At 45.8% G+C, this 144,179-nt stretch overlaps 1 protein-coding gene across 1 annotated transcript; it reads left to right on the top strand.

The window, feature by feature from the left end:
* The first annotated feature begins 46,234 nt into the window (after positions 1-46,234).
* On the top strand, positions 46,235-109,685 carry POLE4 (DNA polymerase epsilon 4, accessory subunit). The gene is made up of 4 exons (XM_077271911.1): positions 46,235-46,673; positions 94,549-94,633; positions 109,044-109,085; positions 109,424-109,685. The coding sequence occupies exons 1-4, from the start codon at positions 46,458-46,460 to the stop codon at positions 109,435-109,437; spliced, it is 357 nt and encodes a 118-aa protein (XP_077128026.1). The 5' UTR covers positions 46,235-46,457; the 3' UTR covers positions 109,438-109,685.
* The last annotated feature ends 34,494 nt before the right edge of the window (positions 109,686-144,179 follow it).

The raw sequence follows: 144,179 nt of genomic DNA, 5'->3' as shown, positions 1-144,179 counted from the left end.
GTCCCCCACACAGGAGCCACCCCGTCCTAGGCCCTCTTCAATGGGGTCCCAACTTTGGGTGACTCGCTGATGTTCCTTTGGGGCTCTTATTTTCCTCCTGCTGTGAGGAGCTCTCCACCATGTGTCCTTCTCCTTCGGTAGATGGACACCCCCCCCCAGTAATTTTATATTTTATTTAACCAAATGTTTATATGCTCCTTTTATTTTTATCTTATTATTTCTTTTATACTATAAATATATCATACTGGGAACTATAAGGCTATGTGCACACATAGCGGTTTTTTCCGCGGAACCGCAGCGTTTCTGCAGCTGCGGGTCCGCAGCAGTTTCCATTGCATTTACAGTTACATGTAAACCCTATGGAAACCGCAATCCGCTGTGCACATGCTGCGGGAAAAACCGCGCAGAAACGCAGCGGTTTACATTCCGCAGCATGTCACTTCTTTTGTGCAGAATCGCTGCGATTCTGCACACATAGGAATGCATTGATCCGCTTACTTCCCGCATGGGGCTATGCCCACGATGCGGGAAGTAAGCGGATAATGTGCAGATGGTACCCGGGGTGGAGGAGAGGAGACTCTCCTCCAGGCCCTGGGAACCATATTTGTGTAAAAAAAAAAGAATTAAAATAAAAAATAATGATATACTCACCTCTCAGCACTGCACGCGGCCGACCGGTCTCAGGGTTGCTGTGCGAGCAGGACCTGCGGTGACATCGCGGTCACATGACCGTGATGTCACGAAGGTCCTTCTCGCACAGCATCTTTGGAACCGGACCGCCGCGTGCAGCGCCGAGGAGATCGGGACGTCAGAGGGTGAGTATATAACCATTTTTTATTATTTTTAACATTACTATTGATGCTGCATATTGCTGCATATGCAGCATCAATAGTATAGGAGTAAACCCGCAGCGGAAACCGCAAAACAAACCGCGATAAATCTGCAGGGATAACCGCAGCGGCTTTGCCCTGCAGATTTATCAAATCCGCTGCGGGAGAACCCGCAGAGGACCCCGCAAAGTGTGCACATAGCCTAAAGACTTTAAACAAATTTTATTTATCAATATTTAAAAATAACACCACCCCAGTGATCTCCCGGCAGAAAAAAGATCTGCCAAAAATAGCTAAAATGACCAAGGTCTAGCGCATACCCTGCAATATCCTTCTCTGTCACCTGCCTTGCTGGGGAGGTTGGCACCCTTAATAACGATTTTTTGGCGCCCCCACTCAACGTGGACTAACCCTCACTGCCCTCTCTCACCCTATTATAAAGGTGGGAAAACAATAATATAAGAACAGAGATGAAAGGAGGAGGAGGACAAATAATGCAGTTGGAGCGCCCCCACACCGCCGCAGGGCCGAGGGGTACCCGGAGCCGGGCCTCTAGGTCTCAGTCCTGGGGTTGTCACGGTGGCTAGACCCGGTCCGTGGCCCTGTCCGTCAGTGGGGGACGTCCGGTGCAATAAGTGGTGTAGTAACGGTGTAGCGGTGCAGTTGTGGGGTGCAGGTCGCGGTAAATAACGAGGACACCAGGTTGCAGTCTCTTTACCTCTTTACTGAAGCTCTCTGGGTCCTCAGTCCAGAATACGGCTCACCAGGCTGCGCAAGTCCGGCCGGTCCAATGGCACTTCCAGAGCTCTCCTTGCAGGTGGAAATCGGTGCCTTCCTTCTAGCGCTATGTGTTGCAGTCCTTCCCTGCTGTGCTTACGGAAAGTACCCCACAACTGTTGTGTCTGTTTCTCGTGTTCCCTCACAACAACTTAATTCGCAATGATCTTCCTCGTCCCTCCAGATACTATGGTAGGAACGCACCCGTATGACGGGGAGGCTCGGAGATCTTCCGGGACTCTTTCTGCGCCCCTCTCCTGTTGGTACCCCCCTTTGCCTTCCTGGGTGATGCGTGAGACAGTCCGCCTCAAGCTAACTGCCCTGCCGTAGGTCTGAGGTATGGCTTGAAACTCTTTACCTCCTCGGCGTTCCGGCCACCGGTAGTGCGCCTCAGTAAGGTGCTGCCTCTTTCAGCACAACCCTCACTGGTATCTCCTTTCGCTTGATTTCGTTTCTCACTCAGCACAATCTATCTTGCTTCTAGTCCTTTCTTGAGTCCCGCCGCTTCCAGGAGCCTGCGCGGACCCGTTACGTTCTTTCAATGCCAAGCCTCTGCCAGGATCCCACCCCTGGCAGAGACCCTACAGTCTCTCCCTTCACAACACCCCCTGCCACAGGGTGTTGCTCCGTTCAATCCCGTCAGCGTTCTCTCTCTAACTTCCTGCCTGACCCCCAGTTTACCCACTATGGTGGGGAGTGGCCTAATGAATAGCACCCTTAGCTCCCCCCGGAGGCCCAGCTGTGAAATGTATTGGTGACTGTGATACCTGCTCAGAGAACTCCTTCAGTGCCATCGAACGCACCATGGCCCCCCTTAGTGGCTGAGCCATGATACTGCAACGACCAGGACTCTGGGGCGCTGCACTCCCCCCTGGTTAAACACAGTACTCCGGGACTGGGAAGAAAAACAACAATACAGGTTAGCAAAAAGACATACAATTTTGTTGAGTGCAAATAACAGTAAGTATACTTAAGTAGGCTTCCCTTTATGGGAGGTGAGGACACTTTTAACGTTACAAACATAATCAACATTATAAATTACAGAGCATAAATAACTTCTGTTACCCAACCGGGTATTCTACTTAGTGCAATTTTTGGAACAATAACTTAACATTGCCTTTAAGAAACTCACACTCTTAGTCTATCAAAGGCCTTCCTATAATCACATTATAAGGCATTTCAACTTTACATTCTCCTTCTTGTGAACCTGCAGGACCGCCTGTCCCTACGGCACCAGGCCTACTGCCTCTCCTTTCTTCTACAGGACCGCCCTGTTCAGCCAGGGCCTACTGCCTTTCGCTACTATACACAGTATAGACATAACATTCCTTTCATTTAAAGAACTCTGAGCCAGCTCTACTCGGCCCCTTTAAGGACTCACTCTCTAACCCCTACGGGTTCACTCTCTGTCCTTAGTAACAAAGTAACTTTTCAATGGGGACGCAGGGTTTACCTTCTGTCCTCACCCTCATTATTACTTCTCTTACTTTCAACTGTGCAGACCTCTACTTCTACCCCTACGGGCTCTCTGCATCTTTCCTGTCTTCAAAACATTATTCAGATTTCACATTTTAACAAATTCAACACATATAACTCGGCATGTAAAACAGTTACATTTCTTTTCAAGGCATCATTATGGCATTACTGTTCTGCAACAGTATCTCTCTCAAGTTCAGTTTCTCACATCCCCTTTAAGAGGAGACCAAGTCTTTCTAAGGTAGCTCGTCTCCTCAGCCTACCGGCCCATGCAAAGGTTCCGGCATGGTATCTTCGCAAAGTGTCTTTAACTAGAACCGGTAGGAAAGGTATCTTCGCAAAGTGTCCTTGGCTCAAACAAATAGGGCAAATATCTTCGCAAAGTGTCTTTGGCTAAAACCAGTAGGGAGCACCTTTAAGAAGGTGCAAACTATTTACAAGGGAAGTTCGAATCATGCACAGTCCATGATTTCTGCAGTTCTTTAAAACTTGTGCAAAACTTTGAGAACAACAATAGTGGCCCCGGGTCAACAAGGGGTCACCTTTAACCCTAGACGGGTTTAGTAGCAAACAGGAACAGTTAAAGGAATGAACAGTTAATTATTTACATTTTCCATGGTATCGAGGTTTATTCTTCTTCTGGTGGCTTGGGCTCCTGCCCCCCAGCCACCGGGGTGCCAGCGTCCGCGGTTCGAACGTGAAGATGAACTCGACTGGCCAACTCGGTGGCCGCAACCAGGCGCACCGTTGCGATGGTGACAAGATCGGGTGCTCCGGGGACCAGGTCCGAGGCGGTAAGGGTCGCGGCTCCAGACATACACCGCCGAACATTCCGTGCATACCACCCGAGCGGGTTCTGGTGGCGGCTGTAGGTCACCGAATCCCCCTTTTTCAATGGTTCTCCACTTCGGCCACAGCAGGGAGCCCTCACGTTACAATGCGCAACAAAAACGTCAGTATCCAATCCTGGCTCGTGTATGAGGCCCCACCCTCTTCTTGCATGGTAGGCCAACACAGTGCCCCGCCTTGTCACATCTCTGTCATCCCATGCCAGAGGGGGTTGTTGTACTTTCGATGGGCCCATCGACTCGGCCTCTTTCCGGCCTTTCCACTGTAGAATCAAGCACTGTCTATATTGTTCCCATGTAAGCACCGCAAGAGTGGACCCGTTCTCCCGGGATCCATCTGCTCTAAACCAGGGGGTGTCCCACCGAAGAACTACTCCATCTAAGCTCACATCCACAGGCTCCCCCACTCCAGTCGACAGCGGTGGCACCATCCTTCCCAGGTCATCGGGGGATAGCACCATTAGCCCTGCCGAGATAAGTCGCTCCCTACTGCGATGGAGGTGGGCCATGGAAGCGGGCTCGTGAAGGGGAGCAGGGGCGTCGGCCATACCTGCGTCTAATGTTGTTCCATCGGTGTCGCTCCGGTCCGTTAACGAGGACGCTAGAGTCTGCTGCAGCCCGGACCGGGGCTCCTCCAATGGGATGCTCGGATTCGGCTCCGCTGGCTGTGGTTCCTCCTCCTCTAACTCCGAGGTCGGGATTGGTGGACGTAACTCCGCTGTCGGCTCCGCATGCTTCCGGTCCATCTCCGGTGAAGAAAGGCAGGCCTGAACTGCTTCTTCCTCGCTCAGGCACTCGCCGTTCATCATTGCCGCCTGATAGTCGCTGGCAGTGCATGCACCTAACTCCGCCATTTCTCTGAGGTCGGGCTTCTCCATCACCCGCTTCCCGCCGTTGCATCTCAGGGGGTTGTCTTCTGTTTTGGGGCAGGTCATCTCTTTGCAGCCAGAAGTGCAGGGGGCGGTAGCCATTTCTCGCGCCACACTGGGAGTCTCCGCCCATAACACACCCTCCTTCTCCTGGGGTGTAGCAATGGCGGCGCCTTTTGGCGGGAACTTCTGGCGGCCAATGGCGCAGCACAATCTTGCAATAAAGTACAGTCCAAGCACAGTAAATCACAGTCTCTAGGCACACATGACCTGATTCTTCAGGCTTAAGTAGATCCTGTTCGTGACGCCAAGTTGGAGCGCCCCCACACCGCCGCAGGGCCGAGGGGTACCCGGAGCCGGGCCTCTAGGTCTCAGTCCTGGGGTTGTCACGGTGGCTAGACCCGGTCCGTGGCCCTGTCCGTCAGTGGGGGACGTCCGGTGCAATAAGTGGTGTAGTAACGGTGTAGCGGTGCAGTTGTGGGGTGCAGGTCGCGGAAAATAACGAGGACACCAGGTTGCAGTCTCTTTACCTCTTTACTGAAGCTCTCTGGGTCCTCAGTCCAGAATACGGCTCACCAGGCTGCGCAAGTCCGGCCGGTCCAATGGCACTTCCAGAGCTCTCCTTGCAGGTGGAAATCGGTGCCTTCCTTCTAGCGCTATGTGTTGCAGTCCTTCCCTGCTGTGCTTACGGAAAGTACCCCACAACTGTTGTGTCTGTTTCTCGTGTTCCCTCACAACAACTTAATTCGCAATGATCTTCCTCGTCCCTCCAGATACTATGGTAGGAACGCACCCGTATGACGGGGAGGCTCGGAGATCTTCCGGGACTCTTTCTGCGCCCCTCTCCTGTTGGTACCCCCCTTTGCCTTCCTGGGTGATGCGTGAGACAGTCCGCCTCAAGCTAACTGCCCTGCCGTAGGTCTGAGGTATGGCTTGAAACTCTTTACCTCCTCGGCGTTCCGGCCACCGGTAGTGCGCCTCAGTAAGGTGCTGCCTCTTTCAGCACAACCCTCACTGGTATCTCCTTTCGCTTGATTTCGTTTCTCACTCAGCACAATCTATCTCGCTTCTAGTCCTTTCTTGAGTCCCGCCGCTTCCAGGAGCCTGCGCGGACCCGTTACGTTCTTTCAATGCCAAGCCTCTGCCAGGATCCCACCCCTGGCAGAGACCCTACAGTTTCTCCCTTCACAACACCCCCTGCCACAGGGTGTTGCTCCGTTCAATCCCGTCAGCGTTCTCTCTCTAACTTCCTGCCTGACCCCCAGTTTACCCACTATGGTGGGGAGTGGCCTAATGAATAGCACCCTTAGCTCCCCCCGGAGGCCCAGCTGTGAAATGTATTGGTGACTGTGATACCTGCTCAGAGAACTCCTTCAGTGCCATCGAACGCACCATGGCCCCCCTTAGTGGCTGAGCCATGATACTGCAACGACCAGGACTCTGGGGCGCTGCACAGTTATCTCAGGGTTCCAGCCCTTGCACTACGATGGTTGCTAATCACTGCTAAATTGCAGTGGATATGCTACCAGATTTGCCACATATATATGCCCATTCGGCATCAAACAATATCAGAAGAAACAAGTGTCCACATCACACATCATAACATCCTATGTAACATCTAGCTGACTTAAATATATGTCATCTGTCAGTCTAGACTATGCCCTTAGATGGGGCCCACAACGTCAGTCATCAATATAGGATGTGTCCTTAACAGAAATAATGATGGATGGCACTTATCAAGATATGCTGCGCCTCCCCGTGGTGCGGTTCATCAGGAGGCCCGTCATATACACCAGATACCAGATGCCATGGATGAATAGCATAGCCTCCAGCAAGGCAGGTGACAGAGAAGGATATTGCAGGGTATGCACTAGACCTTGGTCATTTTAGCTATTTTTGGCAGATCTTTTTTCTGCCGGGAGATCACTGGGGTGGGGTTATTTTTAAATATTGATAAATAAAATTTGTTTTAAGGGAATCTATCTGATTATTTCTAGATTATTTTCTTCTATTCTTTATATTCTTTTTTTTCCCTTCTTCTATTCTAAATGTAATAAATTAATAAGAAAAGTTTACACCAAACACACACCTAAATAAAATGTGGTAATCCAACGTACACACATATGAAAAACACAACAGACATACACATCATCCTCGTGAAAAATAAAATGTCTCACTCTTACCAAAGATAGTATTCAGCCAAAGAGACATACGCCTTCTTTCCCTCTGACACTGAGGCCGGCCTCACACTTGGCGTAAGACAATACGCCACGTATTATACGTCCGTACTACGGCCGTAATACGGAGAAATGTTCCCAAAATAGTGATCCGTAGTCAGGGTGTGTCAGCGTATTTTGCGCATGGCATCCTCCGTATGTAATCCGTATGGCATCCGTACTGCGAGATTTTCGCGCAGGCTTGCAAAACCGACATCTAATGGATTTATGTGCTCAAATGTTCGGGAAAACATATATACAGTATATATATATATATATATATATATATATATATATATATATATATATATATATATATATATATATATATATATATATATATATGTCATTGAGACACATATATACACTCACTGGCCACTTTATTAGGTACACCTGTCCAACTTCTTGTTAACACTTAATTTCTAATCAGCCAATCACATGGCGGCAACTCAGTGCATTTAGGCATGTAGACATGGTCAAGACAATCTCCTGCAGTTCAAACCGAGCATCAGTATGGGGAAGAAAGGTGATTTGAGTGCCTTTGAATGTGGCATGGTTGTTGGTGCCAGAAGGGCTGGTCTGAGTATTTCAGAAACTGCTGATCTACTGGGATTTTCACGCACAACCATCTCTAGGGTTTACAGAGAATGGTCCGAAAAAGAAAAAAAATCCAGTGAGCGGCAGTTCTGTGGGCGGAAATGCCTTGTTGATGCCAGAGGTCAGAGGAGAATGGGCAGACTGGTTCGAGCTGATAGAAAGGCAACAGTGACTCAAATCGCCACCCGTTACAACCAAGGTAGGCCTAAGAGCATCTCTGAACGCACAGTGCGTCGAACTTTGAGGCAGATGGGCTACAGCAGCAGAAGACCACACCGGGTACCACTCCTTTCAGCTAAGAACAGGAAACTGAGGCTACAATTTGTACAAGCTCATCGAAATTGGACAGTAGAAGATTGGAAAAACGTTGCTTGGTCTGATGAGTCTCGATTTCTGCTGCGACATTCGGATGGTAGGGTCAGAATTTGGCGTAAACAACATGAAAGCATGGATCCATCCTGCCTTGTATGGAGCATCTTTGGGATGTGCAGCCGACAAATCTGCGGCAACTGTGTGATGCCATCATGTCAATATGGACCAAAATCTCTGAGGAATGCTTCCAGCACCTTGTTGAATCTATGCCACGAAGAATTGAGGCAGTTCTGAAGGCAAAAGGGGGTCCAACCCGTTACTAGCATGGTGTACCTAATAAAGTGGCCGGTGAGTGTATATATTCTGTATTTAGATTTCATTCAGCGCGATATCTGTGAACAGCCGGTAATTCAATTGCCGGCTTTTCATTTCTCCTGCACAAACCCGACAGGATATGAGGCATGGTTTACATACAGTAAACCATCTCATATCCCCTTTTTTTTTGCATATTCCACACTACTAATGTTAGTAGTGTGTATGTGCAAAATTTCAGCGCTGTAGCTGCTGAAATAAAGGGTTAAATGGCTGAAAAAATTGGCGTGGGCTCCCGCGCAATTTTCTCCGCCAGAATGGTAAAGCCAGTGACTGAGGGCAGATATTAATAGCCAGGAGAGGGTCCATGGTTATTGGCCCCCCCGTGGCTACAAACATCTGCCCCCAGCCACCCCAGAAAAGGCACATCTGGAAGATGCGCCTATTCTGGCACTTGGCCACTCTCTTCCCACTCCCTGTAGCGGTGGGATATGGGGTAATGAAGGGTTAATGCCACCTTGCTATTGGAAGGTGACATTAAGCCAGATTAATAATGGAGAGGCGTCAATTATGACACCTATCCATTATTAATCCAATTGTTGGAAAGGGTTAAAAAACACACACACTCATGATTTAAAAGTAGTTTAATGAAATAAACACAGCGGTTGTTGTAATAATTTATTGTTCTCTCAATCCATCAGGAACACCCTCGCTTGGAAAAATAATAAACGCACAAGATACATACCTTCTGGTGAACCGTCTCGTCCCACGAAGTAATCCATCTGAAGGGGTTAACTAATATTACAGGCAGGAGCCCTGCTAAATGCAGCTGTGCTCCGTGCTTGTAATTCCCCGGCGAATGAATGAAATGTAGGTCATTGACCTACATTTCCTTCAGTCGCGGTGATGCGCCCCCTGGTGGATGTCCTCATATGACCTGGAGCGTGGGAAAAAGTTCCCAGGCTGCAGTTCATGAGAACATCCACCAGAGGGCGCCTCACCGCGACTCAATGTAAGTACAGATCCTGCTTTCCTTTCAGCACCCGGGGATTACAGGTACGAGCGAGTGGTTTATCGCAGCTCGTGCCTGTAATATTAGTTAACCCCTTCAGATGGATTACTTCGTGGGACGAGACGGTTCACCAGAAGGTATGTATCTTGTGCGTTTATTATTTTTCCAAGCGAGGGTGTTCCTGATGGATTGAGAGAACAATAAATTATTACAACAACCGCTGTGTTTATTTCATTAAACTACTTTTAAATCATGTGTGTGTGTGTTTTTTAACCCTTTCCAACAATTGGATTAATAATGGATAGGTGTCATAATTGACGCCTCTCCATTATTAATCTGGCTTAATGTCACCTTACAATAGCAAGGTGGCATTAACCCTTCATTACCCCATATCCCACCGCTACAGGGAGTGGGAAGAGAGTGGCCAAGTGCAAGAATAGGCGCATCTTCCAGATGTGCCTTTTCTGGGGTGGCTGGGGGCAGATGTTTTTAGCCACGGGGGGGCCAATAACCATGGACCCTCTCCTGGCTATTAATATCTGCCGTCAGTCACTGGCTTTACCATTCTGGCGGAGAAAATTGCGCGGGAGCCCACGCCAATTTTTTCAGCCATTTAACCCTTTATTTCAGCAGCTACAGCGCTGAAATTTTGCACATACACACTACTAACATTAGTAGTGTGGAATATGCAAAAAAAAAAGGGGATATGAGATGGTTTACTGTATGTAAACCATGTCTCATATCATGTCGGGTTTGTGCAGGAGAAATGAAAAGCCGGCAATTGAATTACCGACTTTTCACTAACACCGCTGCGTATTTCTCGCAAGTCACACTGCAGGTCCGTGTGGAATCCGTATTTTTCTCGCCCCCATAGACTTTCATTAGCGATTTTTTTGCGCAATACGCTGACAAACGCAGCATGCTGCGATTTTGTACGGCCGTAGAAAGCCGTATAATACTGAACCGTAATATACGGCTAATAGGAGCTGGGCCATAGAGAATAATTGTGCCGTTTATTTTGCGAGTTTTACGGACGTAATTTCTGCGCTCTTACGTCCGTAAAACTCGCTAGTGTGAGGCCGGCCTAAGGCTGCCGTCACACTAGCAGGATTTGGTCAGTATTTTCCATCAGTATTTGTAGCCAAAACCAGGAGTGGGTGATAAATGCAGAAGTGGAGCATATGTTTCTATTATACTTTTCCTCTAATTGTTCCACTCCTGGTTTTGGCTTACAAATACTGATGTAAAATACTGACCAAATACTGCTAGTGTGACGGCAGCCTAATAGTGAGCGAGAGATGCCACCTTCCTCCAATATACCTTCTTTTTTTCTTCCTCTAGTGATAATGAACCCCCTCGCAGACACCCCAGAAGAGCAAATGAGCCAGCGCCCACCATTAGTAACCTCCTATGGACCTCACACTTTGGAAATTATGAACCACACATTACTGATTTTGTGCTGCAATCAGAAATCCAATTTGACACTGCTGGCCTCACAGAGATCGACTTTTTCAAAGTCTTTTTCTCTGAGAATTTTATAAATCTCATGGTGGCCCAGACAATTGTATATGCCCAACAATTTCTATGCCAAAATCCCACTTCATTACTTTCTAACTGTATCCCCATAGACACAGTAAAAATGATGAAGTTTTCAGGACTTGTCCTTCAAATGGGGTAAGTGAAGAAGAAAGAAGTTTGGCAATATTGGAGTGTTGATGTTTTATATAACACTCCAATGCCCCCTGGAAGTGAGCAGGAAAATTGTGTAGGAATTGGTGCACCCACTGCTGGGAACCTGTCACCCCCAAATTCGATGATGAGGTAAGCCCACCGTCATCAGGGGCTTATCTACAGCATTCTGTAATGCTGTAGATAAGCCCCTGATGTTACCTGAAAGAGGAGAAAAAGAGGTTAGATTATACTCACCCAGGGGCGGTCCTGCTGCGGTCCGGCTCCGATGGGTGTCTCAGGTCCGCTCTGGCGCCTCCTATCTTCATTCCATGATGTCCTCTTCTGGTCTTCACGCCGCAGCTCCGGCGCAGGTGTACTTTGTCTGACCTGTTGAGGGCAGAGCAAAGTACTGCAGTGCGCAGGCGCCGGGCCTCTCTGACCTTTCCGGCGCCTGCGCACTGCAGTACTTTGCTCTGCCCTCAACAGGGCAGACAAAGTACACCTGCGCCGGAGCCGCGGTGTGAAGACCAGAAGAGGACGTCATGGAATGAAGATGGGAGGCGCCGGAGCGGACCTGAGACGCCCATCGGAGCGGGACCGCCCCTGGGTGAGTATAATCCAATGTCTTTTTTTCCTCTTTCAGGTAACATCGGCGGCTTATCGACAGCATTACAGAATGCTGTAGATAAGCCCCTGATGACGGTGAGCTTACCTCACCATCGATTTTGGGGGTGACAGGTTCCCTTTAAATAGGTAGCTAATTGGGCAGCTGTTAAGAAAGGGTGAGAGCAGGGCTCAATGGAGCGACAATATGTTGGTGGTCAAGTATAAGGACAAGAGAGATTTCCTTTTCTTGACCTAAATACACAGTAATGGCAGCACCCCCATCCTTGCACAAGGTCCATCTACACATGTCCCCAATCCAAACTGTCCTGTGGTATAATAAGAACATGGGTGAAATTGACATCTCTAATCATGTCCTCTAGCCCTACAGTGCCATCCGGAAAGCTAAGGTGTGGTACGAAAAGCTGGATGTGCACATTGTACAGATAGCAATGTATAACGCTTACATGCTATCAAGATGTGCAGGCAATCCTTCAGTTTTAGGAGGTAGTGATCAAGGCCCAATATTTGGAAATCAGAAAAGGCCCTAGTACTTCTAAAACGGAAGGTGTCTGTATAGTACTAGGTCCCTCAAACTGCAAAGAAACATTTTTAAAAAAAGAGCATTGCAGAAGGGAGATAAGAATGATGCCACTTCCCCGACAATCCTGACCGGTGCATAAAAGACTGTTTCAAACTGTACCACTCATGCATGGATTATTAAATGTATTTGTTATTTACGCTAATTTATTACACGACTTGATGTACTCTACATAACTTACGTATGCCATCCTGATGCACTCTACACAACTCACATATGCCAACCTGATGTACTAAACACAACTCAGTTATGCCAACCTGATGTACGCTATAAAATTCACATATGCCAACCTGATGTACTGTAGACAACTCACATATGCTGTCACGCTGGTGGATCACGGACCTAATGCGCCACAGGCTGGGCTTACCCTGGAGGGGTGTGGCTAAGTGGCTACCTGGTTTTAACTAGAGCCCCTGATGGTGGAAGGTGACCCCAAGAGTCAGGATCACAGACACGGACTCAAAGTCCTAGACAGAAGGGACACTGGTGCGGGTTCAGACAGTGTGGATTCTGGATAAACAGACTGGATGGAGACTGGTGCTGGTTCTGACAGTGCTGACAGATATATTGATAGGATGAGAGCAGGTGCAGGTACTAGTTCAGACTAGGCAGGTTCACGAAGGCAGAACTGGTTCAGGTTCTGAAATCAGGACAAGTACAAGAACGGGACCTGACAACGGACTTAGCAGCTTGCAGACTAGCTCAACTTTAATGTTGCTCAGGCATCACCCTAAAGGGAAAGGTTCCTTAAGTACTTTAAGAGGCGAGGAGTGCATGCGCATCCTAACTATGCTGCCGGGAGACCTGCGCGACGTGCACAGGTCCTGAGAGCAGGAAGAAGGGGAAAGAGACCTTGCCAAGCGGCCGTGAGTATGTTGGCATCCCTGCTGGGAAGAGGGAGTTGGATCATGCAAAGATGCTGGTGCTGGCATTATAGTACCCTCCCTTTTGTCCCCTCTTCTTCAAGCCCGCAGATCTCTGCAGAAAAAGTCAGGCAAGAATATTCACCTTGGGCTCCCACGATCTCTCTTCTGGACCAAATCCCTTCCAATCCACTAGGAAAAAAGTTTTACCTCTCACTTTCGTCAAAGATATCCTCGAAGCAGACTGGAACAGGCAAGGTACCAGGATCCTTGAAGAAGAGTCTCAAGAGAGAGATATGTGGAATGAATGAGGTACGTGTAATGAGTAGGGTTGAGCTAAACGGATTGGACAAATTCAAAAATCGCAGACTTTCGGCAAAGTCGGGTTTCATGAAACCCGACCCGATCCTAGTGTGGGATCGGCCACGCGGTCGGCAATCTTCGCGCCAAAGTCGTGTCTCATATGACGCGTTCAGCGCCATTTTTCAGCCAATGAAGGAGGATGCAGAGTGTGGGCAGCGTGATGACATAGGTCTCGGTCCCCACCATCTTAGAGAAGGGCATGACAGTGATTGGCTTGCTTTCTGCGGTGTCACAGGGGATATAAAGGGGCGTGCACGTCGACCGCCATCTTACTTCTGGCGATCTTAGCATAGGGAAAGGTTGCTGCAGCTTCATCAGAAGAAGGGATATAGTTAGGGAGGGAAGATTGACCCCCAAACCGCTTGTGCTGTAGCGATTTCCACTGTCCAACACCACCTTTTTTTAGCAGGGACAGTGGAGGCTATATTTTTGTGCATCAGCTCTGTAGCTTATTAGGCTGCCTTATAAGACTCCCTGATAGCTGCATTGCCCATACTTGTCCTGAGATCATTGTAGGGAGATTGAAATTGTTACATATATACATAGTTACATAGTTATTAAGGTTGAAGGAAGACTGTAAGTCCATCTAGTTCAACCCATAGCCTAACCTAACATGCCCTAACATGTTGATCCAGGGGAAGGCAAAAAAACCCCATGTGGCAAAGAGTAACTCCACCATGGGGAAAAAAATTCCTTCCCGACTCCACATACGGCAATCAGACTAGTTCCCTGGATCAACGCCTTATTAAGGAATCTAGTGTATATACCCTGTAACATTATACTTTTCCAGAAAGGTATCCAGTCCCCTCTTAAATTTAATTAATGAATCACTCATTACAACATCATACGGCAGAGAGTTCCATAGTCTCACTGCTCTTACAGTAAAGAATCCGCGTCTGTTATTATGCTTAAACCTTCTTTCCTCCAGACGTAGAGGATGCCCCCTTGTCCCTGTCTCAGGTCTATGATTAAAAAGATCATCAGAAAGGTCTTTGTACTGTCCCCTCATATATTTATACATTAACATAAGATCACCCCTTAGTCTTCGTTTTTCCAAACTAAATAGCCCCAAGTGTAATAACCTATCTTGGTATTGCAGACCCCTCAGTCCTCTAATAACCTTGGTCGCTCTTCTCTGCACCCGCTCCAGTTCAGCTATGTCTTTCTTATACACCGGAGACCAGAACTGTGCACAGTATTCTAAGTGTGGTCGAACTAGTGACTTGTATAGAGGTAAAATTATGTTCTCCTCATGAGCATCTATGCCTCTTTTAATACATCCCATTATTTTATTTGCCTTTGTAGCAGCTGCCTGACACTGGCCACTGAATATGAGTTTGTCATCCACCCATACACCCAGGTCTTTTTCATTGACGGTTTTGCCCAGAGTTTTAGAATTAAGCACATAGTTATACATCTTATTACTTCTACCCAAGTGCATGACCTTACATTTATCCCCATTAAAGCTCATTTGCCATTTATCAGCCCAAGCTTCTAGTTTACATAAATCATCCTGTAATATAAAATTGTCCTCCCCTGTATTGATTACCCTGCAGAGTTTAGTGTCATCTGCAAATATTGAAATTCTACTCTGAATGCCCCCTACAAGGTCATTAATAAATATGTTAAAAAGAAGAGGGCCCAATACTGACCCCTGTGGTACCCCACTGCTAACCGTGACCCAGTCCGAGTGTGCTCCATTAATAACCACCCTTTGTTTCCTATCCCTGAGCCAGCTCTCAACCCACTTACACATATTTTCCCCTATCCCCATTACTCTCATTTTATGTAACAACCTTTTGTGTGGCACCGTATCAAAAGCTTTGGAAAAGTCCATATATACTACGTCCACTGGGTTCCCTTGGTCCAGTCCTGAACTTACCTCTTCATAGAAGCTGATCAAATTAGTCTGACATGAACGGTCCCTAGTAAACCCGTGATGATACTGGGTCATGAGGTTATTCCTCTTCAGATACTCCAGCATAGCATCCCTTAGAATGCCCTCCAGGATTTTACCCACAGTAGAGGTTAAACTTACTGGCCTATAATTACCGAGTTCAGTTTTTGCCCCTTTTTTGAATATTGGCACCACATTTGCTATACGCCAGTCCTGTGGTACAGACCCTGTTATTATTGAGTCTTTAAAGATTATAAATAATGGTCTATCAATGACTGTACTTAGTTCCTGCAGTACTCGGGGGTGTATCCCATCCGGGCCCGGAGATTTGTCAATTTTAGTTATTTTTAGACGCCGCTGTACTTCCTGCTGGGTTAAGCAGGTGACATTTAATGGGGAATTTTTATCACTAGTCATTTTGTCTGCCATGGGATTTTCTTTTGTAAATACTGATGAAAAAAAGTCATTTAGCATATTGGCTTTTTCCTCATCCTCATCCACCATTTCACCCAGACTATTTTTAAGGGGGCCAACACTGTCATTTTTTAGTTTCTTACTATTTATATAGTTAAAGAATATTTTGGGATTATTTTTACTCTCTCTGGCAATGAGTCTCTCTGTCTCAATCTTTGCTGCCTTGATTTGCTTTTTACAGAATGTATTTAATTTTCTGTATTTATTTAATGCCTCCTCACTACCTACTTCCTTTAATTCTCTAAATGCTTTCTTTTTGTCCCTTATTGCGCCCCTTACAGCTCTATTTAGCCATATTGGTTTCCTCCTATTTCTAGTATGTTTATTCCCATACGGTATATACTGTGCACAGGTCCTATCCAGGATGCTAATAAATGTCTCCCATTTTCTTTGTGTATTTTTGTGTCTCAGGATATCGTCCCAGTTAATTGCACCAAGATCCTCTCTCATCCGTTGGAAATTTGCCCTCCTGAAGTTTAGTGTCCTTGTAAACCCTCTATTACACATCTTATTAAAGGATACATGAAAACTTATTATTTTGTGATCACTATTCCCCAAGTGACCCCCAACCCTTATATTTGATATGCGGTCTGGCCTGTTGGTTAATATTAGGTCTAGCAGTGCCCCCCTCCTTGTTGGGTCCTGAACCAGTTGTGAAAGGTAATTGTCTCTCATAGTTGTCAAAAACCGATTACCTTTGCTGGAACTGCAGGTTTCTGTTCCCCAATCTATTTCAGGGTAGTTGAAGTCCCCCATAATAATGACTTCTCCTTGAGTCGCAGCTTCATCTATTTGCTTTACGAGGATATTCTCCATTGCTTCCATTAGTTTTGGAGATTTATAACAAACCCCTATCAGTAATTTATTATTTTTTCCCCCTCCCCTTATCTCCACCCACAGAGACTCTACATTTTCATTAGATTCACCTATATTATCACGCAGGATGGGTTTTAAGGTCGATTTTACATACAGACACACCCCACCCCCTCGCTTATCTGTACGGTCATTTCTGAAAAGGCTATAGCCCTGCAAGTTAACAGCCCAGTCATGGCTCTCATCCAGCCACGTCTCAGATATCCCCACCATGTCATAATTATGCTCCTACAACATTAGTTCTAATTCATCCATTTTGTTGGCGAGGCTTCTGGCATTAGTATACATGCACTTGATGTTACTCTCTGTACCTCTATTCTTTCTTAAATTACTAACTATTCTAACCCCACCCCCCATGCCACCGCCACCCCCAACTTCCTTATTTGTGCCCAGGTCTCTATCTGCACTATCTTCCCCTCCTATAAAATGAATACCCTCCCCCCCAATCCCTAGTTTAAACACTCCTCCAACCTTCTAACCATTTTCTCCCCCAGCACAGCTGCACCTTCCCCATTGAGGTGCAGCCCGTCCCTAGCGTAGAGCCTGTAGCCAACTGAGAAGTCGGCCCAGTTCTGCAGGAACCCAAACCCCTCCTTCCTACACCAATTCTTGAGCCACTTATTAACCTCCCTAATCTCCCGTTGCCTCTCTGGCGTGGCACGTGGTACAGGCAGTATTTCGGAAAATACCACGTTGGAGGTCCTTGCTTTCAGCTTGCAGCCTAATTCCCTGAAATCATCTTTAAGGACCTTCCACCTACCTCTAACTTTGTCATTTGTGCCAATGTGCACCATGACCGCTGGGTCCTCACCAGCCCCTCCCAGTAATCTGTCCACCCGATCAGTGATGTGTCGGACTCGAGCGCCAGGTAGGCAGCACACCGTCCGACGATCCCTGTCTTTGTGACAGATTGCCCTATCTGTTCCCCTAATAATTGAGTCCCCCACTACCAGCACCTGTCTGGCCTGCCCTGCTCTCCTTTTTCCCTCCTTACTGGAGCAGTCACTCCTCCGGCTTTCAGAGGACATGCCTGGCTGCAGCAGTGCTACCCCTGTACTGGCACCCCCCTCATCTGCCAACTTAGCAAACTTATTGGGGTGTGCCAGATCAGGACTAGCCTCCCTGGCACTCTTCCCTCTACCCCGCCTTCTATCTGTCACCCAGCTAACTGCCACACTGTCCTGCAGCTCCATCCTACCATCCCCCTCCTCATCTATCCCATTGAGCGTCTGCTCTGTGAGCAGAAGACTCCTCTCCATATTGTCTATGGATCTCAGTGTTGCCAGCTGCACATTTAGATCCAGTATCTGGGTTTCCAGATGCACAACGTGCTCACATCTCGCACAGCAGTATGCACCCTCGATCGGCTGGTCAAGGACTGCATACATGTGGCAAGATGTACACTGGATGGCATTAACAATTGTGGAGCACATTTCCTAATGGGGATTGCACCACACAGAAACGTTAATTAAAAATAAATACAAAGTATTAATTAAACCAAAAAAAAAAACAGAAGCAATTCCTCCCTTGGAAACTCCCTGATTCCAAAGTCACTGAATCACAAGTCACACACTTACCGCCGTTCACACTTACGCTCAGGTCACACTCAGCTCGCTCACACTCGCTGTGCTGAAGATTTATAGATTTTTTTTTTCTCTCTATCTCCCCTCTACAGCAATCCACCTTGCTGTTCAGATGCACTTCCAAAAAAAAAAGGGATGTAGTACAAATGATTGTACTACAGTCCTTGTATTTTTTCATATATCTTCCAGCCACGTTCTGCCACTTACATTGTGTTGTTATACACTGGGCTGCCTGAGTTTTGGTGCAGTCTCCCCCCCCAAAAAAAGGAGATTCAAATTGTCACAAAGTGGATATACGTCAGTTCTGTTAGTTTGTCGTATATCAGCCAGCCACATTCTGCCACTTACATTGTGTTGTGTTATACACTGGGCTGCCTGAGTTTTGGTGCAGTCTCCCCCCCAAAAAAAGGGAGATTCAAATTGTCACAAAGTGGATATACGTCAGTTCTGTTAGTTTGTCGTATATCAGCCAGCCACGTTCTGCCACTTACATTGTGTTGTGTTATACACTGGGCCTGAGTTTTGGTACAGTCTCCCCCCCAAAAAAAAGGGAGATTTAAATTCTCAACAAGTTTATATACACCTTCTACCTTGTTTTACAGTACCATATAACGGTTGTTATTTTGGTTAGATTTTCCCAAAAATGAGGAAGTCTGGTGGAAGAGGCCGTGGGCGGTCGTTGCCAGCTGGTACTGATGGTGGTGGTGGAGCATCTGGTGGTAGTGGGAAAAGCAAAATAGCACCTAAGGCTGGAGGTGTTGAGCCAGCGTCATCGTCTGGCTACACAAGACCTCGAAGGCTCCCATATCTTGGAGTAGGAAAACCGCTTTTAAAGCCGGAGCAGCAGGAAAAAGTTTTGGCTTTCCTTGCTGACTCAGCCTCTAGCTCTTTCGCCTCCTCTTCAGAAAGTTCAAAATATAAAAGCAGCGAGTCGTCAGTGGATGCTCCCAGTCAGAAACAAGACGTTTCCTTGTGTCCTTCATCCAAACCAAAAGTGAAGGATGCGTCAGGCGTCACTACAGGTTACTCCATGGAGCTCTTTACACATACCGTGCCAGGGTTAGAAAGGGAAATTGTTAACTGCCCATTACAAGATGAATCGGACATGGAGTGCACTGATGCACAGCCACAGCTAGATTATTATGCTGTTCCATTGACTCAGATCACTACATTGCCCTCGCAGTGTACTCAGCCAGAATCTGACCCTGATGAGACTATGGTGCTCTGTCCCAAACACTATAGCACCTTACACGGTGACACAGAGGAAGGTGCACATGACATTGAAGAGGAGGTGATAGATGACCCAGTTGTTGACCCAGATTGGCAGCCATTGGGGGAAGAAGGTGCCGCTGCCAGTAGCTCAAAAGCGGAGGTGGATGATCCGCAGCAGCCATCTACATCGCAACAGCTGTCATCTGGCAGGCCCGTATCAAGCCAAAAACGTGTGTCAAAAACAAAACAGTTTTAGGACAGCGTGGCCATCCGGTGAAAGTAGCACAGCGTGCAATGCCTGAAAAGTTATTCGATAGTAGGAAGAGTGCAGTGTGGCAATTTTTTAACTAAGATCCGAATGATCAGTCAAAAGTTATCTGTAAGAAATACTCAAAGACCTTTAGCAGAGGGAAGAATCTTCAAAATTTAAATACAACGTGCATGCGTAGACATTTAACCAGCATGCACTTGCAAGCCTGGACTAACTACCAAACGTCACGTACCGTTGGTGCACCTGCTCAGAATGAAGGTAGTCAGCAACGCTACATTGCTTCCCTCACTGTAAGCCCTCCGGTTAGGACACCACCAGCAGCAAATGTGGAGGTATCGTCGCAAGGCCAAAGCAGTCAGGGAATCACAAGGTTATTGGTAGGAAACACTGTATGTAGGCCAACATCAAGAATACCATCACCAACCCTCTCTCAATCTGCCATGTCCACCACCACCACCACCGCTAGTTCCACCATATGCAGCTCTCCAGTCCAGCTCTGTTGTGAATTCTGCTCTTGGGCTCCCTCCGGTGGTTGTAAGTGGTAGCACTGCTGTCTCTGAGTCGCAGCATTTGTCAGGTGTGTTTGTAGCGCCCCCACCACCGCAGGGCCGAGGGGTACCCGGTACCGGGCCTCTGAGTCTCTGCTCTGGGGTTGTCACGATGGCTAGGCCCCGGTCCGTGACCCTGCCGAGGGGCGCACAGTGAATAATGTGACGGATGTTGGTAGTGACGCTGTAGTGGTGCAGTGCAGTAAATAACGAAGACACCAGGTTGCAGTCTCTTTACCTCTTTACTGAAGATCTCTGAGTCCCCAGTCCGGAATACGGTTCACCAGGCTGCGCAAGTCTGGCCGGTCCAATGGCACCTCCAGAGTTCTCTTCACAGGTGGAAATCGGTGCCTTCCTTCTAGCGCTATGTGTTGTGGTCCTTCCCTGCTGTGCTTACGGAAAGTCCCCCACAACTGTTGTGTCTGTTTCTTAAGTTCCCTCACAACTCGATTAGATGATGTTCTGCTAATCCTCCGTCCCTCCCTGATGTTCTGGTTGGGACGGCACCCGTTTGACGGGTAGGCTCGGAGCTCTTCTGGGACCCTAGAGTCGCCCCTCTCCACAAGTTGCCCCCCAAGACTGCATAGGTGATATATGTTAGACAGCCCGCCTTAGACTGACTGTCCTGCCGCTGTTTGGAGTATTGCTTGAAGCTGAATGTTATGATACTCCCTCGGCGTTCCGGCCACCGGTCGTGCGCCTCAGTAGGATGTTGCTTCGGTCTTACAGCACGACTCCTACTGGTATTTCTCCTTTGCGTGATCTCGTTTCTCACTCAACACAATCTATCTCGCTTCTAATCCTTCCTTGGGTACCGCCGCTACCCGGAGCAGGCACGGTCCCGTTACGTTCTTTCTTGTTGCCAAGCCTCTGTCAGGATCCCACCCCTGACAGAGACCCTACTGTATCTTCCCCTACAACACCCTCTGCCACAAGGTGTTGCTTGGTTCCAACCCAGTCAGCTTTCTGTCTAACTTCCTGCCTGACCCCCAGTTTTCCCACAGTGGTGAGGAGTGGCCTAATAAATAGCACCCTTAGCTCCCCCTGGAGGCCCGACTGTGAAAAGTATTGGTGTATGTGATACCTGGTCAGATGAACTCCTTCAGTGCCATCAGACGTACCATAGCCCCCCTTAGCGGCGGAGCCACAGTACTGCAACAACCAGGACTCTGGGGCGCTGCATGTTCACTTTTTGCAAATCTGACTGGGCTATTTAGTCTTGCTTCACCCTTTAGTCAGTGCCAGTTGTCCATTGTTCCTGGAGGATTCACATCTCTGCCTGGTCTCTCCTGCTTTGCAGTTCTTTTCAACAAAGATAAGTTCTGGCCTTGATTTTTTGCTGTCCACATGCTGTGGCCTTATTGTTCAGTTCTTTTCCATGATTTTTGTCTTGTCCAGCTTGGTCTGTATAAGGATTTCTTTAGCCAAGCTGGTATCTCTGGAGATGCAGATATACCCTCCATATCTTTAGTTAGCTGTGGAGTTTTTGTATTTTCTGTGGTGGATATTTTCTAGTGTTTTAATACTGACCGCATAGTACTCTGTCCTATCCTTTCTATTTAGCTAGAAGTGGCCTCCTTTGCTAAATTCTGATTTCAGTCTGTGTATGTTTTTTCCCTCTCCTCTCACAGTCAATATTTGTGGGGGGCTGCCTATCCTTGGGAATTTTCTCTGAGGCAAGATAGTTTTCCCTTTTCTATCTTTAGGGGTAATTAGTCCTCCGGCTGTGTCGAGATGTCCAGGGAGCGCTAGGTACATTCCACGGTTACTTCTAGTTGCGGTGTTAGGTTCAGGGTCTGCGGTCAGTACAGGTACCACCTTCTCCAGAGTACGTCTCATGCTGCTCTTAGGCCACCAGATCATAACACAGCTTACCCTACAAGAGACTCTCGTTAGGAAAAGAAAGTACTCATCCTCTCATCTGCGTACACAGGGTTTGAACGCCCACATTGCTAGACTAATCTCGTTAGAGATGATGCCCTACCGGTTGGTTGAAAGCGAAGCTTTCAAAGACCTGATAGCCTACTCAGTACCACGCTATGACCTACCCAGTCGGCACTTCTTTGCGAGAAAAGCCATCCCAGCCCTACACCAGCATGTCAAAGACCGCATTGTCCATGCACTGAGGCAATCAGTCAGTGGAAAGGTGCACCTCACAACAAATGCATGGGCCAGTAGGCATGGCCAGGGACATTACGTGTCCATCACGGCGCACTGGGTTAATGTGGTGGATGCAGGGTCCACAGGGGACAGCCATAGTGGGACAGTTCTGCCTAGCCCACGGTCTAGGAAACAGTTGGCTGTAGGCGTTCGCCACCCCTCCTCCTCCTCCTACAGAAGCAAAAGCTCGTCCGCAGAGCGAAGTAGCACGACCACTCCATCCGCAGCTGCCAGTGTTGCACACAAGGTGTCCCATTATCGAACAGCTAGTGGTAAGCGTCAGCAGGCTGTGTTACAAATGAAGTGTTTGGGCAACAACAGACACACTGCGGAAGTACTGGCCGAGTACTTGCAGCAACAAACGCAGTCATGGCTGGGCAGTGTACATCTTGAGGCAAGCGAGGTAGTCAGTAATAACGGAAGGAATTTTATGGCCGCCATAGCCCTTTCAGAACTGAAACACATACCTTGCCTGGCTCACACCTTGAACCTGGTGATGCAGTGCTTCCTCAAAAATTATCCGGAGTTACCAGCCCTGCTCCTGAAGGTGCGAAGACTTTGCTCGCACATCCGCCGGTCGCCCGTACACTCCAGCCGTATGCAGAACCATCAGCGATCGCTGAATCTTCCCCTGCACCGCCTAATAATCGACGTTGCAACAAGGTGGAACTCCACACTGCACATGGTTCAGAGGTTGTGCGAACAGAGGCGTGCTGTAATTAATTTGTGGGAGGATACACATACACGGGCAGGCACTTGGATGGCAGACATGGAGTTGTCTGGTGTGCAGTGGTCGAAGCTACAAGACCTCTGTCAAGTCCTTCAGTGTTTTGAGGAATGCACATAGCTGGTAAGTGCAGACGACGCCATCATAAGCATGAGCATCCCACTAATGCGTCTGCTGATGCAAAGTTTGATGCACATTAAGGAGCAGGCGTCTGCAGCCGAGGAGGAGGGAAGCCTTGATGACAGTCAGCCATTGTCTGCTCAGGGAACTCTCCTGGACGAGGTGGCGGACGTAGAGGAGGAGGATGATGGGGATGAATATTTATGGGAGGAGGATGCTTCTCAGGGGGCAATAGAAACTGGTGGCGTTGCAAGATCAGGTACAGGGTTTTTGCGGGACACAAGTAAGGTTGATTTGCAAGAAAGTGCTCCTCAACCCAGCACAAGCAGTGAATTGACACCTGGAACATTGGCCCACATGGCTGAGTATGCCTTGCGTATCCTAAAAAGGGACCCCTGCATTATCAAAATGATGACCGATTACTGGTTGGCCTGCCTGCTGGATCCACGATATAAAGGAAAATGACAAAATATCATGCCACATGAGAACCTTGAGCAAATATTGGCTACCAAACAAGCAACTCTTGTAGACCGTTTGGTTCAGGCATTTCCAGAACACAGCCGCGGTGATGGTTCTCACACGAGCCGTAGGGGGCCACATGGCAGAGGTGTTAGAGGTGCACAAATCCGAAGTGGCGTTGGACAGAGGGGTTTTATGACCAGATTGTGGAGTGATTTCGCAATGACCGCTGACACGACAGGTACTGCTGCATCGATTCAAAGTGACAGGAGACAGCATTTCTCCAGTATGGTTACGAACTACTTTTCCTCCCTTATCGATGTTCTCCCTCACAGGTCATTCCCCTTTGATTACTGGGCATCTAAAATAGACACCTGGCCTGAATTGGCAGAATATGCATTACAGGAGCTCGCTTGCCCAGGTCCTAGTGTGCTATCAGAAAGAGTCTTCAGTGCTGCTGGTTCAATACTGACCGAAAAAAGGACACGTCTGGCTACCCGAAATGTTGATGATCTAACCTTTATTAAAATGAACCAATCATGGATTTCAAATTATTTGGCCCCACCTTCCCCTGCTGACACGTAGCATGCCTGAAAAATGTCTTGCTTTTGGCCTCCTCTTACAGACTGCTCCAATTCCTCCATTTGCAGCTGCTGAATGTCCACCATAGGCCATTTTTATAGCTCCCTAAATGGGCTGACTCCCCCCACAGGGCCGTGGTCACCACCTAGCGCAAGCACCCTTGCGAGTGCCATTTGCCTGGACAGGTGGGTGTGCCCACTCTTGGGCGACGGCACTGGCACAGGGTCCCTCATAGTACAATGAAGTGTCTCTGACGGTGGTGGTGCACAACCAACGTCAGACACACCGTCGTAATAGGAGGGGCCCTGTGCCAGTACCGCCGCCCATGAGAGAGTGTTCTCCCCCCAGCTCGAACAATGCTCTACCACTTGCAATACTTACCTCTCCCTGCTCCACCACTGTGCAGTCTGGGCTGTTAAATCCTTCAATGGCACTGTCAATACAAATTTGTTGAAATGATAGATGATAGTTAAAATATACAGGGGCCCTGGCCTCCATTTAGACCAGTTAATACTTTGCACCTACTACCACTGTCTGCTACTCAGCAGAGGAGCCCACCCCTGTACCTAGCTATGCCACCTGTTTATTTATGAACAATTTTTTGGCAGACATTTAGCCCACTTTATTATTTGGGCCTACTAACTGTGTCTGCCCCTCATTACAGTTGTCCTCCACAGAACAAAGCAGCGCCGCCAGTTTAGTCCTGTAACCAATTTTGAACTGCATTTAGACCACTTTATTATTTAGGCCTATATCTGTGTTTCCTCCTCATCCTGCCCATTGCCCAGCCACTGCTATTTGAGTCTGCTGGTACATTGACCCAGACCACTACATTCCCCTTGCACTCTACACAGCCAGAATCTGACCCTGCTGCAAGTCAGGTTCCCCTTCCCGCATATTATACCACCTTACACGGGGACAAAGAGGAAGGTGCAGATGAAAGTGCAGGTTTCTTCATCAGGTGGGGGGGCATACTCGTTGGCGACGTCACTGGCACAGGGCCCCTCATAGTACGCAAAAGTGTCTCTGCCGGTGGGAGGCGCCACCCGCCGTCAAACACACCGCCGTACTATGAGGGGCCCTGTGCCAGTGCCAATACCAACGAGTGGGCCCCCCTGCTTGCTCAGGATCACAGCACTTGCAAAGTTGAAATACTTACCTCTCCCTGCTACACCGCCGTGACGTATTCCGCTTTTCCTGGGCCCACGAAAATCCTGAGCCAGCCCTACCCCCCCTCAACTTTAGCCAAATGACCCCCAGTTTTCAATGCCTAACTATTATTATAAAGTAAATTAAGATTGACAAGCTTCAGTAATAAGAATTGATGTTTTTGTCATTAAAATGGGCACTGTAGGTGTTTTCCTGTCCTCCACTCACTGCCGACTTTGATTCCCCATTGACTTGCATTGGGTTTTGTGTTTCAGTCGGCTCCCGACTTTACGCAATAATCGACCAATTTCACCCGACCCGACTTTTGACAAAGTTGGGTTTCGCGAAACCCGACTCGATCCGAAAAAAGTAAAAGTCGCTCATGCAGCGCCCCAGAGTCCTGGTCGTTGCAGTACTGTGGCTCCGCCACTATGGGGAGCTATGGTGCGTCTGATGGCACTGAAGGAGTTCATCTGATCAGGTATCACAGACACCAATACATTTCACAGCTGGGCCTCCGGGGGGAGCTAAGGGTGCTATTCATTAGGCCACTCCCCACCATAGTGGGTAAACTGGGGGTCAGGCAGGAAGTTAGATCAGAAAGCTGACTGGGTTGGAACCAGGCAACACCTTGTGGCAGAGGGTGTTGCAGGGGAAGATACAGTAGGGTCTCTGTCAGGGGTGGGATCCTGACAGAGGCTTGGCAACAAGAACGAACGTAACGGGACCGTGCCTGCTCCGGGTAGTGGCGGTACCCAAGAAAGGATTAGAAGCGAGATAGATTGTGCTGAGTGAGAAACGAGATCACGCAAAGGAGAAATACCAGTAGGAGTCGTGCTGTAAGACCGAAGCAACATCCTACTGAGGCGCACTACCGGTGGCCGGAACGCCGAGGGAGTAGAATAATATTCAGCTTCAAGCAATACTCCAAACCGCGGCAGGACAGTCAGTCTAAGGCGGGCTGTCTAACACACATCACCTATGCAGTCTTGGGGGGCAACTTGTGGAGAGGGGCGACTCTAGGGTCCCGGAAGAGCTCCGAGCCTACCCGTCAAACGGGTGCCGTCCCAACCAGAACATCAGGGAGGGACGGAGGATTAGCAGAACATCATCTAATTGAGTTGTGAGGGAACTTAAGAAACAGACACAACAGTTGTGGGGGACTTTCCGTAAGCACAGCAGGGAAGGACCACAACACATAGCGTAGTAGGAAGGCACCGATTTCCACCTGTGAGGAGAACTCTGGAGGTGCCATTGGACCGGCCGGACTTGCGCAGCCTGGTGAACCGTGTTCCGGACTGAGGACTCAGAGATCTTCAGTAAAGAGGTAAAGAGACTGCAACCTGGTGTCCTCGTTATTTACTGCACTGCACCACCACCATCATTCATATCCACATCCGTCTATTATTCACTGTGCGCCCCACGGCAGGGTCACGGACCGGGGCCTAGCCGCCGTGACAACCCCCAGAGCAGAGACTCAGAGGCCCGGTACCGGGTACCCCTCGGCCCTGCGGCGGTGGGGGCGCCACACTCAACTCTAGTAATGACGCGGGGAATCCAGATTACACAGGGAAGTCTGTAATAAAGTCCATGGCTATGTGAGGCCAAAGAGCTAAAGGCACAGGAAGAGGTAGAAGTCACCCAAATAAGAGTTGTATGGGAGTCTTGTTACATGAACAGGAAGGACAGACTGAAACAAATTCCATTATATCCTTTCGCATGATAAGCTACCAAAAATGACGTGAGATGAGTTGCAAATAGTGTTGAGCGATACCGTCCGATACTTGAAAGTATCGGTATCGGAAAGTATCGGCCGATACCGGCAAAGTATCGGATCCAATCCGATACCGATACCCGATACCAATACAAGTCAATGGGACTCAAGTATCGGACGGTATTCCTGATGGTTCCCAGGGTCTGAAGGAGAGGAAACTCTCCTTCAGGCCCTGGGAACCATATTAATGTGTAAAATAAAGAATTAAAATAAAAAATATCGCTATACTCACCTGTCCGACGCAGCCGGGACCTCAGCGAGGGAACCGGCAGCGTTGTTTGTTTAAAATTCGCGCTTTTACTTGGTTACGTGAAGTCCCGGCTTGTGATTGGTCAGGGCGGCCATGTTGCCGGGACGCGGACCAATCACAGCAAGCCGTGACGAAATTACGTCACGGCTTGCTGTGATTGGTCCGCGTCCCGGCAACATGGCCGCCATTAACCAATCACAAGCCGTGACGTCACGGGAGGCTGGACATGCGCGTATTTTGAAAAGCGCGCGTGTCCAGCCTCCAGTGACGTCCCGGCTTGTGATTGGTTAATGGCGGCCATGTTGCCGGGACGTCACTGGAGGCTGGACACGCGCGCTTTTCAAAATACGCGCATGTCCAGCCTCCCGTGACGTCCCGGCTTGTGATTGGTTAATGGCGGCCATGTTGCCGGGACGTCACTGGAGGCTGGACACGCGCGCTTTTCAAAATACGCGCATGTCCAGCCTCCCGTGACGTCCCGGCTTGTGATTGGTTAATGGCGGCCATGTTGCCGGGACGTCACTGGAGGCTGGACACGCGCGCTTTTCAAAATACGCGCATGTCCAGCCTCCCGTGACGTCACGGCTTGTGATTGGTTAATGGCGGCCATGTTGCCGGGACGTCACTGGAGGCTGGACACGCGCGCTTTTCAAAATACGCGCATGTCCAGCCTCCCGTGACGTCACGGCTTGTGATTGGTTAATGGCGGCCATGTTGCCGGGACGTCACTGGAGGCTGGACACGCGCGCTTTTCAAAATACGCGCATGTCCAGCCTCCCGTGACGTCACGGCTTGTGATTGGTTAATGGCGGCCATGTTGCCGGGACGCGGACCAATCACAGCAAGCCGTGACGTAATTTCGTCACGGCTTGCTGTGATTGGTCCGCGTCCCGGCAACATGGCCGCCCTGACCAATCACAAGCCGGGACTTCACGTAACCAAGTAAAAGCGCGAAATTTAAACAAACAACGCTGCCGGTTCCCTCGCTGAGGTCCCGGCTGCGTCGGACAGGTGAGTATAGCGATATTTTTTATTTTAATTCTCTTTTTTACACATTATTACATTAATGTTGTTGCGATACCCGATACCCGATACCACAAAAGTATCGGATCTCGGTATCGGAAATTCCGATACAGCAAGTATCGGCCGATACCCGATACTTGCAGTGTCGGAATGCTCAACACTAGTTGCAAAGTCTTTCTCTGCCCAACATGACCTGCCGCTTTTGAAGAGTGTCCCTACAGCAGAACTTGCCCCCTGTATGATTCCGGAATTAAAGTCTTGCTATACGGAAACTCAGACAAGTTTACCAGAGCCACAGTAACCGTTTTGGAAGGTTCGATGATAAGTTGGGGTTCTTCTTCTTGGTAGGTGAGTAGGAAAGAACTAGAAAGCTCATCTGCCTTGACGTTTTAGTCAGCCAGCTGAAAATGCAAAACAAAGTCAAAGGCAAACAGGCAAAGAACAGTGACCACCTAGCCTGGCGCGGATTCAGCGTTTGTGAAGACCGCAGGTAAGCCAGGTTCTTATTGTTGGTGTACAGTATATGATGATCGGATGGACTGCCCCTTCAAAAAGGTAACTCCACTCTTCTAGAGCCATTTTAATCACTAATAACTCCCAGTCACAAATTGAGTATTTGCGTTCGGGAGCAGAGAAGGCCTTGGAGAAGAAACCACAGGTGACCATTCGGCCAGAGGAAGAATTCTGCATGAGAACTTCTCCTGCTTCAGAGGATGAAGCACCTACTTCCAGGAAGAATATTTTACTGACTTTTGGCCTATGTAGTGCAGGAGCAGAGGAGAAGGCTTGTTTCAGGGAAAGAAAAGCGTTCTCAGCCTCCAGAATCCAAATCTTTGGATTGGCGCCCTTGTGGATCATTGCTGACATGTGGGCAGTCCAAGACAAGAAATGAGGAATTAACTGGTGGCATTAGTTAGAAAATCCTAGGAAATGCCTTGATGCCAGAAGCACTCAACCATCTCTTTTTTCTTTACCCGGCACACAGAATTCCACTGTGCACACGCCGTTCACGTCCTTCTCTTTGAGTTTCTCCGTGAGAGAGCACTTTGGGCACGATGTAACCGGAAGTGACGTGGCACAGGAAGCTGTACTTAATCACAGCAGCCCGGCACTGTCTTGACTATCACACACTGAAGCACACCGACAGATTCTTCTTACAGATAGCTATGAACTTAAGCCTGTTCTTTCTTGGCTTGGATATCTCTATGGGTTTACCTTATTCTTTATTTACCTTGTTCAGTTCCATATTAGGGTTACTTTTGTTTCTCTTTGGTTGACTTTGTCTTACCTTACTTTGCGAACTGGGATCACTTTGGTATAAAAATGAAGATAAATATCCCCACTTTATTATCAGTCGTCTTGAGTTTAACCTATTAATCTCCACCTCACCTGGTATTGAGTCTCCACTCTGTGGTGGTTGCTGGTACCTCCGGTGAAACTATATTAGGATCTTTCTGTTTTTCTTTTTCTCTTTCTTCACCTCATGATGTACAGTATTCTTTTTTGTGGATATTTTTGTGAAGAACATGTTTTGGTTGTTCTGCTTTTTCTTGCGGTTAGTTCATTTAAACAAGAGTACCCAGCCGTTCATAACCAGTATATGGTTACGCACTTTTTCCCTTATGAAAGGACACAATATGTTATATTTTTGTGACTTTCTTATGATGATCTTAATCATGTCTATATTATTTTTGTTTAAATACCTATAGATACCCTTGATAAAGGCAATGATACTGAAACGTTGGATGGATTTATGTCTGTATATACTATTCTGTCGGCTGTGAATTAAACTGAAAATTATCTTGAAATAGAACTGCTTTGTGACTTATTGAGTTCCAAAAGTTATTGTTCTACGGTATTAATTCATTTTCCTTCGGAGCAGCATCTTTGCATTTAGAGTGCACCACTTTTGATCTATGTGGATGTAACGTTTCTGCTTCCTTCTTATTGAAGACGTTAGCATATGACCAGTAAGCTGGTGGCACACCCAGCAGAGTAGAAGGCATCACCGGCAGCCGGAATGGATGTACAGGGACAAGATACTTCTCATGACAAGACTGTCCCCAATGAAGCACCTCAACAGATCTCTAGTCTAGGACGGCCTCATGATTCATGAATATATAGCTGCGGAAGGCCCAGGAAATGTGGCGTAACAGGCCAGACAGCACATAAAACATACCTCCCAACTTTTGAAGAAGGCAAAGAGAGACAAAGGTTGCGGAGTGCTCAGCGCGCCGTGGCAACATTTGGACCACGCTCCATGACCACACCCATTTCACAACTATTCACACCCATATCGATGCCCCAACCACACCCATTTAGCACTGCTAATCACGCTGTTTCATAAACAATAATTATAAACAGAAAAAATATGGCCCACATGATGCTGCATACAGTATAATGGCCACACATGATGCTTCATACTGCATAATGGCCACACAGTGCTCCATACTGTATAATGGCCCCACATGATGCTGCGTACAGTATAATGGCCACACATGATGCTGCATACTGTATACCGGCCACGCAGTGCTCCATACTGTATAATGGCCCCACATGATGCTGCATACAATATAATAGCCCCATATGATGCTGCATACAGTATAATGGTCCCACATGATGCTGCATACTGTATAATGGCCCCACGTGATGCTGCATACAGTATAATGGCCCCACATGATGCGCTATACAGTATAATGGGCCCACATGATGCTGCATACATGATAACGCTAAGCATGATTCTGGGTACAATATAATGGCCCCACATGATGCTGCGTACAGTATAACGGCCACACATAGTGCTCAATATGGTATAATGGCCCCACATGATGCTGCATACAGTATAATGGCCACACATGATGCTCCATACTGTATAATGGCCACACAGTGCTCCATACTGTATAATGGCCGTACATGATGCTGCATACAGTATAATGGCCACACATGATGCTACATACTGTATACTGGCCACACAGTGCTCTATACTGTATAATGGCCCCACGTGATGCTGCATACAGTATAATGGCCCCACATGATGCTGCATACTGTATAATGGCCCCACATGATGCTGCATACTGTATAATGGCCATATTCAGAATTCCTTAGTGGAGTTAAACTTGCTCAAGAACAACATGAACGACTTCGAATAGGGTCCTACCATCAGCAGATGCCATCATCAATGGATTCTGAAGGCATCAGATGGGAATCTGGCACCTATCCATCACTGCTTGCTGCATGCCGTTTCCATCCAAACCGGAATCCAGATAGGTCGACTCAATGAACCGCGAACCTCCACATGACATGGATACAGTGTCAATGGTGGAGAAAATTATTACTCTTGCCCAGGGAAGCCTCTGCTACAGACCAGAGGTTTTGAAATGTCCCGATTTTTCAGGAAAAGAGCGGATAAGATGATTGGTGCCTTCACAACAGTAGCACATCCCTTTTGACCGGTGGTGCTCCTGTCATTGCTCAGTCATCTTAACGCAGTCGATCTGCATGGGTTCTGAAGCAGTTGCAGCAGGATGCTGCAAAATGTGTGGTCTCTGAAAGGACAGAGCCAGGCGCAATGGTCTCCTCTCACATGTTGCATCTCTGTCCATGGCCTGAACAAACTGTCACGCTGGTGGATCATGGATCAACGGAACTTTGGGCTGGGTTTTCCCAGGAAGGGAGTGGCTAAGCAGATACATGGTGTTCACTAGGTCAGACGGACACTGGTACTCGTTCAGAAAGTGCAGATACTGGTACAGGTATATTGACAGGATGGGAAGGGGAGGGTTCCTTAAGTATTTAGCATCTCCCAGCTTTTGGCTGGAGACACATCAGGAGTGCACGCGCTATCCCTTTAAGAGGCAAGGGGCGTGCGGTCACTAAGTGTGCTGCCTGGAATCCTGTGCACAAGCCCAGAAAGCAGAAGGCCACAACAGGGAAAGGAAACGTCGATGAACGGCCATGGTGGTGAGTATGTCAGCGTCCCTGCCGGGAAGAGGGTGGGGGACCGTGCAGGGATGCCAGCGCTCACATATGCCACATTATAAAATGAACATACCAGGAAAACAGTAGATCAATTCCAGTATAGGGTTAATTGTGGAAGGGGGTTTCTACTGTTTTGGCACCGCAAGGGGTTTGCAAATTCATTATGGCGCCCGCAAGCATTTCCATCAGTGTATGCTCTCCAAAATGTCACTCCTACCATTTGGAGCTCGACAGTGTGCCAAAACAGCAGATTTCCAAAACATATGGGATATGGGCTATCATTGTACTCAGGAGAAATTGTGCAACAAATTTTGGGGTTCATTTTCTATTTCTACCCTTGTGAAAAAAAAAAGGAAAAATATGGGGCAATAGCAACATTTTTGTGAGAAAAATCGATTTTTTTACTTTCATGGTTCTGCATTGTACAATTCTGTGAAGCACACATGGTGCTCACCACACATCTAGATAATTACCTCGAGGGGTGTAGTTTCTAAAATGGGGTCACTTGTGAGGGGTTTCTACTGTTTAGACACATCAGAGGCTCTCTCCAAAAGCGTCATGATGCCCGCATACCATTCCATCAAAGTCTGCGTTCCAAAACATCACTCCTTTCATTCAAAGCTTGGAAGTGTCCCAAACAGTAGTTTCCCAGCACATACGGTATATCTGCATACTCAGGAGAAAATGGACCCCAAAATTTGTTGTGCAATTTCTCCTTATACCCTTGTGAAAATAAAAAAAAGTGGGGATAAAACAACAATTTTGTGGGAAAAATCAACTTATTTAATTTTTTGGTTCAACATTATAAAATCCTGTAAAGGGCCTGGGGGTTCAAAGTGCTCACCAAACATCTAAATAAATTCCTCGAGGGTCTTGTTTCCAAAATGGAGTCACTTGTGGGGGGAGTTTATACTCTTTAAGCACATCAGTGGCTCTGCAAATGCGACCCCTATCCATTCCAGCCAATTTTGCACTCCAAAAGTCAATCTGTGCTCCTTCCCTGCTGTGCACCCATACAGTAGTTTTCTACCAAATAAGAGTATCAGGGCACTCAAGATAAATTTTTGGATCCATTTTCTCCTGTTATCCTTGTGAAATTTAAAAAAAATTGGGGCTAAAACAACATTTATGTGGGACATTTTTAGTTTTTCCTTCTATATTGCATTAATTCTGTGGAGTACCTAAAGGGTTAATACACTTAATACACTTCTTGAATGTGGCTTTGAGCACTTTTAGGGGTGCAGTTTTTAAAATGGTGTCACTTTGGGGTATTTTCTGTCATAAAGGCCCCTCAAAGTCACTTCAAATGTGATATGAAACCTAAAAAATTTGGTTTTTGTAAATTGTGTTTAGAAAATTTGAAATTGCTGATAATCTTTTAACCCTTCTAACTTCCTAACAAAAACTAATTTAAAAAAATGATGCTGATGTAAAGTAGACATATGGTAAATGTTATTTATTACCTATTTTGTGTTGCATAACGCTCTGGTTTAAAGGCATAAAAATTAAAAGTTTGAAAATTGAGAATTTTTCAAAATTTTAGCCAAAATTCTGATATTTTCACAAATAAATGTAAACCTTTCGAACTAAAATTACCACTAACATGGAGTACAACGAGTCACGAAAAAACATAGAGTCGCTGGGATCAGTTGAAGCATTGCAGAGTTATTACCACTCAGGCCGGGGTCACACTACCATAGAATACGGACCACTGTTAATCTATGGGGCAGCTCACACCACCGTATTTTTTTCTCAGGCGTATTCGACATGCATGTAAAATTGCAGCATGCTGCGATTTTATGCGTTTATCATCCGAGACTCGCCAATGCAAGCCTATGGGTGCGAGAAAAACTCGGACACCACATGGACCATCCGTATGACTTGCGAGAAATACGCACAAATTTTCCTCATTTCAGCCCATTGAGCCATTAAATTCAATGGGAAAGGCAGTGAGAAATGTAAAGCCATATGCATGTGTGGCGCCCCTGGGCTCCAGTCGCCACAGTGGTACTGCACCTCATCTAGAGGCAGGGCCGGACTGGCCATAGGGCAGTTCTGGCAAATGCCAGAAGGGCCGGTGGCAGTAGTGGGCCGCTCGAATGTGCCGCTGTCGGCACACTCCCCACGCTGTCGCGGCACACTCCCGGCCCCGCATTCAACTATACCGGCGTCATAGATGCCGGTACAGTTGAATGCAATGATGGAGGAGAGAGCGTCTGCTGACGCCCCCTCTCCCATCATTCCCCGCTCTGCCTGCCGCTGACACTGCGGGTGCGCGATGACGTCATATCATCGCGCACCTGCTGTGTGACCGGGCGGGCAGACTGCGACTGCTGAGACCAGAGCCAGAGCAGCGCGGGGCAGGAGGAAAGGTGAGTAGAGTGTTTTTTTTTTTTTTATCAATAAGTGATGACTGGATTGTGGAGCTATTGGGGGGGGCTGCCTGCCTGCATTACTTTCTATGGGGGCTGCCTGCCTGTATTACTTTCTATGGGGGCTGCCTGCCTGCATTACATTCTATGGGGGCTGCCTGCCTGCATTACATTCTATGGGGGCTGCCTGCCTGCATTACATTCTATGGGGGCTGCCTGCCTGCATTACATTCTATGGGGGCTGCCTGCCTGCATTACATTCTATGGGGGCTGCCTGCCTGCATTACATTCTATGGGGGCTGCCTGCCTGCATTACATTCTATGGGGGCTGCCTGCCTGCATTACATTCTATGGGGGCTGCCTGCCTGCATTACATTCTATGGGGGCTGCCTGCCTGCATTACTTTCTATGGGGGCTGCCTGCCTGCATTACATTCTATGGGGGGCTGCCTGCCTGCATTACATTCTATGGGGGCTGCCTGCCTGCATTACATTCTATGGGGGCTGCCTGCCTGCATTACATTCTATGGGGGCTGCCTGCCTGCATTACATTCTATGGGGGCTGCCTGCCTGCATTACATTCTATGGGGGCTGCCTGCCTGCATTACATTCTATGGGGGCTGCCTGCCTGCATTACATTCTATGGGGGCTGCCTGCCTGCATTACATTCTATGGGGGCTGCCTGCCTGCATTACATTCTATGGGGGCTGCCTGCCTGCATTACATTCTATGGGGGCTGCCTGCCTGCATTACATTCTATGGGGGCTGCCTGCCTGCATTACATTCTATGGGGGCTGCCTGCCTGCATTACATTCTATGGAGGCTGTGCTGCATTATATTGTATGGTGTCTGCCTGCATTCCATTCCATGGGCCTGTGCTGCATTATATTCTATGGGGCTGGCTGCATTCCATTACATGGGCCTGTGCTGCATTATATTCTATGGGGCTGTGCTGCATTACATTCTATGGGGCTGTGCTGCATTACATTCTATGGGGCTGTGCTGCATTACATTCTATGGGGCTGTGCTGCATTACATTCTATGGGGCTGTGCTGCATTACATTCTATGGGGGCTGCCTGCATTACATTCTATGGGGGCTGCCTGCATTACATTCTATGGGGGCTGCCTGCATTACATTCTATGGGGGCTGTGCTGCATTATATTGTATGGTGGCTGGCTGCATTACATTCTATGGGGGCTGGCTGCATTCCATTCTATGGGCCTGTGCTGCATTATATTCTATGGGGCTGGCTGCATTACATTGTATGGTGGCTGTGCTGCATTATATTCTATGGGGCTGTGCTGTATTACATTCTATGGGGCTGTGCTGCATTTAATTCTATGGGGCTGGCTGCATTACATTCTATGGGGGCTGTGCTGCATTACATTCTATGGGGCTGGCTGCATTACATTCTATGGGGGCTGTGCTGCATTACATTCTATGGGGACTGTGCTGCATTAAATTCTATGGGGCTGTTCTGTATTACATTCTATGGGGCTGGCTGCATTACATTCTATGGGGGCTGTGCTGTATTACATTCTATGGGGGCTGTGCTGTATTACATTCTATGGGGGCTGTGCTGTATTACATTCTATGGGGGCTGTGCTGTATTACATTCTATTGGGGCTGTGCTGTATTACATTATATGGGGGCTGTGCTGTATTATAGTCTATGGGGGCTGTGCTGTATTACATTCTATGGGGACTGAGCTGTAATGCTGGATACAGCTGTAATTATATGTTATATAGTCGTGTTACACTCCCCTCACTTCTTGTAACCTACAAGTGTACAAAGATATTATACAGTCACCATGCGACAAGTGGGCCTGTGTGACTTCAAATGCCAGGGCTGTATTTTAGTCCCAGTCCGGCCCTGTCTAGAGGTGTGGTATCCCACTCTCAGGTAAGGAGGGAGCACTACCCAGGACTCTAAGGCTATGTGCACACTTTGCGGTGTGCTCTGCGGGTTCTCCCGCAGCGGATTTGATAAATCTGCAGGGCAAAACCGCTGCGGTTATCACTGCAGATTTATCGCGGTTTGTCTTCCTGTTTCCGCTGCGGGTTTTACTCCTATACTATTGATGCTGCATATGCAGCAATATACAGCATCAATAGTAATGTTAAAAATAATAAAAAATGGTTTATACTCACCCCCTGACGTCCGATCTCCTCGGCGCTGCACGCGGCGATCCGGTTCCAAAGATGCTGTGCGAGAAGGACCTTCGTGACGTCACGGTCATGTGACCGCGGCGTCATCACGGTCATGTGACTGCGACATCACCGCAGGTCCTGCTCGCACAGCAACCCTGAGACTGGACAGCCGCGTGCAGCGCTGAGAGGTGAGTATATCATTATTTTTTATTTTAATTCTTTTTTTTTTTACACTAATATGGTTCCCAGGGCCTGGAGGAGAGTCTCCTCTCCTCCACCCCGGGTACCATCCGCACATTATCCGCTTACTTCCCGCAACGTGGGCACAGCCCCATGCGGGAAGTTAGCGGATCAATGCATTCCTATGGGTGCAGAATCGCAGCGATTCTGCACAAAGAAGTTTCTGCGCGGTTTTTCCCGCAGCATGTGCACAGCGGATTGCGGTTTCCATAGGGTTTACATGTAAATGTAAACGCTATGGAAACTGCTGCGGACCCGCAGCTGTAGAAACGCTGCGGATCCACGGTAAAACCCGCAAAATGTGAACATGGCCTCACACTCACATCCAACACACACCAGTTCAGCGGGGCACCTGGGCGTACTCTTAGGGAGGAAGGCCTCATCCCAGGCTGGATAGGGAGTTGGAGGAGTGGGAGAGAGGAGCTGGGGGGAGCAGATGTACTAAGAAGGAGCTCCCAGTCAGAGGGAGCTAGCGAGAGATTGCAAAGACTGTGTGCTAGAGCAGTTGGTCCTGGGAGAACAAAGGAGAAAGAGTGAAAGAACAGAGCTAAAGAGGGAGAGACAGAAGGAAGCTCCCTGGAAGACAGAAGAGGTCTTAGCATCCGGCTGCTGTTTGTGGACTGTAAACTGTAAGCAAAAGTGGAAACTGCACCTTGTTGTGTCCTTTGAGTCATTGCTGCGTCACCTGCCCGGCATAACCACAACCACCATCTTATCATTCATCAACACTACATCTGCCCTCGGGTTAGCTCTGGTGGGGAGCTGCACCAACTCTGCTGCATCACCATCTGTGCCAGAGGATCTGAACTGCAGAGTTGGCCACCATCTCATTGCCGAACACCATGGGTGGCATCACGAACATTTCCCCTTTTCCCTTATAAACTTTATATTCCCCTTTTCATTCATGGATTCTTTTATTGTATGCCTAGGGCCACAGACCGGGTCACTGCTGCCATGACCTTCCCCTTTAAGAACTGTGTCGGACCCGGTACTGAGTGCCCCACAGCCCTAGCGGGCGTTACACATGTCATACGGATGCCATATCGATACAAAGGTGCAAGGAAGTCGCATCATCGGATTGCAAATGCATTACACTTGGATGACCATACGGTGAACACTTGTGCGACTCTCGGAAGGGAGACTCGGACTGATTTTCTATACGATTAGTGTGACCCTAGCCTTAAAGTGACACTGGTCAGAATTGTAAAATTTGACCTTGTCAGAAAGGTGAAAACAAGCTCTGGGTGAAAGGGTTAAAGGGAATCTGTCAGTTGGATCAACCCTCATGAGCCATCTATATGTGTATGAAGGTCATAAGAAGCTGAATAAAATGATACCTTGAAATCTGCGATCCGATGTCTTAGGGTATGTTTCCACGTTCAGGAAACGCTGCGTTTTTGACGCTGCGTTTTTCTGCTGCGTCAAAAACGCAGCGTCCAGATGTTACAGCATAGTGGAGGGGATTTTATGAAATCCAGACTCCACTATGCGTTTAAAAACGCATGCGTTTTTGCCGCGAAAACGCATGCGTTGTGCGTTTTTTCAAAACGCTGCATGTTGCTACTATGAGCAAAACACGCAGGTACACCACAGGTGACCTGCCAGTGACCTCAGGTGCAGTTTTGGTCAGGATTTTACTTGCATAAAATCCTGACCAAAGACTGATGCAATCCTGAACGTGGAGACATACCCTTATTCCAGAGAAATCTGTTTTTCCTATACATAAATGAGCTGGACCAGGCTATGGACTGGACACTGATCTGCATAGAGCTTATTATATAGAAGGGGGAGCACCGTATATACTTGAGTATAAGCCGAGAATTTCAGCCCATTTGTTAGGCTGAAATTGCCCCTCTCGGCTTATACTCGAGTCATTCTCAGTGGTCAGCAGGGGAGGGGGAGCGGCAGCTGTGTAATAATACTCACCTGCTCCTGGACGTCCCTCGCTCTCCGGCGCGGGCAGCTTCTTCCTGTAGTATGCGGTCACATGGTACCGCTCATTACAGTAATGAATATGGACCCCACTCCACTCCCATAGGGGTGGAGCCGCATATTCATTACTGTAGTGAGCGGTACCATGTGACCGCTCAGTATAGGAGGAAGCTGCCGGCGCCGGGGAACCAGGGACACCGCGCCAGGAGCAGGTGAGTATAACGCAGTGCGCAATATTCACCTGCTCTGCGTTCCACCATCGGCGCCGCTGCGTCTTCCCCGTCCTCTGCAGTGACGCTCAGGTCAGAGGGCGCGATGACGCGATTAGTGTGCGCTCCGCCCTCTGCCTGAACAGTCAGTGCAGAGGATGGGGAAGATACAGCGGCGCCCGCCGGTGGAACGCGGAGCAGGTGAATATAGCAAGTGCCAGGGGCCTGAGAGGTATGTCATTTTTTTTTTTTTTATTCGCAGTATCAGCATATGGGGAAAATGTCTGTATGGAGCATCTTATGGGGCTATAATCAGCATTTGAGCAGCATTATATGGGGCATATTTTAATATGGAGCATCTTATGGGGCCCATCATACACTGTATGGAGCATTATATGGGGCAAATGTCTGTATGGAGCATCTTATGGGGCCATAATCAACATTTGAGCAGCATTATATGGGGCATATTTTAATATGGAGCATCTTATGGGGCCCATCATACACTGTATGGAGCATTATATGGGGCATATTTTGTATGGAGCATCTTATGGGGCCATCATGAGCATTATATGGGGCTCCTGATTCAATATGGATATTCAAAAACATTTAACCTACTGATGTCTCAATTAATTTTACTTTTATTGGTATCTATTTTTATGTTTGAAATTTACCAGTAGCTGCTGCATTTTCCACCCTAGGGTTATACTCGAGTCATTAAGTTTTGTGGCAAAATTAGGGGTCGCGGCTTATACTCGAGTATATACGGTAATCAGTGTGATGATGGCTGCTCTCCTCATCTCACTGCAGAGATGTGTGTGATTATACCGGACACATCTGCAGGTTCACCTGAGTGCTTCAGCTTCCATTCCACAGGCAGACAGTGTTGAAATATTGTTTCAATACAGCAGAGCTGTGGGAGCTGCAGCTGCTAAAAGTGTTTGTTACGAGACAAATTTCAGTTCTACTAATCCGACTAAGGGGATGACATGGGGGGATGACATACCAATTATTTGCTTTTGATCACTTTGATAGTGTCTATCACAATGAACAAAATGAACCAATAAGACAAATCCCTGCTGTTGCTGGGTGCCGGCTGGTAGATCTCTGCGTATGTACCTACTAAGATCCACACGAAGCAAGTGTGACCACTGTGGACAAACCACATGTCCTGGGTGAAGGGAGCTGTAGGCGTGGAAGAGCGGTCAGACAAAATGGAGCAGTTGATCAAGCACTTGCATGAACCTCACTATATACAGCATGAGCCCCACACAGCCCAACTATATCTACTATATAATTGTCTAAGGGTCAAGGGTCACTTCCGTCTGTCTGTCTGTCACGGATATTCATTGGTCCCGGCCTCTGTCTGTCATGGAAATCCAAGTCGCTGATTGATCGCGGCAAAACAGCCACGACCAATCAGCGACGGGCACAGTCCGGCGGCAAAATGGCCGCTCCTTCCTCCCCGCAGTCAGTGCCCGCTCCATACTCCCCTCCAGTCAGCGCTCACACAGGGTTAATGGCAGCGGTACCAGACCGCGTTATGCCGCGGGTAACGCACTCCGTTAGGGTTACCGCTGCTATTAACCCTGTTTGTCCCTAACTTTTTACTATTGATGCTGCCTATGCAGCATCAATAGTAAAAAAATGTAATGTCAGAAATAATAAAAAAAACCAAAAAACCTGCTATACTCACCCTCCGTAGTCCACCGAGCCGCACGCGGCTGCCGCCATCTTCCGTTCCCAGAGATGCATTGCGAAATTACCCAGAAGACTTAGCGGTCTCGCAATGCATCCTGGGAACAGAAGATGGCAGCAGCCGCGCGCCATCGCCAGAGCTTCGGTGGATCCCGGTGGGTGAGTATATAACTATTTTTTATTTTAATTATTTTTTTTAACAGGGATATGGTGCCCACACTGCTAAATACTGAGTGGGCTGTGCTATATACACTCACTGGCCACTTTATTAGGTACACCTGTCCAACTTCTTGTTAACACTTAATTTCTAATCAGCCAATCACATGGCGGCAACTCAGTGCATTTCGGCATGTAGACATGGTCAAGACAATCTCCTGCAGTTCAAACCGAGCATCAGTATGGGGAAGAAAGGTGATTTGAGTGCCTTTGAACGTGGCATGGTTGTTGGTGCCAGAAGGGCTGGTCTGAGTATTTCAGAAACTGCTGATCTACTGGGATTTTCACGCACAACCATCTCTAGGGTTTACAGAGAATGGTCCGAAAAAGAAAAAAAATCCAGTGAGCGGCAGTTCTGTGGGCGGAAATGCCTTGTTGATGCCAGAGGTCAGAGGAGAATGGGCAGACTGGTTCGAGCTGATAGAAAGGCAACAGTGACTCAAATCGCCACCCGTTACAACCAAGGTAGGCCTAAGAGCATCTCTGAACGCACAGTGCGTCGAACTTTGAGGCAGATGGGCTACAGCAGCAGAAGACCACACCGGGTACCATTCCTTTCAGCTAAGAACAGGAAACTGAGGCTACAATTTGCACAAGCTCATCGAAATTGGACAGTAGAAGATTTGAAAAACGTTGCTTGGTTTGATGAGTCTCGATTTCTGCTGCGACATTCAGATGGTAGGGTCAGAATTTGGCGTAAACAACATGAAATCTTTGGGATGTGGTGGAACGGGAGATTCGCATCAGGGATGTGCAGCCGACAAATCTGCGGCAACTGTGTGATGCCATCATGTCAATATGGACCAAAATCTCTGAGGAATGCTTCCAGCACCTTGTTGAATCTATGCCACGAAGAATTGAGGCAGTTCTGAAGGCAAAAGGGGTCCAACCCGTTACTAGCATGGTGTACCTAATAAAGTGGCCAGTGAGTGTACTACATGGGCAGTGTGATATACTGCGTGGGCTGTGCGATATACTGCGTGGGCTGTGCAATATACTACATGGACTGTGCAATGTACTACGTGGGCTGTGCTATATACTACATGGGCAGTGTGATATACTGCGTGGGATGTGTGATATACTGCCGGGGCTGTGCTATATACTACATGGGCAGTGTGATATACTGCGTGGGCTGTGTGATATACTGCGGGGGCTGTGCGATATACTACATGGGCAGTGTTATATACTGCGTGGGCTGTGTGATATACTGTGGGGGCTGTGCTATATACTACATGGGCAGTGTGATATACTGCATGGGCTGTGTGATATACTGCCGGGGCTGTGCTATATACTACATGGGCAGTGTGATATACTGCGTGGGCTGTGTGATATACTGCGGGGGCTGTGCTATATACTACATGGGCAGTGTTATATACTGCGTGGGCTGTGTGATATACTGTGGGGGCTGTGCTATATACTACATGGGCTGTGCTATATACTACGTGCCGTTATATACTGCGTGGCCTGTGTTATATACTAGGTCGCCTGTGTTATATACTGCGTGGCTGCTATATACTGCGTGGGCTGTGTTATATAGTACGTGGGCTGTGTTATGTACTGCGTGGCCTGTATTAACGCATCGGGTATTCTAGAATATGTATGTATATAGCAGCCACATAGTATATAGCACAGGCCACGTAGTATTTGTCTGCTATATGCTACATGCCTCCTAAATACTACGTGGCCTGTGCTATATTCATACATATTCTAGAATTCCCGATGTGTTAGAATCGGGCCACCATCTAGTACTACATAAGCCCCCCAACCTCCCTATATACAGCATGAGCCCCAACACAGCCTTCCTATATACAGGATGAGCCCCACACAGCCTCCCTATATACACTGCATGAGCCCCACACAGCCTCCCTATATACAGGATGAGCCCCACGCAGCCTCCCTATATACAGCATAAGCCCCACACAGCCTCCCTATATACAGCATAAGCCCCACACAGCCTCCCTATATACAGCATGAGCCCCACACAGCCTCCCTATATACAGCATGAGCCCCACACAGCCTCCGTATATACAGGATGAGCCCCACACAGCCTCCCTATATTCAGCATGAGACCCACACAGCCTCCTTATACACTGCATGAGCCCACACAGCCTCTCTATATACGGCATGAGCCCCACACAGCCTCCCTATACACTTCATGAGCCCCACACAGCCACCCTATATACAGGATGAGCCCCACACAGCCTCCCTATATTCAGCATGAGACCCACACAGCCTCCTTATACACTGCATGAGCCCACACAGCCTCTCTATATACGGCATGAGCCCCACACAGCCTCCCTATACACTTCATGAGCCCCACACAGCCTCCCTATATACAGGATGAGCCCCACACAGCCTCCCTATATACATACAGCATGAGCCCCACACAGCCTCCCTATATACAGCATGAGCCCCACAAAGCTTCCTCCTGTCCAGCATGAGAACCCCAAAGCCACCCTATGTCCAGGATGAGCCTTCCCATATACAGGATGAGTCCCCCATAGACTCCCCATGTCCAGCCAAACATCCCATACACATGAAAAAAAAAAGAACACCACATACTCACCTTGGTCCCATTCCCCCGGCGCTCTGCTTCTGCTCCTGGCTTCATGTCTCTGGTGCACTGACTCTCTGCAGTACACAGCTGACACAATGAAATGACATCATCGGGTCAGCTGTTTTGCACAGTGATTAGTGGAGGAAGTGGCCGAAGGCCCCTCCTCCACCAATGAAGTCAGCGCAGATGGAGACAGCGGAGACAGTGAGTGGGCGGACGTGGGAGGGTAAGGTGTGGCCCGTGTGCCACTGTTTTCCAGACCCTTGGCTCTCTCGGTCCGCGGGCTGGGACAGCCAGAGGGCTAGATGTGGCCCGTGGGCCACACTTTGTCCAGGTCTACTGTGGAGAACTGTGTGGGCCATTATACTACGTAGTACTATGAGGTGCCATTATACTGTGGCGCATTATGTGTTGCCATTATATTACGGAGCACTATGTGGACCCATTACACCATGGAGCACGATGAGGGGCCATTATAGGGTCATTCCATGTCAAGTGATCAAAATCTGAATTTTTTTTTACCTGACATCTAGGATATTTTTTGATGTGCTACATTAGTGAATAAAAAATAATAAGTTTAAAATTTTTATCTTCATTAGTTAATTTTTTCTAGATTTCAAAAGCCTGAATTTTGGGCTAATATGACTACATTTTTATCATATCTCATACTAGAATTAAGATAAAGAGATGGAGGGGTTACCCTGTTCATTGGAAACTGGCACTATGAACTGTCAGTGAGCGGCCATCTCCCAGTCCAGGGTGGTGGCAAAGTGCAGCCGACGGAGGAGACACTTCGGACCACCACAGTAGGCAGGCTGATGGCTGTACTCGAGACAGATTCCCCCTAGTGTTTAAAAATATCAAAGTTTTTTATTATTTTTCATATTTTAAGTCATTAAAAAAACATTTTGTTTTAGAAAATGTAAATGAGTCGCCCACAGGACAGTGGGGTACTCGGTACTGGGTCCGGTCGCAAGGGGGATGTCACGGTGGCTGCGACCCGGTCCAGGCCCTGGGCCTCAACGTTAAAGGGGAAAATGTTCCAAGTTTGTCGTGACGCCACCTGTGACGTTCGGTCAGTAGTAGGACCGACGCTGCATTGAAGGGGTCCCCTGAGGGATGTTGCGGCAGCACAGATGTTACACTTCCCACAGGTGAAGCGGGGTCCCCAGGTGTCCTATGGTGTAGGGCGTGGATGGTATAACCGGTAAATAAATGGAGGAGACAAGCTGTAAGTCTTTACCTGGTTTACTGTAGGTTGCTGGCCACAGTCCAGGGTACCAGGCACGGATGATGGTGGTCCGGCCGGCTCAGAGGCAATGGAAGGTCCCTTTGTCCCAGTAGAGGTCCGCGAGCCTTTCCAACTAGCTGTATGTGAGGTCCCTGAAGCTTCCTGCAGAGTCCTCTATTTCCCCTGTCCTAAGACAGGTACCTGCATGACGGGCAGATTGAGCCTTTTTACAAGGACTCTAATATGCCCTGGGCTCCTCAGGTGCTGCTGCGTCTCAGGCGTGGTGCGGGCAGTTAACGTGTAGTGTTGTGCCCTCCGGTTCTGTTCTGTGTCCTAGAGTCCCACAAAAGCCTCGGGCTCCCGGTACTGTGCTTCAGCTCTGAGGGAGCCCTGCCACAGTTCCCCTCTGAGCTCTGTTCCTTTCCTGTGCTCTTTCCCTTCCGGCTACTCCACATTCAACCCTTCCAGGTTATCTGTCCTTCCAGAGGCTGCAGCTCCCTCGTGGCTGCCAGGCCTCTCTGTCTGCACTGAGTTCCAGACTTCCTTCTACTTCAGTGTCTCTGAACACCTGCCTTGCTTGGTCTCCCTGGACCAACTGGCTAGCTCCTCCTCCAGGTCAGGATACATAAAGCCCAGGGAAGCTCCCCTGGATCCGGGTGCTGAACTCCCCCTCCTGGCATGGATTCCTAATGTGTTGCATGTGTGTGCCTTACCTGGTGAAGAGAACTCCATTGCCTCTGAGCATGACCTTACGGAAGGAAAAGCAACATCACTGCAGCAACCAGTCACCTGGGGTGCTGCATAAACAGTATCCTTTTTATGACCCATGACATATAGGTATGTCATGGGTTGCTTACCCCAGAGCCCGCACCTTTTCTGGGACATGACAGTTGATTTCATCAGGTGACATGTGCCCCTAACAGCCGCAGGTGGAATCGGGATCCTCCTGCAGCTAACGTGTTAAATGCTGGTCAATCTGACAGCGGCATTTAACTCACGCAAATCGGATGCACCCGTCACATGATCACAGGTCACTAACGGGTTGGCATGACACCTCGGGGTCTGCAGGAGACCCCGTTGTTATCATTGCTGAACCGTTATGAGCACCGTCTTGTGGTGAAACCTGGTGACAGGTTCCCTTTAAGTAGCAATGCATTTCTCAAGCCCATAAGAACAGAATTCCGGGGACCTAGAACAAACATGGCAGCACTCCGTGTACACAACAGACATCGCCAGCAGGTAGGTGTCTGGTACCACTTGGTGACACCTGACAGTGCAGGACGGGCTGTAACAGTACACTGCAGTGCTGAGGACCCGGATGTCACCACTAGGAAACCTTCCTCACTACCGGCCGATTACATGGTCACGTGATACTTTCCCGCGCTCCTCCGAGCTGCGCGCTGCTGTGTTTGCTGCTTCTCTCCATGGCCTCTGAGGAGGAGGTGATGGCGGGCGGCGCCGCTCAGCCTGAGGCTCCTGAGAGCAGCGGACACCCCGAGAACACAGCGGCGCCAGTGCAGCCAGTGGCCTCGCAGAAGCTAGCGAAACTCCCAATGTCTCGGATAAAGTCGCTGATGAAGTCGGACCCGGATGTGTCTCTGGCCAGTCAGGAGGCGGTGTTCGCTATCAGCAAGGCCACGGTGAGAGCCCGGTGTGGGCCATCCTCTTCCTCACTGTCTGTGCTTCCTTATGGTGTGCCTGCCTGCATGGCCATTGTGTCCTGTGCTCGGCACCGCACACGGCACTACGGTTACACACGGGTGTGCACAGAGCCTTGCGATATTTACCACAGGCGTGTGATGGCATTTCTAGGTGAAATGTTATTTAAAGGGGACCTGCCATTAAAATGTACCTCCAGTACACGGAGCATTGCGTTGTCATGTACTGATTTCTAGCTCTCCCAACGTTCGGAGTTCCCAGTGCAGCCGCACCCCAGTGTCAGGGAGCCAGGTCTTGGCTGCTGTAGTCCAGGAGGTGTTGTGCGGAGCAGTCCCACCAGCTGATAGCAGGCCCCAGCGGTGTCTCTGCAGTGCCCTCTGCCCCCTCACTTGTGGTATTGGTTGTGACCCCAGTGCGCCCAGTGACCTTCTGCTTATGTGGCGCTGCCATGGTGTCACACTGTGCATCCACGAAGCGTCCCTGTGCGCGCTCACAGCAGACACGATGCAGTGCTGAGCCGCCACAAGCCGCAGTACTGTGCTACCATGCCTGCTGCAGACTTCAGGTGTGCTCAATGGAACGCCATGGTAGTGACATGTAAGCAGAATGTCACTGTATGCCCAAAGTCACAGCTATAATCACACACTGGCAGGACATCAGTAGGCGGTGGCGGGACGGTCACACCTCTGTGGGTGTCATAACCGCTTGATGTACCGCTCTTGTCTGCACTTAGCACATGCCTCTAGGACTAGTCCCGCTAACTGTAATGTGCTGCCACAATCCTAAAATTGTATTGCACTACTAGGCTGGGGCTACACGGTTTTCTTTCATATTCTCGTCTGAACCCATCCTTGGGTTACATTCCCAGATTTGTGTGATGGCCATGTTCTGTTTTTTTTTTTTTCCTTGGGCGACACATGGACTCATAGTGTAAGTGATCCATACACACATCTGTGCTAAAAACTGATCAGAGAATATCTTGTTCTCATTCATGGTGCCATTCAGACACTGCCAGTAAAGCAGCACTCCAGCGTGTTTTTTCTTTTATTGCAGCGCTGGAGTGGTGCCATTAATCTAAACTGTGTACTTACCCACCGCCATTGTCATCTGCTTTGGTCATCTCCTGCGGGGTGTGACCTGCCAGATCGCTCCAGTATTTGCTGGGTGATCCAGAGGTCACTCCTCAATCTATGTGTAAGAAAGCCAGAACAAGGATCTCAGAAACTTAAAGGGAACCTGTCACCCCCAAAATCGAAGGTGACCTAAGCCCACCGGCATCAGGAGCTTATCTACAGCATTCTGTAATGCTGTAGACAAGCCCCCGATGTTACCTGAAGGAGGAGAAAAAGAGGTTAGATTACACTCACCAGGGTGGGCGGTCCGGTCCAATGGGCGTCACGATCCGGGGCCTCCCATCTTCTTACGATGACGTCCTCTTCTTGTCTTCACGCTCCGGCGCAGGCGTACTTTGTCTTCCCTGTTGAGGGCAGAGCAAAGTACTGCAGTGCGCAGGCGCCGGAAAAGGTCAGAGAGTCCCGGTGCCTGCACACTGCAGTACTATGCTCTGCCCTCAACAGGACAGACAAAGTACTCCGGAGTAGTGATGTGTCGTTCGCGAACGAGCCGACACAAAGAGCCGGCTCCCTGCTGTGAACGATGGGAGCCGGCACGCCAGTGAGAGCCACTAAAATTCCTGAATGGCTCTCACTGGGCGTAAAATCCCGGGCTTCGGCATGTGTAACTCCGCCCACCTGAGCAAAACCCCGCCCACTCTTCAATTTAATTGTCTCTAAGAAGTGGGCGGAGTTTCTGTGGTAGGTGGGTGGAGTTTCGGACGCCCGAACAGATATTCAATAGGGATCCATTTAGGATCCAAAAAGAGCCGTTTTGTGAGCCGAAAGAGCCGGCTCTTTTTGGTGAGCGGAGCCATGAGAGCCGGATCACCAAAAAGAGCCGGACTGCCCATCACTACTCCGGAGCCGCAGCGTGAAGACAGGATGACATCCTCTTATGAAGATGGGAGGCCCTGGACCGCGACGCCCATCGGATCTGACCGCCCGCCCAGGTGAGTATAATCTAACCTCTTTTTCTCATCTTTCAGGATACATCGGGGGCTTATCTACAGCATTCCAGAATGCTGTAGATAAGCCCCTGATGCTGGTGGGCTTAGCTCACCTTCGATTTTGGGGTTGACAGGTTCCCTTTAAATTCAGAGCATGTGACCGTTACCTCTGACTTCTGGTCAGTCAGAAGTTTCGGTCGCAAGATGGTGGTGGTGGTGGACTGGAGAAGTGCCAAAAAAAAGGTGAAGACAGCGGCTGCTGAATGTAAGACTAGGTGCAGGAACTTTTTTAGTAGCACAACTCCAGCGCTGCAATAAAAAAAACCCTGCTAGAATGATGCGTTAACCCCTTTACGACCTATGACCTATATATACACCATAGGTCGCCTCCCCGTTTGATGCAGGCTCTGCCACTAAGCCCGTATGTTTTCCAGCACTTGACAACTGAATTCATCAGGTGGCATGTGCCCCTTAACCCCTTCATGACCCAGCCTATTTTGGCCTTAATGACCTTGCCGTTTTTTGCAATTCTGACCAGTGTCCCTTTATGAGGTAATAACTCGGGAACGCTTCAACGGATCCTAGCGATTCTGAGATTGTTTTTTCGTGACATATTGGGCTTCATGTTAGTGGTAAATTTAGGTCGATAATTTCTGCGTTTATTTGTGAAAAAAATGGAAACTTGGCGAAAATTTTGAAAATTTCGCAATTTTCACATTTTGAATTTTTATTCTGTTAAACCAGAGAGTTATGTGACACAAAATAGTTAATAAATAACATTTCCCACATGTCTACTTTACATCAGCACAATTTTGGAAACAACATTTTTTTTTGCTAGGAAGTTATAAGGGTTAAAATTTGACCAGTGATTTCTCATTTTTACAACAAAATTTACAAAACCATTTTTTTAGGGACCACCTCACATTTGAAGTCAATTTGAGGGTTCTATATGGCTGAAAATACCCAAAAGTGACACCATTCTAAAAACTGCACCCCTCAAGGTGCTCAAAACCACATTCAAGAAGTTTATTAACCCTTCAGGTGTTTCACAGCAGCAGAAGCAACATGGAAGGAAAAAATGAACATTTAACTTTTTAGTCACAAAAATGATCTTTTAGCAACAATTTTTTTATTTTCCCAAGTGTAAAAGGAGAAACTGGACAACGAAAGTTGTTGTCCAATTTGTTCTGAGTACGCTGATACCTCATATGTGGGGGTAAACCACTGTTTGGGCGCACGGCAGAACTCGGAAGGGAAGGAGCGCCATTTGACTTTTTGAATGAAAAATTGGCTCCAATCTTTAGCGGACACCATGTCGCGTTTGGAGAGCCCCCGTGTGCCTAAACATTGGAGCTCCCCCACAAGTGACCCCATTTTGGAAACTAGACGCCCCAAGGAACTTATCTAGATGCATAGTGAGCACTTTAAACCCCCAGGTGCTTCACAAATTGATCCGTAAAAATGAAAAAGTACTTTTTTTTCACAAAAAAATTCTTTTAGCCTCAATTTTTTTAATTTTCACATGGGCGACAGGATAAAATGGATCCTAAAATTTGTTGGGCAATTTCTCCTGAGTATGCCGATACCTCATATGTGGGGGTAAACCACTGTTTGGGCGCATGGCAAGGCTCGGAAGGGAAGGCGCGCCATTTGACTTTTTGAATGGAAAAGTAGCTCCAATCGTTAGCGGACACCATGTCGCGTTTGGAGAGCCCCTGTGTGCCTAAACATTGGAGCTCCCCCACAAGTGACCCCATTTTGGAAACTAGACCCCCCAAGGAACTTATCTAGATGCATAGTGAGCACTTTAAACCAACAAGTGCTTCACAGAAGTTTATAACGCAGAGCCGTGAAAATAAAAAATAATTTTTCTTTCCTCAAAAATGATTTTTAGCCCAGAATTTTTTATTTTCCCAAGGGTAACAGGAGAAATTGGACCCCAAATGTTGTTGTGCAGTTTGTCCTGAGTACGATGATACCCCATATGTGGGGGTAAACCACTGTTTGGGTGCACGGCAGGGCTTGGAAGGGAAGGCACGCCATTTGTCTTTTTGAATGGAAAATTAGCTCCAATCATTAGCGGACACCATGTCGCGTTTGGAGAGCCCCTGTGTGCCTAAACATTGGAGCTTCCCCATAAGTGACCCCATTTTGGAAACTAGACCTCCCAAGGAACTAATCTAGATGTGTGGTGAGCACTTTGAACCCCCAAGTGCTTCACAGAAGTTTATAACGCAGAGCCATGAAAATAAAAAATAATTTTTCTTTTCTCAAAAAAATTTTTTTAGCCCTGAATTTTTTATTTTCCCAAGGGTAACAGGGGAAATTTGACCCCAATAGTTGTTGTCCAGTTTCTCCTGAGTACGGTGATACCCCATATGTGGGGGTAAACCACTGTTTGGGCACATGCCGGGGCTTGGAAGTGAAGTAGTGATGTTTTGAAATGCAGACTTTGATGGAATGCTCTGCGGGCATCACGTTGCGTTTGCAGAGCCCCTGATGTGCCTAAACAGTAGAAACCCCCCACAAGTGACCCCATTTTGGAAACTAAACCCCCAAGGGAACTTATCTAGATGTGTGGTGAGCACTTTGAACCCCTAAGTGCTTCACAGAAGTTTATAACGCAGAGCCGTGAAAATAATAAATATGTTTTCTTTCCTCCCAAAAATTTTTTTAGCCCTGATTTTTTTATTTTCCCAAGGGTAACAGGAGAAATTTGACCCCAAGAGTTGTTGTCCAGTTTCTCCTGAGTACGGTGATACCCCATATGTGGGGGTAAAGCACTGTTTGGGCACACGTCGGGGCTCGGAAGGGAGAGAGCACCATTTTACTTTTTCAACGCAAGATTGGCTGGAATCAATGGTGGCGCCGTGTCGCGTTTGGAGACCCCCTGATGTGCCTAAAAAGTGGAAACCCCTCAATTCTAACTCCAACACTAACCCCAACACACCCCTAACTCTAATCCCAACCCTAACCACAACCGTAACCCCAACACACCCCTAACCCTAGTCTTACCCCTAATTCCAACCCTAAGGCTATGTGCTCACATTGCGGATTTGTGTGGATTTTTCCGCAGTTTTTGCAAAATCTGCAGGTAAAACGCACTGCGCTTTAGCTGTGGATTTACCGCGGATTTCCAGTGTTTTTTGTGTGGATTTCACTTGCGGATTATGGAGCAGGTGTAAAACGCTGCGGAATTGCACAAAGAATTGACATGCTGCGGAAAATACAACGCAGCGTTTCCGCGCTGTATTTTCCGCACCATGGGCACAGCGGATTTGGTTTTCCATAGGTTTACGTGGTACTGTAAACGTGATGGAAAACTGATACGAATCCGCAGCGACCAATCCGCTGCGGATCCGCAGCCAAATCCGCACCGTGTGCACATAGCTTAATTCCAACCCTAATTCTAACCCTAATTCTAACCCTAATTCTAATCCTAGCCCTAAGTGCAACCCTAGCCCTAAGTGCAACCCTAGCCCTAAGTGCAACCCTAAGTGCAACCCTACCCCTAACCCTAATGGAAAAACAAAAATAATTATATTTTCTGTATTTTATTATTGTCCCTACCTATGGGGGTGATAAAGGGGGTGATTTATTTACTATTTTTTTTATTTTGATCGCTGTGATAGAACTTATCACAGCGATCAAAATGTGCAGGAACGAATCTGCCGGCTGGCAGATTCGGCGGGCGCACTGCGCATGCGCCCGCCATTTTCCAAGATGGCGGCGCCCATGAAGCAGACGGCCGGACACCGGGAGGGACATCGGAGCTAGGTAAGTATGGGGGGGTGGGACCGGAACACGGGGGGGGATCGGAGGACCTGGGGAGCGGACAGGAGGACCGGGGGAGCCGACATGAGGGAGGAGGGGAGCGGAACGGAGATCGGGGCAAAAAGGACGACTGGGGAGGCGATCGGTGGGGTGGGGTGGGGGCAGATCGGGGTCTCCAGCCATGGCAGATGCTATTGCAGCATCGGCCATGGCTGGATTGTAATATTTCACCATTTTCATAGGTGAAATATTACAAATCGCTCTGATTGGCAGTTTCACTTTCAACAGCCAATCAGCGATCGTAGCCACGGGGGGGGTGAAGCCACCCCCCCCTGGGCTGAAGTACAACTCCCCCTCTCCCTGCAGATCGGGTGAAATAGGAGTTAACCCCTTCACCCGATCTGCAGGGACGCGATCATTCTGTGACACAGCATATGCGTCACAGGTCGGATTGGCACCGACTTTCATGACGCATACGCTGTGTCACAGGTCGGGAAGGGGTTAAAGCCACGGGTGGAATCGCGATCCACCCATGGCAGTTAACATGTTTAATACCGCTGTCGGTCGTTTAGCATGGCCCATCGGAAGCGTGTCACTAATCCCGCCCATTGGCACCCCTGTCATCACATCACGGGGTCTGTAGGAGACCCCTGTGGTGATCATTGCCGCTCTATGAACACTGCCCAGTGGCCGGCGCTCATAGCAGATCAATTCTGCACACATTGCAGGGCAGCCCTGCTATTAGTGAAGAGCGAATGTGCTCAGATAATGTCTTAGGCTAGTTTCACACTAGCGTTCAGCAGGGCTGCGGACTTCCTCCGTGAAGCCCCGCCCACTGCCGCATCTCTTCATTCAGCTCCGCATACGGCTGCATGCATACCCTATCTTTAACATTGGGTACGCAGGCCATGCGGATGCCTCCGCATGCATCATTTTGACGGTGCGACGACCTGCGCCGAACGCAACGAGTTGCAATTTCAAAACGACGCATGCGGCGGCATCCGCATGGCCTGAGTACCCAATGTTAAAGATAGGGTTTGCATGCAGCCGTAGGCGGAGCTGAATGAAGAGGTGCGACAGTGGGCGGGGCTTCACTGAGGAAGTCCGCAGCCCTATGGAACGCTAGTATGAAACTAGCCTTATCCAAGCATGCTTGCGCGTTATGTGGGCGTGCTCGTATATTATGTCTGAGTCTCTGTGGCTGCATCATTTGCGTCTGCTAGACAGCCGCAACATGTGGGGATTGTGTAACAGTCGTACCAAATCAGATGGGTAAAGGAAATCCTAAATCATACGTTAACATAAATTCCCTTTAAAAACAGCCTTTAATATCCAATTTCTAAAAAACACCAGCCCAGTGAAATCATTGGTAAAATACCAGAAATACAATTGACCTAAAAGTTGCTTACCAAGACCCTACAATAGGCCTATTATCACCCCTGCCTGGCTGTGGAGGTTGGCACCCTAAGAAACAATTTTTTGGTGCCCCCACTAACTGTAGACTGTCCCTCACTCCCGTATGATGACCCTACCAATATAGGTGGGAAAACAATATAATAGAGAGCAGAGATGATAAAAAGATATGTTACATTATACAAATCCCCTGCAGGAATCTTGTAGAGCCAACATACGGTAGATAATATCAAATCTTAACCAACAACATGTCCAAAATGTTCCAAAGCACACAACATAGTTTGCCTGTCAGATATCGACACGGCCAAACTTTCCTGTAAACAGATACACAATAGAAAAATAAAGAGTGTGACTTAGCATGAGTTGGAAACAACCCGACGCGTTTCCCCGTTGTCACGGTTCATCAGGGAGTAGTATGGATATTCAAGATGCCGGATGCCATAATGATAGCTGACATCGGGGTGTTTTTAATCTCTGCTCTCTTTATTACATTGTTTTTCCACCTATATTGGTAGGGTCATCATAGGGGAGTGAGGGACAGTCCACGGTGAGTGGGGGCGCCAAAAAATCGTTTCTTAGGGTGCCAACCTCCACAAACAGGCAGGGGTGATAATAGGCCTATTGTAGGGTATGGGTAGGAAACTATAAGGTCAATTATATTTCTGGTATTTTACAAATGATTTCACTGGGCTGTTGTTTTTTAGAAATGTAATATTAAAGGCTGTTTTTAAAAAGAATTTATGTTCACGATTGTGTAACATACAGGCATTCCCCACATGTGTTGAGGCTGTAAAATAGACGCATATCGTGCAGCGCAGTTACTCGAACATAGTACAAGTGCTTCTCACAAAGTTAGAATATCATCAAAAAGTTAATTTCAGTTCAAAAAAGTGAAACTCCTATATTAGTCATTACAAACAGTGATCTATTTCAAGTGTTTATTTCAGTCAATGTTGATGATTATGGCTTACAGCCAATGAAAACCCAAAAGTCATTATCTCAGTAAATTAGAATACTTTATAACACCAGCTTGAAAAATGGTTTTAAAATCTGAAATGTATGTTCAGTAAATCCACTCAATGCTTGGTTGGGGCTCCTTTGGCATCAATTACTGCATCAATGCGGTGTGGCATGGAGGCGATCAGCCTGTGGCACTGCTAAGGTGTTATTGAAGCCCAGGTTGCTTTGATAGCAGCCTTCAGCTCGTCTGCATTGTTGGGTCTGGTGTCTCGTCTTCCTCTTGACAATACCCCATAGATTCTCTATGGCAGTGATGGCAAACCTATAGCACGCGTTCCAGAGGGCATCTCCACTAGCGCCGCCACCACTCTCCTCAGCCCTCTCGTAATCTCCCTCATCACTAGCGCTGTGGCCACTCTCCTCTGCTCCTAACTCTCCTATCAGGCCACGCGCCGTTCCATCAGTCTGCGCACGTGCGGAGGATGGGAATCTCGCGCAGGCTGAAGAGTGGCAGTGCTATTGCCGACATGGCGCTTGGGCCCACAGGTAGGACTGATGTATGAAGAGACTAGATCAGCGTAGGAGCAGGCAGAGGTGAGGATTTTTTTTATGTAAGGCCATTATACAGTATGCAGCACCATGTGGGGCCATTATACAGTATGGAGCATCATTTGGGGCCATTATACAGTATGGAGCATCATTTGGGGCCATTATACAGTATGGAGCATCATTTGGGGCCATTATACAGTATGGAGCATCATTTGGGGCCATTATACAGTATGGAGCATCATTTGGGGCCATTATACAGTATGGAGCATCATATGAGGCCATTATACAGTATGCAGCATCATGGGTGGCCATTATACAGAATGCAGCATCATGTGGGACCATTGTACTGTATGGAGCATTATGTGGGCCTGTTATACGGTTTGAAGCCTTATGTGGGACCATTATACAGTATCAAGCACTATGTGGGGCCATAATACTGTATGGAAGGCAATGTAGGGCCCCATTATACTGTATAGGACACTATGTGGAGCCCGTTATATTTTATGCAGGACTATGTAGGGCCCATTACACTGTATGGAGGAATATGTGGAACCATTGTACTGTAATGGAGGACATTTTGCGCACATTATACTGTATGGAGAGCTGTGCGGGGATTACCTTTGGAGAATCAAACTGTGATGGGGTCATCATTCTTTGTTGGGGGAATTGAGGGAGGGGGATAAAGTAGGGTCATCATACTGTGTATGGAGGAATACTGTATTTATGTATCCTTTACATATTTATATCCGGCCATTGGGCCATATGCTTTTTACTGCTGTTGCGTAACATTATATTATTCCACTATAATTCCAAAAGTTAATCGTTTTATTTGATAAAGAAAAACTTCCTGAATTGTAGACATTTTTTTTTTATTTTTATTTTTTTTACGAATATCAAGGTTGGCCCGCGACTTTGTCAAAGCTTTTAATTTTGTCTCTCTGTGTATTTAGTTTGACATCCCATGCTTATAGGGTTTATCATCATGATAAAGAGTTACAATTGCAAAGAGGTTGTAAAAAACAAACAGCTTGGCAATTTTACTTTTGAATAAAAATCCCCTTCATTCTCAAGAACAGACCTCAACTGCAATTGGTGGCTAGTATCTTAAGCTTGGAGTGCAGCGCTTACAAGCTCTTTGCTATAGAAGCTATAGCGCACTAATGTAGGAGTTGTTTTTCTAATCTAAAACCTCAGTATTCCGGTTAAATTGCCTTGTTTGCACTTTGTGATAAAGAAGTGAGTTTTAGATTGCAGTTTGGGCACTCTGTCTCTAAAAGGTTTGCCATCACTGCTCTATGGTGTTAAAGGGAACCTGTCACCCCCCCCCCCCTCCCCCCAGGCGTTTGTAACTAAAAGAGCCATCTTGTGCAGCACTAATGCTGCATTTGGACAAGGTGGCTCTTTTAGTTATGGTCCTTGCACACGCTGAAATAAACACTTATAAAATGTGCCCCCTCATACCGTGAAATCGCCAGGGAGGGGGGTTTTCCCCCCTAATCAGACGCAGCACAGCAGTCATTCATACCCCCTTGGCGCCGGGCGCCGCCTCCTCGACGTTGTTTGAATCTGTCCCGGAGCCTGCGCTGTTATGTTATCCCTTGGGCATGCGCAGTTAGCGCTGCCAGTCTTCTGACATCATTTGATGTCAGGGTGACTGTGCCTGTGCGGCCGCGCCTTCCGAGATCCCGCCCCGCAGTGTCTTCTGATTTATTCACACTGCGGGGCTGGGATTCATGGGCATGCGCAGTGCATATCTTCGCCTCTCACTCATCTCCCTCCGCCTTCTTCAGACTGTGCGGCGTCAGCTGATCCCTAATCACCGTGGCATGCGATTAGGGATCAGCTGACGCCGCACAGTCTGAAGAAGGCGGAGGGAGATGAGTGAGAGGCTTAGATATGCACTGTGCATGCCCAGGAATCCCAGCCCCGCATTGAGAATAAATCAGAAGACACTGCGGGGCGGGATCTCGGGCAGGGCGGGCGCAGTCAGACTGCAAATGAGGACAGAGGACGGGCAGCGCTCACTGCGCATGCCCAAGGCATGAGAAAAGAGCGCAGGCGCCGGCTCATTTGAAAACAGCGCTGAGGAGGCGGCGCCAAGAGGACATGAGTGACGGCAGTGCTGCGTTTGCAGCAGGGGGGAAAGACCTGCCTCCAGGAGTGATTCAAGGTATTTGGGACAAATTATAAAATGGATTATTTCTGAAGTTACAGCACCAATAACTAAAAGAGCCACCTTGTCAGAATGCAGCATTAGTGCTGCACAAGGTGGCTTTTAGTTACAAACGCCTGGGGGGGTGACAGGTTCCCTTTAATATTCATTTCTCTTATAGCGCGCACAGTGACAGCTGCAGCCGCCGGCTTCAAAAAGACATCCTACTCCCTCCAGCGTGCCCTCGCAGCATCTTGTTGGTGCCGCCTTCCAGCTGCTCTTCCTGTGCTGAGCAATCACGTGGCCCCGCTCATTAAGGTAATGAATATGCACGCATCTCCACTCCCATATGTGTAGAGGGAATATTCATTACCTTAATGAGCGGTGCCACGTGATCGCTCAGCACGGGAAGAACTGCTGGAAGCCAGAACGAGGTGCTGCGAGGGCACGCTGGAGGGCGAGTAGGATGTTTGGTTTTTTTTGTAATATGAAGCATGCATACCAGGACGATGGGGGGAGCCGCGCATACTAGGACAGCGACCGGGGGGGGCACGCATAACAGGACAGCGACGGGGGGAGCCACGCATACCAGGACAGGGATGAGGGGGTGGCCGTAACTCGTATCGCGCTGTCTTAGGCTGGGTTCACATTAGCGTATCTGTGCGCAGTTTGTATGCGGATACGTCCGCATGCGTTTTCGCCGTGCCTGCCGAACGCAACATGTTGCATTTTGTGTCGCGTAAAATATGCGCAGGCATGCAGATGAGTGCATGAAAACGCATTATTGTCTATGGGAACGCATTGGTACGCAAGGACAGGCGTACTCATGCACTTGCGTACTTCGGACTGCGCATGTCCAGGAACTGATTTAGACACGCCCTCCTGGAAATATCAAACGCATGCGCATGAGCATACAAACTCATGCAAACGCAGCGTTTTCTTTTTGCGTCATGCATAAGCTGATGAGGATAAAAAAAATGCAGCGTAAGCATGCGCTTAAATGCGTTTTGGCATGCGTTTGCACATGCAGATGATACGCTGCGCACAGATACGTTAATGTGAACTTAGCCTTAATCCTGTTTTCTCTAGTCACCTTCCACGACGGCATACGGAGGTTGCCTCTTTGCGCTAATGGGGAACAGGAAATACGGAGAGGTTAAAAGGCCTTCCCACTTGCAGTGTCTTTTCTGTTCCCCATGGGACGGAGAGAGGTTCCGTGTGCTGTGGTGGCCGGCGACTACAGGACCTGACTGGGCTTTGCCTCTGCTAAAAGCCGGGCAGCATGGGTCATGTCTCACCTCCCCCTTCTTGCTGCTCCCGTCGCACCGCTCTGCGGTGTCCTCGGAACCTCTTCCTGGCCTTCCCGCACCTCCTCGAGGGTAAAGCAGGGCAGTGATCCCGACTGGAGTCCTCTCCGGTCTCCTCTCCCTCTGCGTGCTCTGCCGGCGTCCAGGAAGTGATCGCGCGCGTCACTTCCGGTTTCTTCTGCTGAACGCAGCACTTCCGCCGGCGGCGCCTCGTGCAGGACACCGTTCCTCTACCCCAGGAGGGGAGGAGGGAACTGACCTTCGCTGGGGGAAGGGACCTACTGTCTGGTATAAAACCTGCCTGAAAATGTCGCAGGTAAGACGGTCCTGATGGAAGGCAATACCTGCCCTGCTCCTGCAGAGCCCAGCGCTGCCCCTGCCACAGTAAGTGTTGCAGGGACTGGGGTCCTTAGATAGCTAGGGTTTTTTTGTTTATCTGACACCACTCTCCCTCTCTTTCCAGGGAGACAAGTCTATCCCTAAAGCTTCTATAAAGAAAAAATGTGCCATCTGCAATATTAAATTGCCCTCATTATGGGATAAAAAAAACTCTGCCAATCATGTACTGACAAAATAGTCAAGAGTAGAGCAGCCTTCCCTCTTGGAAGAAATCCGCTCGCTAGTTAACCCCTTAAGCCCCGAGGGTGGTTTGCACGTTAATGACCGGGCCAATTTTTACAATTCTGACCACTGTCCCTTTATGAGGTTATAACTCTGAAACACTTCAACGGATCTTGGCGATTCTGACATTGTTTTCTCGTGACATATTGTACTTCATGGTAGTGGTAAAATTTATTCGATATAACTTGCGTTTATTTGTGAAGAAAATGGAAATTTGGCAAAAATCTTGAAAATTTCGCAATTTTCCAACTTTGAATTTTTATGCCCTAAAATCACAGAGATATGTCACGCAAAATACTTAATAAGTAACATTTCCCACATGTCTACTTTACATCAGCACAATTTTGGAACCAAAATTTTTTTTTGTTAGGGAGTTATAAGGGTTAAAAGTTGACCAGCAATTTCTCATTTTTACAACACCATTTTTTTTTTTAGGGACCACATCTCATTTGAAGTCATTTTGAGGGGTCTATATGATAGAAAATACCCAAGTGTGACACCATTCTAAAAACTGCACCCCTCAAGGTGCTCAAAACCACATTTAAGAAGTTTATTAACCCTTCAGGTGTTTCACAGGAATTTTTGGAATGTTTAAATAAAAATGAACATTTAACTTTTTTTCACACAAAATTTATTTCAGCTCCAATTTGTTTTATTTTACCAAGGGTAACAGGAGAAAATGGACCCCAAAAGTTGTTGTACAATTTGTCCTGAGTACGCTGATACCCCATATGTGGGTGCAAACCATTGTTTGGGCGCATGGCAGAGCTCGGAAGGGAAGGAGCGCCATTTGACTTTTCAATGCAAAATTGACTGGAATTGAGATGGGACGCCATGTTGCGTTTGGAGAGCCCCTGATGTGCCTAAACATTAAAATCCCCCACAAGTGACACCATTTTGGAAAGTAGACCCCTTCAGGAACTTATCTAGATGTGTGGTGAGCACTTTGACCCAACAAGTGCTTCACAGAAGTTTATAATGCAGAGCCGTAATAATAAAAAATATTTTTTCACAAAAATGATCTTTTCGCCCCCAATTTTTTATTTTCCCAAGGGTAAGAGAAGAAATTAGACCCCAAAAGTTGTTGTGCAATTTGTCCTGAGTACGCTGATACCCCATATGTGGGGGTAAACGACTGTTTGGGCGCATGGCAGAGCTCGGAAGGGAAGGAGCGCCGATTGACTTCTCAATGTAAAATTGACTGGAATTGAGATGTGTTGTGAGAACTTTGAACCCCCAAGTGTTTCACTACAGTTTACAACGCAGAGCCGTGAAAATAAAAAATCTTTTTTTTCTCACAAAAATGATTTTTAGCCCCCAAATTTTTATTTTCCCAAGGATAGCAAGAGAACTTGGACCCCAAAAGTTGTCCAATTTGTCCCGAGTACGCTGATACCCTATATGTTGGGGTAAACCCCTGTTTGGCCGCACGGGAGAGCTCGGAAGGGAAGGAGCACTGTTTTACTTTTTCAACGCAGAATTGGCTGGAATTGAGATCGGACGCCATGTCGCGTTTGGAGAGTCCCTGATGTGCCTGAACAGTGGAAACTCCCCAATTCTACCTGAAACCCTAATCCAAACACACCCCTAACCCTAATCCCAACGGTAACCCTAACCACACCCCTAACCCTATTCCCAACTGTAAATGTAATCCCAACCCTAAGTTTAGCCCCAACCCTAAGTTTAGCCCCAACCCTAAGTTTAGCCCCAACCCTAAGTTTAGCCCCAACCCTAAGTTTAGCCCCAACCCTAAGTTTAGCCCCAACCCTAAGTTTAGCCCCAACCCTAAGTTTAGCCCCAACCCTAAGTTTAGCCCCAACCCTAAGTTTAGCCCCAACCCTAAGTTTAGCCCCAACCCTAAGTTTAGCCCCAACCCTAAGTTTAGCCCCAACCCTAAGTTTAGCCCCAACCCTAAGTTTAGCCCCAACCCTAACCCTAGCCTGAAAATGGAAATAAATACATTTTTTTTATTTTTCGCTAACTAAGGGGGTGATGAAGGGGGGGTTTGATTTACTTTTATAGCGGGTTTTTTAGCGGATTTTTATGATTGGCAGCCGTCACACACTGAAAGACGCTTTTTATTGCAAAAAATGTTTTGCGTTACCACATTTTGAGAGCTATAATTTTTCCATATTTTGGTCCACAGAGTCATGTGAGGTCTTGTTTTTTGCGGGACGAGTTGACGTTTTTATTTGTAACATTTTCGGGCACGTGACATTTTTTGATCGCTTTTTATTCCGATTTTTGTGAGGCAGAATGACCAAAAACCAGCTATTCATGAATTTCTTTTGGGGGAGGCGTTTATACCGTTCCGCGTTTGGTAAAATGGATAAAGCAGTTTTATTCTTCGGGTCAGTACGATTACAGCGATACCTCATTTATATCATTTTTTTATGTTTTGGTGCTTTTATACGATAAAAACTATTTTATAGAAAAAATAATTATTTTTGCATCACTTTATTCTGAGGACTATAACTTTTTTATTTTTTCTTTGACGCTGTATGGAGGCTCGTTTTTTGCAGGACAAGATGACGTTTTCATCGGTACCCTGGTTATTTATATCCGTCTTTTTGATCGCGTGTTATTCCACTTTTTATTTGGCGGTATGATAATAAAGCGTTGTTTTTTGCCTCGTTTTTTTTTTTTTTTTTTTTTTTTACGGTGTTCACTGAAGGGGTTAACTAGTGGGACAGTTTTATAGGTCGGGTCGCTACGGACACGGCGATACTAAATATGTGTACTTTTATTTTTGTTTTTTATTTAGATAAATGTATATTTATAGGAACAATATAGATATATTTTTTTTTGCATTTTTTTGGGGGAATTTTTTTAATTTTTTTTTTACACGTGAATTTTTTTTTTTTTTTTTACACTATAACATTGCCCCGGGGGGGCATGATGTTATAGTGTAAGATCGCCGATCTGACACTTTGCTGTGCACTGTGTCAGATCAGCGATCTGACGTGCACAGCTCCTGGAGGCTTCCCGGCGCCTGCTCTGAGCAGGCGCAGTGAAGCCACCTCCCTGCAGGACCCGGATGCCGCGGCCATCTTGGATTCGGGCCTGCTGCAGGGAGGAGGAGGTAAGAGACCCTCGGAGCAACGCGATTACATCGCGTTGCTCCGGGGGTCTCAGGGAAGCACGCAGGGAGCCGCCTCCATGCAGGATGCTTCCCTATACCGCCAGAACACTGCGATCATGTTTGATCGCAGTGTGCCGGGGGTTAATGTGCCGGGGGCGGTCCGTGACCGCTCCTGGCACATAGTGCCGGATGTCAGCTGCGATAGTCAGCTGACACTCGGCCGCGCTCCCCCCCGTGAGCGCGGCCGATCGCATATGACGTACTATCCCGTCACTGGGAATTAAGTCCCAGGTCACCTTGACAAGAATTAAATAGAAAGGGGGCGCACCAATATCATATATAGTTAACCATACGTGGGTGCAATACCAGGTCTATATGTGGCAGCATGTCAAATGGAAGAAGAAAAAAGATAGACCCATATGGTATGCACTACCACACAAAATATAAATGTATCAAAAACAACTTTATTAGCACCTTGAAAACACACATTAAAAACATTTAAAACATGAGAAACAAATCAATCCATACACCATACCCTAGGGCAAACCAAATTATAGTCATAATGCCAACAATATCAAATAGATGCAATACATTATGGCCCTATATATTGTAACTCAATCCTCCTTCATGGGGTGCCTAATAAGGCTTGAACAGCATAACCCCTAAGTAGCCCTATTAGCCTGACTCAGACCCCAAAGATGAGTATCTACACTGCGTGCATATATGTGAGTATATGCAGACACCAGGTCTATTGTCCCACAATACATACAATCATAGTGGATACAACCTGTCTGTCAGTCGGTCAGGTCAGGGCAGCAAAATGCAGCAAGATTGAATGTAATAGGGCTTCCGAACGGGGAGAAAACCCCATGAGGCAAAGGGGGAGCAATGGTCCCAAAGGATGAGAGAGGTATGGTGAGGAAAGACCCCACGCGTATCGCTGCCGCAGCAGCTTCGTCAGGGGAAGTAGCTACAGGTGCCAGTGACGGATTTAAATAATATCCATAATGAAGATCATTACCTACCGCTGTGTGTAGAGCGCTATGCCAAAGCGGGGGCAGGGAAGACGGCAAGGAGCAGACAGGAGGGGCCACTCACATCATGTCGGGATAGTCGGCAAATACCGGAAATAAACACACAGTTGTAGAACGGAATGCGCGTGCGCACACCACGATTCCTGATAGGGTCGTGTTGCGCATGCGCAGAGCCGGACGGCCGAGGGAATTAGATGGAAAGCAATGCGCTGCCCCAGAAGTAAAGGATGAATAGCGCAAGGACTGGTACCAGCGAGCAGAGAAGGAAATAGGGGAGGCATCCAATCATGGGGGAATGAAAGGAGTGCATATGACCCAGAGATTGTGCAAAGTGTGCACAAACGAGAGTGACAATTTCAGTGGGCACACCGTCATGCATGAATGGACTAATAGAGTCTAATGGGACCAACCACATAACCCTCTGGATACTAAAAGGGGACGCAACAGGGTTAATAAACATGGTCATACATACAGAAATGATCATAACAATAATAATGCCACATCAAGACTGCGTGCTTAATGTTACACTGTTAATAATATAGCAGTGTAGCAACATGGTTAGTATATTTAAAGATGTACAGAAAATACAAAAAATACAAAAATACTAAAAATGTGTACGTTAACCCATTCAAATATATATATATATATATATATATATATATATATATATATATATATATATATATATATATATATATATATATATATATATATATATATATATATATATATATATAAAAATAAACAAACAAACATGTTGTATGCCCGACATCGCAGTCCAAAATAGTTCATAAGGCCAGAGAACCCAGGCCCCAGTTGTTGGAAGCCCCTAATTCGGAGAGCTACCAGCTGATCAAGCCATCCAACATGACCTCCGTATTCATGGATCCAAGAGGTGCCGTCAGTCCATTTCTTCACTGAAGATGGTTGATTCTATAGCGACCGCCTTATAATTACTTGAGTTGTTGGAGATGGTTCCAACCAGATTGTCCTCTTCAGTAGCTTGCTACATCCACTTTCCATTGATTCCACCTTCATCCAGTGTTCCAGAATTATATAGACCAGTACTCGTATCAAGGCTGAGCCCACAATCCCCAGATTATATAGGCGTCCATTAGGGGTCAACATCACCCCATTCCATGTACTTTCAGCTTGTCTGAAGAAAAGAAGAGAAAATCAGTATTTGAAACAGACTATTGTTCATCCAGTACCGTTCTCCCCAAAGCATGGCCCCCCCATCTACCCAAGGAACCCCGTGAAGAGTAACTCCTCATTGAGTCCGCTTGGTGTCACCGCCTGAAGGTCAAAAATCCATCTGGACTCAGCACGCAGGAGAAGGTTACGTATATCCCCACCCCTTTCGCCACAGAAGACTCTTTGTAACCCCACTATTTTAAGATTGGTGGGGGAGCCCCTGTGCATTGTTAAAAAATGTGCCGCCACAGGGGTGAGAACATTACCTTTATGTTGCTCCGTGGCCGCCAGACGTATGGTGGATATGTGTTTTTGTGACCTTTTGCGCAGTTCCTGGGACGTTTGCCCCACATAAATCCTATAGCAAGGGCAGATGAGTGCATAAATCACGTTCCGGGTCCTGCAATTTATATAGGCTTTTAGGTTATGTTTACTGGAATTACTGGGATGTACAAACACGTCTCGAGTGGGTACCATAAAGGTGCAGACATTACATTCCCCGCAGGGGAATGACCCCTTAAGAACAATACCCCTATTCATTTTGACAGTGGGCCTGGAAAAATGACTCCTGGTCAACAACTGTCTCAAATTAGGCGCCCTCTTAGATACCAAAAGTGGCCTACTACTGATAATGTCTGTTGTTTGAGTATCCGTTTGTAACACCGGCCAGTGCCTAGTAAGAATGGCCCTTACCTGTCCCCAACTGTCATTATATTCTGTGATGAATCGTGTTTGTGGTTCTTGTGAGCGTCTGACGGGGGTCAAAAGTGAGGCTTGGTCATGCTGTCTAGCCCGCTGAAAGGCTGTGGAGACCACCCGTCTCGGATAACTCCTCTGTTGGAAACGGTCCGTCAATTCACGAGCCTGTGTAAGGAAGTCTCGGTCCAGGGTGCAGTTGCGTCTAATGCGTAGAAACTGTCCCGTAGGGACGCCCACCTTAGTATGCCAGGGATGGAAGCTGTTAAATTCCAAAAGAGCATTAGTCGCTGTAGGCTTTCGGAATAAATCCGTGGCCAATCGGTTTCCCCTCTCAAAGATCCTCAGTTCCAAAAAGTTAATAGAACTGTTGGAGACAGAATGGGTGAGGAAGATGTTATGGGAGTTAGAATTAAGGTCGTTAATAAATTCCATGCAACCCTCCCTATTACCTAACCATGTAAAGAATATGTCATCGATATATCGATGCCAATTCCGGACCTGATTTTTGAAGGTCCTGGATGGGTACACAAACATCTCCTCCCACCAACCCAAAAAGATGTTTGCATAGGTTGGTGCGCATTTCGCCCCCATCGCCACTCCTGCTGTTTGTAAATAAAACGTCCTATTAAACAAAAAGAAATTGTGGTGGAGGACAAATCTGAGTAGATCCAGGAGGAAAGAGTCATGCCCCCGGTCTGTGTTGGTGTTCTTATCAAGAAAGTGGGCAACCGCATTAAGGCCGTCCCTATGCTCGATGTTGGAGTACAAAGACTCCACATCGCAAGTGACCAAGTAAAACTCCTCCGGTAATTCCAACCGTCCACAAACCTCAATGAAATGTGCAGAATCCCTAATGAAAGAGGGCAGGGCAGTGACAATTGGTTGAAAAAAGAAGTCTAAATACTCACTTGCCCGTTCGCAAATACTGCCAATACTCGAGACAATCGGTCTCCCAGGTGGTCTCATCTCGTCCTTATGTATCTTCGGCAACATATAAAATGTTGCCGTGATAGGATGTTCCACCCATAGATATCTTTTTTCTTGCGGCGAGATGATACCAAGGCGCTGTGTCCTACAAAGCAAGGAGTCAAATTTAGACGCAAAGATTTCTGTGGGGTCCGACGGTAGTTTTTGATAACACCTGGAGTTTGTGAGCTGTCTATTAGCCTCAATCAAATAAGCCTCCACAGACCACAGTACCACATTACCCCCTTTGTCAGCCTCTTTGATCACAAATTCTTTGTTATTTTGTAAATCCCGTAAAGCCCTTTTTTCCACATGACTCAAGTTGGAAGGTATACCCACCTGTTCTGGCATAGTCAAGATGTCACGTTTGACCAATTCAAAAAATATCTTGATGGCGGGCACCAGTGAAAAAGAAGGCGTTTTAAGGGATTTGTTCCTTCCCGGGAATTTTCTTCTAGTACATCCGCATTCATTTTCTTCCAACAGGGCCAATAGGTCCTGGAAGACTTGGCGTTCATCCAGAGGTATAGATTGCAGGATATCTGGTTTTTTGTAAATGACCTGGAATGTAAGGTTCCTACAAAATAAATAGAGGTCTTTGACCAGGGTGAATTTGTCAACCCCATGTGTGGGGACAAAGGTTAGACCTTTCTTAAGGACAGCAAATTCCACAGGAGAAAGCACATGATTAGAGAGATTTATTACCTGTAAGGCAGATGTAGTCAAGCCTGGGGCCTGTTCCATGTGGGTGGGTGAGGTCGTCTGAATCACCTCCGCCTGGTCGGATACCTGTGACGGTAGGACTGATTGCGATTTTTGAGATATGTCGTCCGTTTTCTTACGGCTCCTCCGTCTCCTCCCCCGTCTGGTCCGTGGTCTTTCTCGCTTCCGGTAGAAGACAAAAAATCACTGGAGTTCTCTTCACCACGGGCTGGCATAGTGGATGTAGCAGCTACCGCCGAAGAGCCATTACCATTAGCCCCAACACGGCGTGAATTGCCCTTATGCGTCCATCTATACACTGCACTTTGCTCATAGTCCATCTTATCCCTAAAAAGTTTTTTACGTTTCCTATCTGTCACCTCTGTTTCGTATTTGTCCAGGGTATCCTTAAGTGTCATTTTGAAGGCATGTACCTGTGTCGCCTCAAAAGTATTTAATTTGATTTCCAATTCCTTAATCAGGGTCTTCGTGGTGGTAAAGAGGTCCCTGTCATGCTCCAATAGTAGATTTATCAATATATTTGAACAACGTGTAAGGCCTTGTTCCCAGATCTGCTTAAATGATACTGAGGGTTCCCAGGCGGGAAATATAGAGACACGTAAACCACGGGGTATCAGGCCCAATCTCAAATATTCCTCCAGACTCCTCATATTCCACCAGAGTCTGATCCCCGTTTTGTGGGCCCGTGTCAAATCTGAACAGACTGCGGTAAAGCCCAATTCTGACCCTGGGGCAGCCGGACCCAAGGATTCAAAAACATTAGATGGTTTAGCCAACCATGCCGCCGCCTCCCTGGCCTCCCAATCCATAGCACTCCACACAGGTGTGCAATACAGCAGGTAAATATAATAAATATTGATTACGCTATAATATGCGTGTGCAGCTCCCCAAGAATGCCCTGGAACACAGGGCCACGACCAATGCAAGAATTAAATAGAAAGGGGGCGCACCAATATCATATATAGTTAACCATACGTGGGTGCAATACCAGGTCTATATGTGGCAGCATGTCAAATGGAAGAAGAAAAAAGATAGACCCATATGGTATGCACTACCACACAAAATATAAATGTATCAAAAACAACTTTATTAGCACCTTGAAAACACACATTAAAAACATTTAAAACATGAGAAACAAATCAATCCATACACCATACCCTAGGGCAAACCAAATTATAGTCATAATGCCAACAATATCAAATAGATGCAATACATTATGGCCCTATATATTGTAACTCAATCCTCCTTCATGGGGTGCCTAATAAGGCTTGAACAGCATAACCCCTAAGTAGCCCTATTAGCCTGACTCAGACCCCAAAGATGAGTATCTACACTGCGTGCATATGTGTGAGTATATGCAGACACCAGGTCTATTGTCCCACAATACATACAATTATAGTGGATACAACCTGTCTGTCAGTCGGTCAGGTCAGGGCAGCAAAATGCAGCAAGATTGAATGTAATAGGGCTTCCGAACGGGGAGAAAACCCCATGAGGCAAAGGGGGAGCAATGGTCCCAAAGGATGAGAGAGGTATATCAGGTCACCTTGACGTGATAGTACGTCATATGGGATTAAGGTGTTAAGCAAGAGGTGCAGTCTTCCCTGGCGGCCTTTACCCCTCCACCCCCACCACCACTTTCTCCAGCAAAGAAAAGAAAGTTTCAGGTTGAGGATTCTGAGTCTGAATCAGACCTCTCCTATGCCTCATCCTCAAGTAGACGGGAGGAACCCATGTCTCCCATAACCTCTGAAACCAGGAAATATCTTTTTTCCTTAGATTGGATTGAGGATCTAGTATCTGCCGTACGCAGCACTATGGGGCTGGAGGAGGAGTCAGAACCACAGTCCATTCAGGACCAGATGTTTGGTGGAATAACCAAGGGGAAACGTGTAGGATTCCCGGTTCACTCTAATATAACTGACATGATTAATCAAGAGTGGGAACTGCCAGAAAAACGCCTCAGCATTCCCTCTGAGATGAAGCACAGATTCCCCTTAGAAGGGGATTCGGTCAAATGGGACATTCCCAAGGTCGACTCACAAGTGGCAAGAGTTACAAAAAGAACAGCCCTTCCATTTGAAGATTCCTCACAGCTGAAGGATCCAATGGACAGGAAAATCGAAAGTCTCTTGAAAAAATCCTGGGAGACTTCTACGGTAGCCTTAAAAGCCAATATCGCTTCGACCTGTGTAGCTAGAGCCCTCTTCCGCTGGTTAGGGGAGCTAGAGTCCCATATATCTCAAGGTACTTCTAGGGGTGAACTGCTGGACTCTCTACCCAGCCTTCTTAGAGCTTCTGTTTTTTTTGGCGGATGCCTCCATGAAGACCATCAGAGTTGCCGCTAGATCTCTAGTACAAACTAATTCAGCTAGAAGAGCTCTTTGGCTTAAGATGTGGTCTGGAGATATCACCTCCAAAGCCAAATTATGTGCTATACCCTTTAAAGGTGACTATGTCTTTGGGCCTTCTCTAGACGAGATCTTGGAAGAGGCAACAGAATATAAAAAGCTCTTCCAGAACAAAACCCCTAAGAAAAGGTTTTTTCGTCCCTCAAATCCCCAAACCTCTCAAAGAGGAAAAGGCAAGTCTGGGCGGAGGGAAAAATATCCTTATCCCCCAACAACAGTAGTCCCAAAAGGAGAGGTGGTGACTTCGATCCGGGGGGGGGGGGGAGGCTCACATTTTTTCCATCAGTGGCAAAATATCACCAGTTGCCCCTGGGTCCTCAATGCCATCAAAGAGGGCCTGTTGATAGTTAATTTCCTCCCCTTCACGGGGTCTAAAGGTCACCTCCCTTCCCTCCCTAAGAGACCAAACAATATTGCTAGCAGGTCTCAGAGATTTAACAAAATCAAATGTCATATCTCGAGTTCGGAATCAGAAAGAGGTCTGGGACATTACTCCCGACTATTTCTGGTACCCAAGCCTTCAGGCGAGTCTCGTATCATCATAAATCTGAAAGGACTCAACCAGCATGTGAAATACCGAAGGTTCAAAATGGAATCTGTAAAAACTGCCATTCCTTTGATAAGTCCTCACTCCTTCATGTCGACTATCGACCCAAAGGATGCATACTTTCATATTCCAATTCACCCAAAACACCGAAAATATCTCAAGTTTGCGGTACAAGGGAAACGTGATAGAACATTATCAATTCAACGTCCTTCCATTTGGAATCTCCTCTGCACCAAGAGTAATTCCAAGATAATGGCGGAGGTAGTATCCTTTATCCGGAATCAAGGCATCTGTATATAGTACCTTACCTGGACGACCTGCTAATAGTAGCCTCCACCAAAGCGATCCTAGAGTCTCATGTATCAAAGACTCTCAATGCTCTAACATCTCTAGGGTGGGTCCCGAATCTGAAGAAATCCCACTAACGGCCCTCCAAATCCAGGAAGTTCCTGGGAGTCCTAAAACTCCGCAAAGCAAATGTCTTTTCTTCCAGAGGACCACGGTCTAACCTTGGTAACAAAGGTCAAGACATTCAGAGACACAAGATCTCCTACGCTCAGGGAGGGCATGTCACTTCTAGGTTCCATGACAGCCTGTATCCAATCAGTACCCTGGGCTCAGGCCCACTCCAGAATCCTTCAGGCGCATATTCTGCAGAATTGGAAGGGCCATCGCAACTCATTAAACAAAAGACTATACACGCCGGGTCGAGTCAAAGCCTCCCTAGCATTGTGGATAAACCTGAAAAATCTTCAAAAATGGGTCAGTTGGACTCAAGTCCCGTTGACTACAATTACAACAGATTCCAGCAAGAGAGGCCGGGGAGCCATGATAAACGATACCCCTTCCCAAGGACTCTGGGACCTGGCAACGAGCAGGAAATCATCCAACTACAGAGAACTAAAAGCTGTAAAGGATGCCCTTCTAGCAGGGGGTCAACTTATCAGGGGACATCACGTTTGAATATATTTGGACAATATGACTGCAGTTGCTCACATCAGACACCAGGGCAGTACGAAAAACAACAACTTAAGGAACATATCTACCCGAATATGCTCCTGGGCAGAGATACCTACTGTCTTTTGACGGCAGTTTACCTGAAGGGCTCTTCCAACACCCAGGCAGACTGGGTCGCCAGGATATACAGCCAGGAGAATGGAGCCTGAGCAGCCGGAGCTTCAAGGTGCTCGTAGACAGGTGGGGTCTACCAGAAATCGACCTTTTTGCATCTCGCCAAAACACGCAGGTCAAAGCCTTCTCCCTAAACCCCAGGGACGGCTCCAGAGGGGTAGATGCTCTAGCCCAGAGGTGGAATTTTCGCCTGGCCTATGCGTTCCCACCGATCCCAATTTTAGCAAAGGTCTTACGAAAAATCCGAGAAGAACAAACACCAACTATATTAGTAGCCCCGTTGTGGCCAAAATGGAGCTGGTACAACCTGATTATCGACCTACGGGTAGAGAGCCCGGTCCAGTTACCAGTAGGAAACGACCTGCTCTCGCAGGGACCTATTCATCACCTGGATCCCCACAAATGGAATCTGGTGGCATGGTTACTGAAGCCCAGGTGCTAAGAGCTAAAGGGCTATCAGACTCCGTGGTTGCTACACTTCAAAAATCAAGAAAACCAGTAACCAATGCTATATACAATAAAGTTTGGAAAAAAATTTCATCTTTTTGTCTTCCTGAACTACCAGATCCCCCTCAATCCGAATTTGTCGCAAATTCTAGATTTTCTACAAAAAGGCTTAGAAATAGGCCTCAGGCGTAGCACTTTAAAAGTCCAGGTCTCTGCCCTCAGTTCTATTTTTGACCAGGATCTGGCAGGTCATCGCTGGATTAAGAGGTACATGACGTCAGCCTCCAGAATGAACCCTAAACCACAATCGCTGGTGCCCCTATGGGACCTTAATTTAGTATTGCAGGGGCTTACAGGTCCACCCTTTGAACCTTTATCATCCTGTTCTCCACAAAATCTCATTTACAAGACAATTTTTCTGGTGGCTATAACCTCGGCAAGAAGAGTAGGAGAACTCCAGGCCCTGTCAATGACTACTTGTCTATTAGGGATGACTCCATAGTACTACGTCTCGACCCCTCTTTTCTTCCAAAAGTAGTTTCTGAATTCCACCTCTCCCAGGAAATTGTCCTACCTTCTTTCTGCCAAAATCCAGCAAATCCACAAGAAGAAAGTTTTCATACTCTTGACGTCAGATGTGTTGTACTATACTACGTAGAGCAAACCAGCTCTTATAGAATTGATCAAAATCTATTTGTCCATCCCTCCGGACAAAATAAAGGGGAAAAAAGTAGCAAAAAACACTAGTGATAGCTGGATCAAGAAAGCTATAGCAGAAACATATCTTGCTCAAAACAAAACACCCCCAGTGGGGATTAAGGCCCACTCGACCAGATCCACTTTAGTCTCCTGGGCAGAAAGAGCAGGTGCCTCCGCGGAACAGCTCTGCAGGGTAGCTACGTGGGCTTCTTTGCATACTTTCTCCAAACATTATAGATTGGACATATTGCCCAACAAAGATTTAGTTTTCGGCCGGAAAGTTCTCCAGGCCGTTGTCCCTCCCTAGCGCCAAATTAGTTGGTATTCCTCCGTATGCCGTCGTGGAAGGTGACTAGAGAAAATAGAATTAGACTTACCGGTAATTCGGTTTCTAGGAACCTTCCACGACAGCACGAATTCCCTCCCTATACTCCTGGATAAAAAATCTGGGATACAAGGTAAACCGGTGCTATGGTTTTCAAGTATAAGTCACTGGCAAGTGGGAGGGCCTTTTAACCTCTCCGTATTTCCTGTTCTCCATTAGGGCAAAGAGGCAACCTCCTTATGCTGTCGTGGAAGGTTCCTAGAAACCGAATTACCGGTAAGTCTAATTCTATTTTCTCCTTCGCCTCATTGGGGGAAACAGACCGTGGGTGTATGGTGCTGCCAATAGGAGGCTGACACTAAGTGATACAAAAAATGTTAGCTACTCCCCAGCAGTATACACCTTCCTGCTGGCTCTCAGCTAACCAGTTCATGCTTAGTGTCTTAGGAGGCACAGGTCTGGTTTCCAGACCTCCCGTTTTTTGTTTGTGTTCTCATCCTGAGTTTGAGGATTTAGTACAGCGTCTCTGGGAGCGGCCGGATAGGCGTTTCCGGGGCAGATGGCTCTAAATGCAGACATCCTTTTGCCTCGGAGTTCCGTAGGAAGTGGGCGGAATCTCTTCGGTAGACCCTCCTGTATCTCGCTTGGTTTCTAAAGACGTTACTATCTATTCCTAATGGTTCTTCTATTAGGGATCCAACCGATCGACTTATGGAAGGCCTGGTGCGTTAAGTATTTGAGGCCTCAGGCTCAACCCTCTCGCCCTCTTTTGCGGCGTCTTGGGTGGCCAAGGCCATATCCTGATCAGAGTCTTTGAGGAGAGCTCAACAAGATAAGGATCTGCCATCAGAGGTGACCGAGATTTCGAATCAGGTCGCCCTAGCCGGTAACTATCTGATTAATGCGTTCTTGGATGAAGTCTCTTACTGCTCTGCTCTATCAGAGTGGCCGATTATTCGGCGAAAAATTGGATCAGCTCATTTCTGATACCACAGGAGGAGAAAGCAATTTTCTCCCACAGCAAAGGTTTAGGCAGCATTTCGTCGCCAGTTTCAGGCACGTTTTAAAGGGAACCTGTCACCCCCCCCCAGTCGTTTCAAACTGGGATTCACAGGCAGGGCGGCCGCGCAGGCGCAGTCAGCTGGGCTGCATATGAGGAAAGACGGGCAGCGCTCACTGCGCCTGCACCAGGCAGGGGAAAAGAGCGCAGGCGCCGGCTATTTTCAAAACAGCGGGGAGGAGGAGGCGGCGCCAAGAAGATGTGAGTGACAGCTGTGTGCTGTCTGAAGCAGGGGGGAAACGCCGGCCTCCTTGACTGAAGACCAGGTATTTCTGACAAATTAAAAAATGGATTATTTCTCTAGTTACAGCACCCAGAACTAAAAGAGCCACCTTGTCAGAATGCAGCATTACTGCTGCACAAGGTGGCTTTTAGTTTGAAACGCTTGGGGGGGGGGGGGGGGTGACAGGTTCCCTTTTAAGTCTTTTCGGGTGGACCACAGCGGCAAACTCCGCTGGCCCAGGTTGACCTAATCAAGACAGAGATCGTCAGATCCCTTACAGAGCCAACCCATTGGGAAAAACGCGGTTACAACAGCCTAAATCAGGAGGATCTAAGTCCCACAGATTTTTGGCCAAATATCTGGAGGCAGGCTCAGGTTGACACCAACATATCCTTTTTTTGCAGCCAATATGCAAACATGTGGGGTATGTATACCTCCCTATCATGTGAGATGCCATGCCTGGTCTGATTCTTAGGGGCGACGGGTCCTTTTAAAGGGCACCGATCTCCCCACACCATCAATAGACGAGCACAGGGAGTGTCTCCTCCATGTATACTCTTCTGCAGCCAGACCTAACACCGGAACCAGCCCTGTCCACCCAGAGACCTGAACTCTGTGGATGTTAAATGGCACCCCTCTTTTGGCATCCAAGCACTCCCCTCTGCATAACCACTATTTAGCAGAGGAGGCAAGAAGGCAGACGATCCCTCTCCACTTCCCTGTTAAGAGGGTGGTGGATCAAGGGTTCATCATTTTAACTCCGCACTGTCGAAAGAGAGCGGAGGTTGCAAGAGACTGCTTTTTCTGACTTTCTGGATGCAGCCGGTCATTCTGCCACTTGGCAGATTAACCGGGGAAAATCTCCTGTGGCATACCTACCAGTATTCCTGCCCGAGGGGTTATCAATTAAAATTACTACGGACTATCAGCAGATCTGATTCGTTCCGTCTTGCAGCCTCGGGTTTAGTGCTCTCCTTAACCACCCCTTGGGTTGCTAGAGCAATGGTCTCCTGGTCGAAGCCCTTTACTACTTTGATTCACAACGGTAACCTTTTCCCGAAGACAGTAGAGCTGGTCAATCAAATTTCTCGAGCAGGAGACTAGCTGGTTCACGCCTCTCGAATGCGGCTAGTTGCATGGCGCTGTCAGCAGCAAATACCATTACATCCAGAAGGGCATTATAGCTCAGAGAATGGAAGTGTACTCTGCGTTCAAAAATGCCTCTGACATCACTCCCTAGGATCACATGTTTCCTAGAGACAACCAGCAGTGGAAGAGTTTTCCAGGACTGTCTAGATCTAAGGGATCTTGGTTCCAAAAAGAGGGACCGAAAAGTAAGACTAATCCTGGACCTCAAACTTCTACCAAGCTTGACAAGGTCCTCCTTCTTTGGATGGAGTTTCTCCGCTCAGCTATTTCTTTAACGGAAAAGGGTGGAGTTTCTGGCATCCACCGACATTCGGGATGCTTACTTTCACGTTCCTATTTTCCCCTCTTTTTCGCTTTTCCATTCGCAAACTGCATTTTCAAGTCACGACTTGGTCCTTCGGCCTTGCTACCGCACCCTGAGGGTATGTGCACACGTTGCGGATTCTGCTGCGGATTTTTCCGCAGCGGATTTGGAAAATCCGCAGTGCAAAACCACTGCGGTTTTCACTGCGGATTTTATAGCGGTTTCTTCTGCGGATTCCACTGCGGTTTTACATCTGCAGTTTCCTATTGGTGCAGGTGTAAAACCGCTGCGGAATCCGCACAAAGAATTGACATGCTGCGGAAAATAATCCGCTGCGTTTCCGCGCGGTTTTTTCCGCAGCATGTGCACAGCGGGTTTTTTTTCCCATAGGTTTACATGGTACTGTAAACTTAGGGAAAACTGCTGCGGATCCGCAGCGTCAAAACCGCTGCGGATCTGCAGCAAAATCCGCAACGTGTGCACATACCCTGAATGTTCGCAAGGGTCATGACGGCTGTCATGTTTCTCTTGCACCCTAGAGGCGTGGTCGTCCTGCCCTGTCCGGTCGACTTTCTAGCCGCTCTTCCAGGACTACACTGAGTCATCTATATCAATTGCTATACCCTCTCACCTGGATTGGCATCTTCATCTAGACAAGTTTTTCCTCTTTTCCAGCCCAGCAGATATCCTTTTTAAGGATGATCCTGGACACTTCCAGGGGGTTGGTAATTCTCCCTTGAGACAAGGCCGTGGCTCTTCAACTCAGAACTCTCTTACTTGACCTCTCATTCCCTCATTCCATTCAATTTGCTGGGAGGGTCATGAGGAACATGGTGACAGCAATGGAAGCTGTTTTCCTTACCTTCGCTCGTTTTCGGTAGGTCAAATAGGCTTTCAGAGGGTAGTCTCTGAGCTCCTTCCTCATCTGGGAGAGTTCCTTCCAGTTCAATGATTATTAGTAACTGCCGTTGACAGCCTTCTTCTCCCGATCGTTGTTCTGGGGATCCGAACGATACGGCTAGTCCTACATCAAGTCCTCTGCTTTCGGGTGGGTCTCCCATCTGAATTCAATCGGATAATGCCACGGCTGTTCCATACCTCAATCTTCCAACAGGTACCCACGGTCAGGCATCATGGACGAAGTGCCTCACATTCTCTGATGGGCCGAGATCTATCATTAGGTGATCTAGGCAGTAAACATCTCAGGCGTAGACCTCTGGACAGCAGACTCCTTCAGCTGTCAGGGTCGCGCCTCAAGTGAGTGGGAACCTCTCTCAGAAGTCTTCTATCAGATCTGCCTTCTCTGAGGCACTCCAGATGTAGATCGGAAGACATCCAGACTGAACGCCAATGTACTCGAGTTCATAGTTCAGCCTTGAGATCCAAAAACCGTTGCAGTGAATCCTCTCGTTCTTCCGTGGTACCAGTTTCCGTAACCCCCCTTCCACTACCTCCGAGAGTCGTTTGGAAGCGGGAAGGGCCCCAGTGGTCTTGGGAGATCCGCACGGACCACGTTAGGTTTTTTGGTTTGCGGAGCTAGGACTTTTTCCGTCTTATTCCAACGAAACTGCGAGTAGGGTCTTTCTCGCAGGGAGTTTTCACATGTGGTCCTTCCCTTTCGCATACCATTAGATCTTTGGGTCCTCAATGGTCCTGGGATTCTTACAGTAGACTTTTTTTTGATCCGGACAGACTTTACTATCAGGGAAGGTCTCCTCTTTTTTTTTTCTCTGCGATCTCGTCATCCTGACGAGTCTTCAGAGCTAGCCGCTCTGTTCTTCAGACTTTTTTTCTTATTACCATCAAGGCAAGGTTGTCCTAAGGTCATCCCCGTCCCTTGTTAACACTCCACAAGAAGGGGGATGGGTTCTCCATATTCTGGATGAATTAAGTGCTCTGAGTAGGTATGTATCGAGCTCGGCGTCCTTCTGAAGGTTGGACACCTTGTTTGGGCTTCCTGACGGTCAGAGGAATGCTTCCTGATGGTTACAGGAAGGGTTTAGCCACTTCATCGGTCATGTTAGCCTGGTGGATTCGTTACACCATCCAGGAGTCCTTCTGGATTAGACATCAGCCTAACTACACTCCACTCTGTCGATCGAGGTTTCTTGGGCTCTAGGCACCAGGCGTCAATAAAGCACGCCTGCAAGCTTGCGGGGTTCGTCCAGTCTGCATGCAGCCATGAGGCACTACAATTCTCAGACTTCTACTGTTATGAGTCTGGGCAGGCGGACTCTGCAGGCCGCGGTGGCGCTATTGTAAGTAGCAGTTACACAGGGCCTGATCTGATGTTGTCCCACCCAGGGACTGCTTTGGGACGTCCCACGGTCTGTGTTCCCCAATGAGGCGAAGGAGAAATAGAGATTTTTGTGTACTCACCGTAAAATCCTTTTTTCCGAGCCATTCATTAGGGGACACAGCTCCCACCCTGTTTGACATGCTATACTCTCATATGTTGTTGTTGATCTCCTACTGCTTTTGCACCGAACTGGTTAGCTGAGAGCCAGCAGGAAGGTGTATACTGCTGGGGAGGAGCTAACTTTTTTTTGTATCACTTAGTGTCAGCCTCCTATTGGTAGCAGCATACACCCACAGTCTGTGTCCCCCAATGAATGGCTCGGAAAAAAGGATTTTACGGTGAGTACACAAAAATCCCTATTTCCTGCTCATGCTAGCAGTTCTTGAGATGAGTGCAGGGCTGCAGGCATTTCCTATCTATGCCTTTTTCCTCTGCTCTGTAGAGGCGGAGCTTTAATGCTGAGCATGAACATAAAGTGCAGCACAGATTCATCTCAATTAATAGCAGAGATCCTTAGATCAGGAACAGAACAGACCATTTATAGGACATATCATAACTTTCCCGAATTACTATGACAAATATTCAGCACATCCTGCCCTGAACTACTGAATCCAATTTGTTATATACTAGATGGTAGCCCGATTCTAACGCATCGGGTATTCTAGAATATGTATGTAGCCTATTTATGAAGATTTTAGAATAATACATTGAATACACAGGATTCGGCCGGCCGGGCGCAACCAATTAGCGAAGCGTGGTTCAAATCCCGCCCCAATTCGCGGCCGGACTGCGCCTGTCGCTGATTGTTCGCGGCCGGCCACGTAGTGTATTGCACAGCCCACGTATATATTGCACAGCCCACGTAGTATATTGCACAGCCCACGTAGTATATTGCACAGCCCATGTAGTATATAGCACAGCCCTGCAGTACCGTATATTGCACAGCCATGTAGTATATAGCAATGTGGGCATCATATCCCTGTTAAAAAAAAAAAAAAAAAAAAAGAATTAAAATAAAAAATAGTTATATACTCACCCTCCGTCGTCCCGCGACGCTCCGGTCCCAAGAGTGCATTGCGGTGTCGCGAGATGATGACGTAGCGGTGACCGCTACGTCATCATCTCGCGAAAACGCAATGCATGGAGCGGTCACCGGAGCGTCGCGAGGAGCAGCAAAGGCCTGTTCCTGATTCGGGGGGCCGACGGACGGTGAGTATATAACTATTTTTTATTTTTTTTTATTTTTAACATTAGATCTTTTTACTATTGATGCTGCATAGGCAGCATCAATAGTAAAAAGTTGGTCACACAGAGTTAATAGCAGCGTTAACGGAGTGCGTTACACCGCGGCATAACGCGGTCCGTTAACGCTGCCATTAACCCTGTGTGAGCGCTGACTGGAGGGGAGTATGGAGCGGGCACTGACTGCGGGGGGTAAGGAGCATCCATTTTGCCGCCGGACTGTGCCCGTCACTGACTGGTCGTGGCTGTTTTGCCGCTACCAATCAGCGACTTGGGATTTCCGTGACAGACAGAAGTGACCCTTAGACAATTATATAGTAGATATTAGGAGTTAGTCCATTTTATACAGACTCCACCAAAATGGGCACCAATGCTGAACCACAGCCCTGTATACGTATGATGTATGTGTATTGATCTTAATTGCTATATTCCCTTGATTTAACCCCTTCACCCCCAAGGGTGGTTTGCATGTTATGGCCCGGGCCAATTTTTACAATTCTGACCACTGTCCCTTTATGAGGTTATAACTCTGGAACGCTTCAACGGATCCCGGTGATTCTGACACTGTTTTCTCGTGACATATTGTACTTCATGATAGTGGTAAAATTTCTTTGATATTACCTGCGTTTATTTGTGAAAAAAACGGAAATTTGGGGAAAATTTTGAAAATTTTGCAATTTTCCAACTTTGAATTTTTATGCAATTAAATCACAGTGATATGTCACACAAAATACTTAATAAGTAACATTTCCCACATGTCTACTTTACATCAGCACAATTTTGGAACCAAAATTTTTTTTTGTTAGGGAGTTATAAGGGTTAAAATTTGACCAGCAATTTCTCATTTTCACAACACCATTTTTTTTTTAGGGACCACATCTCATTTGAAGTCATTTTGAGGGGTCTATATGATAGAAAATACCCAAGTGTGACACCATTCTAAAAACTGCACCCCTCAAGGTGCTCAAAACCACATTCAAGAAGTTTATTAACCCTTAAGGTGTTTCACAGGAATTTTTGGAATGTTTAAATAAAAATGAGCATTTAACTTTTTTTTCACACAAAATTTACTTCAGCTCCAATTTGTTTTATTTTACCAAGGGTAACAGGAGAAAATGGACCCCAAAAGATGTTGTACAATTTGTCCTGAGTACGCCGATACCCCATATGTGGGGGTAAACCACTGTTTGGGCGCATGACAGAGCTCGGAAGTGAAGGAGCGCCATTTGACTCTTCAATGCAAAATTGACTGGAATTGAGATGGGACGCCATGTTGCGTTTGGAGAGCACCTGATATGCCTAAACATTGAAACCCCCCACAAGTGACACCATTTTGGAAAGTAGACCCCCTAAGGAGCTTATCTAGAGGTGTGGTGAGCACTTTGACTCACCAAGTGCTTCACAGAAGTTTATAATGCAGAACCGTAAAAATAAAAAATCATATTTCCCAAAAATTATCTTTTAGCCCCCAGTTTTGTATTTTCCCGAGGGTAACAGGAGAAATTGGACCCCAAAAGTTGTTGTCCAATTTGTCCTGAGTACGCTGATACCCCATATGTGGGGGGGAACCACTGTTTGGGCGCATGGGAGGGCTCGGAAGGGAAGGAGCGCCATTTTGAATGCAGACTTAGATGGAATGGTCTGCAGGCGTCACATTGCGTTTGCAGAGGCCCTAATGTACCTAAACAGTAGAAACCCCCCACAAGTGACACCGTTTTGGAAAGTAGACCCCCTAAGGAACTCATCTAGATGTGTTGTGAGAGCTTTGAACCCTTAATTGTTTCACTACAGTTTATAACGCAGAGCCATGCAAATAAAAAAAAAATTTTTCCACAAAAATTATTTTTTAGCCCCCAGTTTTGTATTTTCCCAAGGGTAACAGGAGAAATTGGACCCCAAAAGTTGTTCTCCAATGTGTTCCGAGTACGCTGATACCCCATATGTTGGGGTAAACCCCTGTTTGGGCGCACGGGAGAGCTCGGAAGGGAAGGAGCACTGTTTTACTTTTTCAACGCAGAATTGGCTGAAATTGAGATCGGACGCCATGTCGCGTTTGGAGAGCCCCTGATGTGCCTAAACAGTGGAAACCCCCCAATTATAACTGAAACCCTAATCCAAACACACCCCTAACCCTAATCCCAACGGTAACCCTAACCACACCTCTAACCCAGACACACCCCTAACCCTAATCCCAACCCTATTCCCAACCTTAGATGTAATCCAAACCCTAACTTTAGCCCCAACCCTAACTTTAGCCCCAACCCTAACCCTAGCCCCACCTAGTACACCTGTTGTACTGCTATGTCCTTCATTTTTCACACTCCTGTTTAATGTGTGCTGCGTACAGCAGACATACATATATTTATACATGTTTGTATAATTTTATGGTTGTTTAAATAAACTGTATTTCGAATTTATTATGTTGTTTGGGACTGCGTTACTCCGTTTTTTCTTGTGTTACTGCTTTGGGAGTTGTCCTGGAGAGTGGATGCCCTTGAGGCATTTGGGGAGAGATTCTTTCTCTCAACCTTATTATATAGGGGTGTTTTCAGATTATGTTTATATACCTGATTTTTCTGTGTTTTTCACAGCATCTAATCTAAAACCCATGGATTTTCGCACACGGGACCAGACTTGGTTGTCCCGTATACAGGAGGTGTTCAAGGAGGACATTGCTGGTACCAGTACCTTGAGTGGTGGGGATTACAGAGAGAGGAGTACCAGGCTCAGGACATTGCTACACAGACGGACAAAACTTTGGTGGAATAAGGCGACCCTGGGACAGTACTTGATCCGCAATCTAATCCCTAGGGGGTTAAGAGTTCAAATTTTCCCATCATTCCCAGTTGAAGATGAGATATTTAAGGGAGAGTGGGAAGAAGTCGCCACTAAATGTTCCAGAGGCTTTATTGAATTGCTAATCAAACTGGATGAAACCAAACTGATAGATCTGGAGAAGGAAATTGATGATCTCCAGACAGGAATTAAGAGCGAGTTGACGTCAGAGGCCCTGGACAAATTAAATGGGGATTTAGAAAAAGACTTTTTAAAGTGGAAACAGGAGATTAGTACCACTAAAACAAAAAAACTACAGAGGGATTATCTGGATTATCGTGAAAACAGGGTGTTCAGATGGAGGTCATTTAGGGCTAAGAATCGCCCGCCATCGCAGTCTAGATCAGGATCCATCTCATCCATGAATTCTATGGATGGATCCAGTATGACTTCTGAACAATCAATATTGACTAGTGGAGAAATAACGAGGAAAGTTCAACCAGGAAGATCAGCGAAGGGTAAATATGGGGTGAATAAGAGGAAGGGAACCTCTCCATCGAGTTATGAGCGTAAAGCCAAAACCACCAATTTAGAGGTGATTAACCTTTCCTCTTATCCACTTTCTAAAACTCAGAATGAGGTTTTACAGCTGGGGCTTAATTTTGTACCAACTAATCGATTTGATTTTTTCACAGCCCTGAAAGACACCCAATTATTCTGCCGTAAGTTGCTGCTTAAGAAACTACATGGTCAGAGAGATCTCAACGGTGATCAACCTAGTGATGCAGAGGCTGCGGCTTTGTCTGCTTTGGAAGATTTACTTAAAGAACAACAACCTGACCATATAGGTAATTTTCCTTCCTCGGTTGTGCCGAGGTCTACCACTTTCCCCCCCTTCTCTTTGTGCCCACAGATAGAGATCTTCTGTAGATTGGTAACGGAGGATCTTATGAAAATACCAGGGAAACTTTATAATGATAATCTTACGAGTGAACAAAGGAAAGCCCTGAGGGAATTGCAATCCCTAGACACTGTGGTTACTAAACCTGCAGACAAGGGGGGGAATGTGGTGATCTGACCAACCGAGAAGTATGAAAAAGAGGCACTTCGGCAGTTGAGGAACAGGGACACATACCAGGTCTTGCCAAAAAACCCTACGCAGATTTTTCAGAATGATTTGGAACAGTTGATAGAGGCGGCTTATGAGTCAGGTCTTGTCCCCAAGAAGGTTAGGGATGGCCTTTTACCAAGCTCTCCCAGGGTCGCCACGTTCTATATCCTGCCCAAGGTGCACAAGGATGCTGTAAACCCACCAGGTCGGCCTATTGTCTCTGGCATGGGAGGGCTCTGTGAAAATGTATGTAAGTTTATTGACTTTCATCTCAAGACTTTGGTGGAGACATTGCCCTCCTATGTCAGAGACACAACCGACGTATTGAGGAGGATGGATGGACTGTCTCTCGAGGCGGGGATGCTTCTGGTAACTATTGATATTGAATCATTATACACATCAATTAGGCACACTGATGGATTGAGGGCGGCCCGCTTCTTCCTCGATTGTACCAACTGGGATGGTCACTTTTCTGAGTTTATTTTGGAGTTATTAGAATTTATTTTGACTCACAATTATTTTGTATTTAAAGACAGATTTTATTTACAGTTGCAGGGTACTGCAATGGGTGCGGCATGTGCCCCGTCTTATGCAAATTTATTTTTGGGTTATTGGGAGAGACACATTTTCCAGGGGGATGGGGCACATGCCGCAGACCAGGTGGTGGGCTGGTTTCGTTACATCGATGATGTGCTTATGATTTGGAGCGGTGACGAGGCCAGCCTAGCCAGTTTTATGCAGGAACTCAACAACAATGATTTCAATCTAAAATTTACCTACACATGGCACAAGAGTCAAATAGATTTTTTGGACATCACATTACATGTTGGCAAAAATGGGTTCATTGAAACTGATTTATTCAGAAAAGAAACATCGGTTAATTCATTTCTGCACGCATCATCGCCACATAATTATTCAGTTATCAAAGCCATCCCAGTTGGACAGTTTTTGAGAAACAGGCGGGTCTGTTCTACCGAGGCCCGCTTCGAGAGGCAGTCTGCCATCCTCACAAGGCGTTTTGAAGATCGTGGGTACAGCCGTCGGTGCATTAGGGCAGGGTATAGACGGGCTAAAGCAGCACGTAGGGGGGATTTACTTTTACATTCTAAGAAAACTGAGTCACCTAATGAGTCCGGGGTTAGGTTTATCTCCACCTCTAAGGCCGGCCTCACACTAGCGAGTTTTACGGACGTAAGAGCGCAGAAATTACGTCCGTAAAACTCGCAAAATAAACGGCACAATTATTCTCAATGGGGCTGCTCCTATTAGCCGTATATTACGGTTCAGTATTATACGGCTTTCTACGGCCGTACAAAATCGCAGCATGCTGCGTTTGTCAGCGTATTGCGCAAAAAAATCGCTAATGAAAGTCTATGGGGGCGAGAAAAATACGGATTCCACACTGACCAGCAGTGTGACTTGCGAGAAATACGCAGCGCTGTTAGTGAAAAGTCGGTAATTCAATTGCCGGCTTTTCATTTCTCCTGCACAAACCCGACAGGATATGAGACATGGTTTACATACAGTAAACCATCTCATATCCCCTTTTTTTTGCATATTCCACACTACTAATGTTAGTAGTGTGTATGTGCAAAATTTCAGCGCTGTAGCTGCTGAAATAAAGGGTTAAATGGCGGAAAAAATTGGCGTGGGCTCCCGCGCAATTTTCTCCGCCAGAATGGTAAAGCCAGTGACTGAGGGCAGATATTAATAGCCAGGAGAGGGTCCATGGTTATTGGCCCCCCCGTGGCTAAAAACATCTGCCCCCAGCCACCCCAGAAAAGGCACATCTGGAAGATGCGCCTATTCGGGGACTTGGCCACTCTCTTCCCACTCCCTGTAGCGGTGGGATATGGGGTAATGAAGGGTTAATGCCACCTTGCTATTGGAAGGTGACATTAAGCCAGATTAATAATGGAGAGGCGTCAATTATGACACCTATCCATTATTAATCCAATTGTTGGAAAGGGTTAAAAAACACACACACACACATGATTTAAAAGTATTTTAATGAAATAAACACAGCGGTTGTTGTAATAATTTATTGTTCTCTCATTCCATTTTCAGACCCTCGCTTGGCAAAACAATAAACACACAAGATACATACCCTCTCTGATGAACTGTCACGTCCCACGAAGTAATCCATCTGAAGGGGTTAACTAATATTACAGGCAGAGCTGCGATAAACCACTCGCTCGTGCCTGTAATCCCCGGGTGCTGAAAGGAAAGCAGTGATCTATACTTGCATTCAGTCGCGGTGATGCGCCCCTGCTGGATGTTCTCATGAACTGCAGCCTGGGAACTTTTTCCCACGCTCCAGGTCATATGAGGACATCCACCAGGGGGCGCATCACCGCGACTGAAGGTAACTATAGGTCATTGACCTACATTTCCTTCAGTCGTGGTGATGCCGATCCTGTCGGGTTTGTGCAGGAGAAATGAAAAGCCGGCAATTGAATTACCGGCTGTTCACAGATATCGCGCTGAATGAAATCTAAATACAGAATATATATATATATATATGTGTCTCAATGAGATATATATATATATATATATATATATATATATATATATATATATATATATATATATATATATATATATACACATATATATATATACACATATATATATATACACACACACACACACACACACACACACACACACACACACACACACACACACACACACTGTATATATGTTTTCCCGAACATTTGAGCACATCAACCCATTAGATGTCGGTTTTGCAAGCCTGCGCGAAAATCTCGCAGTACGGATGCCATACGGATTACATACGGAGGATGCCATGCGCAAAATACGCTGAAACACCCTGACTACGGATCAATATTTTGGGAACATTTCTCTGTATTACGGCCGTAGTACGGACGTATAATACGTGACGTATTGTCTTACGCCAAGTGTGAGGCCGGCCTAACTGCCACTGGGGTCGGATCCGTGAGTCTTAACAAACATTGGCCTGTGCTATTGACTGATAAAATTCTGGCATCACAGCTTCCTAAATCTCCTTTAATGACACAACGGAGAGGTAGGAACCTCAAAGATGATTTGGTGAGGAGCCACTATGTGGCCAAAACCAAGAGTTTCTTTGGCATGAATTAACCACGACAGGGATGTTACCCTTGTGGGGATTGTGTCGCGTGTCCTAACATCTTGACATGTGAGACCTTTAAAACATCAGATGGGAGCAGGGAGTTTAAGATCCGCGAGTATATTTCGTGTAGTTCCACATTTGTGGTATACTATGCCACATGTCCCTGCTCCCTTATATATATTGGTCTCACGTCAAGAGAGCTTAAAGTTAGGACACGCGAACATGTACGCGATATTGCGGCTGCCAAGGAAGTTATGGATTTGTCTAGCCTAAAAACCTTGCCGAGACATTTTCGGATATACCATGGCTCCGACCCCAGTGGCCTGAAGGTGAGGGGTATAGATAGAGTTCATGGAGGTGTCAGGGGTGGCAATCTGACCAAGATCCTGGCACAACGTGAGTGCAGATGGATTGTCACCCTTGACACCCTTGCCCCTAAAGGACTCAATGAACAACTGAGCTTTGGCCCATTTTTGTGACTGATTTTGTCACGAAATATGGTGTTTGTTTTTTATCCTTCCTTTTTTTCGTCCGTCTGTGTGGTATTCCATATTAGGTAAACTATTTTAGAGTATTTTTCCTCTCTCTGATAATAACCCCCTTATTTCCACTCAATTTTTAATTGGTTCGTTGTATTTATGTTGTGTTTTTGTGTTTTTTCAGTTTTTCACCTTTTTCTACAAATTTATGGCGCCCAGAGGCTGCAAGCTACATGCAAAATTTTCCAGTCGTCACACAGTTCACTGAGAACAATGGAGATGTTTTATTCATCTATATATATTGTATTAATGTATTTTCAACACTCTATTTAGGAGTATTGAATAGAGTCCTTTTATGACTTTTGTCTTATTGTTGAAATCGTTTTATAGAGTTTTTTGTTATATTGCACTTATAACGCACTATTTTGCACTTTATTCAATATTAGAACCATTATATATGATGGTATCCATACTTTGATTATCTGCATCCACTACTAAGCACGTTTCCATTCTATCTTACCTTTATTGTAGCTGCTGTAGGCTTAGTTGCGCCCCTGGTCTCCGGTAAAATGGTGGCTGGAGGTGCGCATGCGCAGTTGCTAAGCTCGGCACTCGCACCCCCCTGGCGGCTATCAGCACGAGCGGTGCGCCCATGTTACGTGACGTCATCAGGCGGTATTCCGCCCACATGGACGCCCCGCTATGACGGCCACTTGAGGGGAGGAGTATTATGTGCGGGCCGCGACTGCGCATGTGCTACTTCCCCCGGCTCCATTTCCGGTATTATGTATATATAAGCACTAAAGACGTACACTACATTGTTCCCTGTTGAAAAAGCTCAACGCGAAACGCGTGTCCAGGGCCTCCAGGTGGCGTGTGGCGGGGTACCCCTCTTATATATGGGTAAGTGTACTTTTTTTCGTTTACATACTTGCCGTATGGTTACTTATTGGGGACAGCTTGATGTGCTTTGCTAATGCTCTTTGAGCTACTATTGCTGCCCTCTTTAACCTGGCAACTAGATATCGACCATAGTGCACACCATAGGGATGTTTTCCTGCCATATCACTCCCACCTGTTGTACTGCTATGTCCTTCATTTTTCACACTCCTGTTTAATGTGTGCTGCGTACAGCAGACATACATATATTTATACATGTTTGTATAATTTTATGGTTATTGTTTAAATAAACTGTATTGGGTCATTCCATGTCAAGTGAACCAATGATTTTTACCACTATATTTTTAATTCTTTTGAGATTTTGGTATTTGGTAATAGTTTGTCAGAGAATGCAAAATGTGAAGAAAAAAAAATTCTAGATATTTTTTTTTATTTTTTATTGATTTTCAAAGTTCGGAAAAAGTGCGAATTTCGGTGTTGCCTGCCCTTACATTTCTCCCCATAACTCAGGCTAGAAAAGAGATAGAGAAACAAAATAAACACCATTCTACTCAGAACTGTACAGGCTTTCACCAGATATGTCACAAGAGTATCTTTGATAATTTACCTATGCGAACGCAAGCGCAAAACTTTAAAACCCATTTCCGAAAAAAAACGTTTAATTTAAATATTGCAAAAACTGCACATGTGCCTGTTATGCTCCTAGCCACTTCTGCACCAAAATACAAGCTGGGATCGTGATGGGATCATATTTTAAAAAATAAAACTATTACAGTGTCAGTTCAAAAATCTTGATTTCAGGTCTGTTCAGCCTGTGGTGTAGAAGTGTGGGGTCTATATTTACCGAATAATCCATGATTGTTAGCTATTCCTGTATTATTTTATTATGTTAGAGTTAGAAGCAAGAGAGGACAGAGGAGAAAGCTTTGTTAGGGCTGAGGATGACCAGGGGTAGACGGTGACTGCAGAGCAGATGACAGGCCGGCAGCTCGGGTCTTCAGAGGCCATATTCACACCAAATCTTATCACCCAGGCAACTCCTCAAATGGAGGGAGAAAAATACTCTTAACATCCAGTTCATGTATTGTTCAAACCAGGACTACGAAGAGGAGGAGAGTTTGTTATATCGGTTACAGGAAGCAGAACCCATCACAGGGACTCCGCAATACCGGACTGTCATCCCATGTAGTGGAAATAAAGACAGTGACGTCCATGACGTGGTAGAAGGCGGCACAAGATCGGCAATGGATGACACAACTGGCTATGTGACCTGTGAATATGATTAGCGCTGACGGCTACTGGACTCTCCAAAGATTGTGAAAATGAAGACGTAGAAGTGACTTTTCTGCACCTTCTGGTCCAGCGCCGTCCTTTGTGTATCCAAGAAAACCAGACATTGTAAAAGTGAACAAAAATCAGATATAACTCAGGTGGAGCCGAGCACCATGACAGGCCGCACATACTCACACAGAAGGAAACGGCCATTGCTAGTAAGCGCTTATGGGCAAGATGACATTTCATCCTCTAGAAGGGACACATTGATGATAGAAGACCAGTGTAAAAGCCTACTATTAATTGTTTGATTAGTTCATATTTTATAGTACGAGGATTTAACTACTGGACTATTCTTCTTAGGCCGGCGTCACACTGGCGAGTTTTACGGACGTAAGAGCGCAGAAACTACGTCCGTAAAACTCGCATTACATACGGCACAATTATTCTCAATGGGGCTGCTCCTATTAGCCGTATATTACGGATCTGTAATATACGGCTTTCTACGGCCGTACAAAATCGCAGCATGCTGCGTTTGTCAGCGTATTGCGCAAAAAAATCGCTAATGAAAGTCTATGGGGGCGAGAAAAATACGGATTCCACACGGACCTGCAGTGTGACTTGCGAGAAATACGCAGCGCTGTTAGTGAAAAGTCGGTAATTCAATTGCCGGCTTTTCATTTCTCCTGCACAAACCCGACAGGATATGAGACATGGTTTACATACAGTAAACAATCTCATATCCCCTTTTTTTTTGCATATTCCACACTACTAATGTTAGTAGTGTGTATGTGCAAAATTTCAGCGCTGTAGCTGCTGAAATAAAGAGTTAAATGGCGGAAAAAATTGCCGTGGGCTCCCGCGCAATTTTCTCCGCCAGAATGGTAAAGCCAGTGACTGAGGGCAGATATTAATAGCCTAGAGAGGGTCCATGGTTATTGGCCCCCCCTGGCTACAAACAACTGCCCCCAGCCACCCCAGAAAAGGCACATCTGGATGATGCGCCTATTCTGGCACTTGGCCACTCTCTTCCCACTCCCTGTAGCGGTGGGACATGGGGTAATGAAGGGTTAATGCCACCTTGCTATTGGAAGGTGACATTAAGCCAGATTAATAATGGAGAGGCGTCAATTATGACACCTATCCATTATTAATCCAATTGTTGGAAAGGGTTAAAAAACACACACACATGATTTAAAAGTAGTTTAATGAAATAAACACAGCGGTTGTTGTAATAATTTATTGTTCTCTCAATCCATCAGGAACACCCTCGCTTGGAAAAATAATAAACGCACAAGATACATACCTTCTGGTGAACTGTCTCGTCCCACGAAGTAATCCATCTGAAGGGGTTAACTAATATTACAGGCAGGAGCCCTGCTAAATGCAGCTGTGCTCCGTGCCTGTAATCCCCGGCGAATGAATGAAATGTAGGTCATTGACCTACATTTCCTTTAGTCGCGGTGAGGCGCCCTCTGGTGGATGTTCTCATGAACTGCAGCCTGGGAACTTTTTCCCACGCTCCAGGTCATATGAGGACATCCACCAGGGGGCGCAATTGGATTAATAATGGATAGGTGTCATAATTGACGCCTCTCCATTATTAATCTGGCTTAATGTCACCTTCCAATAGCAAGGTGGCATTAACCCTTCATTACCCCATAGCCCACCGCTACAGGGAGTGGGAAGAGAGTGGCCAAGTGCCAGAATAGGCGCATCTTCCAGATGTGCCTTTTCTGGGGTGGCTGGGGGCAGATGTTTTTAGCCACGGGGGGGGGGGGGGATGGGCCAATAACCATGGACCCTCTCCTGGCTATTAATATCTGCCCTCAGTCACTGGCTTTACCATTCTGGCGGAGAAAATTGCGCGGGAGCCCACGACAATTTTTTCCGCCATTTAACCCTTTATTTCAGCAGCTACAGCGCTGAAATTTTGCACACACACTACTAACATTAGTAGTGTGGAATATGCAAAAAAAAGGGGATATGAGATGGTTTACTGTATGTAAACCATGTCTCATATCCTGTCGGGTTTGTGCAGGAGAAATGAGAAGCCGGCAATTGAATTACCGGCTTTTAACACATATCGCGCTGAATGAAATCTAAATACAGAATATATATATATGTGTCTCAATGAGATAGATATAGATATATATATATATATATATATATATATATATATATATATATATATATACTGTATATATGTTTTCCCGAACATTTGAGCACATAAATCCATTAGATGTCGGTTTTGCAAGCCTGCGCAAAAATCTCGCAGTACGGATGCCATACGGATTACATACGGAGGATGCCATGCGCAAAATACGCTGACACACCCTGACTACGGATCAATATTTTGGGAACATTTCTCCGTATTACGGCCGTAGTACGGACGTATAATACGTGGCGTATTGTCTTACGCCCAGTGTGAGGCCGGCCTTAAACACTTCATAAATGACATTTTAGTGATATAGTAGAAAAAAAATTGTTCCATGTATAAATGGGTGGTAAAAATATTGGTTCTTTTAATCTTGTTTTTAACATATAATCAGGATGAGACTGTATTTAGAAAATCACACTTGAGGATGTGATCACGTTTTTTCTTTTGGCTTGTTCAATGAATTCAGGTTGAAAATGCTGAGCCAGTTGTTATGATGATTAAGATGTATTTATTCTGGCACTTCGGTAGTTGTTTTTTGTGTTTCTTTATTGTTACATATAAATGCTGAATGCAATAAGTTGTAATTTGAAAAGAAAAAGGGAAGAAGCTCACACAAACATAAAATCAGATGATTCAAGGCTTAAAAAAAAAAATACAAATTTGATAGGTCCCAAGTTGAATTTTTTCAGAATTGCGCATCAAAATGTTTAATTTGATTTCACCAAAACAAAATATAAAGAAACATAGTCTTGTGACATATCAAATGAAAGCCGGTACCGTTCTGAGAAAAATGATGCCTCTCCCACCTCTATATCTTAATTCTAGCCCGAGATATGATAAAAAATGTAAAGCCATACCAGGCCAAAATCAGCGCTTTTTTAAAACTTTAAAAATCTGTAAAAAATTAACTGATGAAAAAAATTCTAAACTTTTAATTTGTAATTAACTAAAGTTGTACTTCATAAAAACAAAAAATAAAAAAAATCTAAAGACGTCAGGTAAAAAAAATATTCATATTTGGATCACTTGATATGGAATGACCCTATTTCGAATTTGTTGTTTGGGACTGCGTTACTCCGTTTTTTCTTGTGTTACTGCTTTGGGAGTTGTCCTGGAGAGTGGATGCCCTTGAGGCATTTGGGGAGAGATTCTTTCTCTCAACCTTATTATATAGGGGTGTTTTCAGATTATGTTTATATACCTAACCCTAACCCTAGCCCCAATCCTAGCCCTAACCCTAGCCCCAACCCTAACCCTAGCCCTAGCCCTAACCCTAATGGTAAAATGGAAATAAATACATTTTTTAATTTTTTTTATTTTTCCCTAACTAAGGGGGTGATGAAGGGGGGGTTTGATTTACTTTTATAGCGGGTTTTTTAGCGGATTTTTATGATTGGCAGCTGTCACACACTGAAAGAAGCTTTTTATTGCAAAAAATATTTTTTGCGTTACCACATTTTGAGAGCTATAATTTTTCCATTTTTGAGTCCACAGAGTCATGTGAGGTCTTGTTTTTTGCGGAACGAGTTGACGTTTTTATTGGTAACATGCTCGGGCACGGGAGATTTTTTGATCGCTTTTTATTCCGATTTTTGTGAGGCAGAAGGACCAAAAACCAGCTATTCATGAATTTCTTTTGGGGGAGGCGTTTATACCGTTCCGCGTTTGGTAAAATTGATAAAGCAGTTTTATTCTTCAAGTCAGTACGATTACAGCGATACCTCATTTCTATCATTTTTTTTATGTTTTGGCGCTTTTATACGATAAAAACTATTTTATAGAAAAAATAATTATTTTGGCATCGCTTTATTCTGAGGACTATAACTTTTTTATTTTTTCGCTGATGATGCTTTATGGCGGCTCGTTTTTTGCCGGACAAGATGATGTTTGCAGCGGTACCATGGTTATTTATATCTGTCTTTTTGATCGCGTGTTATTCTACTTTTTGTTTGGCGGTATGAGAATAAAGCGTTGTTTTTAGCCTCGTGTTTTTTTTTTTGTTTTTTTTTTACGGTGTTCACTGAAGGGGTTAACTAGTGATTTAGTTTTATAGGTGGGGTCGTTACGGACGCGGCGATACTAAATATGTGTACTTCTATTGTTTGTTTTTTTATTTAGATAAAGGAATGTATTTATGGGAATAATATATATATTTTTTTTCTTTATTTAGGATTTTTTTTTTCTTTTTTTTTTTTTTTTACACATGTGGGAATTTTTTTTTTTTTACTTTTTTACTTTGTCCCAGGGGGGGACATTGTGTAGTGTGCACAGCACTCTGTCAGATCACCGATCTCACTTACAGCCGTGCAGGCTTACAAGCACCTGCACGGCACCCGGAAGTAATCCCTGCAGGACCCGGATGCAGCCCCGCGGCCATTTTGGATCCGGGGCCTGCAGGGATAGGAGGTAGGAGACCCTCGCAGCAACGCGATCACATCGCGTTGCTCCGAGGGTCTCAGGGAAGCCCGCAGGGAGCCCCCTCCCTGCGCGATGCTTCCCTGTACCGCCGGCACACCGCGATCATGTTTGATCGCGGTGTGCCGGGGGTTAATGTGTCGGGGGCGGTCCGTGACCGCTCCTGGCACATAGTGCCGGATGTCAGCTGCGATAGGCAGCTGACACTCGGCCGCGCTCCCCCCGTGAGCGCGGCCGATCGTGCTGGACGTACTATTCCGTCCTTGGGAATTAGGGCCCACCCCACATGGACGGAATAGTACGTCCAATGGCAGAAAGGGGTTAAAAAAAAAAAAACTCTTCTCTCGCATCGGGCCTGGTGGCTTTCGCCTGGCATTGTTGTTCCACATTTGCCCTCACTGACATCCTTTTGGACAGAACTTGAACATTTGTTAGAATGGGGCAAGTATGAAATTTGAGTATCTGTTTCTTTTAAACGTTTGCGCTTTGACTTCTTCCAAAATCCAGAACTTATTTTTATTTTTCCATTGACAACCGTATGAGGGCTTTTTCTTTTTGGCAAGATGAGTTGTATATTGGAATGATACATTGAATGGTATCTGCAAAACAGGAAAAAAATATTCCAAGTGCTGTAAAATTGCCAAGGAGAGTAAATTAATAAAAAACATATATTTTATTTTTTAAACAAGAGAATACAACATTTAAGATCAATGTTTTGTGACTTGTACTATTAAAGCTTCATCACTAGAATTGATTTGTGTATTGCACAGCTGCTCCAGCTAATGTCTGTTGCCTAGGGGGAAGAAGCAAGACTGTATACAGACATAACAGCAGGTGATCATAGCTGATTCTTTGTGGTAAAACATGTTTTACCTCAGAAGAAAATCAGGAGTGATCCCCTGCTGTCCTCTTCTATATACTTTTATTTCAGGAGATTTGGCATGTCCAGGGACATGGTCTGAACACTCAGACACAGCCATCATACAGTACACAGCAGGGGCACATTTATAAGATTACCTCAGCACAGGAACTTTTTTATTTTATTTTTTTTAAACACAACCAATTGTGGAAATTATTGTTCCTCGATGTATTGATTAAAATTACCGTATTTTGTTCTTTGCAAAACTCCTTTCAATTCACTCCTCATAGCGAGTGACTTGTGAAATTAGTATTGTATTTCCATTATATGTTTAAGTGCAGAGGATGTCGTTGATTTAAAAAAAAAAAAAAATGCAAATGTATTTTTGTTTTACAGGAATTATTCATTGAAGCTATTGCAAAAGATGCATATGTGTATGCTCAAAGAGGAAAAAGGAAAACATTGCAGCGGAAAGACCTGGGTATAGACTTTGTTCCTTTTTTCACCTAATTTTTTTTATAGTAATACTGAAATGTTTCTTTATTTCATAGTTAAACAGTGGGAGAAATTGAATTTATGTCCTCCAGACGTTCTCCCGTTGTAGCCGGTTTTTCAGAATAGAAGGTTACTGACCACTGAGCCTACATATGGATCAGTACTGGTTCCCTGAAAAATGCCCACAGGAAAATTGCCCACAGGAAAAATGCCCATAGGAAAATTGCCCACACGGAAAATTGGCCACATGGAAAATTGCCATTTGCAGCATCACAAAGTTTCAGATCTATGATATTTGAGGTGAAAGGTGAAGATGTTCACATGATATGTGATCAACTCTTGATTTACAGCTGACCTAGTGCAAAACTGCAAACATGCTGAAGATCTGTGGTTTGTAGCAGTCTGTCATTATCAGCAATAGATAGATCTAGTCTGCTCTCATCTCTCACTGATTCTGCCTTACTCCTCCCACCAGCCCAGAGCAGCAGCACATGCAGAACCAGCAGCGGTGTGACCCAGAGGAGCCATCACTGCTATCAGAACCCACAAAAGAATCACTCTATCTGTGGAGTTACATGGGACTGCAGGTCAGATCTAATACAGTATCATCTTAGTGGGTGCCCACCAAAAGCAGGGTGCTGCTGGTTGAGATAGATGGCCCTGGAAGCCCAGAAGGCACCGCAGAAAGGTGAGATTCTGTCAGAATCTGTCAGAGGAGCGGAAGTGCCATAGCAGCTCTGCTCTCCCATTGACTTCAGTGGCCGTGAATCTGGGGCATGCACTACCTTCCCTGTCCACTTATGACTACCAAGAGTAAGAGTGAACAGACCCTACCTAGTTATGTATCAAACACATATACTGCAGGTGCAAGCAGGCAGAGGATGGAAGGAAATGCAGAGTGGATTTGAATAAGGGTATGTGCACACGTAGAATGATCCTCTGTGGATTTTTCCGCAGCGGATTTGATAAATCTGCAGGGCAAAACCTGCTCGTTTTTCCTGCGCATTTATTGTGGATTTACTGTGGAATTACCGCGGTTTTTGTGCGGATTCCACTGCGGTTATACACCTGCGGTTTTCTATTATGGAGCAGGTGTAAAACCGCTGCAGATTCCGCACAAAGAATTGACATGCTACGGAATGTAAACCACTGCGTTTCCGTGCGTTTTTTTTCAGCAGCATGTGCATTGTACAGTACATTGTACTGTAAACGCATGGGAAACTGCTGCGGACCCGCAGCTGCGGAAACGCTGCAGATCCGCAGCAAAATCCGCAGCGTGTGCACATAGCCTAAGGGTCTCTAGGCCCAGACACACCACAATGAGAGTAGAATTATTGTTAGCACAGTGATTCCACTCCTAACTCCAACTCCTAAGAACAGAATCCGTACTCTGGGACTAGGGATGAGTGAACCGAATCTGTAGAACCTGGAGACGTAAACTGGGCCCAGAGACCTTTGTTGAAATCCATTCTGCATTTTCTTTGCTGCCTGTGTTGTGCTGTATTGTATTTCAATGGAGCCCATGGAAGTCCAGGACCATCACCCGGCAGGCTAATTATTTGCAGGTGTGCAATGATTGTTTAATAAACTTATTTATAAAGTTATTGTTATTAGAACTCCTTAATAAACTGTTCTTAATAAACTTGTTCCACAGAAAAATTGATGAATCCAGCAGGAATGTAGTAAAATCACTAAATTTATTTCTTCATTTTTTTTTTTTTTTAAAGGAAATGGTTGTATCCTATGGTACACCACTTGTAAATAAGTTATAATTTCTTACAGCATTATGCACACATGGCAGCGTTCTTCCGACACGTTTCGACTAAATCATTTTTTGCCAACATTCTTCTGTGCTGCAGAGCATCTCGCCTATAATTCTATACTATTCTCTGTTCTGCAGAGCATCTCATGTATACCTGCATACTATCCCCCTGTCCTGCAGAGCATTTAACCTATATCTCGTTGCTATTTTCTGTCCTGCAAAGCATCTCACCTACAATTCTATATTATTCTTCTGCCCTGCAGAGCATCTCACGTATACCTGCATACTATCCCCCTGTCCTGCAGAGCATTTAACCTATGATCTTTGCTATTCTCTATCCTGCAGAGCAACTCACCTATAATTCTTTATTATTCTTCTGCCCTGCAGAGCATCTCACGTATACCTGCATACTATCCCCCTGTCCTGCAGAGCATTTAACCTATATCTCTTTGCTATTCTCTGTCCTACAGAGCATCTCACCTATAATTATATATTATTCTTCTGCCCTGCAGAGCATCTCGCGTATACATGCATATACTATCACCCTGTCCTACAGCGCATTTAACCTACCATTCAGCCTGTGGGTAATTTTCTGTGGGCATTCTTCACCTTGCACCTCAAATATCATGGATCTGAAACTTTGTGATGATGCAATTGGCAATTTTCCATGTGGGCAAATTTCTGTGTGGGCAATTTTCATGTGGGCATTTTTCTGGTCACCATCAGTACTACAGGTGTACCTCCTACAAAGCATTTTCTGCTGCTCTGCTTTTAGAACACTGATCATTTCATTTATTTTCAAAGGAAATCTGACATGATCCCCAAACGCTTTTAACCTACAGATAAATCCCATAAGATAGAAACAAAATGAAACATTCTCTACTGTAGGTAAAAGCAATAGTGCATGTAAATAACTCAGGGTACTGGGTAAACATAATCCAAACCCTAACTTTAGCCCCAACCCTAACCCTAATGGGAAAATGGAATTAAATACATTTTTTTAATTTTATTATTTTTCCCTAACTAACGGGGTGATAAAGGGGGGGGGGGGGGTTTGATTTACTATTTATAGCGGGTTTTTATGTTTGGCAGCTGTCACACGCTAAGACGCTTTTTATTGCAAAACATAGTTTTTGCATCACCACATTTTGAGAGCTATAATTTATCCATATTTTGGCCCACAGTCATGTGAGGTCTTGTTTTTTGCGGGACGAGTTGACATTTTTATTGGTACCATTTTCAGGCACATGACATTTTTTGATCGCTTTTTATTCTGAATTTTTGGGAGGCAGCATGAACAAAAACCAGCAATTCCTGAATTTCTTTTGGGGGGGGGGGGCGTTTATACCGTTCTGCGTGTGGTAAAATTCATAAAGCAGCTTTATTCTTCGGGTCAGTACGATTACAGCAATACCTCATTTATATCTCTTTTTATGTTTTGACGCTTTTCCACAATAAAAACTATTTTCTCTAAAAAATTGTTTTTGCATCGCTTTATTCTGAGAGCTATAGCTTTTTTTTTTTTTTCTGCTGATGACTGTATGGTGGCTTTTTTTTTGCGGGACAAGATGACGTTTTCAGCAGTTCCATGTTTATTTATATCCGTCTTTTTTATCACATTTTATTGCACTTTTTGTTCAGCAGTATGATGATAAAGCATTGTTTTTTGCCTAGTTTTTTATTTATTTTTTTGCAGTGTTCACTGAAGGGGTTAACTAGTGGGATAGTTTTATAGAGCTTGTCGTTACGGAAGAAGCGATACCAAATATGTGTACTTTTTAGTGTTTTTTTTTTTTTATTTACATAAATAAATGGATTTATTGGAAAATATTTATTTATTTTTTTCTTTATTTGGGGATTTTTTTTTTTTTTTTACTTTATAACATTGTCCCAGGTTGGGACATCACTATATTACATCAGATCGCTGATCTGACACTTTGCATAGCACTGTGTCAGATCAGCGATCTGACAGGCAGTGCAGGAGGCTTTCCGGCGCCTGTTCTGAGCAGGCGCCGGGAAGCCACCTCACTTCAGGACCCGGAAGGAGTCCCGTGGCCATTTTGGATCCGGGGACTCCATGGAGAACACCGGAACAACGCGATCGCATCGCGTTGTTCCTGTGGGAGAGCGCAGGGAGCCCCGTCCCTGCGCGATGCCCCTCTGTCGCTGTCACTACTGATAGCGGCATCAGAGGGGTTAAATGCCCACGATCGGTTCTAGCTGATCAGCTGACACCCGCACGCAATCGCCGCGGTGCTCACCGTCAGATCGTGCCGCCGTACTAGTACTGCGGTTTGCTGGAACGCAGTGCCCGCAGAGCAGTACTAGTACGGCGCATGTCGGGAAGGGGTTAAATTCAAATCATATCTACCTAAATTTACCAATAACAAATGCAATGTTTCACAAAACTATTTCAGAATCACTAGGATATATGGAAGCGTTCCAGAGCCATTACCACATTGGTCAGAATTGTAAAATTTCTTCTGGTCAAGAAGGTGAAAACAAGATTTGGCTTTAAGCAGTAAATGGACACATGCTTGATTAGAATTTCCAGCGTAATCTCCCCAACCCCTTCCCCCACACTTCCATAAAAGTTCTGTTTGAGACACACTAAGATCAAATTTTTAATCTGTCATTTTTTTGTATACATTTCAAAACTGAAAATTGTCCTGGCTAGTAGAAAAGCAAAGTGTCAAGAAAACCCTAGTAGTGAAAGGTTTAAACTGACGATTTGATCAACATTTACAATATTGGGTTATTTGCTCAATACACTGTAGTGCCGGCTCTTATTTTTATTAAGGGTGTTTTTTTTTGTTTTTTTTTTTAACCACAAAAAAACCTGCAAATTTAACATTGGCTTAAAGGGAACCTGTCAGCAGGATTGTGCCCAGTTAACTATATACAGGTCCTTCTCAAAAAATTAGCATATAGTGTTAAATTTCATTATTTACCATAATGTAATGATTACAATTAAACTTTCATATATTATAGATTCATTATCCACCAACTGAAATTTGTCAGGTCTTTTATTGTTTTAATACTGATGATTTTGGCATACAACTCCTGATAACCCAAAAAACCTGTCTCAATAAATTAGCATATTTCACCCGTCCAATCAAATAAAAGTGTTTTTTAATAACAAACAAAAAAACCATCAAATAATAATGGTCAGTTATGCACTCAATACTTGGTCGGGAATCCTTTGGCAGAAATGACTGCTTCAATGCGGCGTGGCATGGAGGCAATCAGCCTGTGACACTGCTGAGATGTTATGGAGGCCCAGGATGCTTCAATAGCGGCCTTAAGCTCATCCAGAGTGTTGGGTCTTGCGTCTCTCAACTTTCTCTTCACAATATCCCACAGATTCTCTATAGGGTTCAGGTCAGGAGAGTTGGCAGGCCAATTGAGCACAGTAATACCATGGTCAGTAAACCATTTACCAGTGGTTTTGGCACTGTGAGCAGGTGCCAGGTCGTGCTGAAAAATGAAATCTTCATCTCCATAAAGCATTTCAGCCGATGGAAGCATGAAGTGCTCCAAAATCTCCTGATAGCTAGCTGCATTGACCCTGCCCTTGATGAAACACAGTGGACCAACACCAGCAGCTGACATGGCACCCCACACCATCACTGACTGTGGGTACTTGACACTGGACTTCAGGCATTTTGGCATTTCCTTCTCCCCAGTCTTCCTCCAGACTCTGGCACCTTGATTTCCGAATGACATGCAAAATTTGCTTTCATCAGAAAAAAGTACTTGGGACCACTTAGCAACAGTCCAGTGCTGCTTCTCTGTAGCCCATTTCCTGCACACGCCTGTGCACGGTGGCTCTGGATGTTTCCACACCAGACTCAGTCCACTGCTTCCTCAGGTTCCCCAAGGTCTGGAATCGGTCCTTCTCCACAATCTTCCTCAGGGTCCGGTCACCTCTTCTCGTTGTACAGCGTTTTCTGCCACATTTTTTCCTTCCAACAGACTTACCATTGAGGTGCCTTGATACAGCACTCTGGGAACAGCCTATTTGTTGAGAAATTTCTTTCTGGGTCTTACCCTCTTGCTTGAGGGTGTCAATGATGGCCTTCTTGACATCTGTCAGGTCGCTAGTCTTACCCATGATGGGGGTTTTGAGTAATGAACCAGGCAGGGAGTTTTTAAAAGCCTCAGGTATCTTTTGCATGTGTTTAGAGTTAATTAGTTGATTCAGAAGATTAGGGTAATAGGTCGTTTAGAGAACCTTTTCTTGATATGCTAATTTATTGAGACAGGTTTTTTGGGTTATCAGGAGTTGTATGCCAAAATCATCAGTATTAAAACAATAAAAGACCTGACAAATTTCAGTTGGTGGATAATGAATCTATAATATATGAAAGTTTAATTGTAATCATTACATTATGGTAAATAATGAAATTTAACACTATATGCTAATTTTTTGAGAAGGACCTGTACAGTGTCAGGTCGGCGCCGTTATATTGATTACAATGATACCTTGGTTGATTAAATCCGTCTTGTGGTTCTTTAATCTTTTTCAGTTTTGAGTTAATGATCTGCTCGAGCTCCGGGGTGGCCTTTGGTGGTCTTCATGTGGTGCTCTGGGTATTCATAATGCAGACTGCTGACAGGTCACTGAACCTTCACTTAAATAAATAAGGCAGCACACTGCAGCGCCAAAACATGAAAATTGAACTGCATTACTGCATTAGAAATATCAAAAAATGAGAGCGTTTAGTGCATAAATTGGCCAATTCATGTGTACCTTGCAGACACATTAAGGCATCTCTCTTATACCAGGACCTAGACTTTCCTTTCCTCGCTGAGAATAAACGTCTTCATCTGAATGGGAACTTACTTTTTTTTCATATTTCTAATGCAGTAATGCAGTTCAAATTGCATGTTTTGGCGCCGCAGTGTGCTGCCTTATTTATTTAACTGTATACGAGTTGGTGACTCTAGGTTCAGCACCTGTTCACACTTAGTCTATGTTTGGTTGTGACGGTCAGTTTTTTGAAATTTGTATTCATTAGCCTTCTGACTGAGCACTCTGCCTCCTAGCCGCAGGTGTTTTCATCGCAGCGGGACCATTACCCCTCCACAGAGTGAGATTTTAGTCTTAAGAAGAGGATTCAAAGTAGGTTCCCATTCAGATGAAGATGTTTATTCTCAGAGATGAAAGGAAAGTCTAGGTCCTGGTATACGAGAGATGCCTTAATGTGGCTACCAGGTACACATGAATTGGCCAATTTATGCGCTAAACGCTCTCATTTTTTCATATTTCTAATGCAGTTCAATATTCATGTTTGCAGGTTTTGGCGCTGCAGGGTGCTGCCTTATTTATTTAACTGTATACGAGTTGGTGACTCTAGGTTCAGCACCTGTTCACACTTAGTCTATGTTTGGATGTGATGGTCAGTTTTTTTGAAACTGAACCTTCACTGACCTGCCTCCCTAGTTTATATAATGAATATTATATGTATTCTTGGAAAAAAAATCCCCTTCTGCAGACAGGTGCCTGTGATTCAGCATGATCGCATATATAATGTGTATGTAATCCTCTTCTTTTTTGCTATCCATAAATTCCTTAAAAATCAGTTTGAAAATTGGCGCTGTTGCAGTAGAATCCATCGGCGATCCAATAGCTGCTACTGTGCAGATGATGGCGGCGATTTTTTTTTTCTCTAGCAAAGTGGCGGCACCTGCGCAGTAGCAGCTATCTGTTTGCCGACTATCTTCTGAAGGAAGTAACCACACGAAACCTGCGTTGGATCGACGGGAACACCTGCATCACAACTGGGTTACTAATGTGTTTACTTTTTCTCCTTACATGTTCTAAATGCACGCTTCAGAGCAGCACCTTAGGCTATGTGCACATGTTAAAAAAGAGGTGCAGAATTTTCTGCACAAAATCCGCATCTCCTGGCAGAATCCGCAGCTGCGGATTTGCCGCGGTTTTTGTGCAGAATTGATGCTGATTTTCTGCAGTTTTTACCACTGCAGATTTCTATTAATGGAGGGGTGCAGAAACGCTGCAGATCCGCCCAAAAGAAGTGACATGTACTTCTTTGAAATCTGCAGCTTTTCTGCACCATGTGCACAGCTTTTTTTTTTCACATTAATTTACATTGTACTGTAAATCACAGTGCAGATCTGCAGCGGAAAAAAACGCTGCAGATCTGCACTAAATCTGCACACAGCCTTATACCGGAGGCACTTTAGCTGATAGTGGCATTGTTCCACTCAGAATCTATTTTGCACATTAGATTTATTCCAGGTAAACACCAAGTTGTATATTATGCAGTGTTTCCCATCCATCATATTTGGTATTTCAGCCTTTGTGATTATTTAAGCTAACTTGGTAATCTACTATATACAATAAAATGTATTTGGCCTGTACACTCCATTTTCTTTGTTACTTTACATATATGTGATTATACCTGCCTGCAGAAGGGGATTTTTTTTCCAAGATGTATATAATACTAGCTGTTTCCAGCCAGCTAACGCTCGGCATGCTCATTGCTATCTAATTAACGCTGCTGGTGATTATGCAATTAAATGTACGTTTACCTTGACTGAAGTGGTTGAATTACATAGAAAGGAAGTGCTGCGTGTGGTAATGTGGGGGGGCGGAGCCTCGTGTGGTAATGTGTGGGGACGGAGCCTCGTGTGGTAATGTGTGGGGACGGAGCCTCGTGTGGTAATGTGTGGGGACGGAGCCTCGTGTGGTAATGTGTGGGGACGGAGCCTCGTGTGGTAATGTAGGGGGACGGAGCCTCGTGTGGTAATGTGGGGGAACGGAGCCTCGTGTGGTAATGTGTGGGGATGCAGCCTCGTGTGGTAATGTGTGGGGATGCAGCCTTGTGTGGTAATGTGTGGGGATGCAGCCTCGTGTGGTAATGTGTGGGTACAGAACCTCGTGTGGTAATGTGGGGGGGACGGAGCCTCATGTAATGTGTGGGGATGGAGCATCGTGTGGTAATGTGTGGGGACGGAGCATCGTGTGGTAATGTAGGGGAACGGAGCCTCGTGTGGTAATGTAGGGGAACGGAGCCTCGTGTGGTAATGTGTAGGGATGGAGCTTCGTGTGGTAATGTGGGGGGACGGAGCATCGTGTGGTAATGTGTGGGGACGGAGCCTCGTGTGGTAATGTAGGGGAACGGAGCCTCGTGTGGTAATGTAGGGGAACGGAGCCTCGTGTGGTAATGTGTAGGGATGGAGCTTCGTGTGGTAATGTGTGGGGACGGAGCCTCGTGTGGTAATGTAGGGGAACGGAGCCTCGTGTGGTAATGTGTAGGGATGGAGCTTCGTGTGGTAATGTGGGGGGTGGGATTGTGTGTTTATGTGGTGGGGGGGCAGGATTATGTGTGGTAATGTGGTGGGGGGGCAGGATTATGTGGTGGGGGTGGGATTATCTGTGGTAATGTGGGGGGGCGCGATTATGTGTGGTAATGTGGGGGGTGGGATTATGTGTGGTAATGTGGGGGGTGGGATTATGTGTGGTAATGTGGATGGGTGGGATTATGTGTGGTAATGTGGGGGCGGGATTATGTGTGATGTGGTGGGGGGTGGGATTATCTGTGGTAATGTGGTGGGGGGCGGGATTATGTGTGGTGATGTGATGGGGGAGCGGGATTATGTGTGGTAATGTGGTGGGCCGGCGGGATTATGTGTGGTGATGTAGAGGGGGGGCGGGATTGTGTGTGGTAATGTGGTGGGGGCGGGATTGTGTGTGGTAATTGGGTGGGGGCGGGATTATGTGTGGTGGGGGTGGAGATACTGTGCAGGGGGCGGGATTAGCAAGTGTGATGTGGTGGGGGGCGGGATTATGTGGTGATGTGATGGGGAGGCGGGATTATGTGTGGTAATGGGGTGGGGGGCGGGATTATGTGTGGTGGGGGTGGGAATGTGTGTGGTAATGTGGTGGGGGGGCGGTATTGTGTGTGGTAATGTGGTTGGGGCGGGATTGTGTGTGGTAATGGGGTGGGGGGCGGGATTGTGTGTGGTGATGAGGTGGGGGGCTGAGCTACTGTGCAGGGGGCGGGATTAGCGAGTAATCCCGATGCTATGTGTGTGTGTGTATATATATATATATATATATATGTATATGTATATGTATGTATATATATATATATATATATATATATATATATATATATATATATAAATTATTCCTTATGTAAAATAGAGGGCAGGTCAGTGAGGGATCAGTGACCTGTCAGAAGTCATACTGGTGAATACCTAATCAGAGCACCACAAAACTGAAAATAAAGATTATACAACAACCACAAGAATAATGGAGCCGACCTGACACTGTCTGTAGGTTACTGTGCACAATCCTTAGGGGGAAGCACGGTGGCTCAATGGATAGCACTGAGCCTTGCAGCGCTGGAGTCCTCGGTTCAAATCCCACCAAGGACAACATCTGCAAGGAGTTTGTATGTTCTCTCCGTGTTTGCGTGGGTTTCCTCCCACATTCCAAAGACATACTGATAGGGAATTTAGATTGTGAATCCCATGGGGGACAGTGAGTGCAAACTGTAAACCGGAATATGTTAGCGCTACATAAAAATAAATATTATTATTATTATTATTAATCCTGCTGACAGGTTCCAATTAAAGTGATTGTTCACTACTGGACATACCAGTTTAACCCCTTAAGCCCCGAGGGTGGTTTGCACGTTAATGACCGGGCCAATTTTTACAATTCTGACCACTGTCCCTTTATGAGGTTATAACTCTGGAACGCTTCAACGGATCTTGGCGATTCTGACATTATTTTCTCGTGACATATTGCACTTCATGATAGTGGTAAAATTTCTTCTATATAACTTGCATTTATTTGTGAAAAAAAGGGAAATTTGGCGAAAATTTTGAAAACTTCGCAATTTTCCAACTTTGAATTTTTATGCCCTTAAATCACAGACATATGTCACGCAAAATACTTAATAAGTAACATTTCCCACATGTCTACTTTACATCAGCACACTTTTGGAACCAAATTTTTTTTTGTTAGGGAGTTATAAGGGTTAAAAGTTGACCAGAAATTTCTCATTTTTACACCATTTTTTTTTTAGGGACCACATCTCATTTGAAGTCATTTTGAGGGGTATATATGACAGAAAATACCCAAATGTGACACCATTCTAAAAACTGCACCCCACAAGGTGCTCAAAACCACATTCAAGAAATTTATTAACCCTTCAGGTGTTTCACAGGAATTTTTGGAATGTTTAAATAAAAATGAACATTTTACTTTTTTTCACAAAAAATTTACTTCAGCTCCAATTTGTTTTATTTTACCAAGGGTAACAGGAGAAAATGGACCCCAAAAGTTGTTGTACAATTTGTCCTGAGTACGCGGATACCCCATATGTGGGGGTAAACCACTGTTTGGGCGCATGGCAGAGCTCAGAAGGAAAGGAGCGCCATTTGACTTTTCAATGCAAAATTGACATGGGACGCCATGTTGCGTTTGGAGAGCCCCTGATGTGCCTAAACATTGAAACCCCCAACAAATGTCACCATTTTGGAAAGTAGACCCCTTAAGGAACTTATCTAGATGTGTGGTGAGCACTTTGACCCAACAAGTGCTTCACAGAAGTTTATAATGCAGAGCCGTAAAAATAAAAAATCATATTTTTTCACAAAAATGATCTTTTCGCCCCCATTTTTTTATTTTCCCAAGGGTAAGAAAAGAAATTAGACCACAAAAGTTGTTGTGCAATTTGTCCCGAGTACGACGATACCCCATATGTGGGGGTAAACCACTGTTTGGGCGCATAGCAGAGCTCGGAAGGGAAGGAGCGCTATTTTACTTTTCAATGCAAAATTGGCTGGAATTAAGATGGGACGCCATGTTGCGTTTGGAGAGCCCCTGATGTGCCTAAACATTAAAACCCCCCACAAGTGACACCACTTTGGAAAGTAGACCCCCTAAGGAACTTATCTAGATGTGTTGTGAGAACTTTGAACCCCCAAGTGTTTCACTACAGTTTATAACGCAGAGCCGTGAAAATAAAAATTCCTCTTTTTTTTCACAGAGATGATTTTTTAGCCCCCAGCTTTGTATTTTTACAAGGGTAACATAATAAATTGGACCTCAAAAGTTGTTGTCCAATTTGTCCTGAGTACGCTGATACCCCATATGTGGGGGGGAACCACTGTTTGGGCGCATGGCAGAGCTCGGAAGGGAAGGAGCGCCATTTGGAATGCAGACTTAAATGGATTGGTCTGCAGGCGTCACGTTGCAGTTGCAGAGCCCCTGATGTACCCAAACAGTAGAAACCCCCCACAAGTGACCCTAAATTGGAAACTAGACCTCCCAAAGAACTTATCTAGATGTGTTGTGAGAACTTTGAACCCCCAAGTGTTTCACTACAGTTTATAACGCAGAGCCGTGAAAATAAAAATTATTTTTTTTTTCACAAAACTTATTTTTTAGTTCCCAGTTTTGTATTTTCCCAAGGGTAACAGGAGAAATTGGACCCCAAAAGATGTTGTCCAATTTGTCCTGAGTACGCTGATACCCCATATGTTGGGGTAAACCCCTGTTTGGGTACACGGGAGAGCTCTGAAGGGAAGGAGCACTATTTTCCTTTTTCAACGCAGAATTGTCTGGAATTGAGATCGGATGCCATGTCCCGTTTGGAGAGCCCCTGATGTGCCTAAACAGTGGAAACCCCCCAATTATAACTGAAACCCTAATCCAAACACACCCCTTACCCTAATCTCAACGGTAACCCTAACCACACCCCTAACCCTGACACACCCCTAACCCTAATCCCAACCCTATTCCCAACCGTAAATGTAATCCTAACTTTAGCCCCAACCCTAACCGTAGCCTTAACCCTAGCCTTAACCCTAGCCCTAACCCTAGCCCTAACCCTAACCCTAGCCCTAACCCTAGCCCTAATGGGAAAATGGAAATAAATACTTTTTTTATTTTTTTATTTTTCCCTAACTACGGGGGTGATGAGGGGGGGTTTGATTTACTTTTATAGCGGGTTATTTAGCGGATTTTTATGATTGGCAGCCGTCACACACTGAAAGACGCTTTTTATTGCAAAAAATATTTTTTGCGTTACCGCATTTTGAGAGCTATAATTTTTCCATATTTGAGTCCACAGAGTCATGTGAGGTCTTATTTTTTGCGGGACGAGTTGACGTTTTTATTGGTAACATTTTCGGGCACATGACATTTTTTGATCACTTTTGATTCCGATTTTTGTGAGGCAGAATGACCAAAAACCAGCTATTCATGAATTTCTTTTGGGGGAGGCGTTTATACCGTTCCGCGTTTGGTAAAATTGATAAAGCAGTTTTATTCGTCGGGTCAGTACGATTACAGCAATATCTCATATCATTTTTTTATGTTTTGGCACTTTTATACGATAAAAGCTATTTTATAGAAAAAATAATTATTTTGGTATCCCTTTTTTCTCAGGACTATAACTTTTTTATTTTTTTGCTGATGATGCTGTATGGCGGCTCGTTTTTTGCGGGACAAGATGACGTTTTCTATCTATATCTGTCTTTTTGATCGCGTGTTATTCCACTTTTTGTTTGGCGGTATGGTAATAAAGCGTTGTTTTTTGCCTCGTTTTTTTTTTTTTTCTCACGGTGTTTACTGAAGGGGTTAACTAGTGATATAGTTTTATAGGTTGGGTCGTTACGGACGCGGCGATACTACATATGTGTACTTTTATTGTTTTGTTTTTTTTATTTAGATAAATGTATTTATGGGAATATTTATTTTTTTTCTTTATTTAGGAATTTATTTTTTATTTATTTTTTTACACGTGTGGAAAATTTTTTTTTTTACATTTTTACTTTGTCCCAGGGGGGACATTACAGATCGTTGATCTGACAGTGGGCATAGCACTCTGTCAGATCTGCGATCTGCTGTACAGGGCTGCAGGCTTACCAGCGCCTGCTCTGAGCAGGCACTCGGTAAGCCACCTCCCTCCCTGCAGGACCCGGATGCCGCGGCCATCTTGGATCCGGGACCTGCGGCGAGGAGGGAGGTAGGAGACCCTCGGAGCAACGCGATCACATCGCGTTGCTGCGGGGGTCTCAGGGAAGCCCGCAGGGAGCCCCCTCCCTGCGCGATGCTTCCCTATACCGCCGGTACACCGCGATCATGTTTGATCGCGGTGTGCCGGGGGTTAATGTGCCGGGGGCGGTCCGTGACCGCTCCTGGCGCATAGTGCCGGATGTCAGCTGCGATATGCAGCTGACACCCGGCCGCGATCGGCCGCGCTCCCCCCGTGAGCGCGGCCGATCGCGTATGACGTACTATCCCGTCGGTGGGAATTAAGGCCCACCCCACCTCGACGGGATAGTACGTCATATGGGATTAAGGGGTTAATCAATTCAGTGGCATTACTTGAAAATGAAAATGCTACCTAAAGAGCAACAGGAAAATTGCACTGCTGGGTTATTTGTGTCTTGTACATCATGTGGTAAATGAAATTATTAAAATCATATACGCAGTCTGTCCTGGAAGAATCATATGACTGGCTGAATGTGTGTATTAAAGATGTATAGCTTTTAGAAGGCTCAGATGAAACACAAACGTTCATGGCACGAAGATGTTAATGAGACACTAGTTCTTATTTTTAATGAGCTGCTCTTTTAATTTCAGACAACGCGATTGATGCTTTTGACGAATTTGCATTTTTGGAAGGTAAGTTACATTGAAAGTCATTTTATTATTCTCTTCACCATTAAGAATTTGTAAACTCTGTTTTGGGATTACTGTATCAATTGATTAAAAGTGTACCCACAAATCTGCCTAGTATAAATGTAGTGAGCAGAAATGAGTATTATTAATTTGGTAATGTTGCGTACATGCCCTGCACTAAATGCCTGCAGGTTATGCAGACTAGTAGAAAAAAAAAGTGCATACCTATTTTACATAAACTTCCACAGAGACTACATTGTCAAAGAAAAAAGTTTTTTGTAATTTAGAAAGTTAGATTTCTGTAATCATTAGTAAAATGGATGTGACTTTTTTTTTTCCAGGCACATTGGAGTGATTGCAAAGCTACTTTGAAAAGACGACAACTAGAAAACTTAAAGCAAAGTAGACTTCTGATTAAAATCCGCATGGCAGCCGGACACGTGGCTACAGCATTAAAGTATCAATGTCCTTTTTTCTTTTTTTTTTTTTTTTTTTTTTTTTAAATCATTTGATGGAAATGTTAAATGATGACACTTGTGTACATAATTGTATGACTCTGTTGGTATTTTTGTCATTGGTTATATATTAAATTATTTTTAAACAGTTGTGTACCAACATTCATTAACAATCCATAAGTTTGATTCTTGGGTGAAAAGGATAAGGCAACAACCATAGATTTTTCATTTAATGCGCAAGGCCATATGTCTGCATGCATGGATTCATTTTGGGCATTAGCAAACACCTCACCAAAAATCTAGTTTTATTAAAAAAATAAAAAAATTTAATTGTATGTAGTTACATGAAAAAGTTTGGGCACCCCTATTAATCTTAAGCTTAATGTTTTATAAAAATTGTTTTTTTTGCAACAGCTATTTCAGTTTCATATATCTAATAACTGTTGGACACAGTAATGTTTCTGCCTTGAAATGAGGTTTATTGTACTAACAGAAAATGTGCAATCTGCATTCAAACAAAATTTGACAGGTGCATAAGTATGGGCACCCTTATTTTCTTGTTTTAAACACTCCTACCTACTTTTTACTGACTTACTAAAGCACTTTTTTTGGTTTTGTAACCTCATTGAGCTTTGAACTTCACAGCCAGGTGTATGCAATCATGAGAAAAGCTACTTAAAGTGGCCACTTGCAAGTTGTTCTCCTGTTTGAATCTCCTCTGAAGAGTGGCATCATGGGCTCCTCAAAACAACTGTCAAATGATCTGAAAACAAAGATTATTCAACATAGTTGTTCAGGGGAAGGATACAAAAAGCTGTCTCAGAGATTTAACCTGTCAATTTCCACTGTGAGGAACATAGTAAGGAAATGGAAGAACACAGGTACAGTTCTTGTTAAGGCCAGAAGTGGCAGGCCAAGAAAAACATCAGAAAGGCAGAGAAGAAGAATAGTGAGATCAGTCAAGGACAATCCTCAGACCACTTCCAGAGAGCTGCAGCATCAACTTGCTGCAGATGTTGTCATTGTGCATCGGTCAACTATACAACGCACTTTGCACAAGGAGAAGCTGTATGGGAGAGTGATGCGAAAGAAGCCGTTTCTGCAAGCACACCACAAACAGAGTTGGCTGAGGTATGTGTTCTGTCTTCATACACGTTGATACGGTGTGTGATCCAACATACAGCATAAACCACTTCTGTCTTCCAAAATAAGCAGACTGTTCTCTGTAGTCTAACTTGTTTATTGGTAACAGGTATTGAAATGCGGTAAAACTATAAGAATATAAATGATACGTATAAGTATTGAGCCAAATAACAATACAGCTGATACTTTACAACTAATAGAAGAGTATACAGGATGATGCAACTTCTATATATAACTACATACAGCAAGTGACTGGTAATAGATTTCCTAACTACTAGCTGCTATGCAATAATCACATTAGTAGGACACTATATTGCAAGAACAGAGATAACAATCTTACCGGATAAACTTAACCCGGGTGGCAAGTAAGTGAAGTAGTTCCAACACAGCAGATTAACACGAGTGTACAGGAAAATACACAGAGAGAAAATGGGGGATTCCCCTATCCCATGATGCTTTGGTGCAATCCCATAATGCAACACTCTAATAATCACTAAGAAAAACACAGGTAATAAATTTATCCACCACGGGGTGGTGCTATAACACAGCAAAACCAAACTATAGTATTACTAAAACTTTAATGCTTGAAACGAACCCCTGTCCTTATTAGAAAGGGCAGAACACTCCCCGCTTGGCATCAACCGATGCCACACACAGCTCTTTTGGCGAAAACAGTAAGACAAGTTCCGCAACTAGTCTGAGGAATTAAACGAACGAGGGCACGAACAAGCAAATTCCAAGTTGAGAACCTGTGGAAACGGTGGGATTTGAGGTGATTGTCTTTAGTCACCGTACGTAGAACGGATACCTGAGGGCGGATTTCCTCATCTGCCTCTGGATCTACCAGTTCAAAGATATTTGACTCGCCCACGTATGGCGTCGAACAGTATAAGAATGTAGGGCCAGTAAACCAGGTTGTGTCCTTAAGGTGTCTTGCTTCAACGGATCTGGTTGCGTGGTCCGCCGGATTGTGGTGCGTGGACACATAGTGCCACTGTTTAGGGTCGGTGGATCTCCTGATCCTTAGCACCCGATTGCTGAAATAGACATAAAAGCGACGAGTTTCATTGCAAATGTACCCCAGCACTACCTTGCTGTCAGTGTAGAACTCGACTTCTTTGACTTCCAGGTCCATTTCTGTAGAGATAAGCTCAGCTAACTCTACTGCTAGCACAGCTGCACAGAGTTCCAGTCTGGGTACTGTGTTCACGAAGTGGGGCCAGTTTTGTCCGGCTCATAACAAGCCTTATGTGGCACTGTTCGTTGATGTCAGTAGTTTTCAAATACGCCACTGCTGCAATTGCTTTGGTTGAGGCATCGCAGAAGATACAAAGCCTGTGCATCTTGATTTCTGTTGATGGCACAGAAGCATATGGTCGTGCCATGTAGAGACTTGACAAGGCTTCTAAAGAGTTCTTCCATCTTACCCACGAGTCTCTTTTCTCGGTGGGAAGCGGATCATCCCAATCGGATGTCTCTTGGGTGAAGTCTCTCAACATCATTTTACCTTGGATAGTTACAGGGGTTACAAATCCCAGAGGATCGTACAAGCTGTTCACAACGGACAGGACGCCTCTACGCGTGAAGGGTTTCTCCTCTTCGCTGATCTGGAAGGTGAATGCATCCTTTTTCAAATCCCAGAGTAAACCCAGGCTCCGCTGCATAGGAAGGGAGTCCGTGCTTAAATCCAAGTCTTTTAAATCGGTTGAGTAATCTTGAGAGGGAAAGGCTGCCATTAGGTTTTGGCTGTTGGAAGCAATTTTGTGCAACCTCAAATTGGATGAAGCGAGCATTTCTTGTGCCCTTTTTAGGAGACTGACTGCCGACTCATCTGTGGGTGTGGATTTCAGGCAGTCCTCTACGTAGAAATCCTTTTCCACAAACGATCTTACATCCGATCCATACTTTGCTTCACCCTCTCTGGCTGAATGTCTAAGGCCATAGATAGCGACAGCAGGGGAAGGGCTGTTCCCGAAGATGTGTACCTTCATACGATATTCCACGATGTCCTTGTAGGGGTCATTATCGCGGTACCAGAAGAACCTCAAGTAGTTTCTGTGTTCTTTAACAAGGAAGCAGTGAAACATCTGTTGTATGTCGGCCATAAATGCTACTACATCTTTGCGGAAACGAAGAAGTACTCCCAGAAGTCTGTTGTTGAGGTCTGGACAAGACAGGAAGACGTCGTTTAAAGAAACACCTTCGTATCTGGCACTTCAGTCAAATACCACTCTTATCTGACCTGGTTTCTTCGGATGATACACGCCGAAAATAGGTAAGTACCAACATTCCTCGGAATCTTGAAGTACAGGTGCAATTTCTACGTGGCCACTCTGGAATATTCTCTCCATGAAGGTAAAAAAGTGTTCTTTTGTTTCTGGTGCCTTCTGCAGTTTGCGTGTAAGGGAGACAAATCGACTGTAGACAAGTTCTCTGTTGGGTAAGCGTTGCCTCCGTGGTTTGAATGGTAAAGGTGCGACCCAACTCTTTGATTCATCTCTTACTATCTCTCGCTCCATGATGTCCAACAACAGTCTGTCCTCTATGGACGTTGCTACCTGGTTGTCTTCTCTTGTCCTGTGGAAAACTGTGCACCCTATATGATCTTGCTCGCCGTCGCATGCATGGTCTTCACAGGAAGGATCAGCTAACGGACAAGGTGGAGGGGTGTGGTGTGGCAATTCTTTAATCCGGAAACTGCTCTCGCATGGCTGGAAGAGAGACGGACGTCCATTCTCGAGGGTATTGGTGAGCATGCTGTTGACTGAAGTCGGCCTGTGTGCTCCACCCAAACAGACGTCTCCCGCAATGACCCATCCTAGGTCAAGTCTCCTGAGCATATGGGGCGTTTTGTGGGCCGTTAATCTGTCCTCTAGCCTTGTGGACCCTTAGTATGTCTCTTCCTAGGAGTAAGACGATAGGGGCTCCTTGGTCAAGCTCCGGTATCAGGTGAGCTATACATCTCAAGTGGGTGTGATGAGCTGCTACCTCTGGTGTAGGTATCTCAGACCTGTTGTCGGGAATCTGGTTGCACTCCAGTATTGATGGCAAGGATAAGCAGGTTTGACCTTCCATAGACTCTACTTTGAATCCAGTCGCTTTCCTCCCCGCCGTCTCAACAGTACCTGCACATGTCTTCAAGGAGTACGGAGAGCCGGGACCAGCAATGTTGAAGGTGTCGAAGAGAAAGGACTTAGCTAGAGACCTGTTGCTCTGATCGTCCAAGATTGCATATACCTTGATTGCCTTATCCCGTTGGCTCGCTGGGAATACTCTGACAAGACAGATCTTCGAGCAGGATCTTCCTGCTACGAGTTCCTTGCAGATCTCTGTACACTGAGAAGTTACCACTGGGGTGTCCATGTCGGTGTCCATCTGTTTTTCGGCAGACTCTTCTACTCGCGACGATACCCCTAAGGGTGGTCCAGGATGTAAGGCCGTGTTGTGCTCCACACTACTACATTCTGTGCATTTCACACTGGTTTCGCAGTTCTTGGCGAAGTGTGAGGTCGTCGTGCAGCATCTGACGCATATCTTGTTTTCCTTTAGGAAACTCTTACAGTCTTCTAGAGACTTCTCCCTGAAAGCTCTACATTTTAGCAGAGGATGAGGTTTCTTGTGTAGAGGGCAGTGTTTGCTGAGATCCTGCGGTTTGTCCTCTTCTGGAGAGGACTTACTTGCCCTGTAAGGAAAACCTGTGGAGGTAACATTAGTTTTGTGGACTGCCACTGGTGTTTTACTGGGTTTTACACCGGAGGCAGTGGTACATGACATAGTGAAATCGAAACTGGGGTCATTTCTAACTTTAGCTTGCTGAGCAACAAAGTCTACACACACCCTGAAAGGAGGAAATTGTACCTTATGAGCCTGTTTGTAACGGGACCCGTGACTGACCCACTTTTCTTGTAAGTTGTAAGGGAGCTTTTGGACAATCGGGTTGACACCCCTGGCAGTGTCCAGGAATGCCAACCCTGGTAGGTCACCTTCTGCCTGAGCAGCATGTACCTCCATTAACAAGTCACTCAGTTCCCTGAGCTTTTGATAACCCTTATTTGCTATCTTGGGGAAATCATCAATTCTTTTATACAAAGCGTTTTCTATAGCTTCTATTGACCCATAACATTCATCGAGTCTCTCCCACACCATGCGAAGTCCTGTGTGTGGGTACTTTGTTAATGTTCCTGATTCTTTTGGCGTGTTCAGCTGACTCGCTCCCAAGCCACTTAACCAGTAGATCTAACTCTTCACTACTAGAAAGATGCAAGTCTCTGATGGCATTCTGGAAAGAGGCTCGCCATGCTCTGTAGCTTTCAGCTTGATCAGTGAACTTTACAAGTCCCTTGGTCACCAGCTCCCGGCGGGTAAAGAACCTTGCAAAGTTCATAGTGGCTGAGTCAGTGCCAACATGAGCTGGTGTGCTGTTGTCATGCGGTGTGTGTGGTGCATCCTCATACCTGGTAGGAGCTTCTGGCCTAGGAAAGTCCGTATAAAACCGTTCCAAAGCGAAGGGTGTCCCTGTCAGTCTGGGAGGAGGCCGTACCTTCTGTTCCGTAGGATGGTATTGGTGGTCGACGTCGTTTCGCAGTATACCTTCCTGCTTCCAGTACGGTGTTTGGAGGAAAGATCTCTGGTAATCTGCATAGGCTGGTTGGTGTAACGGATCAGAGTTGTCTTCAATTTTAGGATGTTGGTGGACATATTCTGAGACGCGTTGGGCTGGGTCCTGTCGATCAAGGTCTGGTCCACGTACATCGCTGCCTCCCTCGGATTCAGGAAACTCCACGGCTTCTAAGAACTCAGCTTTGGCTATTGCGGCTGCTGCTTTTTCAGCGGAAAGCCTTTCTAAGGTCGCTTGCAGGCAATCTCTTTCTGCTTCTTGCTCTGCCTGCAGGCGGGCTCTTTCTGCTTCTTGGCGGACTCTTTCTGCTTCTTGCTCTGCTTGCAGGCGGGCTCTTTCTGCTTCTTGGCAGGCTCTTTCTGCTTCTCTATCTGCTTGCAGGCGAGCTCTTTCTGCTTCTTGCTCTGCTTGTCTTAACTTTAACTGCATCTCTTGTGCAGCGAAGAAGGATCTTACTTTCGCCGCCTCAGCTTCTGCTCGGGCGAGGGTGACAGACCTTTTCGAGGAAGACTTGCTAGAGCGGCTTGTTTGGGACCTCGTCCTGAGTGAAGATGCTCGACTTGCAGACATTTTATGTCTGTTTGCAGGCTGTAGGACGTCCCAGAGCGGGTAGGGATGACTTCAGCGTGCACTGAGACGTGTGGTGCTTGGTGGGCTGCACTCTCGGTACTTGTGACTGTATGGCGGCCGCTGCGGTATCTGCAGGCAGTGCGGTGTGGTACAAGCGGCTGCGTAAGTGGTATTTGCTATAGCTGATGTCTAGCCTCCTCTTTGCTGGCCTCCGCTGGTATTTAGATTCCGTTTTACTGGCCTCCGCTGGTATTTAGCATCCGTTTTACTGTTCTGTCTTCATACACGTTGATACGGTGTGTGATCCAACATACAGCATAAACCACTTCTGTCTTCCAAAATAAGCAGACTGTTCTCTGTAGTCTAACTTGTTTATTGGTAACAGGTATTGAAATGCGGTAAAACTATAAGAATATAAATGATACGTCTAAGTATTGAGCCAAATAACAATACAGCTGATACTTTACAACTAATAGAAGAGTATACAGGATGATGCAACTTCTACATATAACTACATACAGCAAGTGACTGGTAATAGATTTCCTAACTACTAGCTGCTATGCAATAATCACATTAGTAGAACACTATATTGCAAGAACAGAGATAACAATCTTACCGGATAAACTTAACCCGGGTGACAAGTAAGTGAAGTAGTTCCAACACAGCAGATTAACACGAGTGTACAGGAAAATACACAGAGAGAAAATGGGGGATTCCCCTATCCCATGATGCTTTGGTGCAATCCCATAATGCAACACTAATAATCACTAAGAAAAACACAGGTAATAAATTTATCCACCACTGGGTGGTGCTATAACACAGCAAAACCAAACTATAGTATTACTAAAACTTTAATGCTTAAAACGAACCCCTGTCCTTATTAGAAAGGGCAGAACAGTATGCAAAAGCACATTTGGAGAAGCCAATTTCTTTTTGGAAGAAGGTCCTGTGGACTAATGAAACCAAGATTGAGTTGTTTGGTCATACAAAAAAACGTTATGCATGGCAGCAAAAAAACACAGCATTCCAAGAAAAACACTTGCTACCCACAGTAAAATTTGGTGGAGGTTCCATCATGCTTTGGGGCTGTGTGGCCAATGCCGGCACCGGGAATCTTGTTAAAATTGAGGGACGCATGGATTCCTCTCAGTATCAGCAGATTCTTGACAATAATGTTCATGAATCAGTGACAAAGTTGAAGTTACGCAGGGGATGGATCTTTCAGCAAGACCATGATCCAAAACACCTCCAAATCTACTCAGGCATTCATGCAGAGGAACAATTACACTGTTCTGGAATGGCCATCCCAGTCCCCTGACCTGAATATCATTGAACATCTGTGGGATCATTTGAAGAGGGCTGTCCATGCTAGGCGACCATCAAACTTAACTGAACTGGAATTGTTTTGTAAAGAGGAATGGTCAAAAATACCTTCATCCAGGAACTCATTAAAAGCTACAGGAAGCGACTAGAGGCTGTTATTTTTGCAAAAGGCGGATCTACTAAATATTAATGTCACTTTTTTGGTGAGGTGCCCATACTTATGCACCTGTCAAATTTTGTTTGAATGCAGATTGCACATTTTCTGTTAGTGCAATAAACCTCATTTCAAGGCAGAAACATTACTGTGTCCAACTCTTATTAGATATATGAAACTGAAATAGCTGTTGCAAAAAAAACAATTTTTATAAAACATTAAGCTTAAGATTAATAGGGGTGCCCAAACTTTTTCATATAACTGTATTTACTTAGTGACCGAGAAAAATGTAATCTGACCAGTGTAACTTTGTGGCAAGAACTCTTGAATTCTTCAACATAATCTCATTGATTTTGAGATTGTTTTTACATGATACATTGTACTTTATGATCATGGTAAATTGATGTTGATATTTTCTATGTTTTATTTATACAAATATCAGAAATTGTAGAAAAATTTAAAAAACTGTCAATTTTTAAACTGAGTGATTATCTCTTTAATGCAGATAGCCATACCACACAAAAACATTAAGAAATATTTCCCTTATGTCTACTTTACATTAACACCATTTGTAAAATGTTTTATTTTGTTTGCATTTTAGATGGCTTAAAAAAGTAGCAGGTTTTTTTTTCCATTTTTTTCAAGGAAATGTACAAAATTTATTTTTTAGGGACCTAGTAAGGTTTGAAGTGACTTTGGGGCTCCCATATTTTGGAAACCCCAAAAGTGATACCATTTTAATAACCTTACCCCTCAACGTATTTAAAATTGCTTTAAGGTAGTTTATTCACCGTTCAGGTGCTTTTCAGGAACTAATGCAAAGTGGCAAAACAGGAAAGAAGAAACTGATTTTTTTCCATGTAAATGTTGCTGACTTCTGAATAGGCCTCTATAGCCGGCAGACTTTCAGGCCATTATTTGGCCAAGAATTGCCATGGCAAACATCAGGACCACACGATCTCCGGATGCCGATGGGGTTGAAGAGTGAGCCCCCACACTCCTAACCATCTAGATGCTGTAGTCCTTATTGACAGCAGTATTTAAGGGATAAAACTGTAGTCGGTAACAGCAGAAATCATGTTAGATGCAGCAAGTTGTCAGCTATATTGTTCAGCTGACAGCTATAGGATGGTCACCTGTTGGGATGCTAGTCTCTTAAGGCTATCGTTGCAACGTCACGCTTTTGGTGACGTAGCAACGATCCCGCTAACGATCTCGTTATGTGTGACAGCGACCAACGATCAGGCCCCTGCTGGGAGATCGTTGGTCATTGGGGAATGATCAGGACCATTTTTTGGTTGCTGATCACCCACTGTCATCGCTGGATCGGCGTGTGTGACGCCGATCCAGCGATGTGTTCACTTGTAACCAGGGTAAATATCGGGTTACTAAGCGCAGGGCCGCGCTTAGTAACCCGATATTTACCCTGGTTACCATTGTAAAAGTTAAAAAAACAGTACATACTCACATTCTGATGTCTGTCACGTCCCCTGGCGTCCACAGGGTTAAAACTGCTTTCGGCAGGAGCGCTGCTAATGCACGCGCTCCGGCCGAGAGCTTCCCTGCACTGACTGTGTCAGCGCCGGCCGTAAAGCAGAGCACAGTGGTGACGTCACCGCTGTTACTGCCGGCGCTGACACATTCAGTGCAGGGAAGCTCTCGGCCGGAGCGCGTGCATTAGCAGCGCTCTTGCCGAAAGCAGTTTTAACCCTGTGGACGACGGCGGGGGACGTGACAGACATCAAAATGTGAGTATGTAGTGTTTTGGGTTTTTTTACTTTTACAATGGTAACCAGGGTAAATATCGGGTTACTAAGCGCGGCCCTGCACTTAGTAACCCGCTGTTTACCCTGGTTACCGGGGTGCTGCAGGGGGACTTCGGCATCGTTGAAGACAGTTTCAACGATGCCGAAGTTGTTCCCCTGATCGTTGGTCGCTGGAGAGAGCTGTCTGTGTGACAGCTCCCCAGCGACCACACAACGACTTACCAACGTTCACGGCCAGGTCGTATCGCTGGTCGTGATCTTTGGTAAGTCGTTTAGTGTGACTCCAGCTTTATAACGCAGGTCAGTAAAAAGACATATTGGTGGTCATTCAGCGGTTAAACACATTTATAAACCTTATTTTCAATGGAAGTGCGCTCCCATTTTGTAGATGGCATGGCTTCTCACTGATCGTTCTGCACCCTGCATGCTTCTTATTCTCTAGCTTACCGGAATGGCACTGCTCTAGGGTCATAACGCTACTTTATTATATTTTTCTCCAGTCACCCTCCATGACAGCACCACAGGAGGTTACTCATCTCCGTAATAAAGACAGGAAACAGACTTCCAGTGTTTTTCCTATCCCTATGGGGCATGAAGATGTCATCCTGCGGTGCTTTGTGGCTGGCACCAAGCACTGTCCTATATACCTTTAGGCCGGGCAGCTGAATACTGTCGCTCTGGCCTTCCCCTCTGGTAACAGCTCCTGTCTCCTTTAAACACAGGTCCTCACTGCTCTTCCTGCATCTCTGGGTAAAGCAGAGTTGTTGCTAGCTGGGGTCCTTCCGTAGCTTCCGACTCTCCTCCCTTCTCTGGATTCATCATGTACATACTGGAAGTAACGTCAGATGGGGTCACAGGTCCTTCAGAGTCACTGCCGCTTGAATTCTACGATGGAATGCACTGCTTTATACAGCACACGCTGATTTTTTTTTTTTTTAGGGGATGGCTGTCATATCTTCTGAGGGTTTTTTTTTTTCTGCCTTGTTCGAGCCTATTGGACCATGTCAAAGAGAGTCATCCAATTAGCTGTGCACGCGTCCTGGCACCTGTTGAGAGGATACTGGACGGAAGATGCCATAAGGTAGGACCGGTCCTATGATGGAGGGCAGTCGATCGTCTTGCTCTGCATCTGCAGAACCTGGTGCTAATACGAACCTAGTAAGTACCAGGCATGGCTAGGTCTCTTTAACTTTTTTCAGGGCGACAAGGATCCTACTCCAAAAAGTAAAGAAAAGATATCTGCCCGCAAGTGTTGCCATCTGTGTCAAAAAATTGCCATAAAAAGTCTGTTTAACCCCTTTCTGACATCTGACGTACTATCCCGTCGAGGTGGGGTGGGCCCGTATGACCACCGACGGGATAGTATGTCATATGCGATCGGCCACGCTCACGGGGGGAGCGCGGCCGATTGCAGCCGGGTGTCAGCTGCCTATCGCAGCTGACATCCGGCACTATGTGCCAGGAGCGGTCATGGACCGCCCCCGGCACATTAACCCCCGGCACACCGCGATCAAACATGATCGCAGTGTACCGGCGGTACAGGGAAGCATCGCGCAGGGAGGGGGCTCCCTGCGTGCTTCCCTGAGACCCCCGGAGCAACGCGATGTGATCGCGTTGCTGCGAGGGTCTCTTACCTCCTATCCCTGCAGGCCCCGGATCCAAAATGGCCGCGGGGCTGCATCCGGGTCCTGCAGGGATCACTTCCGGGTGCTGACCAGGCTCTGGTAAGCCTGCAGCACTGGAACTCAGATCGGTGATCTGACAGAGTGCTGTGCAAAAAAAACAAAAATTCCTGAATAAATAAAAAAAATTATTCCCATAAATACATTTCTTTATCTAAATAAAAAAAAATCAAACAATAAAAGTACACATATTTAGTATCGCCGCGTCCGTAACGACCCCACCTATAAAACTATATCACTAGTTAACCCCTTCAGCGAACACCGTAAAAAAAAAAAGAGGCAAAAAACGTTTTATTCTCATACCGCCAAACAAAAAGTGGAATAACACGCGATCAAAAAGACGGATATAAATAACCATGGTACCGCTGAAAACATCATCTTGTCCCGCAAAAAACGAGCCGCCATACAGCATCATCAGCGAAAAAATAAAAAAGTTATAGTCCTCAGAATAAAGCAATGCCAAAATGATTATTTTTTCTATAAAATAGTTTTTATCGTATAAAAGCGCCAAAACATAAAAAAATGATAGAAATGAGGTATCGCTGTAATCGTGCTGACCCGAAGAATAAAACTGCTTTATCCATTTTACCAAATGCGGAACGGTATAAACGCCTCCCCCAAAAGAAATTCATGAATAGCTGGTTTTTGGTCATTCTGCCTCACAAAAATCGGAATAAAAAGCGATCAAAAAATCTCCCGTGCCCAAACATGTTACCAATAAAAACGTCAACTCGTCCCGCAAAAAACAAGACCTCACATGACTCTGTGGACTCAAATATGGAAAAATTATAGCTCTCAAAATGTGGTAACGCAAAACATATTTTTTGCAATAAAAAGCGTCTTTCAGTGTGTGACGGCTGCCAATCATAAAAATCCGCTAAAAAACCCTCTATAAAAGTAAATCAAACCCCCCTTCATCACCCGCTTAGTTAGGGAAAAATTAAAAAAATTTAAAAAATGTATTTATTTCCATTTTCCCGTTAGGGTTAGGGCTAGGGTTAGGGTTGGGACTAGGGTTAAGGCTACATTTAGGTTTGGGGCTAGGGTTAGGGTTGGGGCTAAAGTTAGGGTTAGGGTTTGGATTACATTTACGGTTGGGAATAGGGTTGGGATTAGGGTTAGGGGTGTGTCTGGGTTAGGGTTTCAGTTATAATTGGGGGGTTTCCACTGTTTAGGCACATCAGGGGCTCTCCAAACGCGACATGGCGTCCGATCTCAATTCCAGCCAATTCTGCGTTGAAAAAGTAAAACAGTGCTCCTTCCCTTCCGAGCTCTCCCGTGCGCCCAAACAGGGGTTTACCCCAACATATGGGGTATCAGCGTACTCGGAACACATTGGAGAACAACTTTTGGGGTCCAATTTCTCCTGTTACCCTTGGGAAAATACAAAACTAGGGGCTAAAAAATAATTTTTGTGGAAAAAATATATTTTTTATTTGCATGGCTCTGCGTTATAAACTGTAGTGAAACACTTGGGGGTTCAAAGGTCTCACAACACATCTAGATGAGTTCCTTAGGGGGTCTACTTTCCAAAATGGTGTCACTTGTGGGGGGTTTCTACTGTTTAGGTACATTAGGGGCTCTGCAAACGCAATGTGACGCCTGCAGACCATTCCGTCTAAGTCTGCATTCCAAATGGCGCTCTTTCCCTTCCGAGCCCTCCCATGCGCCCAAACGGTGGTTCCCCCCACATATGGGGTATCAGCGTACTCAAGACAAATTGGACAACAACTTTTGGGGTCCAATTTCTCCTGTTACCCTTGGGAAAATACAAAACTGGGGGCTAAAAAATAATTTTAGGGGGAAATTTTTTTTTTTATTATTTTCACGGCTCTGCGTTATAAACTGTAGTGAAACACTTGGGGATTCAAAGTTCTCACAACACAACTAGATAAGTTCCTTGAGGGGTCTAGTTTCCAATATTGGGTCACTTGTGGGGGGTTTCTACTGTTTAGGTACATTAGGGGCTCTGCAAACGCAATGTGACGCCTGCAGACCAATCCATCTAAGTCTGCATTGCAAATGATGCTCCTTCCCTTCCGAGCTCTGCCATGCGCTCAAACGGTGGTTCCCCCCCACATATCAGGCATCAGCGTACTCAGGACAAATTGGACAACAACTTTTGGGGTCCAATTTCTCCTGTTACCCTCGGGAAAATACAAAACTGGGGGCTAAAAGATAATTTTTGTGGAAAAAAAAATATTTTTTATTTTCACGGCTCTGCGTTATAAACTGTAGTGAAACACTTGGAGGTTCAAAGCTCTCACAACACATCTAGATGAGTTCCTTAGGGGGTCTACTTTCCAAAATGGTGTCACTTGTGTTTTTTTTTTACTGTTTAGGTACATTAGGGGCTCTGCAAACGCAATGTGACGCCTGCAGACCATTCCATCTAAGTCTGCATTCCAAATGGCGCTCCATCCCTTCCGAGCCCTCCCATGCACCCAAACGGTGGTTCCCCCCCACATATGGGGTATCAGCGTACTCAGGACAAATTGGACAACAACTTTTGGGGTCCAATTTCTCCTGTTACCCTCGGGAAAATACAAAACTGGGGGCTAAAAGATAATTTTTGGGAAATAATATGATTTTTTATTTTTACGGTTCTGCATTATAAACTTCTGTGAAGCACTTGGTGGGTCAAAGTGCTCACCACACCTCTAGATAAGTTCCTTAGGGGGTGTACTTTCCAAAATGGTGTCACTTGTGGGGGGTTTCAATGTTTAGGCACATCAGGGGCTCTCCAAACGCAACATGGCGTCCCATCTCAATTCCAGTCAATTTTGCATTGAAAAGTCAAATGGCGCTCCTTCGCTTCCGAGCTCTGTCATGCTCCCAAACAGTGGTTTACCCCCACATATGGGGTATCGGCGTACTCAGGAAAAATTGCACAACATCTTTTGGGGTCCATTTTCTCCTGTTACCCTTGGTAAAATAAAACAAATTGGAGCTGAAGTAAATTTTGTATGAAAAAAAAGTTAAATGCTCATTTTTATTTAAACATTCCAAAAATTCCTGTGAAACACCTGAAGGGTTAATAAACTTCTTGAATGTGGTTTTGAGCACCTTGAGGGGTACAGTTTTTAGAATGGTGTCACAATTGGGTATTTTCTATCATATAGACCCCTCAAAATTACTTCAAATGAGATGTGGTCCCTAAAAAAAAATGGTGTTGTAAAAATGAGACATTGCTGGTCAAATTTTAACTCTTATAACTGCCTAACAAAAAAAAATTGGGGTTCCAAAATTGTGCTGATGTAAAGTAGACATGTGGGAAATGTTACTTATTAAGTATTTTGTGTGACATATCACTGTGATTTAATTGCATAAAAATTCAAAGTTGGAAAATTGCGAAATTTTCAAAATTTTCGCCAAATTTCCGTTTTTTTTCACAAATAAACGCAGGTAATATCAAAGAAATTTTACCACTATCATGAAGTACAATATGTCACGAGAAAACAATGTCAGAATCACCAGGATCCGTTGAAGCGTTCCAGAGTTATAACCTCATGAAGGGACAGTGGTCAGAATTGTAAAAATTGGCCTGGTCATTAACGTGCAAACCACCCTTGGGGGTGAAGGGGTTAAACTACGCAGATAAAATTGTGAAAGAGGAATGGTGCCCTTTGATAAAAGAACTAAGAGGGGTAGTCCCTCCTAGCACCTTTCACCCAGGATATTACTTCCGGGGCCGGTACCGAAAGCTGCAGCCATGCCGGCTGGCATATCCCACTTGTTTAATATTTGTTATATAAGGGTAGGATTGCCAGGCGAGGCTTGTGGGTACCACTACGGATACATAGCAGCCCTTGCAGCAGCAGTATTTGGAGCCGGAGCATCTGCCACGTCTTCAGTCCCGGTGTTAGAAACAGCACCAGAAGAAAGAATGGCAGCAGCCATGTTTGGATTAACGGGGTAGCAACAGCAGTGGAGATCGCTCGGGTGGCGTACGCAAGGCCGGGGAGTCAAAGGCAATTCCGCACAGCTCCAGCAGAAAGGAAGATTCTGCAGTCTCCGGGGGAGATTTATCGGACAAGATTCTGCCTCTTGTTCCGGAGGCCCCTAAAAAAAAAAAAAATTGTCAATCAAACCACAGAGTTTGTGCTGTCTGTGGTCCAGAGTTAGCTAGGACGTGACTAGGAAACCCCGGAGGAAACCCCAAATTTTACCTCTGGTCTGAGATATCCCCCATTTAAATGAAAGAAAACTCCTTGAGATCCCTACTCAGGAAAAGCAAAACATTAAAGCAGAACCAAAAAATCTCCCCAGTTCTAGGACAACTCTTGAGTCACAAGAGGGAGTTCAGTATGATTCTACATCCGATCCTGCTTCATCTGAGAGTGAAATATCACATATTGTCCATAAATCTATGAAATGCCCATAAATAATGAGCTGCACTTCTTACAGAAATGTACGCAACACAGGTTTTGCTCCGGATGTCGTGATCAGGAACAAAGAACAGAAGAGACCAAGAAGAATATTTTAAATTCTAAAACATTTAGTAATTAAATAAAAACACTAAAACTTCAATAATAGATGTTGGAATGTAGAGGTATAGGTAGTAGGAAAATTTATAAATAGCAAGGTATACAGTGTTACCTTTTTTATATCTATTACAAACCATGTACCACAATTCATAAAGTAAATTGTAAGTTGCTTCACCCAGAGCAGCAACAACTGCAATCAAACGTTTGCGATAACTGTCAATGAGTCATTTACAACTCTTTGGAGGAATTTTGGCCCACTTATATTTGCAGAATTTGCTAAAATTTTAATGTTTGGTGATCTGAAACATTTAAGTGTGACAAACATGCAAAAGAATAGGAAATCTGGAAGGGGGTAAATACTTTTCCCCATAACTGTGTATATATAGGTGAGTCAAATAACTGCTAAAGGACATGTAAGGAACTATCTCGTTATGCTTAGTGACATCCTCCTCGATATACCAATTTCAAAAGCCTCAGGGAAGTCTTCACTTCCTTTTCGAAGATATGGGATTAGCAAAGGACCCCTTAAACATAAAAATTTATAGTTTCCTTAAAGGTACATGGGAATCTTCTGCAGAAGCATTAAAACCGACCATAGCAGTGAAATGTACAGCTAGATCAATTAAAGTCTGGTTGAGTAAGCTAGAGGCTCCGCAAAAAAATAAGGTGCAACGACATTCCATATTGGCCCCACTCCCAGTAATGAAAGGAGCAACTGCCTTCCTGTTAGACGCTTCGGCAGACTCAGCGAGATTAGCGGCCAGTTGCACAGCAGTATTCAACGCAGGATGCAGCGCTGTCTGGTTGAAATGTTGGCAGGGAGATATTTAAGTGAAAGTGACGTTGTGCTCTCCCATGTGAGGGAGAATACTTGTTTTGTGCGGCACTGGACAATTTTGTAGGAAATGCAGGGGATAGTATAAAAAAATGGGTTTCCAAAATCTCCCTTTTCATCCTTCAAACACCCCTATCGGAGATGGTGGATTAGTCGAAAAGACATTCAGGGACCAGGATAGGTGGGATGATCGCTCCCAAAAGAAATACAGAATTCCTTTTCGACGGTCCCTCCCAAGAGGGCAGAAAGCCTTTAGAATTATTTTGTTTCCAAGGTAGGGAGAGGCTCTCTTGCTTCCAGCCTGGGAAAAGAATTTCTCCGAGATCTGAATCCTAAGTATAATAGCTAGGGATGATCAAATAGCTTTGGATAAGTGCTATCCATGCATTTGTTGTGACTATGAAACAGCCACAACACATGCAGCTGTAGCGCAGCACATCTGATTATCTGAAACGCTCCAGGTATCCAGGTTACCTATGCAGCTATTCGGGAAGCGCTATAGCTATTCGGATAAGCACTAGTGATGAGCGAGTATACACTGTGTTTCAAATTATTATGCAAATAATATTTCCCATATTTTCTCTAAATTACCTATCTGAATTGCAGTCATTGTTATTTTCCAGTCATCTACTATTCTAGTATAATTGCAATGTTTTGGAACAAAGGAACGAAGGAAAATGGCCGCGGGATGCCGCGCGTGCGCAGATGGAGATCGCGGCGGCCATCTTCCTGAAGCCGAGATGCGAACTCGGCTTCAGGAAAATGGCCGCCGCGATCCCCATCTGCACACGCGCGGCATCCCACGGCCATTTTTCTGAAGCCCCGGGTAGCAGAGCATTCCATCTGCGCACGCGTGGCCTCAGGAAGATGGCTGCCGCCAGCGAAAAAGCGGAGAATAGCGCAGATCGCGCTCTTTTTCTTCACCTGCGCAGTGCATTCCGCTGTTGGGCATGCGCAAACTACTACGCCACCAACGGAAAGATAAGCAAGATCTGGGGGAGAAGAAGCGATTTCACCACGCCCATTTCACCAGACCACCTTGATTGACAGGCGAAAACGGCGACTTTGGTAAGGTATTTCGGCAGCATAGGTGGGGAATCAGGGTACACAAAATACACTATTGTCCAGCACAGCTCAGGCCCTATTTAATGGTATTTTTATCTCATACTGAAAAAACGGGGTGACAGGTTCCCTTTAAGTGACAAACAAAAAAATTCTAACCTTATCACTCCTAAACTCTTTGTGCATAATAATTTGGAACACAGTGTACTCATTGCTTGAGTTGTCTCCGAGTATTTGTAACAGCTCGGAGATTTAGTTTTCATTGCCTCAGCTGCATGATTTACAGCTGATAGCTTGAATACATGTGGAGTTTCCCTAGCAACCAGGCAACCCCCACATATACTCAGGCTGGCTAGCAGCTGTAAATCATGCAGCTGTGTCAACAAAAACTAACTCTCCGAGCAGTTACAAATACTCGGAGGCCACACTCACTCATCACTAATAAGCACTTATCCAAAACTATTCAATCATCCCAAATAATAACATCATGGCTGAGACTGGAGTTTCAGAGGCATCCACCAGAGAGATTTATCACGATCTCTCCGCTGCAACAACTAGTGTTAGGGTATGTGCACATATTGCGGATTTCCTGCGGATCCGCAGCGTTTTTTACCGTGCAGAAATGCTGCAGATCCGCAAGTGATTTACAGTACAATGTAAATCAATGAGAAAAAAAAACGCTGTGCTAATGGAGAGGAAAATTCCGTGCGGAAACGCTGCGGGTTAAAAGAAGTAGCATGTCACTTCTTTTTTTTTCTGCAGCATTTTTATACCCATTCCATTATAGAAATCCGCAGGGGTAAAAAAGCAAAAAATCCGCACAAAAAACGCAACAAATCCGCACCTGCGTTTTCTGCCAAGAGATGCAGAATCCGCACAAAAAAATCCTGAGCCTAATCTGCAACGTGGGCACATAGCCTTAGAGACAGAAGTCCTAAACCTAAAAGAGAAGAATATTTTACTAGAACGTCCCTCCAGAAGAAAGGGAGAAGAGATTCCACTACCCTCTATTTCTCATAAAAACAGACCATACTTTCATAATGATAATGTAAATAGATTAAACAAGTTCCTGAAAATTCCATCATTCAAGATTGAATAAAAGCAGCAGTAGCGCTGCTTTTTCTTGGATGTTATATGGCAGTTCTAGATCTAAAGGACGCCTATTACCATATCCCAATTCATGTGAAATTTCAGAAATTCTTAAGGGTGGCAGTGACAATGAGGAGATTTGTGAATTGTGATACATTTTCAATACAAAGGTCTATGCTTTGGCCTCAGGTGTTTACAAAACTAATATCGTAAGTTATGGCCCACCTTTGAGAGACAAGACAAATTGATAATCCACTATCTGGACAATTTATTAATAGGAAACTTGTTTAGTCACTGTCAGACAACAAAAACTGGTATGCAACACCTTAATATGCTTAGGTTAGTGGTTAAATCTAGAAAAATCAAAATTAGGGCCCCCAAAAAAATAATTTTTCTAGGCCTCTCATTAGACTCTGATCTTCAGAAATGTCATCTCTCAAAAGAAAAAATAATCAGTCTGATTTCCATACTAATAAAAAAAAAACATAATGACCCTCAGGAAAGCAATGTCCCTGCCAAGTTCCCTCACCTCCTGTATTCCGGTGGTGAGATGGATCCACACAAGAGAATTACAGTCTAACATTCTAGAGAACGAGATGGCCTTGCAAGTACATCTAGAAGGCAATCTAACTCTCCTAAGGGCGGTAGTCCGCTCTCTTCTTGGCTGGTTAAGAATAACAAGTTTTCTAGGGGAAGTCCCTTGGCTGTGCAATATCACCAAGGTAGTCACCACAGATGCCAGTCCTAAAGGGTGAGGGGTGTCATCTGGACAACCATCTAATTGAAGGGAAATGGTCAGAGGAAGAGAAGGAGGGCTATTAGAATTTGTGGGAGCTTCTAGCAGTGGAGTATGCACTAAACAGATTACTACCCCTCCTGCAGGGTGTGAGTCCTCCCAGATAACCAAGTCTCAGTCGCATACATAAACCACTAAAGGTACCGTTACACTAAACGATTTACCAACGATCACGACGAACGATACGACCTGGCCGTGATCGTTGGTAAGTCGTTGTGTGGTCGCTGGAGAGCTGTCACACAGACAGCTCTCCAGCGACCAACGATGCCGAAGTCCCCGGGTAACCAGGGTAAACATCGGGTTACTAAGCGCAGGGCCGCGCTTAGTAACCCGATGTTTACCCTAGTTACCATTGTAAATGTAAAAAAAAAAAAACACTACATACTTACATTCCGGTGTCTGTCACGTCCCTCGCCGTCAGCTTCCCGCACTGACTGTGTCAGTGCCGGCCGTAAAGCACAGCACAGCGGTGACATCACCGCTGTGCTCTGCTTTTACTTTACGGCCGGCGCTCACAGTCAGTGCGGGAAGCTGACGGCGAGAGACGTGACAGACACCGGAATGTAAGTATGTACTGTTTTTTTTTTTTTACATTTACAATGGTAACCAGGGTAAACATCGGGTTACTAAGCGCGGCCCTGCTCTTAGTAACCCGATGTTTACCCTGGTTACAAGCGAACACATCGCTGGATCGGTGTCACACACACCGATCCAGCGATGACAGCGGGTGATCCAACGACAAAATAAGGTGCTGGCCTTCTAGCTCCGACCAACGATATCACAGCGGGATCCAGATCGCTGCTGCGTGTCAAACACAACGATATCGCTATCCAGGACGCTACAACGTCGCAGATCGTTGTCGTTCTCGTTGGAAAGTTGTTCAGTGTGAAGGTACCTTAAGGAAGTACTCTCTCCAGAGTTCTGATGTCAATCACAAAGCAGATATTTACTTTGGCAGAAGCGCACATCCTGTCTTTGTTGGCCCTACATATAATGGGAAAACAGAATGTCAAAGCGGATTTCTTGAGCCACAAACAGCTGCGACAAAAAGAGTAGTCACTAAAAAAAATAATCTGTGTTCAAACAGATTGTTACCATGTTGGGTCTTCCAGAGTTAGATCTCTTTGCAATGAGGTTAAACTGCAAAGTCACTGAATCCGAGGGAGAACCCTCAGGTGGTCGACGCCTTTTTGATCAATTGTGACTTCAGCCTTGTGTGTGCATTCCCTGCAATATATCTGATTCCGTCGGTTTTGAAGAAGATTAGGGAGGACAAGGCGAGGGTGATTCTTATAGCCCCCTTCTGGCCTAAGAAACCTTGGTTTTTATGTCTGAAAACGATGTCGATCACAGACCACTGGATTCTTCCAGAGGACCCGGACTGTCTCACACAAGGATCTATATATCATTCTCAAGTGACCGGGCTAAATTTAACAGCCTGGAACTTGAGAGGTCGATACTAGAAGGTAAAGTGTTCTTCTCTAATTTATCACCTTATTATAGTGCATACAAAAGAAAAATGTACATGGTCGACATGACCCAATCTACGCGTTTCGACTGCACTAAGCAGTCTTACTAATGACTTTTGTATGCACTATTGTAATGTGCTGCTGCAGTGCAGTATAGTGCAACCTCCACGAGGGGGTGCTGGTTAAGGAAAAGTGAACAACAACACAGGTGTCACAGGTTATGAAAGAGAAGTCAGACAAGCCAAAGTCATACACAGATAAGCGCAGTACACAGGAGAAGTCAGAAGAATGGTCGGGGACAAACAAGAAGTCAGAGCCTACCGGGAACGCACTGGTAACCAAAACGTGAGACGTAAGACGAAGTCGGGATACAAGCCAGAGGTCAGAACAAGTCATAAACGGGTACAGGCGGTCAGGTGCTCAAGTAGTGCAGCATGAACTATAGCTGACACTGGCCCACAGGCTGCAGAGGACTTAAATAGCTCAGCCAGCTTCAAAGTGAGGCAGAGGGGATTAACTCCCACATGACCAGTCCAAAGACAAGACAGCTGAACATAAACTCAGAACTGGATCATGATAACTATAATTTCTTTTGAAAAAGAAAAGGAAAATCCAGTCCTGTTGAGCCGGACTCCAATTTTTTCTATTATCCTTGATGTGAGGCCAGGGCGAGGCTGGTGTCTGAGCCCCAGGTGGATGAGCATAGAGCCACTGTGTGAGCTGGAATTAAGTTTTTATATTTTTTTAAATTATTTAAATAATTTAAAAAAACAGCGTGGGAACCCCTCTATTCTTGATAACCAGCAAAGCTAAAGCAGACAGCTAGGGGCTCGTATTCTCGGGCTGGTAAGGGGTCATGGATACTGCCCTCAACTGTCAGTTTTGCCATGCTGGTTATCAAAACTGGACCAGACCTCAGGTCATTTAAAAAAATGTATATATTTATATCACAGACGCCGGCTGAGCAATACAGGTGAGCAAACCTTTCAAGGTTTGGTTCAGCTCGGAGAGTGTCCCAACACTGTCGAGGGGGGGGGCAAAAAGCTGCCAAAACATCTCAAATTAAGGGCGGACACCAGGAAAAGTGGCATCAATTGACCCAGGGTACAAATAGTAAAATTGCACAGCATGGATGCATGGGACAGGGCTAGCTTAAACATTGATCAGTAACAGGTGGATATGTGACATGTGTAGGCCTGGTGCCCTGCCAAATTCAGGTAACACACATAAATGGGACCCAACATGCCTCCAAACATTTCCAGAAATTAGAGACAGATACCAGGAAAAGTGGCATCAATTGAGCCAGAGAATAAATAATGGCACAGCAGTAGTCAGCCATGATCCATCCATGAATAGAGATGGGTGAACCCAAACAGTAAAGTTCGGCGTCTACTGTTTGGGCACAGACACCGAACACGGACTTCACCAGGAAGTCCATGTTACTGTTCGGGTTCAGCCCCCCCCCCCCCTGAACATCGGGTGTTTGTCGTGCTGTCATATGCATGACAGCGCGGTAAAATCACCACTGGTCAGATAGCCACAGTTCCCATGCTGTCAAATGTGTGAGCCTGCAGCTGTGATTAGAGGTATAAAGTTTACCTCGGGTCATTGGTGTTGGCTGATGGGACTAATACTCCCATCAGCCAATGCATGCTGCCGCTAATAAAAGTGAGAGCAGGCGGTGGCTGATGGGAGTATTCATCAACTGACGCCTGCACTGTAAATAAATAAAAGTGGCTTGGATTCCCCTGTATTTTTGATAACCAGCCAGGCAAAACTCACAGCTGGGGCTGCAACCCTCAGCTGTCAGCTTCAGCAAGGATAGTTATCAAGAATAGAGGGGTCCCCACGCTGTATTTTTTAATTATTTAAATAAATTATTTGAAAAAATGGCACGGGGCCCCCCTTTTTGACAACCAGCCTTGCTAAAGCAGACAGCTGGTGGCCGGTATTCTCAGACTGCTAAGAGGCCATGGATATTGGCCCCACTCAGCCTAAAAATAGCATCCCGCAGCCACCCAAAAAAGGCGTATCTATTATTTGTGCCAATTCTGGCACTTTGCCTGGCTCTTTCCACTTGCCCTGTAGCGGTGGCAAGTGGGGTTCATATTTGTGAGGTTGATGTCACCTTTGTATTGTCAGGTAACATCAAGCCCATTTATTAGTAATGGAGAGGCTTCTCGTGATGGAAGTAAGGCAGTCTACACTTTCAGGGGACAGCTAGATTCGCTTATCCATCAGGACACCACCAGCAGTGCTGAAGACATGTTCTGAGACAATGCTGGCTGGCGGGCATGACAAAACCTCAAGACGTGACAGGCGAGCTAAGGCCACTCTTCTATTTTTGAAGACTAAAATGCAAAAGGGTCCAACCCCCCCTGATGGCATTGATATTGAGCTCGAGATACTCCTGTACCATCCTCTCCAGTCGTTCACAACCTGTCAGACTTGTACTCTTTTCTGCTGGTGCATGGGCTGGTCTAAAAAATGTGTGAAACGAGTCACAGAAATTGCTTCTGCCACTTACACTGCTGCTGCTAATGTTTTTGCGTTGACTACTTGACGTTCCTAGATTGGAAGTCTATAACTGCAATGCACATTGTGTGCCTCACTGCTGTCTTGGGGAAAATCACTCTTAAGATTATGTACAAGTGTGCTTCTATACTCCAGCATGCGTATGTACATTTCCAGGGGTGGGGAAGCATCTGGCTAAATTTACTCTTGTACCGTGGATCTAAAAGAGTGGCAACATAGTAGCACTATTTCTATCCCTAAGAATATGGGCACCATGGTGCAGATAGTGCAGCAAGAAGGCACTCATGTGTTGGGCACTTCCATGAGGTCACCTCTTCCTCCTTGTCGTCCTCCATTTGTTCATTTTGCACCTTCACTAAAAGTTTTCCTGGTAACATGAGTCCCCCTGGATCGCTGTAATCCATCATCCCATGGCACCCGCCTGTGCGATGACGGTCTGGAAATTAGAGATATTGTTATGCTTTCCGCATCCTCCTCTGATTTGACCTCTTCCTCTGGGAGCAGTACTTCCTCCTGTAGACTATTCAAAGTGTGCTCCAGCATGTAGACGACCGGAATAGTGATGCAGGTGATGGCATCGTCAGTGCTAACCATCTTAGTAGCCATTTCAAAACTGTGCAGAAGGGCACAGAGATCCTTCATCTGTGCCTACTACGCAAGTGTGATTTGCCCCACGCCCATATTGCATTGGCCCAGGCTATGCCAAAGGATTAACAGCACCAGGACTCATCACTGCTGCCACAGTCACTGCAACATGTGCACAGTGGAAATCCACCGTGTCGGCATATCGGTAGGCTTAAAGAGCTCTGTAGCAATTCAAGTCGATGACCTGCGCGGGTACGATTGGCGGAAGTGAACACACAGCAACCGTGCTTTGTGCAGCAGCGCATCCACTCTGGGATAGTGGCAGAGAAATTGCTGTAGCACCAGGTTGAAAACGTGAGCCATGCAAGGCACATGTGTGAGGTTGCCCTGGCGTAGGGCTGCCACCAGGTTTGCACCATTATCGCACACATCGGTCCCTGGCTCTAGGTTCAGTGGAGACAGCCATTTGCTTAAACTCCACCTAGTTAGCTGTCCACAACTCGAGCTGTGTAATTGATCTCCAAGGCATATTCAAACACTGCCTGATTGCGGTGAGCCATAGCTGTGCAGTACAGAGGTGGGGGATTCTCTCGGCACTATTGGAATGCATGTCTCATTAAGGGAGAGGTTGATGCTGCAGGTGTAGGCCCTAAAGGAGTTGGAAGCAGAAACAGAGGAGGAAGTGTTAGAAACAGAGGTTTGTCCCACAAACCTTGTGGATTCCAAGCCACTTGCCGACTGCCCCCACAGCCACAAGAGTCACCCAGTGCCCAATCAGCGGGATATGACACCCCTGGCCATGTTTGCTCATCCAGGTTTCAGTGCTGAAATGCACCCTGGCAGACATAGATTTTTTCAAGGAATGGGTGAGATTGTCTGCGACATGCTTGTGTAGTGCAGACACAGCTTTCTAAGAGAAGTAATTGCGACTGGACAATTGGTACTGGGTGACTGAGACGACCATCAGCTTTCTGAAACCGTCTGTATCCACCAGGCGGAAAGGTGGCATTTCCGTGGCGGCGATGTTATGGTGGATTGAGAAAGATGTGGTGAAACAAAAACAGCAGGCTTCTCCACTTTCATAAGAGCTGACGGGCTCTCACTCACCCCAACTCTAGGGGGTAAACACGTGGAGGTTCTGTAGTCGGAGACCTGTGAGAGAACACTTGCCATGGAGACAGAGGAGAAAAAAGCAACAGATGCGGTTGATGGGATGATGATGGTTGGTGAGGCCTGCTAGTCTACATTACAGGGTAGTGAGATGCCCAGAATAATGCATATTGATTGCACATGTGCCGGTTCATGCATGTAGTAGTGAAATCATTGCAATTTTTGCCTCTACTGAGTTGTTTTTTGCACAGCAGGCAAATAACATGAGTGGGGTCATCCTTTGCAGTCTCAAAAAAGGCCCAGGCTAGACAACCCTTGCCTCCACTCCGAACTGCAGACCCATGATCATTGCTGGCCACAGCCAGAGCTGTGGCTGAGGATGCAGTGCATTTCGTGGTTGCATCACTCTGTGTCTGTGCAGCAAGCTGCAATGCAACCTCCTTGTCTTCATCCTCCTTCACCTCCTCTGCTGATCTACTCAGCTGTGTGCCCCTGGGTTCACACCAAGTGAGATTTACAACCTCATCGTCATCCTCTCTGTTCTCCCACTCCTCGCCCTGAGAGTTTCCCCCCTCTTCTTCCTTCCCTGACAATACAATACAGTCTCCATGCACCTCAGGTGTCTGAGTGTCATCAGGATCACCTCCACCCCCCGGTGGTTAACATCTGGTGACGAGGATCTGGATTCTGCTCAGACTCTACTTCGTCTGGCCATGGATCCAACTGAAAAAATTTGGGGAATCGGTGCATGCAGATGCTTTTCTTCTCTTGATTCTGTGAATCTGTTGAGCAGATTTCTGATGTCCATGGAATAGAATATGTGGACACCTCTGCAGACTCACCCATCTGTGGTTCCCTACAGTCATTTGGGCAGTTGGAGAGTTATGATGCGGGGGGAAACAATAGTCATTGGGGTGCCACCTCTGAGGATTGTACTGTATGTGATGTTAAGGAGTAGGAAGAGGAGGAGAGGCTGCTTGATGCAGTACATACCATCTACTGGAGCACATGTCTTTCTGCCCTCTACAAGGCATATTACTGTGCGGCTGCCAAAGAAAGGGAGGTGAGTAGCCTGTCCAGTAACATATGTTGTCTTTGTCTTCGCTATATTAACAATCAGTATTTATTTGCTAAGATAGTGTGTCTGAACCACACTTATCAGAAAGGATTCAGATTCTGAAATGTGGCCTGGTGTCTGGCCCACACTATTAACTCAAACAATTTAGATTCTGAAATGTGGTCTGGTGTCTGGACAAACCTATTAGCAGAAAGGATTTAGATTCTAAAATGTGGACTAGTGTTTGGCCCACACAATTTGCACAAACGATTTTGATTCTGAAATGTGAAACGCAAAAATTGACCTTGGATTAAGTTCGTATACATGCAGCACATAAACGCATGTTCACATTGGCCGTAAAGCGTACAAAACCTACAAGAAATAAAATGAACAAAAAAACTCTGCTGTAAATAAATAAGAAAAAAGCAACTGCATTTAAATAACTCAGGGTTCTTACTAATACTGTTTTTGATCAAAAATCGCATAAAAACCATCCCGCCATTATCAAGGTGCCCTGATCGGGATGGTCCGATGCTGTCTAATATTAAAAACCTTACCATGTGTCAAAGTTGACCTCAGTGTGTGAATAAGGGCAGACAAAAGGACCAGGTCCCAATCTATGGACACCAGTCTGGGGAAGCTTTTAAATGTAATTACCAGCTCAGAAAAAGGAGGCCACGCCCCAGCTTGCACAAAATGCAAAAATACAAAGAAAAACACAAAAATTTAGCTTGGATTACGTTGGTATACATGCAGCACAAAAAAACGTATGTTCACATTGGCCATAAAGTGCACAAAACCTAGAAGAAATAGAATCATAGAATGTTAGAGTTGGAAGGGACCTCCTGGGTCATCTGGTCCAACCTCCTGCTCAAAGCAGGATTCACCAAATCATCCCAAACAGATGTCTGTCCAGCCTCTGAAGACTTCCATTGAAGGAGAACTTGCCACCTCTCGTGGCAGCCTGTTCCATCCATTGATCACCCTAACTGTCAAAAAGTTTTCCTAATATCTAATCTGTGTCTCCTCCCATTCAGTTTCATCCCATTGCTTCTAGTCTTTCCTTGTGCAAATGAGAATAAAGATAGTCCTTCTACAATGTGACAGCCCTTGAGATATTTGTAGACAACTATTAAGTCTCCTCTCGGTCTTCTTTTTTGCAAGCTAAACATTACTAAATCCTGTAAACGTTCCTCATAGGACATGGTTTTCAGACCAGTCACCATTCTGGTTGCTCTTCTCCTTCTCTGAACTTGCTCCAGTTTGTTGATGTCTGTTTTAAAATGTGGTGCCCAAAACTGGACACAGTATTCCAGATGAGGTCTGACCAAAGAAGAGTAGAGGGCAATAATAATTTCACGTGATCTAGACTGTATGCTTCTGTTAATACATCCCTGAATTGTATTTGCCCTTTTTCCTGCTGCATCACACTGTTGACTCATGTTCAGTCTGTGATCTATTACTATACCCAAGTCGTTTTCACATGTGCTATTGCTTAGCCCTATTCCTCCCATTCTGCATATGCTTTTTTCACTTTTATTGCCCAGATGTAGTACTTTGCATTTTTCCCTGTTAAAAATCATTGTTAGTTGCTGCCCACTGCTCCACTTTATTTGTATATTTTTGAATCCTCTTTCTTGCTTCTCTAGTATTAGCTATCCCTCCTAGCTTTGTGTCATTAGCAAATTTAATTAGTTTACCCTCAATTTTTTCATCTATATCATTGATAAAGATGTTGAACAATACAGGGCCAAGGACAGAGCCCTGTGGTACCCCACTTGAGACATTCTTCTAACTGGATGTGCAGCCATTTACGACCACTCTTGAGCAAAAAAACCCTGCTGTAACTAAATAAGTAAAAAGCAAGTGCATTTAAATAACTTAGGGTTCTCACTAATACTGTTTTTGATCAAAAATCGCATAAAAACCATCCCGCCATTATCAAGGTGCCCTGATCGGGATGGTCCGACACTGTCTAATATTAACCCCTTTCTGACCTTGGACGGGATAGTAAGTCTGAGGTCAGAAGCCCCGCTTTGATGCGGGCTCCGGCGGTGAGCCCGCATCAAAGCCGGGACATGTCAGCTGTTTTGAACAGCTGACATGTGCCCTTAATAGGCGATCTGCCCGTGCCTATTAACTAGTTAAATGCCGCTGTCAAACGCAGACAGCGTTGGTTACTGATGCACGGTAGCTGGGAGCGCCACCCTGTGGTCGGTGCTCACAGTACACCTGCATTTCTGCTACATAGCAGCGAACATCAGATCACGGCTATGTAGCAGAGCCGATCGTGATGTGCCAGCTTCTAGCCTCCTATGGAGGCTATAGAAGCATGGCAAAAAAAAAAAAAGTTAAAAAAATGTGAAAAAAATATAAACTTTTAAATCACCCCCCTTTCGCCCCAATCAAAATAAATCAATAAAAAAAAAATCAAACCTACACATATTTGGTATCACCGCATTCAGAATCGCCCAATCTATCAATAAAAAAAGCATTAACCTGATTGCTAAACAGCGTAGTGAGAAAAAAATTCGAAACGCCAGAATTACGTTTTTTTGGTCGCCGCGACATTGCATTAAAATGCAATAACAGGCGATCAAAAAAACGTATCTGCACTGAAAAAGTATCATTAAAAACGTTAGCTCAGCACGCAAAAAATAAGCCCTCAACCGACCTCAGATCATGAAAAATGGAGACGCTACGAGTATTGGAAAATGGCGCAATTTTCTTTTTTTTTTTAGCAAAGTTTGGAATTTTTTTCACCACTTAGATAAAAAATAACCTAGTTATATTAGGTGTCTATGAACTCATACTGACCTGGAGAATCATAATGGCAGGTCAGTTTTAGCATTTAGTGAACCTAGCAAAAAAGCCAAACAAAAAACAAGTGTGGGGCTGCACTTTTTTTGCAATTTCACTGCACTTGGAATTTTTTTCCCATTTTCTAGTACACGACATGGTAAAACCAATGATGTCGTTCAAAAGTACAACTCGTCCCGCAAAAAATAAGCCCTCACATGGCCAAATTGACAGAAAAATAAAAAAGTTATGGCTCTGGGAAGAAGGGGAGTGAAAAACGAACACGGAAAATCCCAAGGTCATGAAGGGGTTAAAAACCTTACGATGTGTAAGGCTACTTTCACATTAGCATCGTGCACTGCACGTCGCAATGCGACGTTGCGGCGCACCGACGCATACTGTGGAAGCGCCGCACAACGGGGGCAGTCGATGCTGTTTTTCAACGCATCCTCTGCCCCATTGTGAGGTGCGTGGAGGCAGGGGCGGAGGGACGACGCACCAAAAAACGTTACAAGCAACATTTTTTGGTGGCGACGGTCCGGCGCAACACGACGGTTGCGACGTGTGGCAATGCGTCGCACTGCGTCACTAATGCAAGTCAATGGTGAAAAAACGCATCCTGCAAGAACTTTTGCAGGATGCGTGTTTTCTACAAAACGATGCATAGCGACGCAGTGCACGACGCTAGTGTGAAAGTAGCCTTAGAGTTGAGCTCAGTGTGTGAATAAGGGCAGACAAAAGGACCGGGTCCCAATCTATGGACCAGTCTGGGGAAGCTTTTAAATGTAATTACTAGGGTTGAGCGAAACGGATCGGTCATTTTCATAAGTGGCCGACTTTTGGCAAAGTCGGGTTTCATGAAACCCGACCCGATCCCAGCGTGGGATCGGCCATGTGGTACACGATCTTCGCGCCAAAGTCGCGTTTCATATGACGCTTAAAGCACCATTTCTCAGCCAATGAAGGTGCACGCAGAGTGTGGGCAGCGTGATGACATAGGTCCTGGTCCCCACCATCTTAGAGAAGGGCATGGCAGTGATTGGCTTGCTTTCTGCAGCATCACAGGGGCTATAAAGGGGCGTTCCCGCCGACTGCCATCTTACTGCTGCTGATCTGAGCATAGGGAGAGGATGCTGCCGCTTCGTCAGAAGCAGGGATAGCGTTAGGCAGGGTAAATTAACCCCCAAACCGCTTGTTCTGTAGCGATTTCCACTGTCCAACACCACCTTTTCTTTGCAGGGACAGTGGAGGCAAGATTTCTGTGCAACAGCTCTGTAGCTTATAAGGCTCCCTGATTGCTGCGTTGCTGTGTGTACGCCGCTGTGCAAACCAACTGCTTTTTTAAAAGCAAAAATCCTGTTGCTCCTTCCTTTCTGCACAGCTATCTTGTTTGTTTGTCCTCATTTTTTGTGTGCAGCAGTCCTTTTTATTGCTGCCTGCCATACTTTTCAGAGACTATTGTAGGGAGATAGTAATTGTAGTACAGTCCCTTTTTTTTTTTTAATATCTTCCAGCCACTTTCAGCCCCTGAAACTGTGTAGTGTAAAACAGTGGGCCTGTATTTTTCTGCACTGTCCCATACCTAAGAAGGGAGATTTATATTGCCAATCAGTGCATCTGTGCCAGTGCTGTCTGTGGTATCTGTCATTCATTTTGTGCCACAGAAACTATACTGTGATATAGTGGGCCTGATTAAATCACTTGTCTCCCATAAAAAAAATAAAGGGAGAATAATCTTGCCAAATCTGTGCATCTGTGCCAGTGCTGTCTGTGGTATCTGTCATCCATTTTGTGCCACAGAAACTATACTGTGATATAGTGGGCCTGATTAAATCACTTGTCTCTCATATCACAAAAAAAAATTAAAATAAAGGGAGAATAATATTTCCAAATCTGTGCCAGTGCTGTCTGTGGTATCTGTCATTCATTTTGTGCCACAGAAAATATACTGTGATATAGTGGGCCTGATTAAATCACTTGTCTCCCATATAAATAAAAAAATTAAAATAAAGGGAGAATAATATTGCCAAATCTGTGCATCTGTGCCAGTGCTGTCTGTGGTATCTGGCAGTCATTTTGTGCCACAGAAACTATACTGTGATACAGTGGGCCTGATTTTTTCCTGCATTCTCCCACACATAAAGGGGGAGATTTCTATTGCCAGTGTGTGCATCTGCGTGCGTCAGTCCTGTTCGTGGCATATCTGCCAGCCTCTTTCTGCCAATCAAACTGTGTAGTGTAATACAGTGGGCCTGATTTTTTCCTGCATTCTCCCACACATAAAAAATGGAGATTTAAATTCACAACAAGTTTACGAACACCTTCTACCTGGTTGTACAGGACCACAGAACGGTTGTTAGTTTGGTTTCATTTTTCAAAGAATGAGGAAGTCTGGTGGAAGAGGTCATGGCCGTGGGCGGTCATTGCCAGCTGGTAATGATGGTAGTGGTGGTGGTCGTGGAGCATCAGGTGGTCATGGGAAAAGCAATATAGACTCTAAGTCTCGAGTTGTTGAGCCCGCGTCATCGTCTGGCTACACAAGGCCTCGAATGCTCCCTTTTCTGGGAGTAGGAAAACCACTTTTAAAGCCGGAGCAGCAGGAACAAGTTTTGTCTTTCCTTGCTGACTCTGCCTCTAGCTCTTTCGCCTCCTCCTCGGAAAGTGCAAAATGTAAAAGCAGCACGTCAGTGGATGTTCCCGGTCAGGGACAAGTCACTTCCTTGTTTTCTTCACCCAGAGCAACAGAGAAGGATGCGTCAGGCGACACAACAGGTTACTCCATGGAGCTCTTTACACATACCGTTCCTGGGTTAGAAAGGGAAATTGTTAACAGGCCATGCCCATTACAAGATGAATCGGTCATGGAGTGCACAGATGCACAGCCACAGCCAGATTATTATGCTGCTCCTTTGACTCAGATCAGAACATTGCCCTCGCAGTGTACTGATCCAGAATCTGACCCTGATGAGACTATTAAGCCCCGTCACGAACGCTGTAGCACCGGCTTACACGGTGAACCAGAGGAAGGTGCCCAGGACATAGAAGAGGAGGTCATAGATGACACAGTTGTTGACCCAGATTGGCAGCCATTGGGGGAACTGGGTGCAGGCGGCAGTAGCTCTGAAGCGGAGGAGGAGGAGCCGCAGCAGGCATCAACATCGCAACAGGTTCCATCTGGCAGGCCCGTATCTGGTCAAAAACGTGTGGCAAAAACAAAACCAGTTGTAGGACAATGTGGCCATCCAGTTAAAGAAGCTCAGTGTGCAATGCCTGAAAAGGTATCCGATAGTAGGAAGAGTGCAGTCTGGCATTTTTTTAACCAAGATCCAAATGATCAGTGCAAAGTCATCTGTAAGAAATGCTCAAGGACCTTCAGCAGAGGTCAGAATGTTAAAAATCTAAATACAAGTTGCATGCGTAGACATTTAACCACCATGCACTTGCAAGCCTGGACTAACTACCAAACGTCCCTTAACATTGTAGCACCCTCTCACAATGAAGCTAGTCAGCAACGCTACATCCCTTCCCTCACTGTAAGCCCACCGTTTACCACACCACCTGCAGTAAATGTGGCGGTTTCGTCGCAAGGCCAAAACAGTCAGGGATTCACCAGGTTCGTGGTAGGAAACACTGTATGTAGGGCAACAGCAAGAATACCATCACCAACCCTCTCTCAGTCTGCCATGTCCACCGGCACCCCTGCTAGTTCCACCCTATGCAGCTCTCCAGTCCAGCTCACCCTCTCATTAGGAAAAGGAATTACTCATCCTGGCATCCGCGTACACAGGGTTTGAATGCCCAAATTGCTAGACTAGTCTCGTTAGAGATGATGCCCTACCGGTTAGTTGAAACCGAAGCTTTCAAAGCCCTGATGGACTACGCTGTACCACGCTACGAGCTACCCAGTCGACACTTCTTTTCGAGAAAAGCCATCCCAGCCCTCCACCAGCATGTAAAAGACCGGATTGCACTCAGGCAATCTGTGAGTAGAAAGGTGCACCTGACAACAGATGCATGGACCAGTAGGCATGGCCAGGGGCGTTACGTCTCCATCACGGCACACTATGTTAATGTGGTGGATGCAGGGTCCACAGGGGACAGTAATATTGGGATAGTTCTTCCTAGCCCACAGTCTAGGAAACAGTTGGCTGTAGGCATTTGTCCCCCCTCCTCCTCCTCGTCCTCCAGCAGAAGCGAGAGCTCGTCCACAGACCGCAGTCGCACGACCACTCCATCCGCAGCTGGCACTGTTGCACACGAGGTGTCCCATTATGGAACAGCTAGTGGCAAGCGTCAGCAGGCTGTATTGGCAATGAAGTGTTTGGGCGACAACAGACACACCGCGGAAGTTCTGTCCGAGTTCTTGCAGCAAGAAACTCAGTCATGGGTGGGCACTGTACATCTTGAGGCAGGCAAGGTAGTGAGTGATAACGGAAGGAATTTTATGGCTGCCATAGCCCTTTCACAACTGAAACACATTCCTTGCCTGGCTCACACCTTAAACCTGGTGGTGCAGTGCTTTCTGAAAAGTTATCCGGGGTTACACGACCTGCTCCTGAAAGTGCGCAGACTTTGCTCGCACATCCGCCGTTCGCCCGTACACTCCAGCCGTATGCAGAACCATCAGCGGTCTTTGAAACTTCCCCAGCATCGCCTAATCATTGACGTTGCAACAAGGTGGAACTCCACACAGCACATGCTTCAGAGACCGTGCGAACAGAGGTGTGCTGTTATGTATTTGTGGGAGGATACACATACACGGGTATGCAGTTGGATGGCAGACATGGAGTTGTCAGGTGTGCAGTGGTCGAAGCTACAAGACCTGTGTCAAGTCCTTCAGTGTTTTGAGGAGTGCACACGGCTGATTAGTGTAGACAACGCCATAATAAGGAATGTCCAGATAAGAAAAAAGATAGCGCACTCACCGGTGTTGAGCCAAAGCGATTTATTCACATACAATCATGCGGTGCAGGGAGGGTAGTCAACACATTGCGGATGACAGCTGTTTCATGCTACCAAGCATTGGATCTGTTGAAGTGCTTGGTAGCACGAAACAGATGTCATCCGCAATGTGTTCACTACCCTCCCTGCACCGCATGATTGCATGTGAATAAATCGCTTTGGCTCAACACCGGTGAGTGCGCTATCTTTTTTCTTATCTGGACATTCCTCATAAATTGTTTCTTCCGAAAAGCAGCACCCTGGTAGAGCTTGTATAGCGATCATTTTTTTCTATTGTGACTAAAAAGGCATACACGGTATGTTATTTTACATTCCTGAAGCAGTAAGGGTCTAACTCATAGCGGCTGTGCGATTGCAATACCTCTGGACGCCATAATAAGCATGAGCATCCCCCTAATGCGCCTGCTGATGCAAAGTTTGACGCACATAAAGGAGCAGGCGTCTGCAGCCGAGGACGAGGGAAGCCTAGATGACAGTCAGCCAGTGTCAGCTCAGGGAAGTCTACAAGACGAGGTGGGGGGCGAAGAGGAGGAGGACGAGGAGGATGATGGGGATGAGTATTTTTTGGATGAGGAAGCTTCTCAGGGGGCAATAGAAACT

This window comes from Ranitomeya variabilis, chromosome 1, assembly GCF_051348905.1.
Source record: "Ranitomeya variabilis isolate aRanVar5 chromosome 1, aRanVar5.hap1, whole genome shotgun sequence".
Classification (NCBI taxonomy): domain Eukaryota; kingdom Metazoa; phylum Chordata; class Amphibia; order Anura; family Dendrobatidae; genus Ranitomeya; species Ranitomeya variabilis.
This window is presented reverse-complemented; position numbering and strand designations above follow the sequence as displayed.

Coding starts and splice junctions, on each gene's coding strand:
- POLE4 (XM_077271911.1), top strand. CDS start 46,458: ATGGCCTCTGAGGAGGAGGTGATGGCGGGCGGCGCCGCTCAGCCTGAG. Junction 46,674..94,548: donor TCGCTATCAGCAAGGCCACG/GTGAGAGCCCGG, acceptor TTTGTTTTACAG/GAATTATTCATTGAAGCTAT. Junction 94,634..109,043: donor ATTGCAGCGGAAAGACCTGG/GTATAGACTTTG, acceptor TTTTAATTTCAG/ACAACGCGATTGATGCTTTT.